This window comes from Poecile atricapillus, chromosome 5 (assembly GCF_030490865.1).
Source record: "Poecile atricapillus isolate bPoeAtr1 chromosome 5, bPoeAtr1.hap1, whole genome shotgun sequence".
NCBI lineage: Eukaryota > Metazoa > Chordata > Aves > Passeriformes > Paridae > Poecile > Poecile atricapillus.
This window is the reverse complement of record NC_081253.1, coordinates 31,755,847-31,900,025: the sequence shown is the minus strand read 5'-3', so window position 1 is coordinate 31,900,025 and position 144,179 is coordinate 31,755,847. Positions and strand designations below refer to the sequence as shown.

At 39.5% G+C, this 144,179-nt stretch overlaps 3 protein-coding genes across 3 annotated transcripts; all 3 read left to right on the top strand.

Moving 5' to 3' along the window:
• The first annotated feature begins 21,176 nt into the window (after positions 1–21,176).
• Positions 21,177–34,069, top strand: ZC3H15 (zinc finger CCCH-type containing 15). The gene is made up of 10 exons (XM_058840123.1): positions 21,177–21,379; positions 23,327–23,428; positions 26,330–26,441; positions 27,916–28,068; positions 29,137–29,228; positions 30,304–30,486; positions 31,168–31,314; positions 31,498–31,602; positions 31,830–31,956; positions 32,177–34,069. The coding sequence occupies exons 1-10, from the start codon at positions 21,302–21,304 to the stop codon at positions 32,368–32,370; spliced, it is 1,293 nt and encodes a 430-aa protein (XP_058696106.1). The 5' UTR covers positions 21,177–21,301; the 3' UTR covers positions 32,371–34,069.
• A 10,729-nt stretch (positions 34,070–44,798) lies between these two features.
• ITGAV (integrin subunit alpha V) lies at positions 44,799–90,560 on the top strand. Its single transcript, XM_058839662.1, has 30 exons — positions 44,799–45,088; positions 48,952–49,079; positions 61,089–61,180; positions 61,686–61,800; positions 63,057–63,118; positions 64,646–64,691; positions 66,226–66,351; positions 67,018–67,062; positions 67,230–67,273; positions 67,361–67,417; positions 67,819–67,871; positions 68,289–68,491; positions 70,612–70,803; positions 70,920–70,965; positions 71,521–71,622; positions 72,399–72,457; positions 73,466–73,620; positions 75,054–75,191; positions 75,712–75,779; positions 76,912–77,059; positions 77,409–77,501; positions 78,515–78,594; positions 80,337–80,417; positions 81,387–81,492; positions 82,132–82,290; positions 83,264–83,377; positions 83,667–83,780; positions 83,875–83,982; positions 84,510–84,632; positions 85,003–90,560. The coding sequence occupies exons 1-30, from the start codon at positions 44,934–44,936 to the stop codon at positions 85,096–85,098; spliced, it is 3,108 nt and encodes a 1,035-aa protein (XP_058695645.1). The 5' UTR covers positions 44,799–44,933; the 3' UTR covers positions 85,099–90,560.
• Positions 90,561–94,579: 4,019 nt separating this feature from the next.
• Positions 94,580–132,172, top strand: FAM171B (family with sequence similarity 171 member B). The gene is made up of 8 exons (XM_058840305.1): positions 94,580–94,812; positions 116,156–116,389; positions 117,092–117,184; positions 117,479–117,634; positions 119,404–119,571; positions 123,103–123,219; positions 123,734–123,857; positions 124,132–132,172. Exons 1-8 carry the CDS (start codon positions 94,650–94,652, stop codon positions 125,456–125,458), a joined length of 2,382 nt encoding a protein of 793 aa, XP_058696288.1. The 5' UTR covers positions 94,580–94,649; the 3' UTR covers positions 125,459–132,172.
• Positions 132,173–144,179: the final 12,007 nt, after the last annotated feature.

Below are 144,179 nucleotides of genomic sequence, written 5' to 3'. Positions count from 1 at the left end.
CACTGTACCAATATTCCAGGAGACACTGACTACTGTAGGTGCCTAGCAGGGACCCAGAAGCAGCAGCTGCTGGAACAGGATGACTACAGAATTTACAGCAGTTTAAATTTCAAGCCATCAACAGTTATTGTCTAATTGAGTACAGCAGCATAATCAAGCAAGGCCAGCTTTAGAAAGTGATAAAGAACTCTCTCTAAAAACTATGCTATTTAAACTACAGTCTTAATGAAGGATAGTTGTCAATCCACTTTCAATTCCAATTCAAAATATCATTGTACCATTTCAGAGCTAGAAATGCAGCAGAACAAGCATTTTGCATCAGCTCATGGCTTATTGTTCAGTAAAAAAAGGAACATATTTCCATCAACACTTAGAACTAATGTGAAATTTTGAAACAGTAACAGTAGTGCAAGTATGCAAAGTATCCCACAGAATTAGAAATCTGTAAAACTAATAGTTTTAAAAAACACACCCTTAACTTCTCTACATGCCAAATTAAAACAGCAAACCAAATCCAGTTATATCAACTGGACACATAAGAACCAGAGACAACAAGAACACAAAACAGTTCATAGAAGCAAAGTCATGTCTGCCAAGAACAAGAGGAGTATGATAAGGGACAGCTAAAATGTAAAAGCACTTGTAAAATCACTGTATTTGAATCCTGCAGTGGTCTTGCCAGTAGCATGTTTAAAACAGCTGCACTAAAGACTGGAACAGAGGCACAAGGTAAACAAAAAAAAAACAAAAACAGAAAAAACAGAAAAAAAGCCTCAACAAGCCAAAAAGCAACTTGTTACACCCCCTAATTCAATTCCTGCTAGTGGAAATTGATCCACTGTTCCAATTTACCATCACTTGGAAACTAATCCTAAAATACCTTTTAGTATTCCCCATGTCCATCACTGCTGATTTGAAATTGAGTTACCACTATGCTGAAGAGAGTACATTACATTTTAATATCCTCTGGAAAATCTCCCGTAATCAGGAGCACAAGAGAGTAATTCTTGTCAGTTTAAAACATTCCTTTCCTTAATTTCTGAATTTTACTTTGATTTAATTTCTCTTTGTGTTCTACATCATCACTGCCTGATTTTTCAGAGATCTTTAGCCACAGAACAAGTGAGGATTAATATTTTGATTCATTAAAAAATAAAATCAATCACCACTTTACTGGTACCATTTGCTGGTTTTGGCTTGGGGTGGGGTTTTCCACCAAATTTTAATTATTAAGGAACCCTAGAAGCATTTGCTATTGCATACCAGCCCTTAGAAAGAGTTCATGTACAAGCCACGGTCGATGCTGTCAGATTTTAGGCACTTAGAAAATTGGAAGTGATTATTAATTAGGCAAAAGCCATGTCTTCCAGGACTCTAAATAGAACTACATGAACCAGGCTACAGAGAAGAAAAATTAATCTTTTCACAGTGGCAAGTTCTCTGCAAGCAGCACAAGCATTTAATAGCAGTGCTTATAAAAACAGAGTAATTCAGGACAGCATGGAAAAGGTTTTTAAGGAGATTGGTAACTGGCTGCAGAGCATTAGATCATGAGTGATTCAAACATAATCCAGCACAGTATTGACCTTTAGTGGTTACCATTCGAAAGCCTAAGAAAATATGGTGATGATCTCATTCCAGTCTGTAGTGAGAAGGTATCAATTTCACACAAACACAGCCACAGCTGGAGTTAATTGTCACTCTTGTCAGTCACCAAGGACACCATGGATCCTGGCAGGCTTCAGTCTACTCAGACATCATCTAGACTTGTTTAAAACACGTATTTTTCTACTTTAAAACTACAACCTATGAACCTTCCTCAGACACAAAGACAGCAAGGCAGAGATAAACTGTTATTATGGAATTGTTTTCTGTTTCACTTGTTTAAGAGGCAAAGGCAAACTGAAGGAAATGATTTGGCAAACATGCCACCCACTCGTGCTTCCAGTCACAGAAAAAAATCAGAGGAAAACCAGGAAGAACTATACATAACCATTTTGTACACCAAAATTCACATTATCAGTACAACACTAAGCCATTATTTGTCTTTAAACCAGATACACTGCCAAAGAAAAGCCTGACTGATTACAAGTTTAGGTTAAGTCATTAGTACCAACTGTATAAATACCTTGTGTATAAGCTTTTAATGATCAGAAGAAAATATCACTCAGCTTCAAAGATCCAGCACATAATGATCTGCATTTCTGGATTCTGTCTACTAACTAATTATTTGTTTCGTGCTCTAAGCAATTAGTTCTTGTTATTGGAAATGCTATTTTACATGGGGGAATTCTTTGTCCTAACATTTTCACCCCTTTGATGGGAGGCTTCTATTTATAGCTTGTTTTTGTTGTTTTTAGGTTTTTTTTGTAAAAGTACACAGAGTTCGCTTGTTTGGACAGGTTTTGTTATTTTTATGTAATTAAGAGAAATTTTAAAACACTCCCATGCAAAGAGGTATCATACGACAAAATGGGATTTGAAAGGTTAAAGATCATCTGTTCTGACTATTCATCTCTGAAACTATTCCAGTAGCGCTTTCAGCTGGAACAGCTATTCCAACTTGAATATTTCCTTAGTACTGATAGTGTCCTCATGGTTATTAAAAAAAACCACACAAGATACAAAACCTCCTAATCACTCATGTTCAGTTATCCCCTAAACATTCCTGTCCATTCATGAGGCTCTCACAAGCCACGGGGACAGTTTCCACTGCTTTAAAAGCTTGAAAGGCATTCCAATGCCTTTTAAAAACCCTCAACACTTAATGCTTTTTACAGCACTTCTGTTAACATTCAAGTTCCATATTTGTATTTAAAGTGATTTTCAATTTCCTTAACAGGTTTTGTATCTTGTGTGTTTGTTTAAATAACCATGAGGACACTATCAGTACTAAGGAAATATTCAAGTTGGAATAGCTGTTCCAGCTGAAAGAGCTACTGAGAGGAGTGAGAAATCCTTATTTTTACTACAAAAAGTCTCAGTTTTCCATATCAGAAGCCACTTTCTCAACAAACAGATGACAGAAGGGTCAACATTATTGAAGAGGGTTAAAGTGAACTGTCAAATTACCTTCTCCCCTCTGAGGATATGCACCAGCATCCCCCAGCACATATCCAGTTCTCAAATTCAGAGTAAGAGAGCCAGGACTAAAACAACTGCTGGGCCTAACAAGGTCCATGTCACATTTTTGCAATAACACATTGCTCATGTCTATCACATAAAAGAACATTTTCTCTTGGTTTTAGACCCTTTTCATTGTGACAAAGAGGGAAATGGGAAAAAATAGCTTGAAACTACACCAGTTTCAAGCTATTATTAACTATCAGGCATACACTGACAGGAGGAGAGAGGAGCTGGCAAGAGGACTTTCAATAGCCAAAGAGCTCTTTCATCAACTTAATATATTGCATTAAAGTAAGTATTAAAAGACAGAGAAATCATGTATATCTAGTAACTTTACAAGGAGTATCCAGTTGCAGATTTCTTTTTGCACGTGACTAAATTTAATGCATCCTTGCCATGTACAAAAGAAGCCCGGTGAAACGAGAGGCGCTAACATTTTCTAACAAATGGGATGACATTACAGAACAGGATCCTTTTTGTTACTTGTGAAAAGAACATGCTCTTGGTGCAATTGATTTCACACATAAAAGGCAACAGTTTCAAAGACCAACACTGCTATTTTTGGCCAGTTAGTAGAAAGACATTTCTAAAGCTGATAGCAGCTCTGACAATTAATTACAAGCTAAAGATCAAGCATGTCAAATCCTTGTGAAATCCCTAGACATGAATCAGAATGACTCCTGAGGGCCTCCACAGAGTTCAGAGCAAGTATTCCCTCGTTTTGCAGATCATCTTTCAGTGTCTCTGAGCTGCACAGATTACCAGCATGAATATTTTATGGAATAAGATCAAGGTAAATAGAGCCAGGAGGTGTACAATTTCCTGAGTTTATGTACAACACACTCTCCATGGCTAAGTAACTGCTCAGTTAGGCACTTACACATATTACAGCCAGGTGAGTAGTGGGGAAAGACTCACAAACGAGACTAAAACATATTACAAACTGCAACCCTACCAATCCACACCTGCAAAATCCATTTTACACAACCGTCCTAGGCATTCCATAAAGCTTACTAATGAATTTATGCAGTACAGGTCTACAAATATATTAAGAACATTTAAAAAAAAAAACCAAAAAAAACCTATCATGCCATAATGTTCTTCATGCTGATCTAAGCTGGCACAATAATGACTTTAAGTTTTCTACAATACCATAAAGTACTGATTCTTTTGTAAAAACAAAGTGGATTTTAATGTACCATTTAGCCTTCCTGGAAAGAGACCATGTCAACAACACAAAGTGATGTTGAAGTTGCCATCTCCAAGCTTCCTAAGACTGGAGAGAAGGTTTGAAATGTATTGATATTAAAAGAGCTTTTAAGTAGACAAATTGCAACAGTATTTACTTATTTTCTTCTATTTCTCCTCCCTGGACTCAGGCACTTTTTAAAATAATGCTATGGCAAACTTCTTACTTGTACAAAGGCTTGTTGACTTTTTGACACTATGATAATCAATGTCGACATGGAAATAGCCAAAATAGAAAATCTAGATTCTGAAAGTAATATCAACCAAGTCAAATCCAACTTTTAAAAATAAAATCTTCAATAAATGAGTCACCCAGCCCCAAAACAGATGCAACAGGAGAGACAACTTATTCACTTTAGTTTTGCAATCTCCTCTGCCTTCTCTGTTTTATGTGCAAGCCCTACTATATTAGTTACTGCTAAATCTGAGTAACTTTTCCAAATACTGGACAAACAGCCATATACACTTCGAAATACAAAAATATCTCCAGTGCTCCAAGATGAAGCTGAGCAAATTTCACTGGGTGAAATGGGAGTAGACATTATTTGCACCTTCTAAGCATGCATTATATTTTCAACTTGCTGTTTAAAATAAGGCCACTGAAAGGAGAATTTCCACTGTCCCAGCTGTCAGCACCTGGCTTTGTGACCTGCCTGCTGGGGAATTACTCATTTCCCATTGCAAATCTGAAATTACTATTCACTTGGACAGAGCTGCTCCTGATGATGTGTCCTTAATCCAGCTCACAGCACTGGCAAGATAAATGTGCAGAATGAGAATAGGGACAAAACACTAATAAATTTAGTTCAGATCAAAGAGATGCAATCACACCCTTTCAGCATTACCTGACATCTTCTTGACAATATTATGAGGCAATTAATGTCTCTATGTATTGGCTGATGGAGGTGAATTATGGTAAGTTCTGGGAGGCAACTGTCTAAAGCAGGGGAAGCTGATTAATTACCCAGCAATAATTCATTATTAAGACATTTAGGTCTACTTGTGCACCACAAAGTCAGATGGAGCAAGAAACAATAAAGCCTTATAAATACTATTCAGGCTACTTGCAGCTATAACCATAGAGGTACATAGACACAGAGACAATAACACCATCTTAAAAATTAAGTGGTTGGAAGCAAATTACCAAACCAAGTGAGCTGTCTCCATCCTTTGCAATGGATGTACCAGCACATGGAACAGGAGCTCCTGTGCTGGAATGCTCAGTATTTCTCAGGAATGCTCAGTATTTCTCAGGTTTTCTATATGAAACAATGATCACACACCCAAGGGCACAAATGAGGAGCCAGGCTGCAAAGCCTTGGGCTTTGATCTCACACTGCTAAACTGAAGCAAATGGACAGGAAAATATATGAAGCCTGAATACACCTCTGCACATAAAGATCTGTATGTTAATACTGGTGTTAACTGACTAAATATAATTTAAAGCTGGGATCTGCTTGCATATCACATAGAAGCCTCTTTTCAGGTGTGTACAAAGAAAGTGTCTATTTCATAGCATTTCTTCCTTTCCTTTTTCTCGACCTGGATCATACAGATGATACATTTCTTGGCCACCACCAAATTGTCACCCCTTATGGGGATTGTTCCCTAAAGGGTTTAAGTACTAGAACAATGCACAGCACCAAATTTCAGTTGTGACTTAACTATTCCACAAAGAGGATTTACTGTAGTGACTCTTCTCAGGACTACACAATAATTTAAATTTCACTGACATTCCTCACTAACAAAACAGCACTTCTACTTAATATATATACTGATAGACTATTTTTTTCTCTTTTTGTAACCTGGAGTCCAAATATCAGAACAACACAGCAGTGAACACATGACCATTTCGATAAAATAACCTTCCTTTAGTCAGAATCTTATTATTTAAAGCAAGTTTTTCCACTTTTCACTGCAGAGTCAAAGGGGCAATCCATTTCTTTGAAAGGATGGGGAGATGGATGGATGATTCCTGTGCCTTGTAAAGGTCCAATGCAATTCACCTCTGGATACCAAACAGTTCTTACATCTAAGAGGGGATGAAGTCACAGAAGATGAGAGGATTTCTCTCTAGCAATGATATCTGCCCCTTGGCAGGTATCAAGCAGTTCAAATAAAATGTAAGGTTTAGCTCATGACACTCAGAGGATGCTGACAGATGATGAAAGCACTGTCACGGCAGCTCTAACTTGACTTTCTGTCTACTCTACTGCACATTTAAATCATTTCTGAACAAGATCACTAGAAATGGGCAGTAATCTCTAGATCATCCATGAAAATACAATGGCATCCAACAGGTGTTTGCTTGAGTTATCCCCATAAGGAAGGGAAGGCAGTCCTTAAACAGGCACATAGAGGATAACAGGAGTTATCACAATAGCTCATTAATTAATAAAATATTAGTATCAATAACATAATAGTTCTGTTCCTAAGAGCTGCTTCCTTCCCGTGTCTCCTCATTTCACATGTACATCTTAGACAACAACATTCAAGAGCTTTTCTTAAAAAAACTCTTTTCTTAGCTCTGGAAGCCTCTGACTTGTTCTCATCTCAGTATATCTAGGTAACTCAATTTAGAGTTACTGGAGATTAATTAATCACTTTTATTATCTTCTGAGCTACTAGGCAAAGCAAGTGGGTTATTCTGTCTAATAAAATCCAGGTCTGCCTGACCAATATATGATAGACACTTACTTCAGGAAATACTGCCAAAAGAGAAGACCTTTTTTCTGATGTTCTGGGCATAGTGGAGATCACATAAAGGTACTAGAGCAAAGCTATGAAAACCAGAGCAAGGCAAATAATGCTTAGCCCAGAATTGTTTCTCACACATTAAAAAAGTCAGAACAATCAGGAGGAAGTCCAAGGTTATTTAGATGATAAATATGCATCCACCAAAACACTGCACTGGGGAAATGGATGGAGCCTATAGAATTAGAGCTGCTGCCAACATTAGACTTAGGTTTGTAAACTCACTTTTCATTATAACTCTCCACACAAAACTTTGGGGCCTTTCACTACTTTCCCCAGAGCTTTTGGCTTTGGTATTAGTTTGCTTGGTGCCACTTTGAATGCCACTGAACCTACATTATAATTTATCTTCAGAATATTTATTAGATCAACTTTGTGCCATATTAGCATGCTTGGGTTTAACTTTTTGCCTTATTTAAAATTATAAAGTAGATAAAGTATAGGGCCTATACTTGTTTACTTCGTATTAGGCACAGTTTCTGCATTCTGTGAGTGCTTCCTCATTAGTTTTTTTCTGCTTGCTAGATTTAATTTATCCACTCTAAAAACATAACAAGACTGAATTCACAGACATGCTGAATGCTAAACTGGCAGTGAATTACTAAAAGCAGAATTTTCAGTCTAATATTAAAAATATAGTTGATACCTAAAGTCAGTTAAAAAAAATAGAGAGAAAAATAGTTATCCCCTGACAGTGCCAAAAGATTCTCATTGTATATAATATATATTATATATATATGATCTATGATATATATGATATTATACAACATATCATATATGCATTGCATTTTTCTTACACGTTTGGCTTCAGAAACTTCATGTTTTAAATATCAACCTTAGCAGAAAGAAATCAAAAAGCAAAAAACTGTTCTTACAGTCAGATACAGAATCACAATGACACTTTGCAACAAAGAGCAGTAAGTAATCAGCTCCTAAAGCCACAACAATATCTGTATGCCACCAGACTGAGTTTCAGAAAATGCACATTCATGTGTTCCTCTGCCAGTTTTGGGTTCATTACTGCTTTGATGTGCCAAGTGACTGATTGGTAGTAAATGTGTTTTCTTTCTTGTGGTGCCTCGCAAGCTCCTTGTCAGCTAACTCACTCACCTCTATGAAATTCCCTCCAGGGTTTTTGTTGCCTAGAAGGATTATTGCCCACGAAAAAAGCCTGCTATTCTGACAGCCCTAATCCATGATATGTCATTTCCTATTCTCTGATACCTCCAATAAAATCACATTGCAGAAACCTCCACTAGTTGTAATTCATCGTTATTTTTTTAATTAACCACTATAAACATCTACTGTATATTGCTGAGTGAACTGCAAAGTCAAAAATATTTCTTAACCATTATATAACTATCAAGATACCTGGTATATTTCCATAACTATTTTGTGAAAGTAAAAGGCTATGTATTAACAAGTGATCTGCTTTAAAATTTATTTGCTGTACCTTGGAGGCATGAAAAATTCCTTCATTTCCCTCACTATTTCCACCACCTTATCATCAAAACTACAAGCCACACCTAAAAGCAAAGAAGTCACAAAATACAGAAGATGCCACAAAGTTTTCAAGCAGCTGTTAAATGCTTGCCCTCTCCCCCAGATGCTTTACAACTGCAATGGAGTTTCCACCAAAACCGAGGTATGCCACTCAAGTATCAAATCTTAAACATCAAATGCATAATTATTCTATTCACATAATAACCAATTAAAACCTCATCCAAAGCATGATTCCAAGTATAATTTTCTAAGTAATGCAGCATTCAAAGAATTAGCCCAAAATCATTATCTACAGAAGTTAATACGCAATTTGAATAATGTGGTACAGGCCAGACTCAACATTCACTAAAGTCAATGACAAAATTGCCAAGTTAATTCCTGAGCCATGATCATAAATCAGAACTGCATCATGACTTCTAAAACACCAGCAAAACACTCATCACATTTGGGCATTATAAAACTCCTGGAAAACATCAAGGAAGGGAGGATGAAACAGAATTTTGAGAACTGCAGTGACAGAGAATGGCTACTTGAACATAAAAACAGACAGCTCAAAGCCTTAAACCTGTGCTAATCCTTCATGAGAACAGGTCCATTTTTCAGATGCAAAATGGCAACCTGAACTGCATAAAAAAAGATTTGATCTCTCCTTGAGTGCACAGCACACAATATTTTGCTCTGCACACACCTGTTTAAGCAGTCCATCATCAAGGCTTTCTAGACTTTACTAGAAAGTGTCATTAACTTGGGAGGTTGGGACATTAAAGATACGCTTTTACCATTAACTCATTTTAAAGGCACATTCTCCTTCCTTTTAAATCTTTATTGCACCTTCAGTTTGGTTTTGGCAAACAAGACAGAGCCATACGACAAAAAATATCAACCCAAAGCCTCCAAAAGTGAATGTGACCTCTGTAGACTGCATCCTGTTTTACCAGCTGCTCCAGCAACATCTGTGCACCTAAGAGTAGCCTGAGACACAGCGAAGGACACACCTACTGCTAATTTTGATTCTGTTATAGTAAAAATTCATTAAGAGATTTCAGGGAAAAAAGAACAGGGAATAAACAGTCTATAAAGGTTTCAATGGCACAATGATACAGCACATCAATAGCTTTAATGTGAAAAAAAAATTACATATGAGCTAATAAAAAGCCTTTTTTTAATTCCCTCTGCAGCACCTCCCCATGACTTGACCATCTGTACATTGATATATGAGTAAAAATACTTGAATGTGTGGTGCCAAGGGACTTGTAGATTCATGGTTAGCTGACTACAATGACACCATGCTGAGAACCTCCCTGGACAACCTTCAGCTCTGCACAAGCAGCCAAAGTTTGTACTTCTCCATTCAGCTGCTTCAGAGCCATGCTGACTTCACCAACTAAAGAGTAATTTCATAAAACATCTGTCTCTAAAACAATACTTGAAAAGAAACAAGGGTAGTTTGAATGTAAGACAACCAGGAATGATTTTTTCTCTGTAAAGATGATACTGCACATCCAGTCAGCTCAAAATATGCCAACTTTTGAGCATTTTTCTCTCACTCCTCAGAATTTTACTTGAGTAAGCTACATATACACTTACAAAAATGATATGAAGGTTATGGTTGTGTGCAGGACATGTATAAAACATTGTTTCTAGCACAAAATTCATAGCTTCAGACTTTTGCTAAATTTAAATTCAAGGCCTGGAAATTTGCTTTGTAGGAAAATCATATGACATTCTCCTCTTAGAACTCAAACTTCCATGGGAAATAAAGGGAGAAAGAACTTGAAAAAGTATTTAAGAATATCTTAAATTGCTCTAAGCCAGGAACAATAGTAATTTGTTTTCAATTCACAGCAAAATGATTTTACTAGGAAAACAGTTTCTCTGCAAACTTGAACTGAGGGTTTCACCAATGCAAGTAATGAGAGATGGTTACTGTAAGTGAATTTTGCAATCCAGCAAACCATAAACTGTCAGGAGCATCTCATCTCAGTAACTTCCCTGAATAGTCCTCATAGGATTTCTGCCTCAGTCAGAATACTGACTAAGGAGTATGCAGGGAAACCTCTCGAAAATGTTTGGTTTTGAACAACATTAGGAGCAACATGAGGAGCAGAGTGGCCTTTTTACATCTTTGCACAGTACTTTTACTGGGCCGGAGTTACATGTATAACTTTAATTCTGGGAACATCACACAGAATTTCTGACATTAGGGTTGAAATTAGAACTGTAAAATCCTAAATACCAAGGGTGAGGTGTGTCCTTATAAGAGAAACATCAAAAGCTAATACACTTTGTGCCAAATTAAAGGTTTGGAGTACAAAGATCTAACAACAGAAGAGTTCATACACGCTTATATGAAAAAATATGAAGTGCATCTGCAACCTAGGGGTTGGAAATTATTCATTAAAATAAGAAGGCCCTAGCCCTTAGATACTGTTTTGACTTTCTTCTTTTTTGATCTTAATGTGAAACAATTTATAACATCAAAACGCTGTTATATTTCAGAACTTTTGTTTTAATCGTAATGCCAAAATTTATAATAATTATAATTTGCTTTTCAAATCATCTTTGAGAAGAAAGGAATAATAAAATTATCCTAATAAATCCACTAGGGGATTACTGTTGCACTAGAATATCAAAGAACTGAGGATGCATTGAAGATTTATTGTCATACAAAACATTGAAGTGTTAATGATCTTAATCTGAAACTGGGTGCTCTTCCTTTGATTAGGCGCTATACATCAGTATGACAGTCTTAATACTTTCTGGTTAGACTGATAAATGAAACCAATTTTGTTACATTACTCAGTATGTCTGCAAGTTTATATAGAAATAAAATTATTTCCTTATAGATTTTAAGTTATAAACTATAGAAATGCAAGCACAGTACAGCTGTTGCTTTACTTTGCGTGCACACTGGGTTACAAAATGGATTAAGCAACTTTTTTCCCCAAACGTGGGAAAATTATGGGAGTTTTTCCTCTGAGCTGACATTCCTCCTAAGAAATACTTCAGTTCAAAGTGATCAAGGCATTTAACACCTGAATGAATTTACTCATCTAAGCAATGGTACTCCTCATATGCTTACAGCCAGGAACATACACACCTCACCTCAGTGACTGAGCATGGATGGGGGACCTGCAAGTCCACAATTATTCTGGAATTTTCACTCTGTGGTTTACAAGCAGCTCCATCTCGTGTTTTTTACCAAGACTCAAACACAGCAAGAACAATCACATATTTCCTAAGATAATAAGCCCTTGTTAATTCTTTGTTTATACTTAATAAGAAAACCTAGGAAACCAGGCTTTATATTGTAAATGGCTAAGCAAAAGGAGAGCACAAATTTTTCCTAAGAGCTATATGGGAATTAAACAACTTAATCCATTTCAAATTATTTCATGCATACCAAACCTTGCAAAGCAGGCATGAAAACATTCATGCCTGGGCACAAAGTATTTATGCTGGAAAATGCAATCTTTCACTTGCACATCAGCGTAAGTTAATAAAAATCTTTCAAAAGCTTCCTCAGTATTTTTCAGTTTTCAAATCCAAATTTAAAGAACATCCATCAAGGATTCACATATGCAGAACAAGCACAGCAACAACAAATGAAAAACTGACTCCCTGAAGTAGACAATTTAATTCTTAGTACGCAAGATAACGCAAACAAAACTAAAAGCAATCACTAAAAATAGGCATTATTTTCTCTTTTCATCAAAAGCTGATTATAACCCCTCTAAGAAACCAGCATGATCTCCACAGGCTTCATTGTCCTATATAAGACAGATAGAGTGGTGTTTATTTCTTGGATTGAGACAGTGAGTTTGTGACCTGCTCGGGCAGGAGGGCAGAGCTGAGAGAGCGCAGCTGGTGTCTGCAGCACCTGCTCATTTGTACACACAACATGTGCCCCAGGTGCACAGCAAACACAAACAGCACTGCTGCAGCAAAACCAAGGAAATCTGGGATCAGGCAGCTTCAGAGGATGCCTGCTGATTTCCAAGGTTCATTTCCCATAGCAGCAGCTAGGTGGGTTAGGGAACTACAAAGCTTTTTCCTTTCAGTAATGGAATAGAATAACATGCTGACAGAACTGTCTGAAAATACTTAATTTCTCCCCCTTACATACGAATATATAATGTGACTTCTAAATGACCCAAGAGAGAGGCATTCTTTACCTAGATAAAATAGATGATGGGGAGAAGAAAAAGGACTCAAACCACATTGCCTGGAGATGCAACTACCCCATCTTACAACATACAGAAGTCACCGAGAGAAAAAAAGCCATTCTAAGGAATGGTCACAAACCAGGCAAAAAGCACCTTGTTGAACATCAGAAGATTGATCTAATTCACCACAAGCCTTGCGTTCTACAACTCAGCCCAGACATCACCTACACCACAGATTTGCTTAGTAACACAATCAGTATTGACATGACCAAACTCCACCTTCCTAAAACAAATCCCCACCAACTGGGGAATAACTTCTTCCCACACTCATCTAAGTTCACACCTCACTGCACGTGTGATAGGTCAGCACAGAAGCTTCCACCAGAGAAATTCAGTGAACAAAACCAGAGCTCATTGCAGGGAAAGAAACTTCATCAAACACACTAAGAACAATTACTTAAGCATATTTAAACACAGTATTTAAAGACTATTTATAGCATTTAAAGAATTTGCATTTCTCCTGGGAGTTAAGGAACATTGCAAACAATCACAGACATAATGCAAAATAACTCTATACAGGTCTATTTTATGGTTCAGAAACTGAATGGAAAAAGACAAAGGCTTTCACTTGCACTTCATCCTGGCCCAGAATGCCCCCGTGACACAACTCAACCTTGTCTAGACCCAACAATATCATTTTACAACATTTCATTAATGCTAAAAGAAAACTTATATCCACCTAAAGGGGCTGTAAAAAAAATAATGGGAGGGGAAAAAATGAATAATTAGTTCTGAACACATCACAAGTACCTGCAATGTCATTAGAAAACTGCATTACAACCTGAAAAACACTTATGTCTAGAACACTCTATTTGATAGATAAACTGCTATTCCAAGAAAAAGAACACTGATCAAATCCTCCAAAAAGAGGAAAGGAGGATATTCTAACACATATTCTAACAGCTCTTCAGCATAACTCACCCACCACCACAGCCCTGTTTGCAGAAGTGTTTCCCTGGCCCAGCTGATCCTCCAGGAGCATTTGCTGCCTCCAGAGCCTCCTCAGGCCTCATCCTGCTGCCAAATTGGTCTGTGTCTTCATTGTTCCCTAGACTGACATTTATCTTCCAACTTTGTTTTTAGTATTAAGGGATAAGAGGATGGCTTCTCATTCATTTGCAGAGCTAATTTCAATAGCAGAACTCATGATTATTATTGTCTCAATCTTACAACACTGTACAATGGCATCTTCCATTGCATAAATTTGGTATCACCATTGATCTGCCCACTGCAGTTCTTAACAACCAGATTAACACCAGTATCAGATCTACTTTTTGTTATCATTCCAACAGTGGGAAGAAAGAAGTCAATTAAGAAGCTAACTGCCCAAAAATTCTTGTTCTGTGTCAATGGGAGGGGCATATTGCAACTTACTTGGAAGGGTGACAACTGCTTACCCTAATTCATACTCACAAATAAGCTCTGAATGCTCTGAAAATAAAACACATTTTAAATGAGAGCCTGATGGCTTATTCCATTCCAGAATTTAAATGTATGTGAAAAACTTGTTTGCATTAAGAGAAGTACAAATATACTAAGGGAAATACGCCCCATTTCTTTCCCCACCTTGTTTAGAACAGGTATATAAACACAGACCTGATAACCAAGTATCAGGTTTAACATACACAAGACAGTTGCCTGGATCAACCTGCACAAAAAAGCAAACAAATGACACTTTCATATTAGTCAACCACACTATTGGTTTAAAAGTACATTAAATTAAAAGTACATTAAAATTAAAACCACACTATTGGTTTAAAAGTACATTAAATTAAAAGACATTATTTCCTTTCTTTAATCAGCTGCAAGCCCTAGAGATTCATTACAACTTTATGCAATGCTGAAAAGACTGCAAAGAACTCCTTGTCCATGGATGTCTATGCTGTGTAACTGGAGACACTGCTCATCTTCCTCAATGAGTCTGCAGCATTATTAGAATAATCCTGAGGTCTAGCAAAGCATTTCCCCAATCCAAATCCCCAATTCCAAATCTTTCTATGAGAATCTGACCTTTCTTAACTGATATTCTTTATCTGAGTTCTGTCTTTCTTTATTTACAACTAAAATAATCATCTTCTATATTCTATGAAGATAACATCTATTTCAGATACCATTTATTCCCAACTTGAATTCAAATAACATGCCTATAAATAAATCTAAGACTGATTAATAATGTAAATGCCTATTCCAAGTACCTCCTTACTTATTATTTTATGTTTAGGAAATTTTAACCTCAAATACACTTTAGAATTAGCAATATTCAATTCTATAGAGAGATAATTATTCTTTAGGATTCTTCTGTAGGCACAGTGCAAGCTCCAAGAACCCAAATACAGATTAATACATAGAGAGAACACTTAGAACACGACATCCCTGATTGGGAAGAGGAACAAAATTCCCAGAGCACAAACCCTTTAAAAGCAGCACCATGCATTACAGTATTGCTGAGAAAATCCAGACCACAACAAGGACAACCCCCAGGAGGAAGCTGGTGCTACCCTCATGCAAATCCAGGGAAAAACACGCTATTGTCTCTGAATACACCTTACCTCCACATCCCATCATGGGCACCAGTCCTGACCCAGATACAAGTAAATGCTGTTGCCAGAATATGACACTTGAAAAAACCCCTCAGGGAGTAAAGTGCAGGTTTACATCCTTTTGGCTCTCCCTCATTAAACCTCTTTCCGAATCCTGCAGTTTTTGATATCACTTTGTTACACCCTACTTTATTTATACAACCAGAAGCTCCCCACTTTCTTTTTTGTCCCTTGTTCCTGATGTGGAAAGACCATTTGTAAAGCTCAGTTTAATTTAAAGTTGATATCCACATACATGGCAACCATATGTCTTTTCAGCACCTTGACTTACAACTTGTGAACCCTTGTGACCACTCTGGAAATGACAGCAGAGTTTGAGTGTACAAATTACGGTTTTCTGGGACAAATACTTGGAACGTGGGGCAATTGTGACACCTTATGGTTGTTCCTGTAATGACCTTAAACATTTTAAGGGTAAACAGATGGGAAAAAGAGAGTGTTAGGGCTTTTGAGTTCTGGTTTGGTCGAAGGATATGAGTAACTGCTGGAGAAGTTCCTCAGGACAGGCAATGCCACTAAAGCAGTTTATGCCTCAAGAGCCTCCTCAGGGTGTGCCTCTGCCACGAAGATGCTCTGCAGAGTGCCCTGAAAGAGCAGCTACCCCAAACACACACAATAAATTAGCAAAATTTATATTTTAAATTAAAATGTTAAAATAGCAACAGACTGTGACCCCAAACATCCCTAGGAGAGCCAGGGACAGCATCAGAGTTAACCCAGTACTTCCACAGCAATGTAACTGTTTTGGTACCTCCTTGATGTCCCATTGTAGACTTGAATAAATCTAGTCCAGCCTCTCCTTAGGAGGTCTTGCCTATAAACAACAACAAAAAAATTATACAGAAACTGACATGCAAAATATCACAATAATATCCGCTTTCCACAACATTTCCAGCAGGGATTTAAGACCTCTACCAGTTCCCCCAAGAACACTACAAATATTCTGCTTTACCCTCAGGATATGGACTCTCATTAAACTATGGACTATTATATTATATTAATATGGACTCATATTAAACCATGTCCTGAAATGTATCTACACACTTTTCATGTCTTTCCAGGGAAGGTGACTCTTCTGGGCATCCTGTTCCACTGGGGAAATTCTTCCTAATATTCAATCTAAACCTTCTTTGGCACGTTTCGAGTCTGCTTTCTCTTGTCCTAGTGCTTTTTTGGGGGGGAGAAAGTTGAGATAAACCCCCCTGACTGCAACCTCTTCTCATGTAGCTGCAGAGAGTGATAAGGTTCCCTAAAGTCCCTTTTTTTATTTTTTCTAGGCTAAACATTCCTAATTCCAAGAATCTTTGTCAGAGGGCTAGAGCCTGCAAGTGTTGTTTTATCACAAATGTGAAAATATGCAGTTGGGGAGATGTAAAAGATGAAATGAGTGTCCTTGCCTGTATTATTCAAATGCAAAAGAAAAATGCAGGTGAGCAGGATCTACAACTCTACAGCTGGTTTGTGACAGAGAAGGAAGGATTTAGAGGAAGGATTTACTGCTTCTTGTTCCAATTTGGATGCAAGCAGCAGCTCTTTGGGTGTGTTTTTGTAGGTTCATACTCGACTTTCACTTAGCAGAAATGCATGGCTTGGCTTTTGTTTGGGGGGAAGAAGAGGAAAATGTATTAACACTGAGCTTATTTTAATTGTGGAAAATGCATGCACACCATAGTGAAACATGGTATTAGTAAAGCTCAATGAGCTCTTGAACTACCCACTTGTCATTTATTCAATTACTCATAAAGCAATCAATGTTCATAAGAACTAGAGTAACGATCTTAATTTTTGAGGTAGAGCAAAGGAGGTGGAAAAAAGTCAAGAAGCTCAAGTTATGCCTGATATTTCTGTAGTTTCTTAGGATTTTTTAAGTGAAATATTGTAGGCAGTACTGATTTGTGCTACCTCCTAATTCTAGCCTCAGCTAGTTCTAAATCTAACACTGGATGCAATTAGAACCCAGTTGCACACATTCCTTGAAACTAGAAATAAAATACTGTTCTTCAGGCTTGGATGGATTAGTCTTTTAATTATGTGTTTTATTTATGACAATCTTCACGTTCTCTATATTTTTTTTTTAGATCATAATGAAAGGAGGAAACAACATGGGCATAACTTTTCCTTTAAATTGGAAGATACAGTGGATTATGCCACAAATAAAATCAATTTCACAGGAGAAGAAAACATTATGGCCTGGTTCGTCTTACAGTGGAATCACAGTGACGTTGGCAGGAGCGTGACTGACATAAGGCAGTGTGAAAAACGCTATATATTATATTATATTATATTATATATTATATTATCATTATAATTCTATAATTTTTATAGAATTTAAGTTTAATAAAAAAGACAATTAGGAGAAAAAATAAAGTATACAGATAAGGCTGGGTGTCTCTGCATTCAGCCAGGAGAGCAGACCTTACTAACAAAGGATTGTCCCTTAAAAATAGAACCCTACTATATATCCATAAATTCTCACACATATTCAGACATTCTTCTTAGGATCTTTGGTGTTCTTCTGTTTAGTTTTCTCTTGCCCCCTTCCCAACAGATCAATCTTCTTGGTGCCATTGAGATTTACATTCCCTGATACCAGAAATGCAATAAATTCCACCCCCAGAGTTCTGGTCACTGCTGTCTTTATCTGGATAAGATAGTTTACAAAAGAGAAAAAAAAAAAAAGGGGTCTCCAGCTATCTTTTTCAGTCTTTGGGTTATACAAACAAAAGTAGATTTTGTTTTAATGCTATGTCATAGCTTAACATATATGTATTATACCACTATTTCTAAGTTTCATTAATAACAGAAATAAAGAAGACTATATTATTTCTGCTAAATTTTCCGATCTTATACATATAATATTCATTATAATACTTGCAAAAAGCCAATAATATGATATGCATTTATAACAGGCAGCAAGTTGTCCCAATTGCTCAAACAAAATAGGCTCATTTTTAGATGAAATTCCTCCTGTGTCAGGCTCCCACCACTGTGTGCTGTGTCTTTACTGATGGATCAAGAAATCGTTAGTTATTACAAATCTGACCCAATGTAAACAAGTACACCTGTTGATCAGGCAAACTCCTAGACCTTCCATTGTCTCATACTTCTTTGTGACTCTGAGCCTAAAAACAAAATCTGAAATTGCTTTCCAGCATTATGCAGACTACACAGACTTCACACTGAAGAACCAGAGCATTCCATCCTTTTTAAGAGTACAAGCAGTGATGTGAGCCAAAAGGCTGGCATGGCTATTCAGCACTGTGAAGCCCAGAATGTTCTGATTTGGAAGGGACCTACAAGGATGACAGAATCACAGAACTGTAAAGGCTGGAAGGGACCTCAGGGGATTACCCAGTCCAACACTCCTGCCAAGACAGGGTCACCTTGACATGGCACTACACCAGAGCTCTGGCTAGCTCTACAGTGTTGTTTTGTACACACAGGCGAGCACCAAGGGCAGGGAATCACTGGGGAATTGGCTTTTCCCTCAGTGAAACCTCCAGTCTTGGGCCACCCCAGGCTCTGTGGGGCACAGTGTCAGGGGTGGAGGCAAGAAAGTAGAGGAGTCTCTCTTGGAAGTTCCCAGCAATGGTTTTATTAGGACAGGGAAATGAGGGATTCACACTGGAAGGGCTCAGGTGTGAGAGAGCCCTAAGGGCTGTTGTGCAGGGGGTTAAATACAGTCCGATCTCCAGGGGAGGGTACAAACAGTGGACCATAGGGGATCCTGAGGGGAGGAGGAAGGAGAGGGCATTGCAAATTCAGGGCCAATAGGGATACACAGAGGGTGGCAACAAGATACACAAACCAGTGGGGCCTCGAGGGACAAATGATTGACAGGGAATGATCTGGAAGGCAGGATGGGGTTTACAATGATGGACAAGGGAGTATGGGCAGGGCAGGGGTGACAGACATGGAATTTCAATAAGGAAGGGAGGGGTTTGCCTTGGTAAACAGGATAAGGGAGGGTATAATAACAGGGAGAAACCATTCCACTTCACCCAGGGAGGAAAGGAACAAGCCAACAAACAATTTGAACTTTGACAAAACACAATAAACTGACTGCAACATCACTTGGAGCAGGTGACACAGGGACACATCCAGGTGGGTTTGGAATGTGTCCAGAGAGGGAGACTCCACACCCTCCCTGGGAAGCTGGTCCAGTGCTCTGCCACCCTCAATGTAAAGAAGCTCTTCCTCTTGTTGAGGTAAAACTTACAGTGTTTTACTTTATGGCATAAATATGGTGCATCGTATCCCAACTCAGCCTGACACAGGACATCCTAAGGATCCACCCTGTGCCTGTGAGCATTACCCCAACACCCCCCGAACTCTGTCAGGCTTGGGGCTGTGACACCTTCCCTGGGGAGAGATGCCCATGCAAGCAGCTGAGTTGGGATTTATGTATCACTTGACGGTTGATGGAGCCTGGGAGATGCTGTTTTTCTCCCTGACATTTGTCTGTTTTGTGTGTCCTTTAGGATGCAAGAGATCCTAAGCGTACGGAAAACCACGCTGCAAAAAAAAACAGTGTCTATGTAGGAGACAGCAGAGACTTGCAAAAATCAATTTTATTGGAGTAAACAGAGAGGAGCCCACTGGGCCATACCCCTCTGGGGTCTCTCCCGAGTTTCTGGAGCACACATATTCCTTTAATCCTAAACTCCTGGTCACATGTTGCCTTTTGTCTTTTCCCCAGTGGCTGAGGCACTAGGAAGGCACAGCCTTCTGCATATTCCTCCTTGAACATGTATTCTCCCCACATCGTGCATTGCATGACCATTAAAATTAGCTTTAAGGCCTCCCTGGACAAAGAAGTTAATACTCATAAGTCTATTAAGTCTATCTATATTACTATAGTGTTTTCTACTATTGAAAGTTTTTACACTTAAAAAGCTGAATTGAAAAATGCTCTACAGCGAATTCCCCACTCTCTTAAATCAGTTGACTCTAGGCCAAGTTTTCCATGGATTCAACTGGAAACCCCCAACTAGACGACACCCATGTTTCAGGTTTTTTAAAAGGTGGTATTTTTTTGAAGGCTCCTCTCTATTTTGGGTGTTCCAGGATAAAGCCTCAGTGGGTTTCAGAAGATGTTTTAGTTTTCCTACTTGCTCCAATGTTCAGTGTTTGGAGTATTCACCAGATTCCCTCAAGGGTGTATTTTTGGCACACTGAAAGAGTTGTGATTCTTAAAGGGCTGCAATCCATACATTTTCTCTCAAGTCCATTGTCACTGCAGGTATTAACAAAGCAATTAATGTGTAGCTTTAAACCTTTAATATACTAGAACCTATATAAAACCTAAAATACAGTAGAAAAACGCATTTTTCCTAGCGTTCAAAAGCTCAGAGCGCGCTGGGTTCTGCAGCAAACTCGACCCGCGCGCCCATCCTTCCAAAACCTGACAAGGTGCGTTCAGATCGAGTCACTTGTGAGGACTTTCAGGGCCCTTTCTCCCTCAGAAGGGAACCACGGCCATTACAAAGCAGATTTACAAAGCAGATTTACAAAGCAGATTTACGCAGCGTATTTAAGAAGCAGAGCGGCATTCCGCTCTCCTCACACCCCACCGCCTTTCCCGCCACTGACCGCCCCGCCCCGTGACGTCACGCCGTTCGTCCCACCCTCACCACGTACGCTTTGCCCCGCCCCTTTCGGTGACGTCCCGCGGCGCGCGCTGCCTGCCGGGAGGCGATTGGCCGGGCCGCGGCGCGTTCCCATCGTGCCCCGCGGGACCCGTTGCGCCTCCCCCGCGGTGGCGGCGCGGCCCGAGCCCGTCCCGGCCTCTCCCGGCCCTTCCCGGCCCGGCCCGAGCCCCCGCGGGAGCCGCCCCGCCCCGCCATGCCCCCCAAGAAGCAGCAGCAGCCGGCGGGGGGCAGCAAGAAGGCGGACCAGAAGAAGAAGGAGAAGATCATCGAGGTGAGGAGGCTCAGGCCGCCGCTCTCCCGCCGCGGCCTCTCGCTGGGCCCTGCCGCTCCCTGCGGCTTCCCGGCTGGAGCGGCCGAGGGAAGGATCGCAGAGCCGAAACCTCTCGGTTCCCGGGGAGACACTGCCTTCTCTACGCTTCTTGGAGCCAGCTGTAGCCGGAACATTGCCAGGCCCGAGCTGTGCTGGGCCTGAACGCGATCTGACAGCACTGCTGTGCAATCTTTCTCCTCGCCCTTTCTCCTCTTCGTCCTGGTGTCCTGTGTCCGTGTGTTCCCAGAGTCTGGCTCGCTGGGGTGTAGGTTTGTGCTTTTAGGGGTAGATGATCTCCAGAGATCCCTTCACACACTAATGATTGTTGTTTCTTCACTCAGATTTGCGGTGCGTTCTGTTACAATTTGACCCGTGTGACCAGATTGAAAAAATAACCTGCTAGAGGGATGTGTGTGTCTATGCTGTGTGTGTGAATTAATGCTGAGAGTACAGGCAGAATAGTTACAGAAATTTAAATATTTGCCCGAATTATTGGCATGAAAAATGCTGCTCAGGTGAAACAGCCGTGTAATGAGTGTGCTCCTTTATATCTGAAGTTGCAGATTGTTATTTCTGTGGTTTTTGGAAAGGTCAGGTTAGAGCAGTTGGTCTTGTATTCTCCTGGTGTTGTAGTTCCCGAGGTTCTTGCTGAATGCAGCTGCCCCAGAAAAAATCTGCTTTTTATTGCAAAGAAGTATAGCTGGAAGGGGAAAAGCTGGTATTGATTGATAACAATATTTTTTTATATATATCAAAGACACAGGGATTATATTTTCCATATTGTATTTACAGTGGAAATCAAACATGTAAGTGATAAATTTTCTTTCCCTACTAATCTCCTGTTAACAACAAGTAACAGAGAAACTGCTGTTCATAGGGAACATGTTTTAAGTAAAAGAGAATGATTCTGGAAAACTTGGAGCTGTTTATTTTGTAATTATTTTATAACGTACTTTTGGATTGTTAGGCCTTCCAAAACCATATTTGAACTGAGCTATTTTCACTGGATGAACGTCTGTTACTTTTTTCTTCAAGGATGAAAATGTTGGTATCAAATCAAAGGCATGCATAAGTGTTTAAGGCAGGTATTTCAGTTACAAAAAATAATTTCTGCCTCAGCTACTCATGTGAAAGTAAGCTGTTTTTTATTTTTGTTTTGTTTTTTTGTTAGAATTTTTTTATAGCTTTGGTATAGAAACTTTGCCTTAACAATAAAGCTGAAGATACAGAGGAAGTATTGGTTTAGGCAGTAAACAGAAACTTCAAGCAGTGGATTTTAGGAAGTAGAGACACCTGTCCAGACCTGATGTACAGCCTTAATTTCAAAAGACTTAATTTCAAATTAGTACAGTTAGAAAAGGAAAAGCTTTCAATACTAGAAAATAAAAAGTAATATGTCACATGTAGTAATACTCATCTATATCACATATATCACTTTCTATCTGAGTAGTTGAAGATAGAAGTAATGAGCGATTTCAGGTAGATAGAAGATAAACCAGCAGTAGTTATGGCTAATCAGTTGTCCTGTTTTCCTCAGATGTTCCTTGGGTAGTCTCCAAAAATATGTTGTCCTGTTGCCTTGACAGGCCTGAGGACACTGTGTGTCCACACTCACACTGATACCAGGGCACGAGGAGGTCTGGTGATAAAACCAAGAGCTCACACAAGGGCCACATTCAGGAGGTTCTGGTGACAAGCCACTTCTGAAGATGATATTTTATTTATATAGATATATATATTTTTTTTTTATTTTTTTTTGTCCATACCATTACTTGTGTTGCATGAGGAAATAATCTGTTTTACTTTTCGCCTGAGAGGAGTGGCAAGGATGTGGTTTCAGTTGTTTTGGTGGTTTGGGTTTGTTTGGGTTGTTTTTATTAATATGGCTGTGTTTATCTCTTGATTTAGGACAAAACATTTGGCCTAAAGAATAAAAAAGGTGCAAAGCAGCAGAAGTTTATCAAGGCTGTGACTCACCAGGTTAAATTTGGTCAGCAGAACCCACGTCAGGTAAGCATTTATTTGTGGACTGTTTTTCCCACTACATAGTCAAACCATCTTTCACTCTGTATACAAATGGTCAGGTACTGAAGGTACCTGAAGGTTGAGCTGTTCCTTGCCTCATGTGACTGGCACAGATCTAGCTAACAGTTGCCATGAAAAGCTTGTCTAGCTGTAAATTATGTACCTGTCTAAAGGTAGTACAGAGAATGGGGGTTTGCTGGTTTTTAGTTTTTTGGTTGGCTTTTGTTGTGAAAAAAGAGCTGCATCCCATCCAAACTCAACTAGTCAGGGTGAGTGTTTGACTCCATGGTATTGTGACAGTAGCATAATTCAGTTTTGGTATATCTGAAATGAAATTGTAGATACTGGCTGTCAGCAGAGTTCAGTTGCACCTTCTTTCTCTTTTTTTCTCTTTCATTCCCACTTTATTTGAGAAATAGTGAGCAGTTAAAATTACCAATAGTTACTAAAACTGGAATTGAAAGAAAATAAAATATAAAAACCTATATGTTCTCGTTATTCTACTTACAGAAGTATTTATTACAGTTTTAAGTGGATACAAGTCTATCAAGTCTCCATCTATTTGGCGAACTCTTTGGTCAAAAACCCTGAAATTCTGAGCCACTGTCTGCAACTTGGCTCTTCTGTATGATGAAATAAAATGAGATACAATGTTTACATTATACTCAGTCAAAAAGCATGGATTTAATGGAAATGATCCAGGTCTCTTATTCCTACAGTGCTAGGAGAGCTAGCTGTTAAATATTTACACAGCTTTCTGTTCTATGAATAAGCCTGTAAAATAATTACATTTGTATTAGCTCAGTTCATGATGTCATGATATGTTCCTTGTGTAACAAGGATGAACTAGCATGACAAGCTCAGCTTGCAGAGTAAAGTTGTTATTTGGGGCATTAAATCTAATTATTTTTTGGTTGTTGGAAAGATTCCTTGGTGTCACTTCAGAAACACTGGTGTTACTCAAACAGTTCTGAAACTTGTACATGAAATCCCTGGATCTGTGGCATGTGTACAAATACCAATATGTAAAATAGGCAGCCTAAAATAATGTTATTTCTCAAATGCTAGTAGCTATTGACTACTGGATGTCAGGACCAAATTTTTGAACCTGATTTTACCTCTCTTACCTTATAGAATAGCTTTCAGTTAGGATTGTCCCTGAGAAATAACTTCTTAAAGCAGTTTTCCTAGTGTCCTGGGATTAAAATGGAAATGCTACCAGAGTTTTAGCTTTGGTAGTGGGTTTTTTTAGGGTTTTTTTTACTCCTTTTTGGATTTGTTGTTGTTTCTTTGGTCTTTGTTTCTTTGATTTTGGGGGATTTTGTTTGGTTTTTGTTGGTTTGTTGGGTTTTTTTGAGACAAGCTTCGTCTTCAAGATTTTAGAGCTCTGAAGAGAAACAAAAGCATTCTTAAAGTACAACTTCCTGTACTTGACATATGTGGGTCTGCTTGTTATTTAAAATAGCATTTGTGAACTTTTAGTAGGAAAGCTAACCAAGCTGCTAATTCCTTTTTAAAACAATTTGGTGTATTTTTGCCAAAATCACCGTAAGAACAAAGCTCCTTTTTTAATGTTACACTGTATTTTAGAAAATAGTATCCTACCTGCTTGTTTGTGGTGTTAGTCTCACTGACTTGCTGTAAGGACAAGAGTCAAATAAACACAGAATCCATAAGGGTAAAGAAAATCTCTAAGATCTTTGAGTCCAGCCATTAACCCAGCACTGCCTGTTTACCACTAAACCATTTTCTCAAGTGCCACATCTACACATGTTGAACACTTCTAGGGATGGTGAGTCCACCAATGCTTGACCCACCCTTTCAGAGATGAAATGTTTCCTAAAACCTCATCTGAACATTGTCTGGGGTAACTTGAGACCATTGCCTCTTATCCTGTCACATGTTACCTTGAAAAAGAGATGGACCCCCACCTTGCTAAAACCACCATTCATATCTGATCTAAGAATGCTTCTCCCATGTCCTCTTTCATATGTTTTCATTCCACTTTGGTATAGACCACACCTGCTCTGTCTTACCCAAAAAAGGGTGAGGCAGAGTCAGGTATTTTTTTCCTTATAGATGCAATTTCCTTCCCTGGCTTGCCTTCCTGTCTTTAGTCCTTAATTAAGCAATGAAATATTCATATGTTCAGTTGATCCAAGTCGAAATAATGTACTAAAAGCACTTCCAACTTCTATGGACAGATGTTCTTTAATTTCTACTTGTATAGACCAGATGAAAGAGCAAAGCAGCGTGTAGGGGACTCAAGAGGCTTTTTTTGTGCAGATCTGGAGGTAGTTGCACTGCAAAAGAACGAGAAGTTTCAATGCCTCTCATTGGCTTTCCTACCTGTAAAGGTGCAGTAGGGGTCACTGTGGCACTAAAGGTACCTGCCAGCAACTCTCCTCTCTGGCAGATTTGCTGTCCCTCCTGTGGGACAGGTGCCCTGGTTTTGGCTGGCCCTGCAAAATCCCTGCCCTGGCATTTTGGCTTAGCTAGCTAAAAAACTACCTAAAAAGCAACCCACTGTTTCTGCTGCAGACAACATAGGCCATGAAAAAGAGTGCAGGGGAGCAAGTGCAGTTTCTGAAAACAAACTGTGCTTCTTTCCCCCCCTTCACTCTTAGAACCAGTCTTAAAGGTGCAGAATTTAATATCCAGCATAAACAGAGCAGACAGATGGGGATACAAGCATCATAAAGTCACTCTGCAGCACTAGGTCTGTGCCAGTAAAGGGCACCAGCTGCACTCACAAGAGCAGCAATTCTGAGCCTTCTAGGCTTCACAGGTTGTTTCATTCCTGCCCTTGTAAACTCATTTTGAGTGATTGGCTATTTTAATGTGCATTTTATGTGGAGTCCTAACATCCTGGTTTTATATTTATAGGCTGCTCAATCAGAGAGTGAGAAGAAATTAAAGAAAGAAGATAAGAAAAAGGAATTACAAGAATTAAATGAACTCTTCAAGCCTGTGGTTGCTGCACAGAAAATAAGCAAAGGTATGACTAAGTGATTTCTCTTCATTTATGTTTTCTTATTCATATAACTACTGAAGGTATAATAACCCTTCAAAAACACCCGTTGATATTTTAATGAAATAGACTATTTCCTCCTTCATCAGTGCACCAAGTATTTTGTCATGATTTGACATTGTTTTGGGAAGTCCCCTGGGCTCAGAAGATCATTTAAATACCAAAAGCTGCATTGATGTTGTCAGCACAGCTGAAGATACTTGGCTGTGTTCTGATTCATCAGATGCTTCTGGATATGTGGCATGATTCTGTGTGTGTGTGTCATGGTATTTGTTTAAAACAGCCTGTCTCCCCAGGGAAATGTGAACATCCAAACAAAGAATATAAGATCATATTGTTATTTGGCATAGCAGAAGACAGAACTGCAAATATGTTCCAGATACTGATATCTGACCTCATAATTAGCAGTGGCATTTGGTTTGGGTATCCCTTGAGGTTGGTTATTGAACAAACAAACTTTGTGATGTTACCAAGTTTTTACTTGCCAATCTTCTGGAGCATACATGCAGTAATTTTTGACAAAAGAAGTGTGATTTTCATATATTTAAAGCAAACCTGATATTTTCTTATTGTGGCACTGATCAGCAACAAAGGACACTTTTCTGTTTGTGACCTGCAACTTTCTGTATCAGTTTTCCTTAAGCAGTTTTTGACTTTGAGTTATTTCAGATTCTTAGATTACATTTTTAAACAGGTGTTGCTGTACATAGTGAAATCACTTTCAGTCAAACCAAAAGTGAAGCATCATGTGAAAAACTCAAGCCTAAAATCCTCCATGAGAACTAAATTAATACTGCAAGTAAAGTATTTCTGATTTAGTCATGTCTCATAAATACACTTAGACCTGCTTCTTTAATTTCTTTTCCTAATGAACTCCTATTGGTCAAATGATTCTTTAGTGGGATGATTTTTTCTTTAACTGTAGTTAGAGTGATTGGATAGCTCATACTAAAACAATAGCTCCTTATTTTGGGGTCTCTGATCAGCCATTTTCTTTCTATTATTGAAGGAGGAAAGAGGTTTGAGTGAGTGTGGGTTAAATTATTGTAATTTATTATAGTTTGGTGTTGATCTGTTGGGAAAAGGCTGACATCCAGAAGATGCTTTACTGTGTACTAGAGGCAAGAATAGCTTCATGTATAGGGAAGAAGTTGCACAGAATGAACTCTCTGATGTATTCTAATACACAAATTAATAATTTCCTCAGGCACACCATATTTCTCTAACTAGTTTAGTGGCAGCTCTGATACTTAACATAAATACCATGCAATAAAAGTAAATTTGTCATGTTCAGGACATGAATTATATACTTTCCATGAACACTTTAAATAACTTTTATTTTTAAAACGTATTTTCATTCCCTACATATCCTAGATAGAATTTCTAATGTATCACTTTTCCTTAAAATAGTATTAAAATACAAAAAACTTTCTTCACTCAGGTGCTGACCCAAAATCTGTAGTTTGTGCTTTCTTCAAGCAAGGACAGTGCACTAAAGGAGACAAGTGCAAGTTTTCTCATGATTTGTCATTGGAAAGGAAGTGTGAAAAGCGAAGTGTTTACATCGATGCAAGAGATGAAGACCTTGAAAAAGGTATAATAATTGTAGAAAGTTACTGCTAACCTATTCTGATTCTGAAACTGGAATTTTAAGATTAAGAGTTCTGTATTGTGGTTATCCTGAAGAGCAGTGACTAAGGCAACCCATCCCACTGTGTTCTGAGCAACACTGAAACTTTCTCCAAGTGTGCTCTCAAGTGTTCTTGGACTTCACCTAGAACAAGAAGTATGACCTACTGATAATGGTGGCTTTTCAGCTGTGCAGTGTCATGTATTCTGTCATACAAGTTGCAATTTGGAACAGTGTTTGACCTTTCTTGCAGTTGATGTTTCCCTCTTAAGCTCTGTAGAAGGGAGGTGCAAAAGGAGGAAGTGCAATGGGAGACCAGAGTTGCCTTCCAGAACTGCTACTACTGTTTGGCTAAACGTGTACACTTCTACATTTAGGGATACTTGGGAATCTGTGGCTTTCTCTCCCCAAATGACTTGTTGGCTTAGTACTCTGGATTTTACTTTTATTTAGCAGGGATTAAAAGATTTTATAGAACTTGTTTTTTTCACATTTCCTCATGTCTTAGTCTTTATTTGAATGTTAGCCTCTGTCATCCTAAACATGTCTGATGGGATTCCACAGATTCACTGCTAATGTTGTCATTGGTGATCTGCTTCTTTTGGCAGAACCTTCTTTTAACTTTAACACAGATAATTTGGTATTTTCTCTTTCAAGCCTCAAGTCAAATTAGCTGTATTTCTGGATGTTACCCTCCAACCTTCTCTTTTATTCAGTTGGCTTGTTTTTCTTCTTTTCCCTTGTCTGCACTCAGTTCTGTGCCGATGGAATGATACATTATTGAGCGTTTAACTGAGACATACTTTATGCATTTCAAAATTAAAATTCCTAGGGCTTTTGAGGTAATTGTCTTTTGAGTGGCATAGGAGAGTCTGAAAACAGTATTTTAAGAACCTGAATTTATTTTCCCTTCTATAAGCTACTTGAAATGTAAGAATTGCATATTAAAACTGTTACTGGGCAGAAAAGCAGCTTGCTGGCAATGTGTAGTATTTGGAATTTTTTGTGGAACCATCTGTTGTCTTTTTCTAGATACAATGGACAACTGGGATGAGAAGAAGCTGGAAGAAGTGGTGAACAAGAAGCATGGTGAGGCGGAAAAGAAAAAACCCAAAACCCAGATAGTATGTCTTCTTTTCCTTTTTATTTTATTTTATTTTTTTTTTAATCGAGCTGTACTGGAAGGAATTAAGTGCAGTGCAGTCATTAGATGTGTTCATCATTATGTAAAATCTAGAGTGGAATATTATAATGATAATAATATTCTGACAACTGGACTGATAGTATTTCTAGTAATATCTTTAAAAATTAAAAAACCAAAGCAAGAAAGAAAACTAAAACCCAACAGCTTTTTTCAGTCCATAAAATGTTTTCTCATGTACATTACAAATGGATAGTAGGTGAAGTGCTTTATAGAAATGCTCGAGGTTTCACCAGTATATCTAATGCATCCTAATTGCTTAAAAAGTCCAAGTATTGTGATTAGTGAAGTCTGTTAATGCAGTGAATATGATAGATATATATATATATATATATATATAGACTTATCTATGTACTGGGTAACATATAAGCATTATAAGATTTTAAATTTTCTCCTAATTTATGAATTGAGGGTAATTTGTAATTCCTGGGCCCTAAGCTTAACAATATTTTTCAGTTCTGCACTAAATGCAATAGTGGGTTCATCTCTTTTTCATTCTTTGGAACTGTTCCACCTAATTTTCAATACCAAGTAATTAAATAGTCTATTGATACCACCTCAATTTGCAACAGTTAACCATTGCTGTGGCTAAATATAAACTATGAATTGCTTGTTAAAGGTCCTAGAATGGCATCTTTCCCTCAGCATCCAGAGCTGCAAGGTTTAACATGTGAGGCAGATGCAATTTCTGTTGTTTAAAAGTGCATTAATGTTGGTGAGCAGAAAGAGGTGTGCTGCTGGTTTCACAGGAGTGCAGGGTTGGCAGTCTTCTGTCATTTGTCTTTCTCAGTTGGGATCATATTGAGGGAGAAAAAGTTAAACATGAGTCTTAGATACTCAGTTGCACTTGTCTACTCTTTTTAGTAGCAATGCATTTCACATGTTCCTTTTGTTCTGAGCACAGCTGACTGGGATTTACTGAACTTCTGCCATGGGGTGTAAAATACTGGGCATGAAAAGGGGACCCGGTGCTAACAACAACCATTGCTTTTATACAGGTCTGCAAATACTTCCTTGATGCTATTGAAAACAACAAATATGGATGGTTTTGGGTCTGTCCGGGTGGAGGAGACAACTGTATGTATCGCCATGCCCTCCCTCCAGGCTTTGTATTAAAAAAAGACAAAAAGAAAGAGGAAAAGCAAGATGAAATTTCATTAGAAGATCTAATAGAAAAAGAGGTAAAGTTGTCAGACAGGTACCTTTTGGTGGTAGTTGTTTTCATTCCTCTGAAGAGGCACATAAAGGAATTGCTAATGTATGATAAAAAACTATTAGATGATTTTAGAGCTTTATGAGCTAGGGCAAAGGATGCATAGCATTGATTCATGCTTTTTGTTTAGAAACTATTACCTAGTGAATAGAATTAACTATAGCTGCATACTAAGTGCAGCTGTTGCTTACCCATTTTAGGAGGCTTCTATTTCTTAATTTAATTTCTCATTTGTCCATTACAACTGTTTCTCTGGCTTTTCTCATCTCACTGTCTCCTTAGTTCTCCCTTAACTCTCTAATGAGGCAACAACACAAAGAGCACAAGGCCTTCTGAAGGTGTTACTGCTCTGCTTCTTTCTGTCACCATTGCTTGGCACTGCCACTTTGAGCAGAGCTCAGCTCTTGTCTTTCCTTTTTTTCCTCCTCCACTTTTCCTGTTGATGTTCATGCCAGCTCATCTCACTAACTGGAAAATGGCATGTTAAGTCAAATGTTAAGAAGATGATGCATGTTTAACAGCCTAAGAGTCAAGAGGGAATTGGAAAGAAATGTTTTCAATTAGTTTCTGGAAAAGAGTAATTAAATATCCAATTTGTTACAGACTTTGGAAAGAGTTTCTAGCATTAATCATTCTCCTTCCTTGACAGCGTGCTGCCTTAGGACCAAATGTTACCAAAATTACTCTAGAGTGTTTTATTGCATGGAAGAGAAGAAAAAGACAAGAAAAAATTGATAAGGCCGAACAAGATATGGAGAGGAGGAAAGCAGATTTTAAAGCTGGCAAAGCATTGGTGGTAAGTTTTACAATTCTTAATGTAAGAAGAGCAAGTAAATAAAGTTTTGTGAAGAGGTAACTGGCCTGAGATTGGTTTGCTTGTTGTGTGTCATGTTCTTTTTTGTGGTTTATTGGTAGGTTTTTTTGTAAGCAGTGTAAATTCCATGAAGTGATAACTGAAGGTTTCTTTTGCTGTGAATAGATTAGTGGACGTGAAGTATTTGAGTTCCGGCCAGAGTTGGTTGATGCAGATGATGAGGAAGCAGATGACACCCATTATGTTCAAGGAGCAGGAGATGATGATGAGGTAAAGGAAACAGGATTAAATCAAGGAATATTTCAATTGTATTCAAGTTTGAAAAATTTCAGTTTGAAAGCCCTTACAATGAAATGAATAACCTTTGTTCTTAATAATGCCACAGAGTATATTTTATCAGAAGGTTGCTGTTGGAGGTGACAAATGTAGAAATTTTGCAGAAGTGAGGATTTTTGTGGAAAAACAATTAATGCAGAATATCTTGGTTTATTTTCCAGGTGGAGGACCCTGTGTGTATAAATGATGTAGATTTGAACCTGTATGTCCCCAAGGCAGTAGAAGAGACTGGTATTACAGTGGCTAGTCCAGAGCGGTTCAGCACATACACTTCAGTAGAAAAAGATGGTAAGTTACTCTCTTTTCCAACCTGTTTTCATGGTTGATTATCCAGACTTGCATAATAACCAGGTACATACAATTTGGCCAATATAACTCTGTGAATTTCAAATAAAATAGCTTCTTCATAGTTTTAAAATTTGAAAGCATGTTTAGTAGGATTGCGAATTCAATTGGTGATTGAGAAACTTGTGACACTGAAATGCCTAAGAATTTTGTTTATTTTCAGATAATAAATTAAGTGAAGCTTCTGGTGGTGATATAAACAACAGCGAGCAAAATGATTTAGACGAAGATAATGATGGAGACGGGGAATTGGAAAATGGAGTAATTGATGCAGTTCCAGTTGATGAAAATCTCTTTACTGGAGAGGACTTGGATGAACTAGAGGAAGAACTAAACACTCTTGATTTAGAAGAATGAACTAAAAAGCTCCAGTGAGGAATTAAACCTATGTGGCAAAGTGAAAACTGACTACATTTTTTCTCCTTTTTGAATAGAATTCTTAAACAAGATGTTTATGGTTATGCAGCTGAATATGATGGGCACGTGATATACCAGGAATGTTTTACTTCAATCTCATCTACTCCAGTCTTGACTATGCTCACAGTAAAACGTTCAGAGTAGTTCAGAATTACCCGACAGCTGAATTTGCAGACAGTGAGATTATAACTTTCAGCTAAGAGTAGGAAGTGTTACTGCTTTGCCAGTATGCAAGTGGGCAATTTGACATCAGGTACAGTACAAAAATCCAAGTATACATTCTTCACAAAAACTGCATTTTTTTTAGTGATTGTGTTGATTTAGAAACTGCCTGAAGTCGTTTCTAGGCAGGATACTCTAATGGAGCTGATGCAGATTATGCTTCTTTAAGTGGTGATTAGCTTTATTTGATCAGCTGGATACTGAAGATTGTGAACTGATACTTCATACAATACAGTATGGTGCCCTCTGTTTAAAATGTTTTAAACTTTCCCAACACCTTTTGCCAATAAATCTGTAAATAAAAGTTATCAACTTTAAAATACCTGTGTTGATTTTTCTCTGCTAAGTTAGGATATCATACCAAACTGTTAAGAGCTGGATTTTCCAATAGAGTGGTAGATGTTTTTCTCTGCAGTCTTGATACAGAAGTGATGATGTTGGCTTCAGTTAAATTTGGGCTACCTGCAATTACAATTTTTTTGTCTACTCTTGATGCAATGTAAAATTCAGCAGCCAGCTTTTCTCCCTTACTGTTCTTATTCCCTGCCCACCCATTAACTGATGTAATACCTGCTGTACATCACTGACTGCTTTTCCAGTCTCATTCTCTCCCCACTGTCTTCTGTGGATTAGCAAAGACTTGAGGCTCTGCAGAGCAGGGATGTTACAGTCCAAAACATGCTTGTCATCCCTTTGGTGTCCTCTAAACAACAGGAAGTTGTACAGGGGTGAGTTGCCTCAGGCGCTGTACCCTGCAGACTGCACTTAATTCAGGTCAGTGTGTCCTTTTCCAATGGATTGAGTGTCTGCCATAAAGATTTCTCAGCAGTGGTGCTTTTCCAGGCAGCTGTGGGCAGCACCTCCTCGCCATACTACCCGTGGTGTCTGCCACAGAGCTGCTGTACTAATGATACCCTTTGTATCGATTTTTCTAAAGCTCTTAAATCGCTGCTTCCAGACCAGTGAGAGTTACGGCATTGTCAGTGAGCTTTCCCAAACTGTGTTTGGGTGGTAATATTAGCTTTACTGGTTATTTCTGGCACTGCTGAATTGACTCTTGTATCATGAATGCTGTTTCTAAAATAGCAGACTTGGAACTTTTGGCCTTTTTTGGGATCTTTGTGGAATTTGTTTTTTCCTGTAGGAGCAAGAAGCAGTGCTTGGGAGAAAGAGGCCTACTGAAATTGACTTCTAAATGTAAGTGTTTAAGGAAAAGCTGCTCTATCAGATATAAATATTTATTTATGCAGATTTTTCTCCTGTGGCCATAAATAAACAGAGTTGATGGATTATGGTATTATACTGGCCAGGATACCTGGCTATCAGGACACTTAAGAATGCAGTTCATTTGAATGTATGTTGCATAATTTTTCAAAGTTGTATATTTTAAATGGGAATAAAAGTAATTTAATCATTATCAAGGATGAAAATGGCTTTCTATGTTTTGTGTCTTAGGGGTTGGTTTATTGTATATAATACTCATTTTGCTAATACTTACCTGTTACACTGATGTAAGTAGCTTAAATCTTTGCCAACATTTTGTTCATGTTGCTTGAATTTTACAGTGGAAGAATGTCAGAATGACTCATTAATTTCAGATAATGAAACACTGATCCATGGGCAGAAAGTACCTGTGTGCCCTTTTGGGTCTAAAAGGATAGTTGTGATGCACAACTCCTTTGTACAGGTGTCATTTAATCACTCAGTCACCTTGCATAGACTGAAATCCATTGAACATCTGTAAGTTAGCTGAAGAAAACCTGATTTTCCTAGGCACATGGGCAGGAAACAATAGCTGGCTGTCTCTGTTTGGTTTTCACTCTTTTTCCTCTCCACTTACTCTGGCACAGCTCCTGGCTGGCCTTGCTCTGCCCAGATTTCCAACCATGAAAGCAGGGTGACTGCTCTTCAGGAGCCCTTTGTCAGGGGAGCATTCAGCCTTCTGAGGGTGGGGAACAGTATGCTGCTGCATGTTCCTCCTGCTTTTATATGGGCTACTAAAAGTTCTTAATCTTCTCCTTTAAAGAACCTTGGATTTGTGGCTCACAGGGTTTCAGTCAATAAATGTTCAATTGAAAATGAATGCAAAGACGTTGCTTGGGGTAGATAAAATATTAATGTTCAGGAAATGAGCAGTGTGACAGAAGGGAGTTCACTCGGATGTGATGTCACTAAGTTGTTCTTACTGATGCACATTCCCTGAAATTATTCTGATAAAAAGTCAGTGAGTCACTTCTGGAAGAATGAGATATAATCTCAATCCATAAATAATGATATCTTCAGTGACTGTCTAGCCTGTATGGGTCAAGAATACAATATTTCACTGTTAAAAGAGCAGGCAGGCTCAGTTCAGGACACTTGCAAGGTTGAGAACAGGCTGTGAAGCTTCATAAACCAGGTGAGAAACACCTTTGCAATGAACTTGGTTTCTAGCCCTTGCAGCCTGGGCCAGTGTTTGTATCACCTTGTTTTCCTCCTAACTTACATGAGTGCTGTGTGCTGCACAACTGCAGCTGTGGCCTGAGCAGATCTTGGGGGAACACACTCATGTAACACTGCCTTGAAAACACCTTTGCTACTGAACAGAACCAGTTAAAGGTGCTGCAGTAAACCCATGTCTTTGCTTCCAGGTATTTGCTGTTGTGGGAGTAGAGCATTGGTTGGTTTTAAATTTTGGTGCATATTAAAATCCCCTTTCAGTCACACACACAAACTGCTTGAACTGCTGAAACTGGCTAGCTGTAAATTCTTTGAAGTTATGGGAGTTTTTTAAAGCCTGTGTGATTGAATTTTATGCTTGCCACTCACAGCTTTGTTATTCACAGCTTCCTACTTTTTTTTGTAATGAACAGTTCACAAAGGCTGGAAAAAAATTAAAATTAACTGTCAAAACTGACCTTAAATATTACATTATCTATGAGTTGCTTGTAATAGAAGTGTTGCCATTTCTTAATGGAAAGTGCTCCCCAACTGTTTTTATCAAGAGGAGGTTTTATTACTGATAGAACTTTGGACCAAGCAGTGGTACTTACCTTGGCAATTTGGTATTCTCATAATTGATTGTGTTTGTTTAGTTGGTTACAGAAAGAATGTACACATACAAATCAGTATGTTTTTATTCATGTTTTCTTTCACAGTTTAGTTGGATGTGGAATAACAGCTTTTAAAAACTTACGTTCTGAGTGCTGAGTTCAAGACATTCTGAATGCTGAATTCTAATTCTTCTGCAATGCTGATGCCCCTTTTAAAAATTACCTGAATATAGTAAGTAATGCAGGCTTCATTTTGGTAAGCTTATATATCTTGCAAATAACATAGTTGGAGGTTTCATAAACATCATTTGTTACTCCTCTCCCATATGCTGCTTTGTAATAACTTACTGAAACTGCAGAGTGCTCAAGCAACTACACTAAAATTCTTACAAGGTTGGGTCTTTGTATTCCTCACAGTGAAATTATTACAGCCCTGAGCTGAGAGGAAGGGATTGTTCTGGTATGCAAAAATCACATACATATTCACCTGAAGTGTCTCAGGAGAAATAATCCCTTGAATAAAATGAATAAGAATTGGAACAGAATTGGAAAAATGAGATGTGGGAAAGCCAGAGGAGCTGCAAAAACCCATGTGACAGCAGCTGCACTGCATCAGACAAGAGACCATTTATGATATTCCCAAAAAGAGACATCTGAGGAACAAAGAGGTAGGAGAAGGACAAGCCTGTGCACTGCTCAGGAGCGCTTCTCTTGCGGAGCTTCCAACAATTCTTAATCTACAACATTTCCACTCCTAGATGGAGCCTGTGGTGCCTGTCTCTTGAGTGTACATTCCCTCTTTCTCTCCTGAATCCCTCAACTTTATAACCAACTTTTGGAAACTCAGGAGTTCCACACCTCTGCTACATCTTTTTTGGAGCATGACTCCTGCTAGCTTCCTTCTTCCAGGAAGTCATATCCTGTGCCTGCCTTTGCTTTGACTTAATGCCAAATAGAGAAAAGGGGTGTGAATAGAGACACTGATGTCTTTCAGTTGTGAAGAACACAATAACTTGATGTACTTCAATGCTAGAAACTTCCAAAATTAAAAGCTTTCTCATGACATGCTTGATTTTTTGCTATAAGTGGGCTTCTAATAAGCAGAATCTTTTGTGAAGCAAATGCTTCATGAATGAAGCATTTGAATGAAGTCTTTGTTTCTGGTTAGGTACCAGGTGTGTTTGGGGGGGCTGTGATCACCTTAAGTGCTTTTACTGTGATATCTGCCCATCACCCTTCTCTTTTTCCCCCACACTGGTATTGCAGGCTTAGAACTGACCTTGGCTTAGCCTGTCACATTTACTTCTTCCTTTCAATGCATGCTCTGTCTTTTTACAGAGAGCAGCTGTTGCTGGTGTTAGCAATAAGGCCAAGATGTTTTATTCATTTATGATGTTACAGCCCTAATATGTGACCACAATAGGCTCCTTCATAGCACATTATTGAAATGAATGCCAAAAATAATCAGTTCTTTCAATCATAAAATAGCAGCAGCAGCATCTCATCTGTGTTTAGGGAAAGAGACCTTGGAGGTAATCTCTTTATCTTACATTTGTGGTTGAAAATGTAATGTTGTAATACATTTGGACCTAAATTTGAGTGAGGCTGGCTTAAAACTTAGAGGTGTTCCCCGAGTTACCCAGTCAGACTTCAAGACTGAGACAGGTTCCTAAATCAAGAAAGAAACAATGGAAAAGAAAGCATCACAGCTTTTAGAAAAGGAAAAAAGCAGTAGCAATCCTGAAGGAAAGAGGTGAGCAAATTACTGTTGAAGGTTCCCAGAGCAAAACAATGTTGTTTGTACCATCAGCCATTAGGGAAATGTGTTCTATGGAGGCTGCATCCTTGGGCCTATGCTTGAATTAAACTGTCTACCAGCACACAGTATGGGTGTAGCACATCTCTTGCAGGAAATCAGCTTGTAACTTATATTTTTCAGGCCTCTATAATACATTTTGACAGGATTGCTGTAAGGGTCTCACTGTTGTGAACTATTTCCTTGAATAAGCACCTGGGAGGTGTCAGAGCTGCACTTGGTCGCTACTATCAGCCCTACACCATGAGCTCTTCAGTCCTTTCCTTGTCAGTAGAAGGAGTCTGTGTTCTGTACATGGCAGTTCCCACACGGTGCCTTCCACACAGAAACACCAACTTACAGTTGTGCACAACAGTTGTTGTGTATGAATAATTGCCCATTCTTTGTATGGGCAGCTGAGAGAAGTGGAATGAGGAATCTTCCCCCAAGAAGGCAAGAAGGGAAAACTTCAATGTGCTCTTTATTCAGGGCATGGAAGTGTCTGTAGTTTCCACCGCTGGTAACTGTTGTCAGCTTTAACTTCTGTTTGATAGATGCAGAAATAGTTCTTTCACCAGCAGCACCCAGCTGGGACTCAATAGGAGTGACTCCAGCAATGGCAGGCCAATGGCTTAGAAGCAAATGGTGCAATTTCGAGAGCAAACCAGATCCACACCAAACACTCCCACCCCTGACTCCCCTGGCCAAACCCTCTGCTAGAATGGATTAAGGTCTGATTATGTGTTGGTCTATGTTTAGTTTTATTCCTTGTGGGAAATATTTGTTATTTTACTCAACAATGGTATAGTCACCAGTACAATGTTTTATAGATAAGGATATGCTTTGGTTTAATATTAATGCCAGACAGGAAGAATTCCTTGGACATGGAGGATCAAAATATAATAACTTCAAGGTAAGGGTGAGTTGGAGTTCTTCAGGGAGAAAGGGGCATTTCTGCTTAGGGAGGAGGGAGGAAGTTTGAGCTCTGGACCATTGTGTAAGATGGTAATGTGTCTTCCAGAGGCAGGAGCTGGTGTATCAATGTGGAGAATGCCTGGGCTCAAACACTTGAAATGCTTCTCGAGACACAAGGGGAAGGAAATACCTCTTTCAGTGTCAGTTCATGTTATTATCATCTTTTACTGCTTTAGTATTTGAGTAAAAGAATATTCAGAGTATTGGATAGAAAGGAACTTGTCTCTACTTCATTCCTCCACTGCCTTTCAATCCTACTTGCTCTGCATCCTGTTACTGTTTTGTTATCTAAGTCTTCAACACATTTAAAGTCTGAGCTTGTTACTAAGCACAGAGGAGCCTGAAGAATTATTCCTTTCCCAGGGAACTTGAACGTTTTAAACTTGTTTTTGTTCCAAATCTTTCAGCAGGAATGTGGAAGCATTACTGTAATACAGGAGCACTGGAGGACAGATGCTAAAATGCAGATGTGGCATTATGTGCCTGGAATGATCAGTTAAAAAGCCAACACGACTGCTCTGTGAGTCAGAGCCTTGTTAGATTCCTTTGAAAATGCACGATGAAAAAATCATGGAAAAGAATCAGAAAAAAATAGGAAGTTTGGGGGAAAGATTCAAAAGTTGGGCATAAGAAGCTGTCATTTGTACTAAATAGCAGTTGGTTTGCACTAAACACAGGGATAACAATATCTCGGGGATACAACAGTGGTCTCTGGTATTTCTGTATAACTAGAAGCAGTCAAGAATGTAAGGAACCTAGGAAATGCCTCTTGTCATCTGGAAATTTTCCATAAATGGAAATAAACTAGAAAGTGACCCGTCTTCTGTGCCTATAGAGCCTGTGTGTGGGGAAGTGCTCTGTTTCTCTTTGTCTCAGCATTATACTGCTCCACAAGAATTGCTGCCAGACATAGGCACTTCCACTTTCTAAATAAAACCTGTGTGCGCGCTTGCCGTGGATGATTGTCTCAGCAGAAAATAAAAGTACTTAAAATAGTTTGAAAACAGTAGCAGGCAAAAGAAGGAAAAGGTTCTTAGGGAGAGTAAGGTATAAACTAAGAATAAGATGATGGCAGAATAAATAAATCTCTTCCTCACCTTCAGGGAACTGCATAAAAGCAGTGTGTTCTAGAGGGCTTTGTGAATGTAAAAAGGTAGAGTTAAAATTCATGGCATCCAGCAAGCACTGGATTCCAGGAAAGAAAAAAAGAAGTGGAGGAGATAGTGATGAGGAGATAGGAGGGATGATTCTTTGTTTAATCAAGTGTACTGTTAGCACTCTGGTATTAATTGTGACTGTTGTGCATTTACAAGCTTTGCTGGATACAGGCAGAAGGGTGGATTAGGGAGAAGTACAGGTCCAGGTGCAGTTCTGTGTGATGGAATTGGCCTAAAAAGGAGCAATCACTGCAGGAGTAACTCACATGGGAGCTGGAGCTCTCCATCTCATGGGCTGCACAGCTGCTGTGTCAGGACAGACATTTCAGTGATGGGAGAAGCAGAAGTACAGGACTTTCATACCCAATAGACATATTCCACATGAGACAAGTCCACAGCCCTTTGATTTCAATGTTTCATCTCTTTTCCCACTCTAGGAGCAGAAGGCCAATTCCATCACACTCTCTAGATTAGCAAATTCTCCCCATCCCCTTCTAAAAAGCTTTCCTGAGACCTTTCCCACCAGAAGACCCAGGAGCCCCATATCTCCATGGCTCATTCCTAGGAAATCTTGTCACTGTGATTATCTAAGGGCACTGCACTACTGGGGATAGGTGTGGTGACTTCCCAGGGTTTTCCCTCGGAGAGGGTTCCCACACCCTCTTCCTTAGCAGAGCAGGGTGGTATTTAGCTTTTTGTCTCTGTTACATCTTCTATATGCACACATATTTTGAAAACATTTTCAGAGAGATGATACAGAGAATATTATAGAGCTTGTTGTTTGGGTTTTTTCCTGATCCCTTTCTCCCTCATTACATTATTTCCTGTCAAACCTTTTCTTTAGGGGGAAAGTACTCTTTAAAAATATCTTTTAAATATATCTAAGTCTTTGGGACTGTTACTGAGTGGCATCTGAGTATATTTGTTTGCTAATCTGGTGAAGTGCTTTGTGAAGCAAAAACTGAGTCACATGTGGTTTATAATGACCAACTTTGTCAGACTGAAGAAATGTAAATCTTTGGGTAAATCAAGCAGTGCTGTCCCTGAATTTGATGCTATGAAATCCTAATGTAAAAGAAAAGGCCTGGTGAGTAATGAGCACTCTATAAAACATGAAAAGGGTATTGCAGAAAGACTTTGACTAACACTGGAGTAATACAGGCATCAGTATTGAACAAATCAGAAAAAAAACCCAACTGGTACAGCTCACTTCCTTTTGAACAGGGAGATTTCAGACCCTGTGTTAGGAGCTGGTTTAACAAATGTAGCCATACCCTTGTTGTCCTAGTGAAAACATTGCTCCATAGCCCAAGGCTAAGGACAGCTTTTGCTAACAAACAAATGAGATTTGGCTGATATGAATTGCTCATAGGAGCAATACAGCAAATCAAGCCTAAACATCTCTAGTTGTTTCCTCGTGTTTCACCACTTAATGCTTTCACAGTTTTCAGATGTAATGTTTTATTTTCCCCAATGGATATCAAAGATAATATTAAACAAAACAGAAATAAAAAGGCACAAACTGACCAAAGCAAACTAATATGTGAAGTCCATTTTTTACTTTGTATTCTACTGCCTTGTTAGAAAATGAGTTAGTTCTTAAAAGATCTGTTCAGAGTAGCTAAGCCTCGTGAAAAGTCCAAGTGTCTGGATGGCAGGAGAGCAAAATAGTTACTAAAACTCTCACATTGATGAAGACTTTTCTGGGAGACTAATAGTAGTCTCAATGAACAAATGAGTGGTGATCCTTTCTTTGCTCCAGATATTCATTCTGCTGGTACTGTAAAGCACTGAATCCACTTAGAGGCTGAAGTTCACTGCTTACACACAGGACCTTCTGCTGACCCTTTGAAGTAGGATCACAGTGGTTTTGCACATTTGTAGTTTCTACTGAATTGTGGCACTTTGTCCATTTCTTGCTGCTGTTTTTCAGGGCAGGAGGTGGATACTCAAAGGCAAAGCATTCTGAAATACTCTGTTACAGGCTGGACACTCAGGAATAGCAAAAAAATAACACCTGCCTACCAAAAGTGCTTTGCATCTTACAAAGTTTTATTCAGCTGCATAACAGCTTGTTGTCTGAGTAAAAATTAACAAGACAAATAACAGAAATATGAGTTTGATCTGTTGGATAGAGTCTCTAGACTCCATCAGTTCCAAAATAATTGTATTCTGTTTTGAATACAGACAAAAAGTTTGGTGTCTTAGAAGGAATCCGAGTGCTGCCCATTTCTTAGTTGTTGATTTTCACCCCTGGATATCTGTTGATTACCTCTGGATATCTTAGCCTGAGAACTGAAAGCTACAGGTAACAAGTAAATATAGAAACATGGAATTAATTTGTTTGCCTTATGTAATATGATCTTACTGCCTGTTTCTTATCTATTTGTTAGTCATGCTGAGAACTAAACCAACTAGGAAAGAAAAATCACATCCTCACTGGAAGGATGTTTGCTGCTCTACATAAACAGCAAGGTCTGGTTTTGGCTTTCACTCCTCTGTTCAGGATTCTGCCAGACTGGGTAGCTCAATGCAAACAATGGAATCAATCACTTGGCTTATCCTGCAACAGAAAGCACTTTCTCTCATTTACAGTAAGATTGGCTTTGATTAGAAGTGTATCCCAAGCCTGTACACTTCGAAAGGAATGATGGATTTGTCCTTTCAAACAAGCTGTGGGTCTGCTGGTAGATAAAACTAGCACTGAGAGATAGAAGAAACAATGGGAAGGATTCTACTGATTGATGAATGGAAAAAAAAGATATTTGCCTTTACAAGCAAACTGTATGTTTGTTGATAAATGAAATTAGATATTGAAAGATGAAAGAAACAATGGGGAAAAAACATAAATTCCATAAGAATTAAAAATTAAGAGGGAGTGTTATGCATTAGAGAGGAATCTTAGGTATCAGGCGTTCTGGGAAGTCTGTATCTCTCAAGTACCTCAGACAATGGGGAAAGAGAGAGGGACATGCAGCCAGGAAATTAGGATAAAAATGAGATTGCATCCTCCAAAAATTGGAGAGACTCCAGGGGAATGCCCCATGGCCTCTCCCTTTATTTGAATAAAGTAAAAGGACTCCTCTGTCTCCTTTTTGGGCATAAACCTCTGGTGTTTGTGGATTCATTTCCCTGCCAACTTCATTTTCTTTTCCCAGGTGGAGGCTGGGGGCTGTGATGCCATGCAGGGAGCTGTGGGGCTGTCTCTAGACTGATGGACTCTGTGCTGTGAGCTGGGGCCAGCCAGCAGCGCTGCTGCCTGCAGCCAGTGACTCCATCCCTGGGAGAGGAGAGGAAAGGAGAGGGTGCCCGGTGCTGAGTCAGGGAAACGAGAGGCAGCCTCACTTGTACAGCCCAGACATGGGGAGCAGACAGACAGACAGACAGGCACGGAACAGCTGCCACACAGTCGGCTGGAAGGGAGGAAAGGGTTTGACAAGAGATTCCCATCAGATGAGTAACCCCTGACTCTGTGCTGCTCCTATGGCCTGGCTTTGCAATTTCCAGCAACAAGCAGAAGTGCTGCACAGCCAGTCTCTGATCCTTTGGTAAAAAAATTGTAGCATCTTAAAGACAATTTATCCTTCACTCCTTGTGTGACATTATACAATCAAGAAGAGAAAATAAATCCTCCTTTTCCCTAAGTTACCAACTTACTGATCAAAGTACTCATAAACCAAGCTTTTCGTTTATTGCCCATCTAGAGTTTGGGAACTTATTAACTCACCTGCAGTTTTGCTTTGATCAGGTCTGTAGTACAAAAGCTCTGAGCTAAGTCAGTAAATAACAGTAAAAGTAATGTGAGGTTTGTGTTTGGTTGGATGGCTTTTTTTTTGTTTTTTTAACCTGTTGAGGAGGCAGCAAAGTCAGAAAAATTAGCAACAGGTATCAAGTTTATGTATAGGAACTCCCCTTCTGAAAAAAACAGAATTTCTGAGGTGGCTTCCTGAAGAAATGTTAATTAATTAATAGCAAAAGCAAGTCAGTGGAACACAAGAATAGCTGGTGGCTCTTTGGGTTTTCTTCTGCTTATTGCAGAAATGTTTTTATTTTGGGATTCCCATTAGACTAAATTAGTCCCTTGGTAAATATGGAGTATTTTTATCTTTTATTTAGGGCTTGAAACACCAGTATTTGTTCTGTTGCTTTTTATCATGCTCGCATGAAGAAAGCAAGAAGTTTAGACTTTCGGTGGCAATAAACTCCAGTCCTGTTATGTTGTACAAATTAATATTCTGAATTAATATGATTTATTTTCTCTTTGTAGGTGTTCAGGTGTTTTCTTTTAGCTGAGACACTGACCTCTGTTTACCTGAGGTGCTGAACTCTGATGTTGGCTGAGGAGGACAAGGCTAGGACGGGTTTGACTGAGCCAGATGATAGTGCTAAAATGTTATTAGTGAGAGATGATACAAGAGCTACAAACTGCAACTGAAGAGATTGGAGCTGCGCTGGATGTTTCTTCCCCAGGTGGGTATTGGAAGGGTGCAACAGTAACAGAGATCTCCATCAGGGAGGATTTTCAGATTCACTCTTCCTAGCCTTGCCCCTGCTGCTGGGCATTCCTGTGGCTGGGGAGACGCTGAGACCCTGGGATTTAAAATTACTTCATTTAATAGTATATGTGTTTGAAAATCAGGGTTGTTTTTTTTTTCCTCCATGGCTGGGTCCACACTGGCACTCCCTTCACTCTTTGATTAACAGCTTTCCTGAAAGACTTGTTCAGAAACTAAATTGACCCTCTTCAAATTTCTAGCACTCCTTCATAGGATGGTACAATGGTTTGAGATGAAGGGACCTTAAAGACCATCTCATTCCACCCCCTGCCATGGGCAGAGACACTTTCTACTAGACCAGGCTGCTGCAATCTCCTTCCAAGTTGGCCCTGAACATTTCCAGGGATGGGGCAGCCAGAGCTTCTCTGGGCAACCTGGGCTTCACCACCGTCACAAGGAAGAACCTCCTTGGCCTTCCTGCAGCCTTCGGGCAGAGATAAGAGTGGGATGCCTGGAGCTGGGGCAGTTCCGGGGCCGGGGTCCGGCGGCCGCCGCCGCGCAGCCCCAGCCCCGGGCGGTGCCGGGCGCTCCCTGCCTGCTCCCGGCGGAAGAGAGCGGCGGCCCGGGCTCGGATCGGCCAGGGCCCGCCCCCGGCACCACATGATGCCGCCTCTCCTTCCTGCCGCCCCCGTCCCAGCCAGAAAGGGGAAGTGACTGCTCTCCTCTCCCCGCCCCGCCGCGGGAAACGCGCGGCCCCCTCGCCCCCTCCGCGCGGGGCCGGCGCGTCCCGGCAGAGCCGCGCCCGCCGAGCAGCGCGGGGCTGGCCATGGCGTGCCTGGGGATGCTGCTGCTCCTGCTGGGCGCCGCGCTGGCCCCGGGCAGCGCCTTCAACCTGGACGTGGAGAGCCCGGCCGTCTACTCGGGCCCGGCGGGCAGCTACTTCGGCTTCGCCGTGGACTTCTTCGCCCCCGACCCGCTCTCGTAAGTGCGCGTCCCGCCCCGCCCCGTCCTGCCCCGCCGAGCCGCTCCCCGGGGCGCCGGAGCCGAGAGTGGAGTTGTCGCGGGGCGAGAGGCGGGCGGAGGATGGGGAGCAGCCCCCCGCTCCCTCAGCAGCCCAGCCGCCGGTCCCGGGCGAGCCGGGGCGGCTTTCGGAGGGGACGCGGCTTTGCTCAGGCCCCGGAGCGGGGATGGAGCCGGCGCCGGCCCCCGGCGGTCCCCAGCAAGGAGCGCTCCGCATCCCAGCCCCGGCTCTGGCGGCCGAGATTCCCCGCGGGGAGCCAGACCCGTCCCGAGCGGCCGGCGGCTCCGCTGGGGCATGATCCTGGCGCTGCGGGCTCCTCCGCATAGCCTGCACTCATGCAAGTAATGGTGGTGATAAATACAGCGTGGAAAGATGTAGTTAGCGTCTTTTGGTTCCTGGAGCTGTGTGCCGGGGCATTTCAGAAGATCTGCTGTTCTGTTTTTGGGTGTGCTTTGCGGGAGTGCTGTGTTTGAATTGTGCTGAGTCTGTGCCAGTCACTCGGCTGCTAATGAGTTTAGAGAAGGAGAAGTTCCATGCAAGCACCCTGCCCGTCTGCTTCCTGAATATATTCCTGTTTCGTGTTAGAGATTAGGCAGTGTGTAGTCGCTGTTGCGTTTCAGACCTTTGAATCCTCGTGTCGCTGACTGCACAGCCTCGGTGTCGCCAGAATGAATCAGGGTCTGGTTCAGAAACAGGGGCTACAGTAACATCCAGATTTTGTCACTTTCCCCCCACTCCTCTCTCATCTTAAGAAAGGGCTGGAAAAGCTGCTGGCTTTCATCCTGCTGAGGGGATATTCTCTCTCCCCCCTTAATCTTTGCTTGTAAAACTTTATAAGCAAGCTGTACAGCTATTGAGCAAGTCTTTCTGCAGTACATCATCTAGCCTTGTTTGCATTTTTTATTGCCTACATATATTAGAAGCCATCCTGTCTTAACTTGCACATGTTGCACCATCTTTCTCTGTTATCTTAATCCTGAAAGTCTTGGTACTAAAAGAAAAAAGCTTCTATTTTTGTCCCACCCTTTATTTTTAAGTCAGCATGTGTGGCTGCATAGTTATCAAGAGACTGGTAAATGGATGTAATAAACTTTCTTCCTTGCTTTCTGATAAGGAATTATGTGACCCAACTCTCCATGAAATCACTATTTGGAACCTCTCCATTATTTTTCTAAGAACTATTGACCTCAAAGTGCAATGCTGTAAAAGAAAACAATGTGGTTGTCAGGCAGCATGAAAAGCTTCTGTATAGTTATAAGGGAATGCTCACCTCAGTTTTTTTGTCATCACTAAAAGTTTGTTTGTACCTGCTAAACTAAACACCTTATTTTACATTAAAGTTCTTCATTGAACCAAGTGGGAATGCAACTTTTACAGGAACAGGCTCTAGTGGTGTTGAAGTCTCTTTCTAGTGGTTTAAATTTTACATCTATGATATTTTGCCTCCTGAAACAGCCAGAAATGCTCGTATGCAGTGTCCAGGCACATGGGGTGGTGGTTTCTACACCTTTCTTTTTGCTTTGGTGAGCTTCTGTTTATCACCCGTTCTATACACGAGTACCAGAGACTAAGTCAGTTTCACTGGGCTAAAGTTATTTGGATTGTCTAGCCTGACAACAAAGGCATGATATTAGTTCCTGAATGCTCAAGCTGCTGTTTCACAGTCTATTTTGACCTGCTGGATGCCAAACTGAAGCGTATTTAGAAGCCCAGTAGGAAAGTCCTGTTCCAGGAGTGGAAGTGGTGGCTGTGTGGTGCCTGAGAGTGGGCTCAGCTTTCACAGAACACAGCCCCATGACAGCTGAAACAGGGTTCTCATAGACCCTCTGTTTCAGAGGAATGGCACCTGATAGTCCAGGATGCACCTCCATGGGAGCCCCAGTTTCTTTGCTGGCCATGGAAAGCCCTGGAAAGGGGCTGTTCCTGTAGGCACACCAGAGGTGCCAGAACACTCCCAGTCTTGCCCCAGCATTAGGATGGGGTGGATGGCTCAGGAACACGATTTAGGAAATTAGCAGTATCAAAGCATAGCTGGTGTATTCCCATGGAAATACAATTGTCCCTCTATTCCCTCTTTCCCAAAGTATGTGGATTAGAGGCTTCTAGTATTTGGATAATTTGCATATTGTTACAAGAGCTTTGACAAAATCTGCTTGCTTGGTCTCTGATGATAAAAATGCATTTCTTTATTTGGGGAAAAGACCTTTGTGGACCCACATAATGATTCCTTTATTTGTAAACTTTTTAATAAACTTGATCACAAATACTAGCTTAAGAAACATTTAAAATATAGTTAGAATGGGAATGATTAAATCTTTTAAAGGAGCGTTTCATTTGTGGGACTTCTCAAAAGTCAGGGGTACAAGAATAAAATGGGAGGTAAGCTACCACTTGTTGAATAGATTGTAATTATAATAATTGATATGTTCTTTACTTGGCAATATAATCTTTATTTTTAAGCATTTCTGTTCTGCCCAGAGAGTTGATTTTAAGTTGATTAAAATGTTTCGAATTCCGGTTCTGGAAATATAGACAGTCTATGAATGGCAACTAAGGAAAACAAATGGATTTCCAGCTAGCCTGGATTTTCTATCAGGGTCCATGCTGGGACATTTTTAATGTTCTGAAAAGTCACACAGGTTGAAAACTGGTAGGTCTTCATGAGAGCTGAGCTTTGAGGAGGTGGTACATGTTTACACCTACACTGATCTCTTTAATAAAAAGGAGCCTGGAGATGACTCTGAAAATCAGGGCAAGTTTGATAAGCCTGGATTTGCTTGCCTGAAGACATTCTCCAACCAGTCCTGCAGCTTGTTTAGCTAACCCAGTTTCCAAACTAGACAACTAATGCCTGACAAGACTTGCTCTTGCAAGCTGTGTTCCCTCTCAAGCAGTCCAAAGCAAAGTGACAGAGCAGCGTGATTCTGGTGGAAGGAAACACTTGATTTTGTCTTCTAAGCATGACTTCATGCTTCCAATTGACTTTCTCAGTCAAGTGTTGATGAATCAAGAGGGTCTCAGAGGTGCTGGGGCTCCTGGAAGGATCTGGAAGACGCCAAGAGCCTTGTTCAGTCTGTTTCTTACTTGGACACTTCTGAATTTTCCCACCTGTGCAGGCACAGTCTGGTGGCAGTTCCTGCTCGGAGGGCACTGAACAAGTGTCTGTAGGAGCAGAGATGCAGAAAAGCATAGCAGATATTAATAAGAAAATGATGAGTGTGCAATGAATGTGGTAAGGATTCATTAAGATGCAGATCTGTGGCTGAGAGTGGCTGGCACTTGGAGACTGTTTTTACAAGAGCACTTGCTCAGGCAGGGCTGACTCATCACATTCGGTTCATGCTGAGCTCCCAGCGCACTACTGCTTTGTTTAGACATTGTTTCCTTTTTTGACCGACTTCCTTGAATTACCCTTACTCACAAAATTAACCAGAAATTATGCCAGCTGACAGCTTTTGTAAGGTACAGAAGTACACAATTTCCTGTTCTGCTGTACATGTACATATTTTTGAAAGGAAAAAAGAAGAATATAAAATGTGTTTCTCTCATGTAAAATATAATCCTAAGGTGGCCTGGATACTTTAAATTTATCATATCTTTTTTTTTTTTTTCTCTCTCTCCTTTTGGTAAATGGGATTTTTTTTGTATGCTTTTGCATGCAGAAAACCTAATACAACTTTTTCTGTAACTGAGAGTAGTTTGAGTTTGGTTTAGATTAGAGTAGGCAAGATCTTTGCTTTATTAACTCTTCAGATGCCATAAAGTTATAACAGCTGTGCCTTAGGTGTTGAAACCTTTGTTTTGCCTCTTCTTTTTCCTGCAGGACATTTCTTCTGGTGGGAGCTCCGAAAGCAAACACTACCCAGCACAACATCGTAGAAGGAGGGCAGGTGCTCAAATGTAACTGGAACTCAAACAGGAACTGCCAGCCCATTATATTTGATCCCACAGGTAACGTGTGAGTCGCTGTGGGGGAGATGGAATGTCTCTGCTCTGATGCTGCTCTGGGGAAGCAGAAAGGATTCAGGTCCCAGTGGGATTTTTTTCATGGTCAGTGTGAATGCAGCTGGTTTTTGACTGGTAACTAGTCAAGGCTTCCTTGTGTTTTCCTTTTCCTCTCATCTCTTTTACAATTCTGTTGTCCTTGGTATGTGCTGAAAGCCTGAGTGAGCAAACATTATTCTTCTTGTGTTTTAACCTATTTATATTTCTCCTCTGTACTTTCCAGCAATCCTAAAACATTTGGCAACCTAATTCCCAATGAACCCTGAGGGGTTTTCCTCCTATTAAGAATGTGTCATATGAGGAAAGATACTTTTCAACATCAGCAAAGGTGGTATAGGCTGAAATACCCAGAAGTTTCATCTGAAACCAGGATTCTGAACTAAAAATTGTGGAAAAACATATTTTTAAATTTTTTTCTCCTCAGATATAGCTCCACAGTGTTTTTGACTTCTATAACAAAAGCACTCAGGTGCCTCTGGTCATAGGCATTCCTTACCCATTTCTGAAGCACAGAGGAGCTCAGCAGCATCAGTGTGGACATGAAATATTTCAGTCATTCTTCATGCTCTGGTGCACACAGTGATTTCCACAGGCTGTGGCAGGTCATGAGAATGCACTCGGTGCTGAATCCTGTTTTCCACAGCATGTTTCAGGGCAGCGGAAAATCCTCCCCATGTCACGGGAGGGGATTAACAAGACCCATGTGGTAGGACAGAGGAAACACCTGTGCCTTGAAGGTCTAGTTGGTTGTAATTCATTCTTGCCTCTGCCAGTATTTTGACTTGGCAGCCTAAAAGTTGCTAAGCTGATGAAGCCTTTTTAAATCATATGCAATAGAGTGGAAAAGCCCATCTTCTTATTGCATTGTCAAGGGATGCCACAAAATGTTATTGGTGTTCAGATTTCTGAAATCTTCATATCTTTTTGTGAAAATTACTATGCTACCAATTCCATTGCAAAAAACAAAAACAAAAAAAAGTATGTAATGGCACCCACAAACCCCAAGTCATTATCATTCCTTCACTCATTTATCATTCTCTCATATCTTTCTATAGGAGCATATCTGCCAGATTACTAAAAGTCTCTAATAAGCTGCAAAGTCTGCATCAGTATCAAGGCAGCAGAAACAGATTATAACTATCTTTTTGTTGTTGTTCTCTGGGCTTATTGTTTACTAGAATACAAGTGTACTTTTTGTTAGTTTGGGTTCTCTGCAGAAAGAATCTCGATGTCCCTAGTTAACAATCGTCATTAATATCATAGCCAAAAAAACTTCTGGTGGGGAAAGATGAGCCACACGTGTTCTAGACACATCTTCTAATGAGAATTAAAGTGCATTTATGAGTTTATACCGTAAATATTTGCAGTAGGCTTTTCCACGTGTCAGGTAGAGTTGTTAGAGGCCACACTGCTTTGCTACGTGTCTGTGCTTAAGGTACATGCTCCTGGGCAAACAGACAGTGTTTTGTTCATCATTTGCCTTTTAGGAACAGGCATGTTAATTGCTTGAAATTTAACAGTAAAAATAGCAGGTCACAATGGCTTAAGAGGATTTCTTTCAGGCACGCTTTAACTCACTCCAGCTTTGAGGCAGTGAAGGGGGGAATAATGCATTTGTCAATTATTCTCCTGGTGAAAAGGGGCATTGTGTTTCAGCTTGATAAAATAATAAATGCACTGAGACAAGAAAGAAGATGTCTTTTTCTTTGTGCATAACACAATGCTCGATTCCCTGTGTTCTGGTGACAAAGTCACTGCCAATACTGTAAGCCCCTGCTCCTGCCTGCCCCTGCCTGGTTAGGGAACAGGGCTGAGGGAAGACTCGTGACACACTTTGCGGAAACTGGAAGTGGAAGATCTGACCACAAACTTGTGGTGCTGATGCAAAGGGGCTTTTTGTAGATGACTAAATGCCTCTGCAGGAATCCAGGCTCATCCATCTGCTCATCATTTGTGCAATACCGCTTGTAACTCCAGAGGTATTGCTTAGCCCTGTGATACAAGGCACATTTTTTATTCCCTCACGGATTTACAGGAAAAAACAGGTTCTGCATCATGACTTAGATGTATTTCTTCAGAGTTATTTTCCAATTGCTTACAGCCAGTGAGAAATCTGACCTGTGAAAATAATGAGGATGCTTGTACTTGTGGCTTTCCTGTTTGCCTGTCGACGCCAAACTCCGTATGTGGGGTTGGATGCCCCATAATTAACAGGAGTCATGACCCTATTCCTGCTCCTGCCCTCTTCTGCCAGACAGCACAGCTGGAAAGGCCAGAGCAGGCTAAGCAGTGAGTGAGGGCAGGGCAGAGGCCGTGTTCCTGTGCTGGGAACCTGGCAAGGGAATGGAGGAAAGAGCAAGCCTTGTTCTGACTCTGTAGGATTGCTCAGTCCCTTTGTCTTGTATCACAGATAAATATTAGACCAGGGTTTTACAGAGGTCTGGCACAGACCTCTGTAAACATGCAAGGTTTTTTCCTCTATATGTTGTTCTATTATTATTAATTAGGACTATTTCTTCTTAAACATTCCTTGCTCTTTATTTAAGTTTCTTTGCAGCTTTATGGGCCCATCTGTACAAAGGTCATGCTGAGCTCACTGGCTGGACAGGGCTGGGTTTTATTTTCTACCTCTTGCTTTTGGCTTTAACATTGTATTTGCACAGCAGCATGGTCATTTCTGTGATCAAATGCCACGGCTCTTCCATAGCCCAGGAAGGAAGGTGCCAGCTGCTGGAGGATAATCTTTGGAAGAGTTGTTCCAGCCCTGCTGTTTCAGCAGCATTGCTTGCTTACTTGCACTTACCCCAGCTGCTCTTGAGGAAAGAGATAAATCATTAAGTGATAGTTCCCGTACTATAGAATTTACTATTTTGTTTATTCCTTTCTGTGGGTGACCACTCAGCTCTGTCAGCATGGGAGTTGGGCAGTAGGAGTCCATTTGTGCAATGTCATTTGCGTAGCTCTCATGCTGAAATTACATGTATTTCCCTCTTTTTCATGCCCTTCCCACCAACCTAATAACATAAAACCAAAATCCAACAAAAGCAGTTATTATAATTTTTAAACATCTGGCTGAAAAAGCAATGTTCTTTCACAGCATATTTTCTCATTTAAAACAGCAATGTATTTCATGGAATCACAGAATGGTTTGGGTTGAAAGGGACCTTAAAGATGATCTAGTTCCCACTCCCTGCCATGGGCAGGGAGAATATGTGACAGGGAATCTCCCTTTGTCCTGGATCTTTCAGCACAGTGGTTATACTCACTAAAAATATGCTGGGGAATATTCTGTCTGTGTGTGTCTGAGAGTTTCTGTGCACATTATAGTAATTGCTTTTGACATTCTGGTATATATGGTGGCTTTGGAAGGCAAAATGTTTATATGGCACATTAACACTTCCCAAATGTAAAGATGCTTCACTGTGGAGCTTCTCAGCCTTTTAGCAGTGACATCAGTTGGCTTTGATTTAACACAGTTATGACTGTGTGAAAGTGGCATAACAGATGTGTGTGGCAGAATCTGCCCTGAAGTTCAGGGTGCACATGGCTGTGCTGCATGTGCTCGTGTCACGGGGCTAGAAATTGGATATTTTTTTTAAAACTGGCTTTCTAATGTCATCAGACAAGTGTTTCAGGCTGGCTTCTGCTCTTAGGAGCACATAAGAGTGGTAGGTTAAGAAGGACCCAAGCACCAGAGCAAGCTTCCACACTCTGTTGGTCCTATTGCAAAACTGAAATATGAAGCAGTGCTGCTGTTACTTTAACAGGTTATCCTTCAAGTCTGGCTAGAAACAGGTCTGATTTTAACACTTTTTTAACCCTATTCCTGTTTACCTTGTTAATTTAGCAGTGAACATACCTCTGTCACAAAACCAAAAATTTCTGTTATTGGTTTTCTTCTTTATCTTGACTTCTTTCTACAAGTGACAAAGCACTACAATTTCAATTCAGCTGTTATGTAAAATACTTGGAATTCTCCCCCTCTGTCCCAGTAAACTTTCAGACTTTCAGAATGTGTAGGAGGCCCTATTTTTTCAGGACAAGAACTGAAGGGAACTTATATTCTCAAGATAGCATATTCTTCAAAATTGTCATAAGCACAAGCAATGATAATAAATCCTTTCCTCTGCAAGATGTTTTACATTGCACATTCAAATTAACAGAAATCACAGGTTATAGCTCAAGGGAAATATTTATCTTCATTCATTCTTATCTCTTCTCCACACTGGATAATTTTGTGACCAAAAACTTAGTTTATTTTTTGTTTAAATCCATAGAAATAAGGGAATGCTCTGAATTTTGTGAAGAAGAAATTATCCAGGAAAGCAAGTTGTGGAAAAACTGCTTTTACACCTGGCTGAGCCCTTTCTACCAGACTGACCAGAGACGTGGTTCCTCTCTTAAAAAGCTTAACACTTGGCTTTTTCTGCTGGCTGCTTTGCAGCTTTTTCCAGGAAAAACATATTTCTTGTGGTAAACCGTGGAGGGAATGCACTTAATACAGCAGCCCAATTTCTGTTTCTGATCAGTTTTGAGACCAAGGCCCAAACCCATTTGTTTTAAATATGTATCAGTTCCCTCTCCTTTTTTTCATCTCCACAGCCTTCACAGACTGGCACAGCAAATTTTTCATAGATAGTACCAGATATTTCCAACAGTGTTTCCATAATCTTCCTCAGGAAAAATATTCTTGAAAAGTCAAAGGGTATTCCACAAGTTAAATATATTTGGTGTAGTTGTCCATTTTCTGAGTATAAAATTGAACTTTTTATTTTTTTTTTCTGTGCAACAGGAGGATCAGAAGTTCACTGAACCAGACAACAAAACCAGTGGCCAAATGTGCTCTTTAGGAAAATCAACACATCATTTTTACTTATGTGTTTTACAGTTAGGCATGCATGGAATGGCAGGGTTGATACACTTAGCTAATTGTCTGACATCTAGATAAGTACCTCCATTATTTGCCCCTGGAATTTTAGAGGATCATTCTCAGTTTTCATTTCAACAAACAAAAAAATTATTCAGAGACACATGTAACCAGTTGGAGTTAATCAGGCTATACACATGACAAATTAATATAAACCAAAAGTTCTCTATGTGCTTGTTTTCCAAAAAGAAACAATCTTCATAATTATTTATATGATTTTTATTTTTCTTATTGGGGTCCTAGCTTGTCATCAGTCAAGAACAGTGGGAAGTGGGTTGGTAGAAATAGCATTTCCTCATGTGTCTATGGCTTTTCATAAAAGTTGAACCAAATTATTTTATTACCTGCTGCTTTTTAAAAGAGAATTTTAATTGAGAAATGTATCTGCTGCAGCACAAGATGCTTGAAACTGTAGCTCTTTATGTCAACACCAGAAAGTGCAGTCCTGAGACTGCCTCGAGAGCTGCTGCATTTAGAATCATCTGATGAAATGCAGACAGCTCTATGAACTGTTACAAAGGAAAATATGCTCACAAAACCAATTTGAACTTCTATGCTAATGAATTGCAGATTTCTTGAGCAGATTTCGTGTTTAGCCCAGGAAGATTTCCTTGTTCAGACAATGGATTGTTTTGCTTTTCCGAGACCTGTGGTAAACCAGGGATGCATGGCTGAGTGGTCATTCCTTCTCTGGGGAAAGCTTTCCCTCCCTACTGCTTTCATTCTCTGTGACAGATCCCAAAATTCAGGGCTGGGGGGACTTACAGAAGCTGTTGAATACTAGAAACTAGGAGGATTTCAAATGTTTTCTGCTCAGTGTGGTGTATTTTTACTGTTTTGGGAAAATAGTTCAGTGTGGCCTCTTCCTGGAGAAAGTTTTATCACTGACAGTTGTACTCTCCTTCCTCTTCCCCCTTTCCAAGTTTTGATGCAACAAAGTAATTTTAGCGAAACTGTTTGTTCTTAAATGCTTCTGGATACAATTCTTTGGAGACTGGATATTTTTTTTGTGCTAAAAGAGGAGGAGGAGACTTTTGCAAATGAACTGCCCTTGTAAAGAACTCTCCTGATTCCTCCTTATGTTTGCAGATTTGTTTTTTTCTGTCCCCCAAGTGGGTGATTCTAGACAATAGGAGGCTTTGTTTGGAAGCCTAAACCACCAGTTTGGCATGGCTGGATCTAAATGTGACCTATTTAGCTTGAAGTGGGTATTTTAACTGCCTCGGGCAGCTTTGAGCTGCAGCATTGCACCGGGTACGATCTGCTGGTGTTGAAGTTATGGCTGGAGTGGGTACCATGAGCTTACATTTCCCTTCTGGAGATTCTGATCATTTGTGCAAAACAGTCAACTGTTCAAAACTCCACCATTTCCACTTACAAAACAAAGAAGTGTGGGATAGGTCGGTATTCTTTGAAAATAGCTTGCTTTAGCAAAGTACTGCTTTATTTTTGGCCAATTGCTTTATTGGTATCACCATGGAACCCACAGGGGAATTTCAATCTCAAAGGCCATTGATTTAGTCAACAATAAAGCAATAAATCTTGTGAAGACCATTAATTGATTGGGAGTGAAATGGATTGATTTTTATCTGGCTACATCTCTCATTAGCTCGGTGCCCCTGACGTTTGGTTGTTATCCTTATGCTTACGCTGGGTAAGCGAAGCGTGCCCTGGGATCTGGGAGCTGCTCTGAATGCAGAAGAATGTATTGAAGCTCCTCTGCACGCTGCTAGAGCTGACAGCACAGAACTGCTCGTGCTTTTGTGATTAGGTAGCCTCCTACATGAGTACTCTTGGCTCTGTATGTGGCTGGATCACAGGGGTATGACGAGTTGGAAAAATAAAAAAGGCGGCTCGCTTATATTAGGCAAGGGAAAAGATGCTTTTGTTCCAGCACCGCCCAGGGAAAAACGCAGGATTCATACCTCAGAGAGGGAAGGGGAATAGTGGGAAGGTCTGTATTCCCATCTCCCTGAGTCATTGCAAAATACTGTGGCTAAAGCAAGGTTGCTAAAGCATCGGCTGCCTCCCAGCATGGGGAGTTTCAAGTGAAGATAAACTTGTGTTCACTTGCTCCTTCTTTGTCAACTGAGCTTGAAATCACACAGATTTTGGTTGTAATGATAGATGAAAGATACTTTACACTGCATAGAGTTCTCCTATTATGAAAAGAGGGCTCTTGCATATATTATAGCTTTGTCTTTCTTTTGGCTAGCTGCATAGTTTAACTTTTACCTAGCAGGGAAACTTCATTTAATTTAAATCGGCATAGTTACAAAGATGTTTATTTTAACGAGAGGTCTGTGAATTAGGTGACTATTTATATTTTGCAACTTCTTAAGTGTTCTCAGTATGGTGACACTGAACCAGGTTTCATCAGAGTTCAGTGCCTCTTGACTCACGATCATCTCTGTTCAGTCTGGCTGAAGATCGGGGCAAATGTTTGAGTTCAGTTTGCTCATTACCATAAAAACAGGCGGGCTGCAAGTTACAACTGGATCCACTTACTCAACAGCAGGACTTTCCTAGTAACTCCTTAATTCCTGCAACTGATAACATTTACCTTGGGAAAAGAAGGTGCCAGCTATCCGAAGGTGATAGTTAAAAGAAATCCATCACTGAAAAAAACTTTTGATCTTTTTATTATATTTGGAAGATGGATTTATTTTCTTTTTCTGCAGTTTCTACCCAGCATCTCTCCACATTAGTTTTCATTTATGAATTAAAATTCTGTGGAATGTAGTAAAGAGGCAGTGTTCTATTGGTCCACCAGCAATGCACCAATTATTATTATTTTTTTAAATTTTAATTCTGTTCTTGCTCTGACTACCCTTTCTTTCCACCTGGAAAGTACCTGGTGAGATACAGCACTGCTGACTTGACATGTCAGCCCTTTTTCCCTTACATGATAGAGTCATGTAAAATCATCATGTGATGCCTGCTACAAACAGAAGGAGCAAAGGAAAGAGCAGGGCATAAGCTGCCTTTGCAGATAGGAAATAATACCCCATGGTCATATGACATAATCCTGGAATTAATGACCCATCAAGTACAAGTCCCTGCAGCAGCTGCACTTTAGTCTGACAAATAACATTGTATAAAAACTCTGAATATTTTTTTGAATAAATCTAGTCAGGATGCAGTTTATCCTGCCTAGATATATTTGTTTGAATGCCTTTTTAAAGGCTTTTTCAAGGCAAGGTTGGATGGAGCTCTGAACAACTTGGTCTAGTGGAACATGTCCCTGCCCATGGCAGAGAGATTGGAATGAGATGAGCTTTAAGGTCTCTTCAAACCCAAACCATTTTGTGATTCTGTGATTAAAATGTACATCATTGGCTTAAATATGTAGGGTATTTTTGGGGTACTCTGAAATGTTAGAAATAAAAGGCTATAAGAAATACAATAAGGCTATAAGAACCCTTATAGTACTAAGCCTGATATAAATCTCTGGATGTTTAAATCTTACCTGTAATATGATTTGGTACATTTAAGGTAGGTACTGTTTTTAAAAGGGTATGGGGGAGGGCTTGTTATTTTTTTTTTTTTAATTTTACATATATATATTTATATAAAAGTACCACTTAAAATTATACAAAGATAAAATAACAGTCTAGTCAGGATTTTTGTAATAAAACAGAAATGCTGATGTCAGTCCTCTACCTTCCCATGACACATCTACTTTATGGTTTAGCTCAACATTTAACTGTGGTTAAAACTGCTTCAGTGAGGGCTCACATTTAAGTGTTTTATGTTTTATTTAAGTGTTTAATGTTTGCTTTTCCCAGTCAGGAAGAAAAACTCGTATGGTTTATTGTTTAAAGCAAGGGGATTTTTGTTGAATGGGTGTTTTCCAGATTTCCTCATAAAATTAGTTTCTCTTTGGATCTGAGAGAAAGACTTATAATCTATTTGTATAGTTTTTCCTGGGGAGAATTTTGAGTGAGTACAGGAAAAAAAAGGTTACTTTTCTTCTGTAATGGAGAGTTAACATCAGATTTGGCCTGTATCAATATTGTACCTGGGACATCTGTCAGTGTTTCCAATGTACATACTTTCTACTTGATCTAGATCTTCTGTCCTCATGCACTTTGCATTGTTGCAGCCATTTTCAAGCTGAACTCAAGGCCCTCTCCCTAAGACCCCCCCAATTAGCTTTACAGAACCTAAAGAAGCTTTGAATACAAGAGAAACTCAATCTAAGGCATCTTAGCCTTATAGCACATCTTGGTTTGTTATGTGTGTCTGCACTGACACAGGGAATTTGACTGAGATGTTTGCAGTATGTTTCTACAATAGCACTGTGCTATAAATAAATAAAATCCATTTTGCCAAATTGCCTAATGGAACACATTTTTCTGTGGGGTGGTGGGGTTTTGTAAGAATTCTTCATTTGTTGTTCAGGCCTTCAGAAATTATGATGCTGGCTTCTGAAGTCATGACATCTGGCACATAAACTACATTTGGCACATAATTATCTTTGTGGTCATGTTCATTTACTTTCCGGTTTGGCGATTTGGGGTTTTTAAGTGCCAGCTTCTGGCTGTATCTGAAAACATGGAGATTTCTAATGTTATCCTCAATTTAGAGCTGAATCAGGGCTTTTTAATACTGTAGAAAAATATTTTTGTCCTCTAATCACTAAGGGAGATACTGTCCTGGACACTGATCCCTCTTGGCGGAAAAGGCAGAGAGGAGCTGTTTTGGCAGCCTGTGCTGATTGTTCTGCTGGCTCCCCTCTTCTCCAGTGCAGCCAACACAGACAGTGGGCAGGCTGCACCAGGAACCAGTCCTTGGCTTTCTTTTCATTGTGTTTTTTATTCTTATTATTCAGCCCAGACTTGAAGGAACTAATTTCCTTAACAGCTGAGATAAAATCAGGTTGTTGATAATGCAGAATGGCTGCTTACTCACTATTGCAACACAGCCTTTTCTTCTACTTTCTGCCTGTTGTTTCAAACTTCAATGAGAGGTTTGCATCCTAAACATCTTTATATTACCTGGGACAATAGGATTCTGCTTTACACCATGGAACTGCCATACCAGCTTTCGTTTTTGCCATACATACATAGTGTTGTATAAGTATCCAACAGAAAAGTGCAAAATGCCACTCTAATTATTCCCAAGTTTTACATTGTTTAAAGCTGTGTTTGGCAAGTAGATCTGAGACATTTCTTTGTATTCAAGAGTAGCTGGACAAGTAGAGGGCAGGAGCCAAATCTATCTTTCCAGACTACGTAACCCTGGGTGTGGTTAAAAGATGAATTAACCATTTTTAAATCCCTGTTGGTGCCAAAAAGGATATTGTTCCCAGCCTGGTGTTGATGTCTTCTCCCCAGCAGGTTGGCACTGCTCCCCTCCCCATGCAGCCAGCTGGGATGGAACCTCATCCTGCTGAATACTTTTTTAGGAGGGTTCATTCTTAGGTGGTTCCTGTTGTGGCCATGTGACCAGAGGAGCAGTGCCAGGAGAGACACGGTCAGCAGGAATGAACCCTACAGGACAGGAGCAAACAGGATCTGCTGCCCCTTTGGGTGGCAGCTTCATCTGAAACTAACCCACCCGTGCTACTAAGCAAAACTATCTGCAGGTGGATTTTCATAGTTAAAGAACAGAAAAAATGGTGATAAAATGAGGATTTTTGTGTGTGCCAAAGGTTCCTATTGAAATTAAAGATTTCCTATTTGGAAAATATCTTGGTCTGGTTTTGTTTTTCCATACCATGAAAAGGTGACATGCAGATCTCCAAGATACATTTTAGCCTATGCAAGAGTGGGAGTATAAAGGTTCAGTGTACATAAATCTGTGCAGATGTGCTGATCAGCAGGCCCTCCAAGCCTTTAGCACCAGTCCAGCAAGAGATGGAGGGGAGATGACAGAGGGAGATGAAGGTTTTAGCCGCCTTTGATGACATTAGAAAAAACCACAATAGTTCTCTGTGTTGCAATGTGCTTGGCATTGCTTTCTGTGTAGTTCTAATCTGAGAGCAAAAATATTCCAGATACTCGCTTGTTTTGGCTGACTCGGCAGATTAAAATCTCTTTTGTCATTTTCATGGGATTTTCCTAAAGGAAGTAACACAATCTCTGCAGACAAAACATTCTTTAACAAGGTGTAAAACAAGCCAAGGGAGTTTTGATTCAAGTGGCCACAGCCTCTGATTCATAGCAGGGTTGGGTTTGGGGATCCCCCCAGCATGCTGGAAGCGATGTGTGGCTGTTGCCTCATCGATTCCTGCAGTTTCAGGCTCTATAAACCAGCCATGTAAGGAACTTTTAGGAAAGGTATGTTTTCAAAGTATTACATCAATTTTCTCATTAAGCTGCCAAAGTTTCCCTCATTTTGCCAATGAAAGTACACAAGAAACACCAAATAATTCTGTGGCTTTTAGCATTCACACCTGCAGCAATCCTAGTTGTTTGTACCAGCCAGCATCACGGAACAGACACCAGTGCAAATTACTCTGTCTCTAACTTGTTCTCTTTCCCCATATCTTTGAAGCTCACAAATCACCTGCTTTGTGCACTGCAGTGACCCTCAGAATAGAGATGTTACCACTTGGTAGAGTTAGGAGAAGGATCTCATTCCTGATTCTAGCCAAAGCTCACACGATTTAATCGAGGCAATATTTCTTTTAGAAGCATTATTCTTAACGGGGCTTTGGCTCTGGTTCTTGAGCAGTGCTGTAATCTGCTTGGATATCCAAATATCTCAGCTATGAGGTATTTACTGTGTGGCTGTCAAACATGCTGTAAACTTTGAGCTACTACAATTAATCACCATTCTACCAATGCTCTGTGTGCAAAAGTAGCTGCTTTGGGCCTTTGATATAAAAAAAACATTAATAAATCCTTTTTAAATTTTGGTTCCATCAAAGGGTGATATTCTCCAATGTTGCTGTTTCTGGTTTTCTGTGTATGCATCAAAACCAATGACTTAGTGGTTTTTGGGGTTTTTGTTGGTTTTTTTTTTCATTTTTACTCTATAGCTTCCTGTGAAATTGTGCTTCTTTTTTCTTTTCCTTATAGGTAACAGAGACTTTGCTCCTGATGATCCACTGGAATTTAAGTCTCATCAGTGGTTTGGAGCCTCTGTGAGATCCCAAAATGATAAAATTCTGGTAGGTCTTTGATGCCCTTCAAATGCATCAGTACTGAGATATTACAGTGGAAGAAAGTGCAAAGAGATCCAGATAGCCTAGAATTTAAACAAAATCTCACTTATCAGCATGAATTGTCTTTTCTTCAGAATTCCTTAGCTAAGCTTTGCCTAACTCTTTTTAACCAAAGGTAGGAGTATTTTTTTCCTAGTTTTAAGGCAAGTAATAAAATTAGTTTGATGAAATTAGAATGTGTTGTAAATTCTTGATAAATACTTCACAGCTGTTGCTTTAAGAAAATATTATTTCTAAATTTTTTGATAAACATTAGCTATTTATAAAACACAAACTGATGGTAATTCTGCCCCACTGCTGATAGTATAAATCTCCTCTAATAACACGAGATAAATCTGCCAGGTTTTTTTGTTACTTTTCTGTAGAAAATTGGAATTTCATTGTATTATTTGATACCCACCAGCATTTTGAAGAGGAGTTTGTTTCCTCACTGCTGTGTGTTCTTCCCTAGGCCTGTGCCCCACTGTACCACTGGAGAACTGAAACAAAACAGGAGAGAGAGCCTGTGGGAACTTGTTACCTTCTTGCTGGGTCAAAATTTGTGGAATATGCTCCCTGCAGGTCAAGTAAGTATAGGCTTCTTACACTGCTTTTCTCTTTGGAATTCCTCTTGTGTCACATTTTGTGTACATTCTGGAGCAGGATGTTTTACAGCTATTTCTCCCTTCCATGTATTGCAATTAGAACAAAACTTAAAAACTAGATCTGGACATCTGAATTCTCCTTCAGAAGGTTCAGGATGCAGACATTGTTTTCTCTACTGTAGGCCAGAGGAAAATCTTAGGTCCAAGTATCATTGGACTTGAGGACTTCTGTTGTTGAAGGGACCAATTCTGTAGTAATCACTCAAGCAAAATTATGTAGCAAGTACTTTTTCAAACACCAAATTTATAATTTTTATGAATCTCAAGTATTTTATCATTATTCAAATACATTAAGGTGAAGGTCATTTTAGAAGACAAGATTTTGCAAAAATATGTTCTGATGTCCCTGTGGGCATGCAGGTGTAGTGATGCATTGTTTAAGTGATATTAACTGTTGAACCTTTGGAACTTTGGAGTCTTATTCTCCAAATGCATTGCATTTATTTCCTCTAGTTGGACTGATAAATTATTCTGAGGTTTATAACCTAAATCTTGAATGTTGAAGTTAGGATTGTCATTTTATTCACAGAAAATCATTTGTGAATGGCAGGAATAGAATCCAGCCTGGTCCAGCATAACAAGAAGTGAAATAAGTAAATATTATACTAAATCATGCTAGTTAAGCAGTCACACTTTCAGATAAGGAGCTCCCAGCATTTCTTCTCTGAAGCTGTCTAACCCTAAAATTGATTCAGCTATAACAATTCTTGCTGGGATGAGTCTCGGTATGGAGGCGTTTTTAAAGCCAGGTATGCTCTTCTTGTTTTGAACCAATTCAGATTTCTTTTCCATTCCAAAAGAAAAACTTAACCCCTCTTTTCCAGATATCTTGTTTCCTGAGTAGAAATTGCAAATATATTTTCCCCAAGACTTTTGAAGTTTAAATACAAATGAATGTGGTGTTGCTGTTTGCTCTGACTGTGCTGGACTAGAACACTTGCTAATGTTACATGTCTATTGGGCCAGTCCTAATGTTGTTACAGCATTTGGTTGGGAGTTGTTGATGAAGAGAAAGTTAAGGAGAAAAGTATTCCAAGGTTCAAGTTTAGGAGTGCAATAGGAGGAGTACATAGGAAGATGCATTGAAAAGTTTCCATGGAGTCAACTGATTGAGTACTGATAATACTTAATTTATTTATTTTTCTCCTCTTTTTTTTCTATCCTTTTTCCTTTGGTAGCAACTATCGATGCAGATGGACAGGGATTTTGTCAAGGTGGATTTAGCATTGACTTTACAAAGGTATGTGATTTTTTTTTGTCATTTCCATGGGTCAGCAGACAGCTGCAAGTTAGCAAACACTCCTGATACAGAGCACTTGGAAGAACACCTATTATGAAACCAAATGTTACTGTTCCTGATGGGGAGCAAACCCACAACCAAACAAAATTTATAAATAAACCAAAAAATAAGTTGAAACCACTCAAAGAGCTTTTATAAACCTGTTTCTCCCTGCATCTACACAGCAGCACACTTTCACCTCTTGTAGGAACCATGTCCTGAACAAACAATCTGCTTTCCCATCTTCCTGCCATACCCCTCTGCTGCAGCTGGTCCTCAAGTGAATTCAGCTGTAATAGTCGAGATTTTTGAGACACGAGATTAGTGTATAGCTACCGTTACTTCATGAGGAATAACAACTCAGGGAACTGGTAAACAATGTGCTTGTAAATCATGTTTGATTTTCTCATCAGCTAGCAGGAGTACAGGGGCTTTTCACTGACTTGTGCTTCTTCTACTTTTGTGTTCTCGCTACCTGTTCTAGTCCTTTTTGTTTTTTTCAAACTCACAATCAGTTCTGAAATCCAAGCACAGTAAAACTGTGAATGTACTATAGTGTTTTATATTGTACAGTATAATTGTTGAGCAAAGTCAGGACTTGTTAAGACCACACAAGCCCTATTTGTGATGTGCCTCTCTTTTTTTGGGTTCTCACATCTCAGGATGAGGTCATATCCCGTCACTCTTTGCCGAAGGCCACTCTTGGTTTTCTTCCAGAGGAAACTGCCAAGTGCAGGATAGGACTGTGAGTGTTTGGGTTATTTTGCACACACCCTCAGGGTCACTGTGCAGATTCCAGGCCCTGTTAAAACCAATTTGGGCTCTAATCCAATACCTTAGAGTGGACAAGCCAGGCTGCATCTCCAAATGTCTGACCTAGATTTTTATGAGTGGTGAATATAGGAATTTTTAGGATTAAAACCTGAATAAGTGGCTTAATTATGCAGCAAAGCCTATGGCCTAATTCAATTCTTACAGAGCAAATTCCCAACCCTATAGGAATAGCTAATGGGGTTAAAGTTTGATAAAATGGTTTGTGAATTGCAGTTGTGCCAAAAAATATGGAGTGGGGGAATTACATCACAGTTATTCTGAATTAAGCTTTTCTGATGATGTTACAGAAAATGGCAGAAGCAGAAGATGACACTATTTTGTGTACTGACCTAGAAACATGATGTAACACTCTCAAAGTTTTCTTCTAACTGTATTCCTGTTGCCATACATTTATGGGGGAAGAATAAAAACAGAATTCTGCCTAGAATTCTAAAGGAGTGAAATAGTCACTGAAGATTTTTGGTTAGCATTTTACAAAATGCATTTCTAATTAATCACTCCTTCAAAACAGAAAATGTGTGGTGGTCAGCAGAGCTACAGTGATGTACATGCATGGAATTTTTCCCACAAACATAGGATGTGTTGTCTGGCTTTAGATGTGCTTCATGTGTTTTTAATTTTTCTTTCTGTCTTCCTTTTTTAATCCCTTCCAAGGGAGACAGGGTGCTGCTTGGAGGACCTGGAAGTTTTTACTGGCAAGGTGAGATATATGATTTAAGTTACAGAGAAGTTGACCTTTATAATTTTCTCTTTGTCCTCTTAGTAATTTTGATCCACACTCTTCCAGCTTCTGTCAGAGTCTTTGTCAGTGAGAAAACTGACAGAAATATTCCTTTGTCCTTAAGAATATCTCCTGAATAATCAAGGCAACCACAGACAAAGGCTGTAGTAATAATAGTATAGATCTCCTTTGTGTTTTAAATAATTCCATGGGCATTATAAAGGCATTTTCCCTGGAAAATTTTCCCTGGGATTTGTTTTCATCAGCAGGATAAGTTCCCTTTAGCATATTTTGTTCTGCTATCGACATGTTTTATAATTTGACACGCATACCAAGGGTGCATTTTCAGTGAGAAATATCCCTTCTAAAGAGAATTTCATTGTTTTCCTCTGACAACAAAAATGTTTTGCATTTATATTAAGTGGTTTGTGCCACGGGGCACATTTTACCTCTACCTGGCATTACCTGTATACTTTGCTCCTGTGGGATTCTGTTGGTGTTTGTTTGCAGGATTATTCAGCCTTTAACTGCAGCTCTCTGTTCAAAGGAGGGTGCTGCTGTAACCAGGACACAGCTGCCAAACTCTGCTGCCTGCTTTTTAATGTAACTTCTAACATTTATTAATAGATTTTCTGTATCATGCCAGCCTACATGTAGGTGCAGCAGCACAGGAGGCTTGTTCCAGTCCTGTGTTTTAAATTATGAACAAAATTGAATGATTGAAGCTAAACTGCAGGTACAATATCATATAAATTAGGGTCCTGTATTCATTTTATTGTTTTTTGGCAAAAAACATCTTCTTCATCTTCCAAAACATCCTTATCCTCTTCTACTACTACCAAAAAAGCCTAGTTGGCTCTGAATAGAAGACAACAATATACTTCTGAAAACGAGATTTGTCATCCTAAACTTCTATTCCACATCCTGAGATGCTGGAGGAGGAGTTTTCCCTTCGCTTCATACACATATGAATATGTGTGTGAAGGAAGTGCCATTCTGAACGGGGTTTTTGGGCGATTCAAGTTTTCATTTAAACTCGAAGAAAAGAATGTAATGGAGTCACCACCTAGTGGCTGATGAAGTGAAAATGGAGAACATGACAATACAGTGTGATCATCTCATTTTTGTTCATTCTATTGGCTTTTTGTCTGCCAAAACAGGCTCTTCTGTTGTGGTATTTGGGCAAGGAGCACCCAAAGGGCTCAGTTCTGCACAACCATAAGCATATGAGATCTCTGCACTGCCTTTCAAGTCCCACCTTAGTGTAGGATTGGCCTCTGTTTTCAGTGAGAGCTGTGTGTGTGCCTTTGATTCAGTATGTGCACAGGTTTTTGCTGAAGGAGGATCCATATTTCCACTTGTGTCCTTCCTGGCACTGCTGCAGCTGGCCCCTTCCTGGCTGGTGTGGTGCAAGAGCCACTGCTTTCCAGGGCACCATTCCATAAATGGGTCACTTCAGTGAATGAGATCACAAATTCTGGCTGTGGTCTTAAGCTGTTTTCTCTCTCTTTAGGCCAGCTTATTTCTGATCGAGTGACGGAGATTGTGGCGAAGTACGACTCCAAAGTCTACAGTACAAAGTATGATGACCAGTTAGCAACCAGACCTGCCAGTGCTGCTTTTGATGACAGCTACTTGGGTATGTGGTGGGAAAGGAGAAACCTCCACTTGGAGCATTCCCTGGAACTGTTGATGTTAAATCTAAATCACACAACTAATAATTCAACATCTAACAGATAGCAAGGGAGTGACATTGCTGAAAACGCAGTCATACATTTATGATGGAATTGTAGTTATTTATTGTAGCTATTTTGCCATAGGCTTGACTCAAAAAGCACCTGATGACAAAACAAATGGAAATATTTTCATGATTTTTATATGAGAGGTTAGTCACATAGGTGGTTCTTTGCTTGTTACTTAAAAGCAGCTGTTTCTAAATAACCCACCAAAGCAAAATAAAAATGCTAAAGAATTATGTTTTGGAAGAAAAACAATGAGGAGTGAGAAATCATAATTTTGCTTCATTTATGTCTAACCAGGCTCAGGAAAAAAGCAAGGATATACTAGGACAATTCCCAGGATGATAATTTTAAAATTTTCATCTTCTCATCTCCAATTCCTGGATAGTGATGAATTACAGCCACTCATGGAGCTCTTCATAGTCTAAGCTGCTTTGAGGCAATGTTTATACCAGTGCATTTTAAGATGAAGAGAGGAGGACTGTGCACAGAGGCACCTGTGAAAAGTATAAAGAGAGATTAAAGGTTTAATAAGGTTTTTAAAGCCTCGTCTTGTCCCTCTGCAGGTTATTCAGTAGCTGTTGGAGACTTCAATGGTGATGGCATCGAAGGTAAGCCCCCTGCTTCAGTAAGAACATCATGTTAATAGGCTGGGCAGATCTTTCAGATCAATGATCCAATGCACAGGGAAATGCATCAAGTGCTAGGGATGAGCTGCTTTGCTCAGTAAAGGTGCTTTGGGACCTGGCTGTTATCTGTGTCTTGCTTTATGTTTCAGACTTTGTGTCAGGAGTCCCACGAGCAGCAAGAACTCTGGGCATGGTAAAAAATTTGAAATATTAAACTTTACAATAAAAAAAAAAGGTGACTATTGCTGATATGCTGTAATGTGTATTTCTTCACGTGCAGGTGTCCATTTACAATGGGAAAAACATGTCTTCCATGTACAACTTCACTGGAGAGCAGGTGTGTGGCTTTGCTGAGTGTGGTGGGTGACCAGGAAGCTTTTCCTATGTTGCAACATTGTTTAGGGTACTAGATAATAGTTTTTATATTACTGGCTTGATGGCCAGAGCAAAATTTTATGAAGTCTGAGGGGATTCTAATCTTATTTAAATAAAGGAAATGCTGCGTGTTTTGAGAGCTGGGAAAGAGACTGGATCATGACAGGGGAAATGGGAAAGTAACTGATAGGTTTACTTTCTAATAGAATATGGAAGAGAAACAAAAAAGAAATTAACAAAAAAAGATTTGTGGCATGTATTATCATCTCCCTGATGTATTTTGTATACAGATTTATGTAAACTTGGGGTTTTTTTATTTTTATCACTACAACTCAAAGGTTTGGTTTGAATTTTGTTTTCCAGATGGCTGCCTATTTTGGGTATTCAGTGGCTGCCACAGATATCGACGGGGACAAGTAAGTGTCCTCCCTCTTCTCACCAACTTGTGACAACTCAACTCACCTCTTGCCACCCAACTTGTTTCTGGAAAGAAAAAAAAATAGCTGTGGGTCTTCCCCACAATCTAGATTTCTGTCTTTATTGCTGGTTTAACACATCTGCACAACCCTTTTGCTAACACTCCACATTTGTTTTAACATTTGTAGTTTGTTTTTGTATTTAGCTACATAAATGTATTTTAAGTATATTCACATGCTTAAAGTCCACTACATTTTGATATATTTCTGCTTACTTTGTCAATAAATATTTCCTTCAGTTGAATTTCAAGATAGTTAACTTTCATCTGAGTGTTGACTTCAGTGCTGAGTTAACAGGTGCTGGAGAGAATGAATTTTCACGCAGCTACTGAAGAGCTCTGTCCTTTTTTGTTCCAGTTACACAGATCTGTTCATTGGAGCCCCTCTTTATATGGATAGAAGTTCAGATGGGAAGCTTCAGGAGGTTGGCCAAGTAACCATCTGCCTTCAGCGAGCCTTGGGAGGGTTTCAGACAGCAAAGCTGAACGGTTTTGAGATCTTTGCGAGATTCGGCAGCTCCATCGCACCCCTGGGGGATCTGGATCAGGACGGCTTCAATGGTAGGATATTGTTTCTTGGTCAGGATCTCCTGAATGTAGAGGGAGCCCAGGCAGCACAGAGAATGTGGATTCTGCACACAAACACTGGGCACTGTAGCCGTGAGCCAGTGTGGGACACTGAGGTCTAGACTCCTTTCGATGCTTGTATGCTACTCCCAGGAATGCTAACAGGAGTTCCATGGATGCATCGAGCAGAGACTATACCACTGACACGACAGCATGGACTGCTTTAGCTCTTACACTGACCACTTGGTTGCTTTCTAAGCCATGACCACAATAGAAACTTCAATAAAATACCTGACTCTCCACTCCGACCTGTTAGGACATCTTCAATATCAGTTTCCTCTTTCCATTGTTTAAAGACCATTTTCTTCTCTAGAAACACAGTGATGACAGAAAAGAAGGTTTTACTTCAGATTGCTGGTTAAAAATGTTCTATAAAAAAGATTTTCCTGAGAAAAATGTAGGGTATTTTTTAAAAAAAATTATTACCCAAAATTGAAGAGTTTGGTGGAAATACTGCAAAGGAGCTACAGCCAAATGTACCAAGAGCTGAGTGTCTTGAGTGAGTAATGGGAGGAGAAGTTTGAGTCTGACACAACTGGTGCTGAAGACTCTCAAACCCCTTGCCCAATCTTCTTGTTACTGTCTGATAGGAATGAAGATCAATGAAGCAGAAAAGAATCATGTAGTGCTGGGATGGAGAGTTCCAGGAATCATAGGGAGAACACTTTGTAATGCCCATTATAGTCTAGAGCTGCCTAAAGAGTAGTGGGAATTTGAGTTCCACCTAGAATCTTCTTTTTTTCCATTCTGCTTGCAAGCTAAGTATTTTCTGTAAGATCAAAAATTACAATAGATGGTAACTTCAAATTCCCAGGTAACTCTAATTTATTTTTGATGAAGTGATAAATTCATAGTGTAGTTGAAATTGGAAGGGACCTGTTTAATTGCTAACTGGATGTAGAATCAGTGTGAAGATGCAATATCACTGCAACTATTTACAGAAGACGTTGGACAGCTGATAGCCAAAATTCCAGTCACCTGCTGAGATTATCACTAACTTTTTTTGATTCCACCATACTAACACTTGAAATACACTGTAGAAAAGAGATCATAGCAAAAGCTGCCTCTTTTTAATTGTTTTGCTGTTATTTAGTCTATTTTTGGTTTTATTGCTCTGCCTTATTTTGGGAGTGTTAATTAAAATGCCTTCCATCACAGTATGGTGCAAGATAGGAATTTTTACTGTCTTCATGAAGATTGTAAATAGAAGTCAAAAATACAAAACTGTAAACTTTTGAGTCCTTATTTTTTTTCCTCAAACTTTCCCAAATTTCAGAATAGAGGAAGGAGAAATTTAATTATTCCATGTCGTGATTCATGTTTGGTCCTTGAACTGTCTGTGGAAATGTAGGAATTAGATCATATGTACACTTCCAAAGCTGTCCTTGCAGATAGTCTAATTAGCATTTTGCTTCTTACCATTTGTTAGTAACTTACAGTGAGTACTTCTAAATTTAAGAGATAGAATAACTGCAGTAACTGGAAGTTTTCCATAAAGCATGCTGCCAAGCCATGACTGGGATAGACTGGATTTTAATATTTACCATTGGTTTAGGATGATTTAAGTTTTCCAGAATTATTAACATGTCCCACCCTTTGGAGGAACACGAACATGTAAATGAAATGGGAAGAGAGTCTCACTTAGTTTTGTGGTTTGGCGCCCACAGCGACTAACTCTGCTTGTTTTAATAAAAAGCTCAAAAGCATTCCAAATCCATATGATTTTACTGCAAAAGTGCAGAAGTGTTTGTAGAACCATTTCTCTCCTTCCTCTCCCCATAAAAGGCTGTGACATGTTCTTGTTAAACATTTATACTTTCCAGAAAAAACAGCATCTAATAATAAAAGAAAAAACAGCATCTAATAATAAGAGAAAAACCAGAACAAATAAAGGAGCAATAAACAAACATTGATGAGCATTTTAAAGGCTGGCTGCATTTCCTCCCTACTGACACACATTGAAACTGTAATATCAGAAATTATTGATTGATGTAAGCACAAACATGTTCTAGCTTGTGTCTGCAGATGTTGATGATTCTTCTTTTGGTTTTCAGATATTGCAGTTGCTGCACCATATGGTGGGGAGGACAAGAGAGGACTTGTGTATATCTACAATGGAGGAGCAAGTGGTTTGAATGCCATCCCATCCCAGATCCTGGAAGGGCAGTGGGCCGCTCGCACTATGCCCCCCAGCTTTGGGTACTCGCTGAAAGGAGCCACAGATGTGGACAAAAATGGATATCCAGGTCCTCTGCTCCAAATGGCACTTTACAATAACTCAGTTATTGTAGCAGTCCCACCTCTGAGAAACAGCATATTTCAAACAGCAAGTTGTAATGTGCAATGTCTCCTCTCTTTCTAGACTTGATTGTTGGAGCCTTTGGTGCTGACACAGCTGTTCTGTACAGGTAAGGGTCCCTCTGTGCTTGTACCTGAGAGAAAGCTCAGTGGAGTTGTGGGGCTACAAAAGAAAGCAGGATCATGGAAGTCTGAAAATCTGCTACTCCACCATCCAAACCTCTGGAGGTGAAAAAAACACTATACTGGTTTTTTTACCTAGTAAACCTATCTGCGGCCTGAAATTCATCTTTCTCATTAATATGTAGCTAGGAGAAAACATAAATAAGCTGTCTTTAAGGCTTTCTGAGTGACAGTTTTGTAGATTCTGACACAGCAGCTGTAAGCTGTTACACTGCAATCCCATATTCTCATCCCAGTTTGCTCATTTTGGGAGAATATATTGGTCTGTGCTATAAGTAGGTAGGACTTCCTCTTTACACTGGTGTCCATGTTGTGACTGATGGAAATGAAAGGGCACAGAAAAGCTTCATCCAGTCAATTTTTTTTTCTTTGTCTTGTTGTTTCATTAAATATTGCGTGTTTGTGTATATTGCACAGTTTGATGGGGGGGACATTGTCAAACAGGGTGTTGAGTGTTCTTCAAGAGGATGTTTTCTTTGCAGGGCTAGACCAGTTATTAGAGTAAATGCTGCCCTGGAAGTTAATCCAACCATTCTAAACCCAGAAAACAAAGCCTGTTCACTGGGAGATGTAAAAGTTTCTTGGTAAGCAGAGTATCTATGTTTTCCTTTGAGGGGAGGGACTTCTTGGGTTTATTTTTGTAACCTTCCAATTTTAGAAGGTCTCAGGAAGTCTAGTCAGCTAATTAAAAAAAAAAAAAGACAAACACAGATTTTTTCTGAAAGAGCAGACAATACAAAATAAGAACTCTCTGACAGCAGTTGGAGGACCAGCACTGTCTTTAGTAGATGCCAGAGTGACTCCCAAAACCTGCAGAGACTGCCAGTTGTCCCTGCTGAGTAGAGTAAGCTCTTCCCAAGATGTCAGCACATCTCATGGTATTTGCAGTGGTTTTACCCACTAATGTACACTCTTGGGCAATGATCTGCTCTGTAAACTGCTTTTGCTTCTGGTTCCCAGGCCATTATCCAAACCCAATTTCCCTTCCTACTGCTTTCTTTTCAGGATCAGTATGATAGCTTTAAAAATAAGACCCATTTGATTACAGGAATAAACATTCCAGTCCACAGGTGATTGTCCCTAGATGAATCAAGATTCCAAAGCTTTGCATTGCCTGCAATTCTGTCTACTAATTCTCATCCATCAGTAGGAAACAGCTTTTGGGAATGAGCTAGAGTCTCAAAAAGAGGATACATCTGAACATAGCATAGTTGGAGGAATTTATATAGTGAGGAATAGTGGGGATTTTTAGAAGAGAGGAATATTAGAATATATATATAATATGTATATAATTAGAAGAATTTTAGAAGAAAATGAGAGAAAAAGTGTGTGAAATTAATTTTTCTTTCCTCTCAAACAGCTTCAAAGTAAAGTTCTGCTTAAAAGCAGATGGCAAAGGAAAGCTCCCGAACTCACTCAGTAAGTTCTGCTCGTTTAAAAGTTGGAAGTCTTGTTGTGCTGTTTGCAGACATGTGCCCTGGCCATTGTTATTTTCATGACAAACAGCTGGGTGCCCTTTGCAGCACCCTGCTGCCTCTTGGGTGGCATGTACATCTATGGGGCTCTCCAGCAGGATTTTTTGGCTGTAGTGGTGGTGAAGTCATTTGAATCATACCTGAGACTTTAAACATATGTTCAATTATGTGGTTAACTAGTCTTGGAAAGCCCTTTGTAATTTACAGAATTTATGGAAGCTCTCATTGAGGGGAGCTTTAGACAAGAATATTCAAGTATGTGAATTATTAGGGCTCAGAGACAGACAAGCCACAGGGGACTTGTCATATCTTGCTGAGATCATGACTTTCTGATTGATATCACTGACTTCTTTCATCAGATTCTTGGATCAGAATCAGGAAAAGATTGTTTCAAACAAGATTTTAAGTCGTGTCCAAGAGATTTTGTGGTGTGGCAAACAGCCTGCTGCAATCAGGTTTTGTTTACTGATTGCAAAATCTTTTCCTTATTTTCTGTGGCATGTACAGAGGTGGTGTGATTTAGGAAGGCTCATATGAATATCTGTTATGTATTTTAAGTTTTATTATCTATATCAAATATTTCAAGTAATTAGATTACCAATAGTATTTAAAAATACAAGTGTTTTCTGCAAGATTGCTTTAAATTTTCTCAGGGAGAAAAATTCTAACTTTAGTTCTTGCAGTTCCACAGCAATTACAAATTATAAATGCATCTGCGTTCTTACATATTTCCAGTGTTTAAGGAAACAGCAGAATCCAATTTAGGACAGCAGCAGTGCTTGAGAACTAATATAGTGACAGATTTTACATGGAAAAAACTGGAAGTTTTAAGAGGGCAACCACTAAGTTTTCATTGTAGTTGAAATCAGTGTTCAGCTCCATTTCTGAGGGCAATCTGCACTGTGTTTAATGGAATGAAATATCCCTGACCCAAATCCTTTGGCTTGGCCAGATTTCCAGGTGGAGCTGCTGTTGGATAAACTGAAGCAGAAGGGAGCTATAAGGAGAGCTCTCTTTCTCCACAGCAAACAGCCCAGCCACTCTAAGAACATGACAATTACAAAGGGGGGAAAGATGAACTGTGAGGAACTGGACGCCTTCTTGAGGGTAAGTAGCCATTAATGTTCCAAGCAAATAATTTTTGGTGCATTGTTTATTATAAGTTCATTGTGTTAAGTGTTAAAAAAAAACCAAACCACCAAAATAGGACAAAAAAGCTAGAGAAACTTAATTTTCAGTGTATAGACCTGAAATTATTAAAATCATATGTCTGTCACGAATTACTGCTGCTGTCACAGAATGAATGATGAATCTTATTGTGGCTGAAGTCCTAGCTCCTAAATTCATTGGAAATTCAATTCAGGACTTTGTTCTGGACTTCTTGGATCAGTCATCCAGGCACCAAATTAATTATAATTTCCAAGGAACATGGAAGTCAATAAGCAGAAGTTGTCCCACGTACTTTGGAGGTTAAAAATTGAAGAAAAATATGGACCTGCAACTGACAAGCCAAAATATGCAAATAGCAGAGGAGATGGAGAAAGTTGAAATACTAAGTTTGCTTTTTCTCAGTCTTTCTGTTTTCATCCCCATGAATGTGAACAGATGCTAACACAATTAAAAGTTTAAATCAGTAGAAGTACTGTGTGTAGCTATGTAAGTTCTATGCAGCTCAGATTTATCTCTGAGCACTTTTAAATCAAACAAACAATATGTACTTCCCACAAAAAAAAAATAAAAAAAAATAAAAATGCTAGCAATCATTAAGGATTCACAAAGGGTAGGTAATACTTTCTTTGACCTGACTTTTTTGCCTGGGTTATATATGGAATTAGACATCTCAGCTCTCAGGGTTAGTAAAGATTTAGCACATTTGCACCTAACATTTTCATAAAGAAAGTAATGACATATGACCTATATGAAATGATCATAAATGGGGGGCAAAACCAGTTTAAAACTATAGGTAATCAATAAGTTTCTGCCCACAGAAGACATGTTCTGAAATAAGATTTTGAAGTGAGCTGTGCTAGGGTCAGTAGTTTTCATTGCTCTCACAAGCGAAGCAGAGTTTACACTGAGCAAATAGTAAAGCTAAGAGATGATTTGTAAGGCTTGATCCTGAGATTTAGAGATGGCTTGATCCTGAAAGGCAGGTTCAACATTTGATAAACAGAAAATCTTCAAATGAACGACATGAAAGTCAGCAACTTCCAAGTGACAGGTAATAATTTTAGGAAGGAAAAATTGTAAGTCCATAGATGAGTATCTCTGAGACATCTTAGAAGCAGACTGAGCTTGGTCTGACAGGAAAGAGCAGAGTTGTGTAGCCCTTATGATCCTTTTGACTGGATTTCCATGATTTAATATTTCTGTATGCACCAATTTTCCATTTGTTAAACAGGCAAGTTGCTGCTAAAAATTGTGCAGGTTTTCTGACAAGAGATTTTATACTTTGAAAAGAGCTCAGAAGTTTTAATGTTATTTTGGCCTCTCCATTCCTACTACACTTTAATTGTGATTCAAATCTTTGGTTTCCTCAGGATGAATCTGAGTTCAGAGACAAGCTAACTCCCATCACTATTTTTATGGAATATCGTCTGGATTACAGAACGGCTGCAGATGCAACAGGATTGCACCCTATCCTCAACCAGTTCACTCCTGCTAATATGAGCAGACAGGTACACTGCTTACACAGCCTGTGGTGAGAGAACTCAGAACATACTTTGGTTCATCTTAGGGAGAAAATCAGCTGGAGTAGTACTGGAGGTGTTAATATTGAAGGTTTGGAGAGTTTTATCCATTCTCATACTATGCTGCTCTATGTACATTATGTTTTTCCCTATAGTTCTCTTAAGGTAATAGACACAGTTTTTCTATTTCTGCCCTTTTTACAAATTTTTACACTTGTTTGTAAAGAGGACAGTGAGAATGCAACTTAATATGAAGAGATTATTCAGAGTATGGAAAGATGGTTCAGGTGTAAACATCAGTCCTCAAATTGCAGTAGGGCAGGAAGAGGCAGTGTCCCCCACATATAAAAACTCATCTGTTCTCTTCTGAGACTAATGACATGAAAACGTTTCATAACCAGCTATGTAGAATTTTCTTTTAATGTGGTGGTGAAACAGTATTTTTGAAAATGAATGTTAGAACAGATGAAGGAATTATTACAACAGTATGTGTATGATTTTTGCATAGGCCCATATTCTGCTGGATTGTGGGGATGATAATATCTGCAAACCAAAGCTGGAGGTGTCAGTAGAAAGGTAAGTACATGACAAAAATACAACAAGGAAAGGCAATTTCCCTACTTGAAGTCTAAAATTCAGTAGCTGGTAATACTTTTGTTTAAGGGATGTGTTGAAATAAGTAGGACTCCTCATTGCATACTATCTAAACTCAGGCTTATATGCCTTAAAGAAAGCCCATTTTCTGCTTTGTAACCTAATGTCTTTAGCATGTAATGCACCACTCCCACCCCAGCCTCCACTATACATAAGCCATATTTATTTGCTAAGCTGAACATGTATAGGGAGAATAAACCACTGCTAGCTGCCATTGTATCTCTGTTCTGTTGTTTAATATTAGATAGACACATGAGGATGTGATTTTATCCAGCAAAGGGAGGAGAAGGGCTTTCTTGTCACATGTATGAAAAAAAAAATTGTTGGTATTGGTAGTATCTTCTATCAAACCTGGAAAAAAGAAACAAGTTTTCAGTGGTAATTCATGCATGAGACTGAGCTTTTTATACTTTGTGTGGCCTAAAACCTCTCTTAATGAATTATCTCCTAATCTATTTTTAATGCATTATAGCACACACACTGTATGTTTCTAGCATATTTCACAAGCACTAATTCATGCAAACACTTCAGTAACATTTGACATCAGTGCAGATACCTTGATGTTTGCTTGGAGTTGGTGAAATGAAAACACATTTCTTGCAAAGATAGTCTCTGTGTATCTGGAACCAAAGGTATTGCAGAGGTCTTGGCTCTATTCTGAGTAGTTGAGCCTTCCCCTGAGTTTTGTTATAAATATGTGTTGTACCTCTGCAAAGTGGGCCTGTAATTCAAAATGTGCACAGGGATTTAGCTGCTCATAATTGTTTGCTCCTTGTGAGAAAAAGGTGTGTGTTTTTTTGTTTAGTGGTACATTTTACAGGAAATATTCTTACAGTAGAATATGTAATACTTGCTCCACTTGTGATGATAGACATAGGGGGTTTTTAAAAGTACCTTAGAGCTCTCCTGACATTCCTGAAGCAAAGGTACTGCCTCCAGGTATCTCCAATGTCTTTGTGAAATTTCAGAATGTCTCTTGTTCCTCTAAGTTCAGCCACTTCAATGCAATTTAAAACCCAAATGCAGAGCTTATTCTCACACTCTTTTCTTTTAGTGATCAGAAGCAGATCTATATTGGTGATGACAATCCCTTGACCCTCATTGTCAGTGCTCAGAACCAGGGGGAGGGAGCCTATGAAGCAGAGCTCTTTGTCGTTGTTCCACCCCAAGCAGATTTCATCGGAGTTGTTCGTAACAACGAGGTAAAATTCCAACTGCTTTTGAGGAGTCATAGTTGAGGTGCTGCTGTGGAAATCTGTAGTGGTTTCTATTATTTCAGTCTTAGAGCAAAGCATTGAAAAAGTGATCAGTTTTTTTCAAAGTCCCTCTCTTTTATAACCTTGAAAACAGGTCTGTCTTGTATCAAAAACATTTGTCTCCTTGGAGACTTCCATACTCAGATTTTATTTCATTTTAGTACTTGACTGTGTTATGGCTGAGAAATTATATTAAAATTAATACAGCATAACTAGGACTTCTCTCCAGACTTTTATCCAGGTGTTCAGATGTGAAGACTAACATTCCTTAGTGTTTCTCTCTGGTTTATTGCAGGCTTTAGCCAGACTGTCATGTGCTTTTAAAACAGAGAATCAGACTCGCATGGTAGTTTGTGACCTGGGCAATCCCATGAAGGCAGGAACTAAGGTAAGGGTTGGTCCAACAGGTGTCTGGAAGCTCACCCAGGAGGGCAGGTGGCATTTTCCTGAACCACAGCAGTGTTTGGGCAGGAAATTTTCTCACAGAAATTTAAGATTAGGTCTGACATTCAGCTGCCCATATTTGATTAGTACAGCGGTAGTTGGTTTCAACTTTCCAGCTAAATTAAAGACTGAAAGGAGCATTCATGAGTTTTATGATGCCACTCAAAATGAGTCATTTATTAAATAGTAGAATTAATGGACTTTGGTCCCTCATTAATTTTTTATATTTATCTGATAGGTATTTTTTTGGATATAATCAAGAGCTAGCTCACAACACTTCTTTCTCTTAGTTTATCTCTTTTCTGCCTGCTTTCATCAGGAAGGACATAGTTTTGTCTAGTTAAAACCTCTACAATTCCAACAAATGTAGCTGAAATTGAAAGAATTATAAAATTACTAGTGAGACCTGGAAGATTTTATGACACAGTAAGTCTTATTTTCTGAGGAAATGAAGTGAAAATCAGTCACAATTATAACAATTTCATGATGCTTTTCTTCCAAGAGCCATCTTGTACAGATGAATAAGTGCTATTTCCAAAATCTTTGGAAGTGCAGTGAGCTGAACTGCACATATGTTAAAGCAAATATTAATTGACATCACCAAACCTTGGAATTAATTTTGAATCATTAATGTGTTCCCTGCTCTTTAGATTACAACACTTTTTGCAGTGTCTGGGGAGGTTCAGTTATGTGTAGAAATGGCTGAAGCAGGGTGGGGAGCATGATGCAATCTTTGTTTTGTATTTTATGGCAGTGATGCCTTGGCTGCAATCTAAAGAGAGAGAAGTACATTTCCAGCCTGGATGAACTGGACAACTTTAATTTTCCAGTTCTGCGTGTGCGTTCTCTCATCACCAGGAGTCTCAAGCAATTTCATTGTCGTCTAATAGCAGTGAGAAGCTTTTATTGTGTGTTTTATTGTGCTTCCAACTGAACCACAGTGATTTTTTTCCCCAGCTCTTAGCTGGCCTGCGTTTCAGCGTGCACCAGCAATCTGAGATGGACACCTCTGTCAAGTTTGACTTGCAAATCCGGAGGTATGGAAACCTCTGAGTTAGTCCCTCACCTGGGAGAAGACACACACAGTAAATAGGCTGTGAGCTACACAGTATCATTCTGGCCTAATTCTCTTGTCTTTGCCTCGTAATGGCTTGAAAAATAAACAGACTGAATTAGCTTTCCTAAAATAGAGGGGAAAAATTAAGAATATTTGTATGTGCATATAATTGTGCTCTGCTGACACTTGTGGTGCCACAGAATGACTTTGGGTTTATAGCCCTCTTTTAAAACTGATGCTTGAACTCTGAATCCCTTCTGATGTAAAGCCACAATTTTATGTATTTAGGGGAGGAGAGTCTTTCAGGGCAGGCAATGTATGGGGTTGTCTGAGCAGAAGCAACACGCAGTGAGCCATCACAGCAGCCAGCCTAAAAGAGCCTGAAAATTAAATGGAACAAAACAGTAGTGTTCCTGTTAATTATCAGATGATCACAGCACTGTCATATAAATCTGATATTTAAATGTGAATTTGTAACTTCTGGAGATGATATTTAAGGTTAGAGATATGTTCATTAGGAGTATCTTTACCCAATGCAGTTTTATGTTGCTTTTAAGGGACAGGATGAATACAGCTGTTTTGGTTTTTCCCTGTGGTGAACCAAAAGCACTTTTTCTTTTCCATTTAAGGGCTTTATTTTTCTTTATTGTAGTGAATAAATTAATCTCATCCACATATGCATTTATCATCTATGGGATTTAGGAAAGTTTAAGGCTGCCATTCTATTCTAATGATAGAGTGGTTTGCCATACTGATCAAAGACCTTGGCACATGAAATATTTCTTTGAACTCCCATTGCTCTCTGTTCAGTTTTTCCCCTTCTCCATCAGCTGCAAGGTGTGCCAGTGGCATGTGTGGCATAGTGTGATTGTTCTTTGCACAAAGTGATCTCTGGGGTGTCTGTCACCTTCCTTAGGCCAACAGCAGTCACCTGCCACTGTCACTGGGTTGGAAACAGTCAGTGAGGTTGCTCAAGTCATGCTTGTCTCCTGATGGAAGAGAAGGGAAGCTCCTCTAGTGTTTTAGGTCTTTTATGGAAGAAAATTTCTTCCGTGACTTGTGGCTGCCAGAAGGGTGAGCAGTGGTGCAATGGAACACAGTAATCACAGTTCAGAGTGACAGGCATTACCAGGGGATTATCTGGGAGAGGTTTTAAGGATCACACTGCTTGTCTTAAACTCACAAAGCTAGATTTCCAAAGCTGGCTCAGTTCCTAGCAGAGCATGTCTAGTCCCTAAAAGAGTGAGGTATTTACAGGTCAGGAGGAAAATGCTGTTGCATGTGTTTGTTGATTACAGCAGCAATGAAGAATAATTAGAAGATTCAAGAGGTCTTTGTAAAGGAAAGGGTTTGGTTAGGGAGACAGAATAATCAGATGTGTCTAAGGAGATCAAGATTCTGCTCCCAGCACCACTTTGAGGGAGGAAGGTCCCCTGTATTTTCTTATATGACAGCCATGTAACAGAGTCAGCATTCACTTTGTGTCCTTCATCAACCTCTCCCTGCTGAGGCTCCCCAAAACTATGCAGAGGGTGGGACTTCCATGCATTTAGGTGAGAACTTGCTGGAATCTGCTCCTTAGTTTTTAGCAACTTTACTTTCCTACAGTGGCTCAGGAGTCATGCTATGATGTTACATACAATTACTTTGAAGTGTGGAGGGTTTTTTTATTGAATACTTTGCTTATTTCATTTAAGAATTTACCTTTTATTTTCCCTGCAGTTCCAACCTGTATGACAACCTGAGCCCAGTAGCATATTATCAGGCTGACCTTGCTATTTTAGCAGCTGTTGAAATTAGAGGGTAAGCAATACCATTTTAATAAACACTTTAAAGGAGCTTTGCACATTTGCTTCTTTATATTCACTGAACTTCCTTTCAGGTCTGCATAAGTTTTCAGGAAGGTTTAGGGAATTTTTAATCATAAAGACAATATGGTTCTCTCTAGCCAGCCTTTGGACCTTTGGATCTTAAATAATTCTAAATAATTACAAAAGGAATTCCAAAAAGGAGTATTGTGCCTCCATTACTAGAAACATTTTTTAGAAGGAGAAAAAATCACGCCTCTTGTTTGCAGTTTTACAATTTTGCAGGTCACTTTTCTCCTCCACAAACTGACTGGGGTTTCATCTGAAAACCCCTGAAACCAAAGCTGAAGATTCTATGGAATTTAAGTTTGTAATGTCCTCACCTTTTTCAGTCTTAAACATAGTATTAGTATCGTAATGACTTAGTTATTCCATCACTTCTACTACCCCTGAAAAATTCCTCTTGCTTAACCAGTAAACTTGGATTCCTGAGTGTTAATTTTTTAAATTTTCCCCTACATTCATCATTGTGACAAATTTGTTCAGTATCTGAGAGGTGGAGGATGGCACACTGGAAAAGCATGATTAGTATCTTCACAGTTTTCAGGGCTGAACTAGTCTTAGGACTGTACTGCTAAGGCTCTACATCACCAATATTTCTCATTATCACAGTATTTCCAAATTGGTTTTGTTTGGATGACGTGTGTGTCTTTTATCTGTTTTTAACCTAGAGAAAAGAACTGAACATTCAATATTCAAACCACTTCTTTTATACAGATTATATAAAATTTGATTATATATAGTATATGTAATTTATATAGGTTTTATATGCATTTTATGTAGAGGATGAAGAAGTGGCAGTTGTATTTTAAACGTGTTGATTTTTTTTTTCTTTAGATGTTCTGAAGAATCCCATTTATTGTTTCATACTTGCTAATAACCACTCCTTTGCTCTGCTGTTTAGTGTGTCGTCCCCTGACCACATATTTCTTCCTATTGCAAACTGGCAGCCCAAGGAGAATCCTGAAACAGAAGATGACATTGGGCCTCTAGTTCAGCACATCTATGAGGTGTGGAACTATTACTGATTTCAGTGACATGCTTCTGTGCTAAGTGAAAATAAATCTTTTGGTGTAGCTTTTCTCTGTAGTAAATTATGATTTTTTTTTTTTTTTTTTTTGTCTTGCATGTAGGGAGAGATTTTATTTTTTCAATACTGGGCCAATAACTAGTATATCCAGTAAGAAGGGTTGGAATGCCTGCAATTACTGTAACAGGGGTTGATTACCCACATAGCTACATATATTTTATTTTCTTGCCTTTTGGAATCTAAATAAACATTTGAAGTAATGTGAGCTCAGGAAATGGCTCATGGCTGTAAATGATTGTACTCTGTTCTGAATCACTGCTCTGAAGTCTTTTGCTGTGAAAAAAATTTAAGTATTTAAAATTCCCTTAAAAGAATTATCAAAGATTTAATCTAGATTGTTTAATTAGGCAAAACTTATTGAGGGAGCTGTGTGAATAATAATAATTAAAACTTTTACCACTTTTAGGTAAAGTTTTGATGCTGTTGCCATAAGTGGTTGAGGGTAGGGGTAGTAGCAATATCACATTCGTGGCTCAAACATAAAATAACAACTATATACACATTAACAGAGAAAGTAGCATTACTTTTTTACATCTGTAAATTTTATTTTCATAATCAGCTGAGAAACAATGGTCCAAGTGCATTCAGCAAGGTGATGATGACTCTGCAGTGGCCTTACAAATACAAAAACAACACGCTGTTGTATATTGTGCAGTACGAAATTGATGGTCCCATGAACTGCACTTCTGACATGGAAATCAACCCACTGAAAATTAAGGTAAGCAGGACTTTCCCTTTGAGTGGAATGAAGTATGTTTGGTTGTTTTGTAAATACTCAAAATAGCCAAATTCCTGAGAATACAACAAACTGAGATAGTTTTTCATCTGTGACTGATGAGTAAGTCTACACTTTTTCACAATACATATTAATGTATATAGCAGGTGAAATAAAAGGTAAATGGCAGCTCAAAATTGTCAAGATCAATTTGTCTTGTTTCTTTTTATTGTGGGCTGGAGTTTTTTTTCTGTTTGTTTTGTGGTTTTGTTTTTTTTAACAATAAGGCTCTTTTATATAAGTCCAAAGAAATAGAATTATAATGAATGTGGTCATGAATAAAACATACCAGACACTTCTGGACTGTTTATCTAAATTTTCTGGGATTTGCTTCTTAGAAGAACATGGTATTATTTTTTATATTACATTTATCTATTTATCCAACTGGATAATTTATCCAGTTTGGATGAATTTATCCATTCATCCAAAGGTCACAAAAAACAGTAGGGGTTAGCTGTCGCTGCCAGCAAAACAGGGGACTTACAGAGCAGAAGGAACTCCTTTTTCCTGGGCTGGACTAGGCAAAGAAACACCAGATAAAACCCAGCAAGTTTAATTGAGTGTAGAGAGTTGATTTCTAGGATAGTTTAGAACAAGCAATAAAAGTCAGTATAGTCAATGAAATTCAGTTAGTTCAAGAATTTGAGCAAAAAAAAGGACAGAGGGAAGATAATCAATGTATAGAATAACAAAGAATACTTGTACATCTTTGTTAACCAAAAAGCAACTCCAGTGAGTATATAAATACAAGTTCTTGTGCTTCTGCTCTACAATTTGCAATGATTTATTTCCAGCCGGGGTCTGAAAAATCACTAGGACTGAAAGACAGAAACTTGCAGTTAGGAATTTTCTTGGCCTTAAGCTTGGAATCTGCAATTAACTCAGTGATTGTTTGGGTTCCCTTGGTGTATCCTAGATTTCTGCTTCCAAGGATGATGACAGGAATGAAACACTTAGCAGGGAGGACCATCGTGACCACCGCATCAGCCGAAGAGATTTAGCTGCCGTGGAGGGGGACGTGCACACTTTGGTGAGCTCTCGGCACTGAGGTGTTGACAACACACCTACAATCCTGTTATGAGACCTTAAAAACAAATCTAAGGAAGGTTTTTCCTTGCTAAACATGATTGGAAATAATCTGTAATAGGAAATAAACATAATACCATATCACTGTCTTTGTAGCTTCAAACTATAATTATCCGATATTTAATGTATTTTAATAGTTTATTTGCCAGTGTAGGTATATGGGTAAACTAATGCCATTAAGGACTTTGCAAATATTTTCATACTTGCAATATCCTTCCTGTTTTTATACACAGGGCTGTGGAACTGCTGACTGTTTAAAGATTGTCTGTCAAGTTGGTCACCTGGAAAGGGGAAAGAGTGCAATATTGTATTTAAAATCACGCCTTTGGACCCAAACTTTCATGAACGTGAGTGACTGTGAACATTCTGTCATTGTTTTTGAAACATTAAAAGTGATTTTTGTACACGCATGCAATACTAATTTTGTTTTTTCTTACGCAGAAAGAATACCAGAACCATTCCTACTCTCTCAAATCATCTGCTTCTTTCAGTGTTATAGAGTTCCCTTATAAGAACCTTTCCTTTGAAGATATCCACAATTCTACAGTAGTAAGTACTTTGCATCCAGCTTGAGTTACCATATACAATCACTTCAAAATTAGTGCAAAGACAGTTATTGAGTAACATTTTTATGGCTTGGTATAATTTTAATTTTATCAGCTATTTGTTTCATGTATTTATTTCAGCTGTACACATACAGTTGATGGTAAAACAGACTGGAGCTGACAATATTTGTGGCTTGAAAGACTTAAATGAAAAAAATGATGGTGAACAGTCCTCATGAAAATCATCAAAAATTACAGAAGACATGTTGCCATGTTATCACTGATTGCAAAAAAGCAAATGCAGGCAAAACAATCCCCAACCCTCTATTATAATTTAATTTTAAAATCCTATTAAATTTTGGTCAATGAAGTTTTTATGTCAGCACAAATCTATAGCTATACTAGAGAGAAAAAGTAATTTATACTGGATTAAAATTATAATCATGATAGGATAAAGGTATACAAGATTAAATGGATGAAGTCAGCATGTCACTATGGCTCAAAGTGTGATTTATTGTGTTTTTCTATCAGGTTACTACAAATATTACATGGGGCATTCAACCACAGCCCATGCCTGTGCCAGTGTGGGTTATAATTTTGGCTGTCCTAGCAGGGTTGCTGCTCCTGGCTGTTCTAGTGTTTGTCATGTACAGGGTAAGTAGTGTGTCTGGGGGTTTTGTATCTTTTGCTTTTCTCTATTAGTGATGCATTATTTCATATAGTACCAGCACTTTGCAGAAATGCCTTGGTTCTAATCATCTGAATCAGTTAAGTTTTTGGAATAGCTGTATCTTTTCAGCTTTGTCAGGAAGAAGTTGAATAAAAGAGCATTCCTGTGATAGTGCTGAACTCAGTTTAATTTTTCAACTGATATTTGCTGTCTTTGGAGGTCAAAAATGAGGGAAGAGGGTAGGAGTGAAAAAACAACTTAATCAGTTAAGATCTGATCATGAAGGAAAGAGAAAGGATGTGTCTGTGTTCTACAAATCACAATGCAATTTCTTAATTGTTCTCTGAATCACAGATGGGCTTTTTCAAACGTGTGAGGCCACCTCAGGAAGAACAAGAAAGAGAACAACTACAGCCACATGAGAATGGGGAAGGAACATCAGAAGCTTAAGCAGAGTTTTATCTGTAAGACATTCTGAAATGTACACTTGCCTACATCTTGGTTACAAATATTGGCTTCCCCCTTCATGAACAAACACTCACTGCTGCAGAGCTGCTGGTCTGGGAAGGCGTCAGCACGTGCAAAACAAGGGCAATACACTTAAATTCCCTCTCTCATATTAATGCTGTTCCTGCCTGCCACTAATGCATCTGCACTGACCCTGTGTGACAAACTCAAGTAAGAGGAGTGCTGGGATTTTGCTTACTGGGATACAGGAAACATCATCTTTTCTGGTTCATGTGCTGATTCTCCATGAATTTCTACGCAGTCTGCATTTGCTCTCGGAGCCAGCAGCCTCCAGAGGTGGATTACATGCTTAGTTTCCGTTGGTTTTTTTTTTGGAGTACACTACATTTCATTGCCTAGCTCTTGAAAGTTAGTTGCACAAAAAAAATGAATGTAGCTTGTATTACAGTACTGAAGAATGTTCTTTACCCATTAGCTCTGATGATTATTTTTTTCTCCTGCTCAAGAAATAGGAAATATTCAGTGGAATAATTTGAATCCCACACCTGGTTTGCACACCTGTTCCCCTGTCTACTCAGTCATCTGTCTTGTGGTTTCCCTCTAGACCTGACAAATACTATTCTCCAGGTCCTGGGTCTCTTACTGTAGGGACTGAGCCTGCAAACACCAAGTGAGTGAGAGAAATCTGGGGCTGATGTACTTTCTATGGGACTTGGGGAACAGATTCAGGAGAAGATCCCAAGAGTGCTGTGTATTTCCACAGTGCAGGATCCAGGTGTTCCACAGAGCTCTTGGCAGCTTGGATGCATTCATACACTACCAGGGACAAGATTCTGGGCTGTGGCTACCAACAGCCACGTCTGAGAAAACCCTTGATGTCCACCAGTGAAACCTCTGCAGGTTTTGAAGTGAAGGCTGCACATTACTTGGCTTGTATTTCGGTTTCTAGCAGAGCACTGGAGGGACACTGTGTGACACCTGGTGCACTGTAGGGAAGCTGTTAATCCTCACTTTCCCTGCTTGACCATGCCCAGGTACAGGATGGAGTGACACGGGGGCTGTTCAGGCTCTCTGCCAGCTACATCCATGGATCTGGATTATACCTGTACTTCAGCCATGCTCACACCTCCCTCACCTCCTGCCCTCAGAGAACAGTGAGTCAAAAGAAGCAGAGAAGAGCTGGCAGTGCACAAGGGGTCCAAAAGTAAAGGTTGATTTGGCTTATTTCATTTCACTCATTCATCGTTTCATTGGCTTGTTTCATTTGATTCATTCATTGTTTCAGTCACTGCATGTTTCATTGCACAAGACATTTCATTGCACAATGACATTTCATTATGTTCAATGCATTTCATTACCAGAAAAGACACTAAGTATTTTGATTCATTGTTTTTTAAACATACCAAAAGGTCAGTGGTTTAAAGTGGTTTGAAGCCATGGGTTTATATCGCTCTCAGCTTATTTCCCTCACCATTGGTGTAGTAAAAGGAAGCTTCTTACACTGATTGATACAATTTTTCCTTTCTAAACATGATTGGAAATAATCTGTAATAGGAAAGAGCATTGTCTATGCATTTCGGTAGACAAGTGCAGAGCAGGAGGTTCTCAACTTGCAACCATGGGTTGCACAGATCCTAGAGTGGACATACTTAAACCATTACTAAGGTGCCTTCTATGTGATGTGTTTATTTTCTTTTTTAAAGTGAATAAATTGCAGTATAAACTCTCTGGATGCAGCCAGGTACACAAAGACTTCTACTGTACTTACACCAGTGAGATTTCTATGCAGACAAGCTCTTAAAAGGGCAAAATCTCTTGTTTGGTTTTGTACCTTGGGGCTTTTCTTCATAGCTGCATCTCCTCCATAAATACAGCAGTGCCCACTAAACCAAGCATTTTCTGAAATGAGCAGTTTGTCTCAACTTTTATTTCTGCATCCTTTCAGAGATTTAAAATCCACCAATGGCTCTTTTGTTGTTAAGTCCCTTCTTACTTGCTGATCCATGATGGCATCTGAGTCCTTAAGGGGGAGACAGCACAGAGTCTGGGGGGCCAGTATGTTCAGATATAGGCTTGCATATTTATCCATTTACATGGGTTGGGTTTAGACAGTTTGTTTAGATAAAATTAGTTTACATGAAAGGGTATAGGGCATAATTCCGCTTTCACTGAACTTTCAAGGTCTTCAGTGTGGCCAATGTTTTAATTTTGTCTTTCTTTTTAGTATTGTTACTAGTAATGTAGTAGAGAATCAGGAGTCAGGTTTTGATCCTGGCCTCAAAATGTGACTTTGATAGAACAGCATTTTCAGTTACTTACATGGGCTTGTGGTTCTCACGCTTGATTATCTGTGTGCAAGGAGATCGGTTTTACCCAGTCTTAATCTTAGTAGGGTAAGAGGTTTAAGAGACTGCCAGACAGATTATAGCTCTAATTCCTACATGTGTGCTTTCATTACATGTACACTTCATGGTGACTTGAAATTTATTAGACTACTTGCATGTGTAGGCGTTATTAGGAGATGAAAAAGAGTATTTAGAAAAAGCATGGTGAAGATCCCTCCTGCTCACATGGATGGGATACCACAGCATTGCTAATGTCAGTGCTAACTGCATCCTGATTTTACTGTGGCAACTGGAAACTCATTTTGCTGATTTTCAGGATAAGAAGGTACATTTTATTAGTACAACTACTGTAGCTATGGAAAGCATCTTCCACTTTTGAAGTAACATAAAGTAAGACTTATTTAAGAGATTTTTATTTCTTCCCTTCTGCTGGACAATGAAAGCAAATAGCTGCTTCTTCCATGTCCATTAATTTCCAGTTTGGTTAAAAATACCACAGTAGCATATAGAAATGGAGTATACAGGTTATTTAGTGAGCATAGATGTAGCACCTCAGATTCAATTTAAAGTAACATTTGTGTTTCAGGGAGATTCCAAACTGGAAATTTTCCTGAATGGAGGTGCAGGAAACTTTTGATAGTGTGTTCTAGATTCAGCAATAAGATTCCAGATTATGTATATACTTGTGTCAATATAAATTTCATACTGACTTACAGGCATTGATGTATTCTTACAGCAAGTACTGTAGAATGATGTTAAAGCTTTTAAAGATACTTTAGAAAAGGTATTTTAGAATGAAATTAATGTCTTTGAGTCAAAATTGATATGCATAAAATGCATACTGGGAGCATTTGAAAAATACAAGTACAGTAACAGAGAATTAGACTTCTTTGGAGAACTATGTTTCAGGAGCAGATTTTTTATTAATATAAAATCAACAGTTATGTAATTATTTAGACAATAAAAACATTTTAAAAGAGCTATATCTTTTATAATGAAATATGAAATTATATATGTACTCCAGTTTGCAATTAATGCAGCGTCTCATGATCAAGTTTGAAAAGTGATTTATATTACAGAATGCATATTATCTATTACTATATTTGACAATATTTAGAAAATGTAAAGCAAGGAACCTAATTTATAGGTTTACTTTTCTTTCATGGAATGATGAAATTGTGGAAATAGCTTTTGTTTAAGCTCGACTGTAAAGTCAAGTACGGGCTATATTTATCAACGTAATTTGAAATCCTTGAGTAAGTTTGCCAACATTTTTTGCCAAGTTATCAGGATTTTTTCTGTTCTAAATCTTGATTTACACATTGACCTCTAATTAACATAATGCTTGTGGAAACTTCAGAAAGTTTACTACATGTGCTCTTTCTTTATAAAACATTTATTCCAAGCAAAGGTATTAAATAGTTAGTCATTTCTGAACTTGTGTCCACGCTTAAACAGTCTTAAAGTGTATTTTGAAAATACTTCAGGTATAATCAGCATGCTCTTGGTGATTTGAAGGAATCATGCTGAACTTAGATTTTTGCAGCATTTGGGTTTGTTGGTTACACCAATAGAGCCCTGCAGTATTTTCCACCCTCCCAAACAGTTGCAGAGCAGCATTATGCTGGGGAAAATCAAGGCAGATTTGTCTTTGGTCCAGACTAATGTGACCCTTTGAATGTGATTCTTTGTGTCCAATGCTGCTGGCTGTTAATGATTCAGAAAAAAAATGTATTTTATTAAAGGAAAACAGGAATCCAAAAAATAAAAAAGGTGATGGCAGGGCTCAGATGAGCCTTACAGCAGGGAGATGATTTTGGTTTGTTTCTGAGATGTGCAGAGCTGTTAGTGCTCAGTTGGCAGTGCCTCCTGTCACAGCCAGATGCCACAGCTGGGATCATGGTTATTGCTGAGCTCTGTAACTCCTGTGGGTGTGAGTGGGATCTGAACCCTTTGGTACTGAATATTTAGCCTCAAACCCCCACGTGCAATATGACATGGTGTGACCTGGTTCACTGGCAAGCCCTCTGCCAGTTCTGCTGGCCTAGGAAGGGCTGTGGTGTTTCCATTTTTGTGAAGACATTACTGGTGAGGACAGTGTTTGTCAGCCAAACAAACAGAGCCAGCGTGCTCGCTGGAGGTGATGAATTAATGCTATTGGAAGTCTTTGATCACCCACATTGGGTGAAGCTTGATGTATATTCTAAAGTGTGTCCATTACTAACTCCTGAGTTCTTGAGAACTGCTACCACCTTCTTTAAGTCCATAGTGGAAAATTTGACTAGATCCAATACAATAATGGGCTTGAGTCTGTAGTATTACTACTGTTTCATGTGATTGTGGTATTTAGGTCTATTTTTTCCCTATGTATAGAATTTTAACATAACACAGGAAATCTAACCTTTCATGCAATGACTTTCTCCAGATGTGCTGCATTAAAGGTGAATAACTTAATCCTTGGCTTTTGCAAAGTAATGGAAGATTTCATGTAGCATTTACATCTTCAAAAAACTTTAACAGGTTTTGCTTTCCTAGTTCATGAAGGAAACCTGTATTTGCTATGATACAAATATGCTGAAAGTGTAACATTTTATGTCTTCTTAATGGGGTTTTTTGCCTTTTTTTTTGTGTTTGCTCGTGCATTAAATCAGTAGAGCATTATTTGCACAAGCAGAAAATTAACATACTAACAAGAGTGCTGCATTTTTTGTTTCTTTGTCATGCAGTAAATACTTGCAGCACAAATGGGAATATTTTCAGTTATTATGAACTTTTTTCAAAGATCGTCGGTACATTTAAGGAGAGCAATATACATTTGAAGTCACCTTATTTTGTATTAAATTATAAATTTTTCAAAGAAGTGGGTATTGTGGCACAGTAATTTTGTACTGATATGAAATATATAGCTATTAAAGCTATGGTTTGCTTTTTAACTCATTCTTTTAATCCTAATGCAAATTTGAGTGTTTTTATTAGGTTGTATTTTTCTATGTATATATACAATTTCAAAATATTATGATTGGGAACTGAAAAATGTAAGTATTGATTTGATTCTGATATTTAGAATTTTGGAATAAAATACCTCTTAATCAACAGAAATTCTGTTGTAGGTTTGTTTTGGTTTTTTTTTTTTTCCCTTAGGTGCATTTTTAAAAATGTATTTAATTCATCAGAAAATATTTCATAGTGTATGTTTGTACTCCAAAATTATGTGCTACATTCAAAAAGGCTACATTAACAGAACTTTTATGTTCACACCTCAAATCAAAAAATGTTGTAATCACAAGCAAGAAAAAGACTATATTCTGTTACCAGAAAACTGATCTCCAACAGAAATTTCTACATACCAGAAATAAATAGTTTAGACTTTATAGGTTTCACATTGCTGTAGAAAATGGTGACATCTTGTCCTCAGGTTAGGAAAATTCCCAGAGAGCTGGAGTTTCTTTCCTTGTTGTGTTATTAGTCTAATTTTATCTCAGTGTTGTATTTCTTCTGATTACCAGTCATACTCACCTGTGTGAGACAGAATTTGTTTATCTAAGGACAGTAGTAATAAAGGAGATGGAAAAGATGTAAAACTGATATTTAATGGTTTAATTAACAACTAATTTAATTTAATATGGTTTAATTAACAACTTCCACTGATCTCATAGTAGCTGCACCTGATGTGTATAAGAAACACGACAGCAGCAGTCAAAACATGGCTTTTAACGTTTGTTCAATACACCCTGCAGCAAACACAGGCCTAGTTCCTGTCAAATAAGATACCTGCAGTTAGATAGCAGCACAGTGATCACTGCATCTGCCTGGCAGCTCCAAATTAATATATTATTATTGAGAAAATAGCTGTCTCATTATAGGAACAAGGCAACAGAGAGGTTTTTCAAATTCCCATCTTACAGTGTAGCCACCTCAAATAAAATGATGGCCCATGTAATTGGCATTTACACAACTCCATTGGAGCTATGCTGCTGTACCTAAATGATATTTATTGTGTGCTTCCATCATTAGTTAGTTTGTAAATGAATTGCTAATACATTAATACTTTATTGCATACTAGTACATTAATATTTTTAAATCATCAATTCAGGCATTCTCAAGAACATGGTGAACAATTGGATATACTTTGACAAATATTTACAGGAGCTTCTCATCAATATATTGTCTGATAAACATAAAGAATTAGGGTTAGTGCTGGCAGCTGCCCATCTTCTCACAAGGTATTTCACAATCAATCTGTTCTACTGCATCTCCCTGATAAACCTGCTGGAAGTTTGGTGCTGTATTATTACCCATCTTGACAAACATACAGGACATGCTAAGGCTAAGTTTACAGTAGACAGAAGTACAACACAGACCTTACAAATGTGAGCAGCAGAAGAATTTTGACAGTAAAATATCCCATGGCTAGTGTTTGTAATTTCACATGCAGACCAGGCCTGTGTCATACTGGTTTTGAGAGTTCTGCAGAGTCTGTGTAGACTGACATTTCTGTGTCATTTCTGCACACATTTTCAGCCCTGGCAGAACAGCAGATGCCATTTTCAGTGATTGGTGACAGTGGTCGTAATTTGCTTACAGTTTGAAGAGTGTGTAGCAACCTTTAAAGACTGCAGGAGTAACTGCTGGACACAATTCCTCAAGAAAGTACTCAGGTAGTTGAAATAAATTACTACAAACCTTCATTTCTTCAAAGAAAATTTGTTTAAGAAGACAATCCTCATTGTGATAATATTTCTGCTGAAATGAATGTTATTGTGTACTCTAATTTTTCCTAGTAATTTTTCTAAATGTAGTACAGACAATTAATTTCCACATCTTATTCCCCTTTTGGAGCCATTTTCCAGAAAGCTTTTATCACACATTTAACAGATTTTTTCCCCCCAGAACTTTATAAATAAATAATTGTGCATATTCATATCATCAACATTAATTTAAAATGTTCCAGCTTGCCAAGCTGGTTCAACTATTCCTCTCCAAATAGTTTATATCCTGTTAAAAGCTCATGTCTGCAAACATTTGGAAATGAATTTGTGATCTGCCCTTTCTCAATGCCACACCCTCAGTCACCAGACAAATTCCTGAACAAAGGAAGCTCACAGCAGCAGCAACTTTTCTGTAGGCCTCTTTCTTCCACCTGGGACCACACACGGTTGCAAGGAATCCAAAATTAATTCAGCTCTGAGAGTGGCTGTGCAGGAACAGCCACTTTTCCTGCACAGTGCCCATAAAAAAGGTTGAAATAAGAAGCTGGGTGAGAGTATGTCAATTAAGCAAATGGGCACTGAGCATGTCTGCTACACTAAAAAGAGAATTCTTTTCTTTATGAGCTCCTGGAGGAATTTCACATCAAATAAATGATTGTTTTAATTGTACGGTTTTTGTGGTCCTTTGCTTTCTTTCAAGAGAAGTCCTGTCAAATGAAATCAGGTGCTGATGAAGGAAAAAGAGATGGACAACAAAGAATAGTATTGAGAAGTACCTGCTGAGGAGGATGTGCATTTCCCACTGCAGCATTACCCTGAAAGCAGTGACTTCCAAAATGGTGCCAATGAACTAACAGCAACTGCAATAAAAGCAAATTGCATTTTCTATGTTAATCCCAAATCTATTTCAAGTCATTGCTAATGGCAGTGAATTAATTACATTGTACTGTATAGAATGAGATGGAGGCATAAGGAAAAGTATATTAGATTATACTCTGAAAATATGCAGAGTAACCTGTAAGTTCTTCCTTTCAGTATGGGAAAATTTATACCCTCCTATAGTTTGTGACTATTCCTCTGTTTCTCTTTCATTTTCTGCAATCTGAAAACTACAGGATTTGGCCTAGTATATGCCTAAAATAAACCTTATATTTGACTGATCTTTGTTTTGTTAAAAGGCAATTCAAGTAATTTTACATTTTCCAAAGAAGTTTCTATTCACTATTTCAAGATTCACTGAAAATTTAGTATTAGTCGTTCTGTAAGTGCTTCCAGTGAATGGGATGTTGGCCTCACTGCAATCATGGCATGGGCACGCTCATCCCCACCAGTGTGAGATCCCTGTGGGCTGATCCCAATGTGTGTTCAGCTCTCAGGCACCGCGGGCTGCCTGCTCCGGGTCAGTTTGATTTGTCTGGATGTGCTGTCTTTCTGGGTTTTTTTTCCAGGCTTATCTGCTGGATCTTTTTCTATTACCCTCCCATGGGCTGTGTCGATAGTCCCAGCTCCCTCAGCCCCTCCACATCTGGCGTGTGCTCCAGTCACTGTGACAGTCTTTAAAACCACATTGGTATCTCCTAAAGCCTTGATCCTACACACCGGCATCTCTCTGCCTTATGTACATGTTTACTCCTATTAGCAGTTCCTGATAGCCAACATTACACTGATCAACAACACAGACAATAACAATTTTTAGCTCTCCTGAACATATTTTTTAGAATTAAGGATGCACATAAGTAAAATGGGAATGGGTTCGTGAGGCCAGAGAAGGGCAACAGAGCGGAGGGCAAGGAGCTGGAGCACAAGTGTGACGAGGAGCAGCTGAGGGAGCTGGGCGTGTTTATTTTGGAGCAAAGACGGCCCAGGGGAGACCTTATCGCTCTCTACAGGTCCCTGAAAGGAAGGAGCAGCCAGATGGGGCTCAGGCTCTGCTCCCGAGCAATCCGTGACCGGACAAGAGGACACAGCTTTAAGCTGTGCCAGGGGAGGTTGAGGTTGGCTATTAGGCAGAGTTTCCCCACAGAAAGGGTGATTATCACTGGAAAGGGCTGCCCGGGGCGGCGGTGGAGTCACCGTCCCTGCAGGTGTTCAAGGAAAGCCTGGAGGTGGCACTCAGTGCCACGGTTCGATTGACACGGCGCTGCTGGGCCACAGGGCGGACTCGGTGACCTGGAAGGCCTTTGCCAGCGCGGTGGATTCGGCGGTTCTGTGAACGCGTGGTTCACCGATTCCGTGGCTATGGCCAGAGCCCGGGCGCTGCCGGTAACAAGCGCGGGGACAGCCGGGCACGGCCGCCTCAGAGGGACGATGCTCTCCCGGCCCCGGCGGAGGCGGCCCCGCTCCGCCCCGGCCCGGCCCCGCCCCGGCACGTCTGTGGGCGGGCGGGCGCTGCCGCCGCAGAGCCGCCGCTGGGGCCGCGGGTGCGGAGCGCTGCGCCGGCCTCCCGCAATATGCCTCCGCTGCCCTCGGGCTGCTCGCCATGCCGGGCACCTGCGGGCGCCTCTCCGCGCCGCTCCCGGGGCTGGCGGCCGCGCTGCTGGTGATGCTGATGATGGGGCGGCCGCCTCCCGCCGCCGCCACCCGCCCGCAGCAGCAGCAGCAGCGAGCGGCGCTGCCCGGGGCCGCCCCCGCCGCGGCATCAGGTACCGACCCCTCCCCTGCATCCACCTTCCTTCCTTCCTTCCCTCCGGGATCCGTGTCCCCGGGCCCCGCTTACCCGGGGAACCCCGGCGTTTGCGGGGGGGGGGGGTGGTCCTGGATCCCAAAATGAGCGGCTGGGGTTTGGCTGGAGCGGGATCCATGCTCGGAGCCTGCGGGTGTGAGTGCAGCCGGCGTGTGGCCCGGAGCGCCCCGGGGAGCCAGCGAAGCCTGGCCTTGGTCAGCGCGGCTCCAGAGATCCCTGTGGGATGGCAGGAACCGCCGCAGGGAGATAGCCGAGCGTCCCGCAATATAAATATATATATATATATGTATGTATGTATCACAGACGTGTATTTATTTCTGTGTTTATTTGTATCACTTTAAAAATAAACCAGCCGATACGTGTGCGAGCATCTTGAGCCTGTCAAATGAGTGATGGGGCTGCTGAGCTCGTTAGTTTTTGCATCCCCTCTGCAGATGCTTATCCAACAGCACGAAAATAATGTGCTTATTTCAGCTTCAGGCCTTAGTTCTGCAGTCAGATATTTGAGGGTACCCCTGTGCAGAACCAGAGCAGAGGATGAGGTGTCTGTACTGTCAACTGGTCTAAAAAATACGTGTATAGTCTGAAGTGTAGTGACTCAAATGAGGGTAAACCCAGTATTTTTCTTGACATACTGCCTTTCTCCAAAGAATTTCAAGATGGTTTCAAACATTAAGACCTTTTAACACCAAGGCTTCATTTCGGCATACCGCTGGAGCATATGTTTCATTTTTAGCATATAGGCATGCTTCTGTTTCCAGTTGACTTCAGGAAGGTATAATATGTGCTTAGTTTTAGGCAGATGGTTAATATTTTCCTGAATTGAAGCCAATTTACAAAGCTGCCAAAGCATAATTAGGAAATATAAGCAAATACATGAAATTGCAGTATTTGCTTGCAACTTCTTTAAGATATAGGACAAGTAACTAGATTTGATAGAAAATTAACAGAGTCTTAAATTTTTCTTTGTACACTCTTAAAATGCCTTGATTTCCTCTTCAGGTCTTTTCTTTTTGTGGGTTTTGGTTTGTGTTTTTTATTATTTTCCACACATTAAAACTGTAGTATTTTGAAGAAAGGCATTTGATGAACATCTTGGTCCTTGGTTATTTTACATTTTCACTGATGATTTTTCATTAGTTTGCTTCTTATCATACTTTTAGTAGAATTTACCGTTAATCACCAGCAAACACCACTTAAAAGGCATTGGCAGCATTTCTGACTTGGGCAGTGAACATTTTGCTCATTAAAAATTGAGTGGTAAAAAAAAAAAAAAGGACAGTTTTTCTAATTCAATGATCCTCTTTGGTTTCAGGTATTGATTTCTTTTCAAGAAGCTCTGTTACCTTATCTCCTTCAGTCCTTATCTCCTTCTGGCCAAGGTCTTTGTTGGTATCTAACATTTTGATGCCCGTTCTCTTGGCTTGCTGTTGTTGTTGCAGACCCATGTGCCCAGCTCTTGCTGCTTGCTTTTATTTGCTCATTTGGCATCATAGGTTCTGAGGTATGAGTCCAGAAAGTGTCTTCTAGTCCACAGCTTTCATGATCACTCTGAATTTATGAATGTTAAAAATTGTCATTTGAGTTGGTTGTCAGCATTTGTTTATGTTAGATATATATAAAAAACTATATATGTAATTACACATATATGTATAAAACTATACATATAACTATATATTACATAACTCCATAAATATAGTTAAAGATTCATTTCACTTGTTAGCTGGATTTCTAAATTATCTTGATTTTTATAAAAACTGAAAAAAGCCAATGGTAGACTTTGAAGAAAATAAACTAATTACTGCTCTGAAACTTTTGTTATTCTGAAGAAGCTGCTAAGCACCTTTGGGATTTTTTTGTGTGGTATTTCAGTACAGCATGTAAGTAATTTTTGCTTTATTGACATTTTTGGCATTTTTTTAGAAGGAGACCGTGAGTCCAGATGCATCTGTAATGGATACTAATGTCTTTTTTATGTTAAATTGTTATTTGATGGTTTACAGCTGACAGGTAGGCAGGACAAATGGCTGTTGCATCTCCAGCAGAAGACTGGCAGCAGAGCAATCCCTCAGGACAAGGCTCTGTAGAGGCCACTCCTGCAGCTGCAGGTCCTGCCAGGCTTCTGCAAGCGAGGAGGAGCGAGGCTGGATGTGGATTTGTGCAGGGTGTTTGTGTCCCCGCTGCAGCAAAGGTGGCTTCTCCTGCCTGGCTCGGGCGGGTGCGGAGCCGGGCTGGAGTTCACAGCTTGCTGTCACTTGACGTTTGTTCCCGTATCGATGGCCCTGTTCTGTCGAAGCTCATTATAGCGTTTTACAGATCAATTCCCTCCCGGATTAACTGACTCCTGCCACTGTAAGTGTTGTGCTGTCTGAGGAGGGGTGCTGAACTCAGCGCAGCTGGCTGGAGTGCCTGGGGTGCACACTCCATGCTGACATGGGAATACAGCAGTGAGAAGGTAGAGGCACATCATGACTGAGAAGGGGTTTTTGTTCAGCTCTTTCTTTTCCCCTAAAAACAACAGCAGACTTACCACTGCCAAGAGAAGTAAGTAAATTCTATAACAAGGCAGAGAACACATTCAAGAGGGACCCAGTTCATGAGTTATTCTGACTCATCTCATCTCACAGCTACAGGCATTCTTCCAAATTAAAGAAGAAAACAAAAAAAATTGGAGAGCAAGATAGACAGGCCTCTCTGGTTAGGGTGGTGATTGCTGGAGTGGAGAACCTGCCTTGGTTCTTCCTTATTCATAGGGATTTTTTGCATTTTCTATGTGACAGTTTGGGAGTCTGTGCTCTGATGTGCGGAGCAGAGAAGCTGCTGGGAGCTTCAGATATTCATCATTGAGGTCAGCAGGCTTGAGCACAGAATTCAGTGAATTATAGTCCTGGCTCTGATCCAGACAAATCTGGTTTTGTTTTCCATGTTCCCTTTTCTTTATCTTTATTGAGGTGCATTCTTTATAGGAGCTGAGAGTTATGTTCTTTCATGTTCATGATACTTGGGATATCCTGATGTGGGGCATTATTATTCTCTTTAGAATGCAGATATTGTGCTATAAATAGAGCAGAGACCACTAATTGAATAAGTGATAGTTATCTGTATCAGCTCTGTGGCAGGTCTGACATGTACTGAATGAACAACATGCTCCAGCAGAAAAAGCAGCTGTGTCAGTGGAAACTGTCACTTTACACAGGGTGATATACAGCATCTTCATGTTGGCATTTTTTCACCATGTTGAAGCATTAAATTAGACTTGAACAATGTTTTAAAATAGGTGTTTTTTCAAATGTGGCTAGTCCCTGTACCTTTTGTAATCCCAGCATGAACAAGAAAAACCTTGCCCTGTTATTTGTTACAGACCATGCCCAATCTGCTTCTCATTCCAGAATTCCGAGAAAAAGGAGTTTCTTTTGGTTTGATGTATTTTTGTTGTTTGGTTGTTTTGTTGGTTTTTTTTTAGGCAGACAGCTTTGCATGTGATGGGGAGATTAGCTTGGTTCTGTAGAGTGAAATTCAAAAGCTGTAGCCGCTAACAGTGGTGCTGAACAAAGGAGAGGGGGGATTTGGAATTGCTGTGTGTATTTATTTGTTAATACACAAACCCCTGTTTGTTGAGACAGATGAGATAAATATGTGATTGTTGACAAACCCAGAAGAAAATTAGAAATTTACTTTTTTACTTGCTGGAGACAAATTCACTGCCTGGATGCTGCCTGTGGAATTTGATTGTGAGCCCGTTTCTCAGCACTGTCTGAATGATGTGATGATGAGTGGCTGCCTAACGTGAAGCTGTGTTGTAGACAAGTCATTTCTGGTTCAGAGAATGAGCCAGAAATGGTTCAGAATTTTCTAAACTCTTTTGTATGTTGTCTTGGTCTTCCTGATCATTCCAGAAAGAGGAAACTTTTTCATGCTTCCTTTTTATCTGAGATACCAAAAGAGAAATACTTCTCCAAAACAACATATGTGATTTACTGCTTTTTTAATCGTGGTGTTCCATGTTTCTTGCTGTAGAATATTTTTCCTAATGACTTGTGCTTTGGTGCATAGTTGATACTTGCGTATTTAATGTAGCATTTGGTTCTGATATCTTGTTACATTTGCCCGGGTCTAAATTTGAGCAATAATACATAATAATGCACTTAAAAACCCCCATGGTGTAGTGTGACTGGCTTATTTGTCACTTGATGGAACAATCTTTATGGTTTACTGTCTCCAAAGTCACTGGATTGGGGATTAGTAGGGCAGCAATAATCCAGTTTTGTTTTAGAGCTTTTGTTGCAGTCAGATACCACAAGAAAATGAGTGAGGAATTAAAAGCTGTGTGGGAGATTCTTTAGCATTCCAGTAAGGAAGGAAATTCAGTCATTTTCATGGCTCAGCGATTATGTAGGATACAGTTCCTGCTCAAGAAGCCAGGGCTGTCTGAGTGGAGACTTCTGATCAGAGCTGGCATTATTTGTTTTCTAAAAGCAGCAACACAACCCTCTTATCCTGTAGGTACTGGAAGATAACTAGTGTCAGGGAAAAGGTTTATTTTCAAGTTAGAAATGTTACATGCACATCCCAGCCAAATGGTTTAGTGCAAGCAAGCTAACCCAACCTGTAGAAATAAGCTCAGAAAATGGCCTTTGATTTGCTGTTTATTTTTCTCAGGATTCCCAGCCTCTGGTATTTATAATAATGGCTTCTCAGCTAGGTGAGAAAGAATGCAAGACTTAGACATGTCCTGATTTGTTGGAGATCATGTTCTTAAGTAATGCAGCAAAATATCAGCAAGGGCATTAGGACACTGGGAAAGGATAAAGTATCTGCAGTTTGAAATGGGAATGAATAAGGAAAAAGAAATATTCATAGATGCACATGCTTCAGGATATAGGTCACTCAGTTGCTAATACAAGCAAAAGAGGAGTTTGGGGCTTTTCATGGTAAAGCACACATGAAAAAAAATATCTACTAGTTTTGTTTTGCTTTTTTTTTTCCCCAGGAAGAGAATCTGCATAAACACAGGGGTACTGAGGAGTTCTGAAGAGTAAGACATCTCTTCTGAGCTGAAAGCTTGCTTTCATTGAGGCCTGTAATACATTATACAGCATCATGCTCTATACTTCAAAAAGCTTGACTTCAGGAAACTTGCCTTGATAGTGGCTTTCATTCTAAAGAATTGAGAGAGACAATGTGTTTTAGCATTCATAGAATCGGGGCCCATGGTTACATGGTCAGCAGTGGCAGGAAACAGGGGATTAGTGATGGCAGGATGATGCCACCTATTGCATGGTGGCAGTTTTTGCAGTTCTTATTTGTTTTGCTAAAGTTTGCTTCTTGTCAATCTGTTGGCAGAAAGTACACCATCAAAGGCCAATTGCTATGTAAAAACATTCACAGAATTACTGTCAGGCTGGGGAAAAGGCAGGTTGAGAATTTGGAATGCAGCTGCTATCTGGGTCACTGGGGATCTGTAGCATGCTTTCTCTGTGAACTAGCTCAGTAGATGAAGTCTTTGAAGACACAGGCAAAGATCTGAGAGGAAAATTTATTCAAAACAAACTTAATTCTTGTTGTGTCAAACTTAGCAAAACAGCACAGGTTACTTTGTTATCTTCAAAGTTGTATATTTTTACATCACTGTATCCTTCTGTAATGAATGGGGGCTTGAGGCACAATGTGACAGTGCAAATGTGCCCTCTTTATTGCTCCTGGTATTGTTTCATTCCTAATTCATAGGTTTTGCTTCTGGGGTGCTGTAGGAGCTCCCAGGTTCTGTGATCAACCATTTCCCTTGAACCATCAGAGTCAGTTTACTCTCAAATTACTCAAGTTAGCTGCTCTCAAATAACTCTTCTGTGTTCAGTAGGTTGAAACCACCAGGCAGTTTCACCTGTCTCATCCTGGCTTGCCAGGGGTGTTCCAGCCCAGCTCCTGCATGCTCCTAAAGTCTCACCTTCCACACACGGCTGCAAGAAGTCATATTCAGCAAAGCAGCTCTGGTGCATTTCTTGCCTTGCTTCTCTGGCACTAGTTGTAGCAGAAGACATGAGGTTTGAGAACACTTTTCCTGCTAGCACATGTGTGGGGGGAGGATGTGACTGGGCACAGCTTCACAACCATCAGCAGGGAAGTGTATTTGCTGAGAGAACCTGTGCTAGGGAATTTGGGGTTAGAAAGTTGAAGAGAATGAATTCATCTTGCAGAGGGCCCTAAGCCTGGGGTTTAGTAGGGCAGATTTCACTCAAGATGTACTCAGTTGGAATAGGAATTCCAGATCCATTCAGCAGAGCTGGGTTCCTGGGAAAGGGCAGTGCTTGCAAGCTCTGAGGCTGCAGCACAGAGCACATGCTGGTACAGCCCCACCACATCCCCATTTCACATCTGCACCAGAGAGTCTGTACAGAGGGTAACATCTGGGAACTTTCCTGCCCTGTCATTTGAGGGGACTTAGGTCAGGAAGGGATGGTTCTTATATCTTCCATATGAGAGAGCACACATGGGCTGTAGTGTGAGCAGGTTCTCTCTCTAGGTCAGCATCAAGGACAGTCCTGTGTGTGGAGGACCCTCCAAAGCACCACTTACCTTATTCTCAGCCAGAGTGCAGGGCTTATGTGTGGCACCAGCAGTTCTGTCCAGTAAAGAATCATGTGCTGTGAACTTCACAAGCAGCTGTCAGTTGTTTGTAGAGGATGTGAAGAAAGTCACCCCTCAGTTGGACCAGCTGCCATAACTTTCTCTCAATGCCCCTGTGTGGCCTCTGGCTGTAAGCACATTGTACATTCCTGTAATCACCACAGTGACAGCTCTGCAGCTCATGGCACTTGTATGGCATCACCCTGGTGAAGTGTGGCCTTGTCTGATGTAGCTCCTGGAAGCCATGTGTGTGCCCTGCTGGGGTGGACAGGCCTGGGAGTGATGTTCTTGCCTGTGTGTGCATAAGCCCCCTAAGTCTCACCAGGGGCAGGCATGAACCTGTATTCTTTCCCCTCAATTTCTTGTCCTTCTTTCTCCTCCCTGATTATGCTTCACCACATGGACTTGAAGAGGGTCTCTGCTGTCTGAAAGAGGTCAGATTTCAGGGCACAATTGTCACAATGTGCAAATGAAGCAGTTGCAGGAGATGGGTTACTGGGCTAGTTCCTCCTGCTGGACTTCTACATGACCCTTTCTCCAGCATTCTGCATTTACTGTTGGTAGTGCCAGCTACAGCCTAAGAAACTGCAGTTCTAAAGGGAAGAGGCAAGAGGTGGCCTCTCATTAAGATTACATAAAATAAATTGTGGCTTGTGGTGGGTTACAGAACAAAAACCAATTTTGTCCCTCTACCTTGAGATTTTTTCCTTTTCCCATTTTGAAAAACCTGGTGGTTTTGGTGTAGGTCTTACCTGAACCACTGGCAGCTATACAAGTTAAGCTGCATGACAGCTGTGGTGGGGAATGTTGGGGGGATTCATGTATGTTGAACACGATGCAGTGCTTGTTGCTATGAGGGTGAGGCATGTATTGAGCCATGTGCAGTAGGAAGTTATGAAGCAGAAGAATAGAGAGAATCTCTCAGAGCCACTTCAGCATGTCCCCAGCAGACTGTGGTTGAAAGCCATTCTTGATGTGACCACTGCACCCCAGAAGTTCTCTCAGGTCTGTGGAGTATTGATCAATTGATGAGGGCTCCAGCCTGTGCCTCTGAGTGTTGATTTGGGTGCTTTTACTAAACACAGTGTGGTTATAGGCAGATCAGCTGGAGCACTGATTCATTATGATGCAGCTTATTTTGGAGGAAAGAGCTGAATTTAGGTGGGTTTTGTTTGGGTGTTTTTGTTTGTTTGTTTCAGTGTGGTCCTTAAGAGTTCATCTGCCTCTTTTGAAATGCTTTCTTCTATTTCACATACTTTTATTTTCTTTATTTCTCATTAATCTTTTACCTGTATTTAATGTTAGAACTTTCCCACTGGAGTGTGCATGTAGCTTTCAGGGTTTGTGTTGTAGGTTATTTTAGTTTCAGGTCTGAGCAACCCTTTTATTACTCCAACTGATCTGAAGTTCAGAATCATTGGTATTGTTTTCATTTACTGCAAGAGTTATCAAGTAAGGCCATGCAAGATATACTTTATCTTTTCACTATATTTTCATTATGAAGCATGGATTTTGCATCAGATTATTATATGATGGTGTACTCCAGGTAAAACTGTCAGACAGTTTTGCTAAATGTATTAAAATTAGCAGCTGAAATAAACCAATCAAGTGAAAATGGTAATTGTTGGTTTCATTTTCTGTGATTTGAGAGTAACTGAGGATCTGGAACTGGGTGGGTGTTTAGGCTGGAGGGGCCATCAGGGGCATTCTTAAAGCAGGGTTGGCACTGAACTTATGCCTGGGAGCTCTTTCCTGTCAGGCCATGAAAGGCTTCAGGGTTGGGGAACCTCTCTGGACAACCAATTCCCATGATTGTTTATCCTCAGGGAGAAAAGCAAATCCCTCATGTCCAGTCAGATCCTTCCCTGCAGTTGGTGACTGCTGCCCTTCATTACCCTGCCATGCATCCCAACAGAGCTCTTGGCCCTTTATCCCTGGTTAATGCCTGGGAAGGCTGGTGTTTAGGGCTCCCAAAGCCTTTCCTTTACAAGGTTAAACAAGGCTCACGTCTTTCATGTGCTTTCCCCTAATACATGCAAACTGGGACAAAGTGGAGTTACATCCACTGCTGCAGATTTGGGGCTGTTTCATAAATATGATGCATACAGTTGGCTCAGTCTGCTGAAATAGATACTGGTGTGTAGCATGGTTATGAAACTTGGCAAAACACCAGATCTATTTATTATTAATGACTCTACATGAGCAAGGCTCCCAAATGAAACTGATTAGAACATTCTCATGGAAGTTATTTTCTGCTAGGTAGCACATCTGGTTGATAATTTCTATGTGCTAACCGGAGTTATACTGGAGAGAAGGTCAATGATGTCAAGATATTTGAAAATATTGGCCATTATGATGGGATGAAGAAGGACATGCTTGCTCTCTCTACCTATTATAGACTCTAATGGAATTTTAAAAACCGTTTTCATGTAATTGTGGAAAATATTTTTCCTCTGTTTTGAAGCATTTCATTAAGTGACTGAACAGGAGAAATGAGTAATTTTATGTTGGGTAAATGCAGGGTTTTGGTACATTGTGTGTTTTGAACAATAAAAACTGTTAATGACATGAATTATAGCTTGTGATAAATATCACAGGAGCTTATTCCATTGTTTCTGGGAGCAAAGGAGAAAACTTACTCTCACTGGGCTGCAGTAGAGAGCTTCTTTGGATTACAGACCACTGACGTTGAGAAAATCCTCTAATTAAATTCAGCGGAAGCGAGACTCAGCAAAACATTTGTGAGATCCTGCATAGTTTGGCTGAAGCCTTGGGCAAAAGAACCTGTCATGGCTGCTTGCCTTTTAATTAGTTGTGAGGTTCCTTCTCCCCTTCTTGTGTTTTAGTTGGGTGTTTTTTCTTAAGCACAGTAGAGAAAACCCATCCCTTGACAAGTCTGTCTGCTGGATTCTTCAGTGTTCCATGGAACAGATTGTCCCAGAAATACTTAAGTGGATTTGTTTCCCCCCAGTCCAGCTGGCACAATCTCAGAGGTGCTGAATGAATCTTGAGTATTTGGGGGGGAAAAGAAAGTGTTCACTGCCCCCATTCTTAGCCTTGGTGTCAATAAAACCATTTCCATCATCCTAGAAAGGTTTCCATGGTGCCAAGTTCTTTTCCCATTGCTCCCTACAGGACTTGGGCCACCTGCTGACAAGGGAGGGCTTGTGTATGTGCTGGAGACAGCACAGCCAGGGGCTTCAGCTGGCATCATCATCATCTAGTGATGAGCTGTAGGCAGGCAGCAATGATTCCGAGCAGTGGTGCCTGAGCCATTAATACATCCAGCACTGACATTTACCTGGATGCCATCCATGGACACAGAGCATTCTGTTACTGTGCTGCAGTCCTGACTCCATTGTTGTGCTTTAGCCCATGAGCTGATTTGACAGAACATTTTTTTTTTTAAACTCTGAGGAATAAGATTTACTTAAAATGGGTAGGAATCTGCAATCATTTTTCTAATACTTGATGTTGTATTCTTTGGGTTTTTTTTGTGATTTTTGATCATTCACTTTATGAAACTCAACTTTAATGAAAATTTCTATATGAAAGAGACTGTAGCTTGTTGGGTGCTCTTGCTTTGTTGCTGCAACATGGATTTCCTAACACTTGCAATAAAAAATTCCCATTTCACATGTACCGAGCTACCCTTAGGAAACATTGTCCTGCAAACTTTAAATTATATTTTCTCCATATATGCCTTTATACACCAGCCTTCTTCCAAAGGATTAGAGGATCTTTTCCTGCAGGTGAAAGACAGACATTGCTGCAGCATTACAAATATCTTTTTTGAAGGAGTAGTATGAGATTTTACAGCTTTAGGGGAAGAAGAGTATTTTCAGACAAGAGTAGTGACCAGGTTGTTATTGAAAAATATCTCTGAATGCAACAGTGGTTATCCTTTGCAATTAGTAAGTAACGTTCAGTGATGTTTGAATTTCTGGTATGTGGGGTGTATTATGCCACAGACTCTGTGGATGAATATCTGTCTTAGGGATTCACAGCGTTAAATGTTATGTTTAAACAGGTGCTACTTTGTTTTCCTGTGGATTTTTTTTTCCCTCTTTCTGTCTAATTAAGGGTATGTTTAAAGTTGCACAGGTTTTTTTCAGCTAATTCCACACACAAGCCACCACTAGGAATTCCACAAGGCAAATCCTTGTGGCCCATTAGGATAAAAAAAAAAAAAAATATATATATATATATATATGATTCATGTTGCAAGGTACATGATTACTGGAATATTCTTTCTGTCCAAGTATACTGACTATTAGAGGGTAGGTTTGACAAATCATTAGAAATTCTCTACAAGAAATGGTTGCATTTTGTCAAGATGCTGCTGCTGAATGATTTTTTTTTTTGCTGTTTAAATGCTGAAGGTTTAATTGTAAAGTTCATAAGTGAGAAATCCATGTTGTTGGCTTATCCTCTCATATGCACTTGCCCATTTTTGTTGAAGGGTGTATAATATATTGTGGTGTTTACATATAAAGCCCATATTTAAAATAGAGTATTACAAAGATTTTATAATACTTCCCTTTGTACTTTTCCCCCCATATTCTGTAACAAAGCATAAATTTTTAGTATTTTCATTCCCTCAACTCTGATGCAAGGTAAAATGGTACTGGCAGTGGTTTAAAAAAAAATGAGAGAGCAGCATTACAGGTTTAGTATTAGCCAGTGAGTAAACTGAAATGAAAAAAAACCAACTCTATATTGGTCTCTGAAATGCCTGGGCAAAGCTAGTTTTTTTTATTTTGTAGGTTTCAGGAGCTCTTTCTAGTATTTATTTGTTCATTTTAATGTCTCACTTGCAAATTAATCTTAATTTGAAAAGTAAGTTTTATTTAAGATTTTATTCTTGTCATATTAATAATTTATCTCACTTATCTCAAATTACAGAAGAGATATTTAAAATAAATGACTCCTAAATAAGTGAAGCTCTGCAGACTGCAGCATTTCATCTTGTCTGCTGCATGTCTCCCTTGCCCCAGGAAGGTGAATTTCTGTTCCAGTCTTCCATAGAAACCACAGCTCTGAGAACCAGGCTGGCTGATTCAACAAAATAGCAGCAAATTAAAATGCAAAGTTGCTATGGTAATTTTAATTCCCATAGGTTTATTGTGTCCTGTGAATTCTCATGCTCTGTCTCGGGTGATGACACAGTCTGATTTTAATTTGTGGAGAAGGCATCTACTGGTGAAAAAACATCTTGCAACTGCTTACCAAATGAGTACCTTGCAGCAGTACATGATACCATTTAATATTATTCCAGTGAATTTTTAAAATGTCATATATATGCCATGCAGTGTAAAAGGAAAAAAAATCCCATCTAACCTCCATGTCTGAATTTCATGGCTCTTGCTTAGGTAGCCCATAAAAATATATGAAGGGGAATTTTCCTTCTATTTTCAATAATCTTACCAGGAGCACTTCAAAGTGCCTGGGGGTGTGTTCCCACTGGATAGGAGAGTGAGTCGTTAGCAGCTTTATGGATTAGCCTGATGGCATTCTGCTGCACTTCTTACAAGCAGAGTCATTCCAGGAAGGTGTTCATTGATTATGCAGCAGTAATCATTAGGGATACAGCCTATGATCATCTGGTTTATTTTATTGATTTTGCAGGACCTTAATTTCATCAATATTTGGTTCCTGTCAACATTTGTGGAATGATTATTGTGCTTATGCAGTTTGTTTATGCATCTGGTCTGAGACCTTGGGTGGAAGTGTAACCACTTCTAATGGCAGAACACATCTGGTTGTAGAAAATGGTTATTTTTGTTTACTTATTCAAGTAAGTCATCAGATCAGTCCTCTCATATATACAGTAGATCATTAAATTGAAAAAGCTATAATTTGCCTATGCAATTGTACAGATTTTGAATACTGAGGCCATCCAGATAATAAAGTAATCCAAACCCATTAAAATAATTGCAAGCATTATAAGTTTGCATTTTTGTTCTCAGATGTGGTGGGGATTTTTTTTTGTTGTTGTTTTTTGTTTTGTTGTTGTTTTGTGGTGTTTTTTGGTTTTTTTAATGCGAACTCAAGGTAGTGCTGTGATCAGTACCTGTACAAGTGTGTCATGGAATGAGATGGATGGAAATTTAATGTCTGTTGGGAAGTACCAGGAGTGTCTAAAGTCTTCCTGATGTGTGAAAAATTACCTTACGCTTGGCAAATATCACATCAAAATGTGGCAGCTCAGGTTTGCTGGAGTTGAATATTGGACAGTCCTGATTAAATTTCATCCTGCCTTTGAGTTCCTTAAGAATTTGGAGGAACTACTAGCAAAAGTTGTGGGGAGAACAGTTTATTGGCTTGCACTGACCTAATGCCTACTGACTACTTCGGAAATGCTTTCAGGACTTAAGTGCTAATGAGGCATAAATTAATATTTTTCAACAAATATTCAAGGACAAGATTTCTAGTAAGAATGTTTTGCAGTTTTCTTTACCTCTCTCTTCAGAAAACAAATCTCCTTTTCCTCTTGCTGTCTGCTTAAGATTTGTATTTACGTACGCACACAACTCCATACAAAATAGAAACCCCTGAAATATGTTGGTATAAAAGGAAAATAATTATTCTGTTAAAGTGAAGGAAATTAATTATTCTGCTGAAATGAAACAAAATTGTTGTCAGTAAATAAATGCAATTAATAACTTTTTTGGTGAAAGCATCAGTAAAATGCAGTGTTAATTCTATGTAAAAAGTGTTACCAAGTCAATGAATACTTTTTCTGGGAAAAAAAATGGACAAGGTATGACTCACACAAACATTCTAGTTCTCTGGTGTGATAGGGTTTTTTCTTTATTTACTTTTATTTCCTATAAAAATCCCTTTAAGAAGGGAAAAAGGCTTTGTTCTTATCTGTAAAATATGTAACACTTGCTCCAGTATGTCAGTAGGCCATCAGCTTCTTCATACTGTCTGATACAGTTTTATTATAATGTGAAACTGCATTTGGGGTCTGTTCTGAACTAGATGAATAACTAGTCTTTGACCTACTAATTTACTTAGAACCTTGAAGTTTTCTCTGGATCATGCTAATTTCCCAGAGGCAAATCCCTGGCAGTTTTTCAGTCTGCTAGATTAGAAGTGTCCTTCTAAAGCTCATCCTGATGGGTTTGATTCAATGCATGTAATTTCATGTAATAAATTCACCATTCTTTTTAGTGTGAGGCTTGCAGAAAATCTCATCTTTAGAAAAGTAGTGGTCTTTCTTCATAATCAGTGATCTCACTGGCTAAAATATTACAGGGACTCTTCATCACAGAGATTACTCCAGGATGGGTGGATTCATGGGAGGAAGGAGACTGAGCAGAACTCTGCAGAGGAAAGAGGACACTATCAAAGGCAAGGGGAAATAGAAGTGGGGAAAAGGGAGTTTTCAGAACACAGTGAATGAGAGAAGGCTGATGTATTTTTGTTTGAGATGACAGCAGACTGTCACATCTCTTCCTGCATTGTTTTGTTCAGCTTTTAAGAGCAAAAATATCCAGTTGTTTCAAGAGATGCAGCCCCTCCTTGATGTGGCACTGAGGAGTCAGAATAGTGTGTGAGAGGTATTCTTAATGCTCTATTTTTAATTTTCCAATAAGGTGAGAGGAAGGGTCACCTGAATACTGTAGTGTGTGCTGAAATGATGCATGTATTGACATGAATGAGCTTCTAGTAAATAATTTCCATTTCCTCTTAACCCATGTACAGATGCCTGACAATTCTGGAACTGTGGTTAGCACATGCCTATCACAGCTATTCTGGTGAAATAAGGAAGTGTTCCTCTGTATCTGAAATAAAGCATTATTTGAAGCAAATATAAAAGAATTTGTGTGAAAAACTCTCAGAGTTAGAATATGATTGTTTGTTTTTTTTCCAACATAAGATCACTTGATGCAAGAAACGACGCTCACCTTTTAAAATTTCAAGGGTTTATTAAACCTTAACAAAATACAACAGAAGGACTCAATAAGGAAGGAGACACAGCGCCAGGAGCACATGTCCATCTCCCACCTGCTTGTCTACAAAATGTCTGCTCCCTTTTATACCACTGGGGGTTGAGCCAGGCAATCCTGGCCCCTCCCAAAGCTTGTCAGTCAACTCTTCTTCACCATTTATTGGTGGAGGCTTCTTTTTTGCAACTCGATGGAGGCTGGGTGTTACCATGCCGTGCCCCCTAGTAACAAACCTGCCCTATTCCCAAAATGCCCCATCCAAGGGCACAGGTACGAGCTCCCTCCACGTGTCCCAACTGCCAAGGCTTCCCTTGGCGACCATGGGGCTGTGGAGAGAACAGAGGACATCTAAACAACAAATCACAACACATCAATAAAACTTCTCTTAACACACACACATAATATTCATCCCTTAATTGAAAAAGCCAACCATTGTACTACCCATCTATAACACCTGAGTAGCCTGATGTGTGACAAAGCTTAGGCAGCAGTGTGCTAAATTTTTTAAAATTTCTAACCTGTTATGCTTTTTCTTGACTGTGAAGCTTGGTGGAAGCACGTAGATCTGGCTAGACTGGGTTAAACTGCCTCCTACAGTAAATATGGAACAGCCTTTCTCTGTGTATAAGGGACTGCCTGCTCCCCCCAGGAGCTACCCTTAGCTCCCTTGTAATTGAGATTTTGCAGACGCCTTCTGTGGAAATTGGTGGGAATAGGGCAGTGGGAATACTGTGGTGTCCTACTTTCCCAGACTCTGTTTTGCTGCTTTGTCCTTGGAAATTGGTAATGTGTTCTGTGTCACTGCAAAGGTGTTTGCCAAAGCTCTTCTCTGAAATATACATCCTAATTTTTGATTTTACATTAAAATATTTTAAAGGAGTGCAGAGCTACAGAACTGTACTGTATAGGTTATGTTGATTACCTGTTCACATACAAATGCAGCAAATGCTGATCAGCTCTGTGCTTCAGTTTGTTTTTTTAAAAAAAGTTTGCAGTATCTTTTATGGTATCTGTATTGTCTAAAAGCAATTTTCTGTAAATTTCTGTAGTTGAACAGTAGTGACCAGCACCCCTGACATGGAGCAGTAAAACATCAACATATTTTCTCCAAAGGGCATTTCAAAGAGTATCGTGTACTTGCTTTAAAATTAGAGCCATAATGCTGTCACTTTGCCTAAGATCAACCTAAATAAGGCAATTTTTAGCAATTGATGCAGTCTGTGTCTGTCCTTATGTACCCCTGTTCTTTACCCATCACTTTGGGGTTAATGTTGAGTCCCTGGCTGGAAAATTTAAACTCCCTGGGTGATTCTGGAGAGGGGTGGTGTAAACTTCACCTCCTGCTAAGTGCAAGAGTGAGACTGTCAGTAGTTGTCAACTTACAAGTATTTTCTTTTTGCAGCCAGGTGGAATGATTGTATTTGTTGTCCTAGCATGTGTTGTTCTTATCTAAATCTGAGGGTCTCTTTTCCTGAGGAATTGATTTTTACAACTGGTTAGGTATTTGCTGAATTTTCTCAGGCCTTTTCTGAACAGTGTGAGTTTCTTTGCTTCTCAGTTCAGTCATAAGTTGTTGAAAATGAAATATGCAGATTGTACTTACAACTAATTAATAAAGACAAAGTTAAAATTGTACAGGCCAAAACAATTATGGTGCATTTTTTATTTCAGCAAAGTTCCTGTTCCATTTCAGGAAGGAAAAATAATGTTCTGCTCTTTATTTTCTGCTACTGTTTTAAATCAGAGGAGCAGCGTATAAAACATCCTTATAAAGAATCACGTAATTAGTTTCTAAATGAGATATTCTGATACCAATTTGGAATAGATAGAATGATTTGTGTAGAGTTAAAAAGATCTTTATGCATGTATATGCCCATTTGTATTAGGGTCTATAAATTACTGCGTGGAGTATGACAGGATAAAAGAACACTAATAGCTAACAAATGAAGCCTACATTTGGCTGTAGAGGTTATTAATTAGATTTGCAGGTTATTTGATAGCTATGAGAAGCATAATTGAAAACCAGCCAGGGAGCTCACCCCAGTGCCTGACAATAACTCTCACAATACACCCATAAAATAGTTATGGGAGTTTCGGGGTCACCTATCATGTCATTTTAATGCAGTGTACGAGGCAGAAAGCTCAGTCCTGTGTCAGTGCTTTGTACCTTACTCCAGAACAAAGGTACCCACGGATGGATGGTGCCCTGTGGGGAGGGGGGCTTGGCCCTGCACTAAATCACCCCCACAGCCCTCAGGTGCTGCCACAAGTCCCCTTCATGTATGTGGATTTTTCATGAACTGAAGGCGGCTTTTCCTTTTTCAGTCTGTGCTTTTGTAGTTTGTCACTGCTATTACTGTAGTTTTGAGGAACGATTGGTGTTTGTGGGCAGGGGGATGGCTTTTGTATGACCCTTTTTTACTGAAGCCAGATGTGTGTTGGCTGTCTAGATTGTGATTCATTGATTTCCACCCCCCATGGCAATGCCCATTGCAATATTGGATGGGTAGTAAAACCCCTTATTCTTATTACACATTTTTTTCTTTACAGATCAGTGCACCTTTCCTATCCCTAATTATGTGAAGCCAAAAAACATGGTGCTCTATGAATGTAAAAGATGGAAAAAAGGGTTGTTCAGTCAGCTAAGACCAAGGAAATGGCAGAGCCCCAGTTTTCTGTGGCTGGTGAGCAGGGAGCCTGGGGTAGTCAGCTGCCATAGAACTCATATCAGTGTGTGCCTTTTCTGGCATGGGTTTAACATCTCTGGGCAGGGGTGAGAGGAGTCCCCTCTGAAGGAAGGAACTAATGAATCATTTGATTGTAGTTACTGTTTATCCCATAAGATAATTGCTTAACTGGGTAGTTGTCTGTGTGTTTTCCTCCTTCCAGGTGCAGAGCCTCTGGCTATAGGAACTTGGTGATAAATAGGGAAAGGGACTTTAAGGGCTGGGTTACAGAATCTGTTGATTTCTTCCTGGGCAGTGCCCTGTGTGTGTGTGTTTTCATCACCATATCTCAGTTAATGACACGTGTATTTTGGAATGTATTGGTGCCTGTGAGGGCTCTGGCCTTGACCATGTTAATTAAATCTCACATAAATGTTAACCAGATGACATGCTTGTTTGCAGAATTAAGAACAAATTATCTGGACCATAATTGAGTTTTTTTTGCACTGTTACATTTGTACCCAGCTTGCAATTTCAAGCAATTCTTTGGCTTAATTCTGTGATACAATTTCTGAGGTAGGATAGTGATGTGAAGCCAAATTCCAGGCATTAGATATTTTTTTCTCAAAGAAATGAGATATCATCAATTTTACTGACCAGGACATTTCTGAAGTAGCTAACTGTGGTACATTTAGTGGCAGTGTGTGTTTCCCTTTGTCTGAATAACTTCTGCATTTGAACATATATCAGAAACATTTTAATGCTGTAGGAGCTGGCATTTTCAGGGGACCTGCCAAGAGAGGAATCCTTTCCTCTGAGGCAGCACAAATCAAATTAGCAAGGACTGAATTCTTTCTTCTAATTGTAGGATTTCTGTCAAATCTGTTTAATACTGAGATGTAGCTGACCCACTTGTGTTTGGCATGTGTCAGTGACCAGAAAGAAGCACAAGGTTCATCCATTGTTTAAGTTTTCAGCTTTGGTTTTGTTAAAAAGCTAACCAACTGTTCATTATTTTCATCTGAATTGTTTTTTTTTCAGTATATTTTATTGTGATTAAAATATCCTACAGCAGTTTCCATCATAGCTGAGACTTAAAATTGTCCTCACAGGCTTGTAAATTAAGATATTTATAAAAAGAAAAAGAAAGGCGGTATTTCCTTTGCTAATTAGGTCTTTTGGATGTTACTGTGACATTATTAATAACTGAATGCCATTAAATCCGTGATAAATTTGCATATTGTGAGGGGGTTGGTTTGAGGAGGGAGCTGGTCAGGGGATGTCAAGGTTGGAAAGAAATGATCAGTACTGTAGGACCAGAACTGCATACAAAGTCTGAGCTCTGGAGCCCTGGGAATGTCCTGCTTTTAACTAGGCTGCAACAATTGCTCTGCAAAACTATTGTGAATGTGGCTGTGTGAGTGGAAAATTGTTACTGTTGGATTCTGGCTTTTTTTCACTTGGATTTTTAACATTTGCGTAGAGGCATAATGATGTGTCCTCATATCTCCTGTGCCGTTACTGTTGAGAAGCGCAAAGAATAATTTTTTTAAAAGCCTCTCCAAAACAACTGAGTGGGAGTTTAAAGTGACTTGTTGGCACAGTGTATTCTAGCTGGTATTAGCAAATCCATGTGCAGGCAGGACACAACTCCCTCTTCTCAGGAGGAGTCTTGTGTTGGCACAAAAGATGAGGCCAAAGGCGCTGAGAGCTGGGGTTGAGTCTCCTTTAATCTGTGTCTGGATATTCAGGGACATGAAGAAAATAGCACAGCTTTCTACAGTTTTGCAGTCATTTTTTGGGTTTTTTTTTTTTTTTGGCTTTTTGGAACCCAAAGGTTCTAAGAAAGTGGGGTTTAATATGGCTGTAACTGAAGGAGGTGAGAGGAAGAAATAGTTTTGCACAGAACAGCCTCTGAATTTACCAACAGCTGGAGGAGGGCTGTGGCATTTGCCCTCAATCATGTGTGTTCTTGTTAGGCTTTTTGTCAGCAGGAAATGGAAAATGCTCATTAAAAGTATGAAATGATTGAAAGAATGTGTCTTTCTGAGTACATTTTAGGTTTTAATTTTTTATGCTTTATTTCAGCTGTTAAAACTAGGCTCTTTTTCTCCTATCTTGATTCCAGCTGGTAAAATACCAGTTTATAACAGGCATTTCTGGAATTCCTTCTTACTGACATGAGCTTGAATTTTGTATCAGTGTAGTTCTTACTTTTAAATACCATTTCATGACAGACTCATGACTTCTAAATGATTACTGGATAATAATATTGTACACAGCCTGTTTCCCCTCCTCTGTAGCCTTTTAACTAATCATTGGCCAGGGGCAAATGACCTGTTTTTCAAGTTTTGGCAGCCACTGGAATGATGCTAGTATCTGTGTAAGTGGATCAATGCCTGGAGGAGCTGTTTGGAGCCTGTAATTTGCTGACATGACATAATTTTTTCCCCCCATGATTTAAAACCCCTCTAGCACAGCAATTTAAAGCGATTTTATTCTCGAAATATCTTTCATAAGGAAAAAAGAAAGCACGTGACATTTTTCCAAGATTATTGTGCATTTTCTGTTTAATTCTGTCAAATACGTTTGAGTGCCACTGGAGTTTATTTTTTATTTTTCTGAAAATATGTATCAATTTGCTCAAGGAGATGCTGATTTTTGTATAACATTGCAGAGAATCGGTCTAGCACAGCTGGTGAGTTTTTGCTCTGTGTGTGGTAAACTGTAATAAATTAGGCCAGTGTAGCTTTTCTTGTGTGCAGGTCATTTTTTGCATGAATATACAATATACTTCATGCATACAATAGATCTAAATAAATACTTATTTCAGAGAGTCCCAATTTGGAGGGCATCTCCACTACATAGTGTATTTTTTTTTTTTTTGATGGATTGCACTCAGTTCCTCAAGACCTATTCATTTAAATCAAGGTCAGTGGCAGTAATCTCTAGGTGCAATGTCAATTTCAATTACAGTGGGGATTGCATCGTGAAATTGAAGTATAATTTTGGGTAGATACATTTCAAATAACTTAACTTGACATTTGACCTAAATAGAAATGCATATTCATGAGGCATGTATTTGAAAGTATTAGGATACAAAGTAATGCAGTGATATTGAATAGTAGTATATCTATAACCAAAATACTGGAAAATTTGTTATTTAAAATATTGATCCATAGGTATTTTAATTTCTAACAACAAATTATTCTGGAAATAACATGGAATTCTGTCCCTTTTCACATACTGTGTAAAGACTCCCTAATAGTTTATTTGCCATCAGGGTGGGAAAGAAATTGAATGTGGTTCAGAGCACCTTGAGACTGTTGTTCAAGTGGATTTATTGTTTTCAACATACTTTTTAGTCACTGTAATTATGATCTCTGAGAGACACTGGGTGTTGTACAAACTATCAGCTCTTCCAATTAGAATAGAGAAATACTGTTTAGAAGTTGCAATGTAGGAAGGTGAAAAGTAGCCCACTGCAAGTCTGGTGGGAGATGGTAGCTTAAAACAGTGTCTGGATGAATTTGGTGGCTTTATAATAATGTTACACATATAAATAGAAATGTGTTGTCCCACTGTCTGTAGACATCAGGTTCTGTGCCTTTACAGACTCAAGGTGCATCTTGAAATGTGTGTCCCAAGCCAAGGGTTAGATAACAAGACCATCTGTATTATCAGTGTGATATTGCAGAACACAGTAAATCTCACTTTGTCACAGATGCATTCTTCAAGCTTAAACAAAAAGAGGAAGATTGCTTTGTAATTTGGTTTCAAATGGTTTTGTTTGTTTGTTTTTAACTAATTAGCTGTTATATTTGCTGAGTTTGAGAAACACTTTTTGACACCCTATTTCCCCGTCTTAAGGTTTTTTGTTTCCCCCTTCTCTGGGATATATTACTGTGAGGTTAAGCCTGCCTTTGGCCAGAGATAGAGATCCACTGTGCAGTGGATGAATAGCAAAGACCTGAACTCCAGGACTTCTTTACAAAATGATCATGCTTAGTTGTGAAGTATTATCATGACGTCCTGTTTTTCTTTTTGTCACTAGGATCTGTTTTTACGCTAAAAGTTCAAGTAAATGACGCCATCAGTCATCAGTACCTGCGACAAGCGGTGGTAGAGGTGTTTGTTAACTACACCCTGGCAAATTCCACTCTTACTGGAAACAATGGAGCAGTGTTAATAAAAGTCCCCTACAAATTAGGATTAAGTTTAACTATTGTCTCATACAAGGATGGCTACCTGCTGACACCTTTGCCTTGGAAGACTGCGAGAATGCCAAGTACGTAAGCGTCTTACAGTCCTATTATTAAACTGTATCTGGCAGTAATTAAATTTCTCTCCTAAGCTGTCTGGGTAGTTGCTGTCAGCTGAGCACAACTCAGTGAAGTCAGTCAAGAGAGGTGATGCCTGTCAATGCAGATCTAAGGGTGAATGGTCTGTTAAACTTGTCAAAATTCTGATTACTCTAAACCAGAAAATAGCCCTTTTAAAATCTAAGTGGGTTATGTTGTGACACACAGTGAATTCTTAGATTTTTTTTTTGCCTAGAGTTGGCAAAGAGCTATTAATGTGTTCTGACAAAAATCCCGTTGACCTGAGTGATTCTTGGAGTGCCAATGCTTTTTGTCCTCTAAGACAGGTATAACATGTTACAGCTCTGCTTCAGTAGTTTCCTCACTGGTTTTCTTGTTTAACTACTGCATTCTCTTAAAAAGGCACATGATATTTTTTAAAAAAATGACACTTTTAAGAATTCTAGTCACTTGGTTATCCATAGAAGGTATAAAACAGCAGAAAACATTCAACAGAGGTTTTTCTGCATAAACACTAAAATTGCTGCTCTGGATAACAGGAGGAATTTATTTAGTCTTCATATACTCTCTGGTTTATTATCTGCTCTGTTCAATAGTTCTTTAGGCTTGGAGACCTTGGAGGATTTTTTTTGGTTGCACAGAGTAACAGATATTATAATTTTCCACAGTATATTCATCCGTGACGCTCTCATTATTCCCACAAAGTCAAGCTAATATATGGCTCTTTGAAGATACTGTCTTAATTACTGGAAAACTGTCTGGTAAGTTCTGTGTATGCAGACTGTAACTAAACACTTTGTGATAGCCATCTGTACCCACATGGAAAAAAAATAAGCATCATCTAATTCTCATATAATACCTATCTACTTAAAGCCAGATTTTCTGTTAATTATGTAGCTATACGAGGGGCTGTGGCAAGTGCTAGACTGGAAATACACAAATCCCAGAGAAAATGGGTGAAAACAGATTGTTATGCTAAGTGGATTTCTGATGGGTAATAAAAACATTGCTTGTCTGTTTTGCTGTGGCTAAGACAAAATATTACTCTTTTACAGATGCCAAATCCCAACCGAGTGTTCAGTTTCCAAAATCTTTAATAAAACTTCCATCAAATCATATTGCAAATGTTACAGCCTATCTGACAGTGCCAGAGCAGTTTTTGAAAGTGGACAGCTTTCTCTATACAACAGGAATTATTCTAAATAAATCAGGTGGGTGAATATGATGATTAGGAATTCTTATAAAGAAGGATTATAATATTATAATGCATATGAGTGCAGAGTAAAACATATGCTTAATTTAAGAGTCACCTTAAACCTGCTTCCATTGTATTAGGTCAGAAAGCTTTGTTCCACAGAAGTAAGGTATAAACACATCAGGTGAGTAATCAGTGTTACTCTGTTTTGATCCATTCAGTATGAGAATATATCTTGCTGCAGTGAAACACAACTTCAGAGTCTGCTTTTTACATTTATGTATGTGTATATGTATCTATGTTCAGGATTTCATGAGACTGTGGAATTGGTTTAGTAAACACCTTAAAAATGCAGTTATAGCCAGACTGTAAATGAGGTGAACCTAGAGATCAGTGAAGCAGCACCAGATAACTTCAGCTGAAGACTTTCTGCATTTTCACTGGAGTGATTGGTTCTAGGGCCTTACACCCAACACACAGATTGCAGGGAACTCCCTGCTTGGCTCACAGTCAGTCTGGCAAGTTTGGGACCAAGTGGTCCCTGTGTGTACAGAGCAGATTTGTAATGATGTTTTCTGTGCATCTGTTTCACTGGAGAAGTGGATTCATTAGTCGTAACTCCGCTCTTATACCACTGGATTTTTTTAGTATTTGTCATTCTTTCAGACAGTTTTTTAATTTGCATAAGTACAGTAATCTCTGGTAGATTGTGCTGTGTGCAGTTCCATCTTTCTTTTGTTCTTTTCTTTCTATTCCCAGTGGATCTGAAGCCATGAGGCTCTTAAATTCATCATGGTGCAGGAGGAGTGCTCTACGTGGCTTATTTAAACTAACCATACTCTATTCTTTAATTTTCATTCCATTAAAGGCAGCATATATACTGATATTTTGACATAGATATTTTAAAATCTTTCTTATCTGTATTTCACCTCTTTAAATGGAAGGCAGAAGGAAAGAAACATTGGAGAATAAGCAGTGTTTATCCTCTTTGAGTTTTCCCTTCAATCTGTCTGGCATGCGTTTTAAATTATTCATATACCCCTAAAGGAATAGGCTTCCTTTTAGGGCAGGTGGAAGCTAATTGATATCTGATGTGCCAGGAGTTCTCTCACAACCAGCCTCTAACAGCCTGCACAGATTTAACATTATTCTGCTACTTAGTAATTCTGTTTCAGCTTCTCTCACCATCTTGTCATACAGGGCATTCTGGAGCATTTTCAAACTGGTGAAAGGAAAACAAAGGAAAGAAACTTTTAGGCTGCTTTGTAAATGCAACATTTCCTCTGAGTGCTTTGACAAGCCTCATGATTAACTCTTCAGTTAATTCTTGCTGCCAAATTAGGAAATTAATCCTTACAGGAGAGGTTCCATATGCTTTCAGTTTCATTCAATGTTATGTACATTGTGATTATACCAAAATTCTTGTATGATCTGTATTTCACATCAGTTAGGTGTTTTGTAATCTGATTATCTGAGGGGAAGACCCTTCCTCCCCCACCCCAAAACAAGTTTTGCTTCATCATTAGTTCTACAGTCAGCATAAAACCCAGATGTTGCAAATCTGTTTCTCTTACAGTATTGGTATAGAAGTAACTGTGTTTTGTTTTAATCACAAATTGTTAAAAGTTCAGAAGAAAAGTAATGTTGATTTTTACTTGACCAAGTTGGTAACAGCTGACTGTATCACTGGATGTGGATGAAGACTTGCCTTTAGTAGCTTAATTTTTAATTTATTTATTTTTAAATAAACTGAATGGAGAATTACAAGATATTTCTTGTCTTCAGGTTTCAAAAGCATGGAATTAACTCCTCTTGCTGCCATATGTGTAAATGTTCTTTTGGCTGGGAAAGAGCTGAACGTAAATGGTCCCATTCAGGTTACACTTCCTCTTCCTGCAACTACTGTAAAATCAGGAGATGCTGTACCTGCCTGGACATTTGATATGAAAATTGGTAAGTGGGTTATTTGCTATTTTGTCTTCTAGCACATGCCTGTAGGTTTGGGCATATGGCACTATGGGTCATGGAACAGTGATGGCACTATTTTATGAGGTCATGGTCAACAGATCATCATTTTTTTTAAATGGACTAGCTTGAATTGTTGAAAGGTATTTCCCTGCTTTCAATAGTTCAGAAAGCTTTGGTAAAATTCATTAGCATTCCTTTTACCTGCATTTAGTTTACTGGATTTTTATTTTCACGGGAGGCTGAGTGTTCACAGAACATATATTTTAGGTGTTGTTAAATTTCAAGCCTAGTAATTTTGTGAATTCCTTCTTAAAAGAAAGCAAACCAGAATTGAAGGTTTGTGTGCTTTGTTTCCTAGAGTGTAGCTCTAAAGATCCTTTGACGCTAGAACTGGAATAGATATTGCTTCAGTTAACAAAAACAATTCAGAAAGTGAAATGAAGGGGAAATAAGAGTTATCCAAGGGAACAACATAGTTCTTCCAGTATGCAAAGAAGAGGCTGGGGATTAGTCATTCTTAACCTTTTGTCATCCCTTCACATCTAATTTTAGTCAAGAATGAGTAATGAGCTACATCCACGTAACCCATTTAGATGACCTGTATTAGGTGTGGGTGCATTAGTGTCCTGATTGTCCTACATTGCACCTCATGGTCACCATCACACTCCAGCTCAGAATATGCGAGTGAGGAGGTCAAGTCCTGCTCCTTATCCGGGCAGAAATTTTTTTCAGCAGTTGGATTATGAGAGAGGGACACCAGCTCTAACAAAGTGTTGTTTACATGTTCAAGAAACTGATCACCTTAATGAAAAAAACCTTAAGAACATGGATTTGAATTAAGGACATGCTAATAAAATTTAGCTAGGCTGTTTTGTGAGGAAAATGTAAATAGGATAAATTTTGGCTTAGAAAATTAAGTCTGTCTATACACCTATAAGACTTTAGAGGGGTAATTGGTGGAAACAACATTTTTCTTCAAAGGAAGGGTTTTAGTCTGAGGTGGTAAAATATCACCCAGGATTTAAATTTCTTACTGCCAAAGCCCCTTTTGCCAGCTCCTGATCATCCTGTGCTGAGCTGTTTTACCTCCCTAAACAAAGCGAAGTCAACACTGTTGTTAAAACGAGGAGTTGACAGAACTGGAGCAGCACAGCATCAGAGTAGAATATAAACCAGTGTACGGTGTTTATGTGGGTGTGGAGGGTCCTATTCAGCATCCCTACAAAGGCATGTTGGCCTTGTGAGTAAAACAGGAGCCTGGAGCATGGCATGCTGATCCAAACCCCAGTAAAACCAGTTGTTTTTCGCTCTCCAATGGGATGTACTTTCCAGAGATTCAATAAAGGCAATTTGTTTATAATGGATGCTCTCAGAGGTGTACTGCTCCACATGGAGCCTTCACTGCTGCTTGCTGAGGAGAGGGAAAGGAGGATGGTGAAAAAGGATAGCAACTTTTGGGGCATAATTTGTACTTTTTCTCCCATTTCTTTCTTTCTAACAGTAAAAATTTGCAACTGTATTTGCTTTCTGGATGTTTATTCTTAAGTATGTTCCTTTTATTTTTTTACCTTTGATCTGACATGTGCAAAATGACTTTTTCCCAAGGTAACTGAATAATAGCAAGGCATGTTTTAGTCAAGGTTCTGGTGACTGAGGGCAGCTGAACACCTCAGCTCTGCAGCAGGCATTCCAGAGCATCCCTAAAGAGAAGCAGGCCCCCATCTGAGCTGAATGCAGAGCTCCTGCTGCACTCAGTAATGAGGCTCTGGCCTCCAAGATGTTGCATGCGAGATGTCCCCAGCAAGACACTGACACAATTTTAAACTCTGAAGTCCTTGGATAATATGTTATGATGGTAATCAGAGCTCCCAAGTCAGCATTGATAGTGGCAAGGGAACAGGTCGATGTTTGTTTAGGTGTGGGCTGACCCATATGCAGCAGGAAAAAGATAGAAACTGCTTTCACAGGTCTGCCTGTGCAGTGTTCTCAGGGCTTACTCCAAGTGGAACTGAGACTGTTCCTGGAAAATGAGCTTTGGTAATTATACTTCAGCTGCTGTAAATGCAGAATTTGTTCATCTATATTGAGTGTGGCTTCCTTCTTACAAAATACTTTGCTGCATTAGTGGTAAAAGTACTTTGTGGATTTTAATAGAATTACAAAAAACAGAAGGCTTGCATTCAACATTAAATTGAGAATTATATCCTTCTGCTTGAATGGCAGTAAACCACTGAGAAAATGGGCTTACTCATGAATCACATTTTAATATTTTTTCTTAATACTAAGTATTTTTTATGGAGTATATTGGGGGAAGATGTAATTTGCTGAAAAGGATAGCAAACACTGTATAGCTTCTTATGGATTTGTTTGAAGACCTAGAAATTATTTTTGCCTTTTATACCACGTTTGCTGGTATTACTCCTGTCTCTGGACAAGGTTTCTCAGGTGGCTGAGAAAGTACTTGCAGAACTCTAGTTGGCTGCTGCTGCCTTTCCCCTCTGCCAGCTATCACAAGCTCCAGGAGAAGGCTGCATGTTTTACTGCTAAATTATATTTTTTCTGGGTGTAGCTGTGCATGGGAGCATCTGTGGCAGGTGTCTATCCTCATCTTTACCTCCTGGCTGGGAGATACTTTTCCTTTACTGAAAGAAGGGTCCTGGAAGAAAATCAAATTGAAGTTAATATAAACTCCAGCTTACATGAGTTATATTGTTTTCATACGTTGATTGTTGGTGTTTTGAAAAAGCTGCTGGTTCTCTCTACCTCTCAGTATTTGCAGGTTGAATATGTAAGGTTGGTTACACGAGGCTGTTTTCTGTCATTAGAATTTCACAAATGGCCCACAATAAATGTGTTTAAGTGAGTTAAGTATAATTCTCTCTCTTCTAATGGATGTTTTATTAATTGTAGAAGCTGGCATACCATACTACCTTTCCTTTGCCTTGCCAAACAGATGGCGTGGATTCTGTGTCCTAACAATAGCACTTCCTTGGGCCAACTGAACTGTGACAGCCTCAGGGCAGGGAGGACGAGAGAAACATTCAAGACAAACATTGTTTATCCTATTGCAGCTTAATAAGATTAAAATGTTTTCCTACTAAGTTCTGCTAGCTGATGTTAAACTTGTATTCTTAGGCATCAGTTACCTGCTCCCTCATTTTTTAGTCTTGTCCTTCATGCATGCTGAAGGCCATATAATAGGCTTTTTCAAATTATTTATGTGTATATCTGTGAAAGACAGTTATTAATAGAAAATGAATCATATTAAATTTACTTCTGGTAAGTAATGTTAATGCTTTGTTTCAAAGCAAATGGCCACAGAGGGATATTTGCAATGGAATTGTCAGGAGAGGAAGTTTGCCAGTTTAGCTAAAGCTGTAATAAACAGTGGCTAGGTTTCAGGCTTTCCTGTGACCTTGTGTATTTTTGCTGATGGCCTAACTGCTGATGGTTTGAGGTATAGAAGAATCCTGCATTGCATGTGCAATGTTTTGTCTGTTCTTTTTTTTTCCTCAGGTGCTTGGGTAAACCGTGGGCTAGGAATGGTCAAGGAAGTGGATGGTCAGTTAGTATGGACATACACTGCTCAGCACCTGGGCTACTGGATAGCAGCTCCACTGCCTGGAACGAGAGGTATGGCAACAGCTGGCCAAGCCATCACTAAGGCTGCCAGTTTGATTGCTTCATTTAACAGCAACAGGAGAAGTGACATGCAGCCTCGCCACTTGGATAACTTTTGTTTGAGTCCTTACAGTGATTTTCTTGCATGTTTTGTAAATTCATGTGAAGAAATCTATCAGAGAAGCAGTGGCTAATTTCAAAAACAGTGCTGACAGAATGCTGAGTAGAAAATGTAGACCATTTTTCTAAGTTAGTTTGGACAATTAATACAAATATAATTTGTCTGGAATGAAGTAGATGTCATGGTAAGGCTTTAGTACTTGAGATGAACTTGTCATTATATTGTAACCTGTTTGTATATTTTCTAGTTTGCTGAAATAGCAAGGTGAAAAGGGAAGGATGAACATAATGCCATTGGAACACAAAATCACTGGAAAAGTACTGTTCAGTTTATTAGCTCTGCACATAGAGTGGAATCATTTGGATTTAAGAACTAATGGTTTTCTGGTTTTGTTTGATAATCTAGAATCCATTATTAGTGCTGTTTCCAAGGACATAACAGCCTACCACACAGTGTTCCTTACGGCCATACTGGGCGGAACTGTTGTCATTATCATTGGATTTTTTGCTGTTCTTCTTTGTTACTGCAGGTAAGCGAAAGAAGTTCCAGTGAGATCATTATGAGTGGAATTTGAGGTTGATAAAACAGTCTTTTGAGGTTAAGACTTGTCTTCTTAGCTTAATTGTAACGTGTAGCCTAATATTTTTTTTTTTTAATTACTGTTGTTACAGAATTTCATTTTAAGTTTGTGATGTCAAATTACACTGCAACTTCTTAACCAAAGTCTAACCTTCAGCTTTGGTAGTCAACAGTCCAGTGTTTCCTAATAAGCTCTGCAGTCACCTTGCTTCTCTTTTGCATAGGGATAAGTGTCGTCGGACACAGAAGAAGGAAAAAAACACAACCAAGCTGGAGGTAATAAAAAAAGACCAGACAACGTCAACAACTCACATAAATCACATCAATGCTGTCAAAGGGTCTTTAAAGCTGGAGGATAAGTCCCAGTTATATACACCGAAGATTTCTTCATACAGCCCTCAAAGAAGGCTGTCCCTAGACACAGAAGATGGAAAATCACAAGACAATTTTAAAATCTACTCAGAGGATGCTTCTTATCAGTCATCCTGTCAGACTGGTCAGGCAGGAAATTCAGTGGAGCCTAGTGCTAGAGTGAGGCTTTTACAGCAGCCAAAGCACAGTAACAGTACTATTTCCCAGGCTCCTAGGGACATTCCAGACCAAAACAGATACCTTTCCTTGAAAGAGGAGATGTATGGGCTTTCCCATATCCCAGAACATCTAATGCATATTTACAATCAGCCTATTGCTATTCTTCAAACCTCAGACCTTTTCCACTCCCCAGAACAACTGCATCCTGCTAAATCCGCAACTTTGCCAAGGAAAGGGCAGCTGGTGTATGGCCCCATGATGGAACCTATGAATCGTGAGAGTTACATGCAAACACTCCCTAAAATTCCAGTGCACTCTCATCCCCAGCCTTCTGCCTGCAGAGATGAGAGCAATGCCCTGGATGGTGAAGAGGGCTTACCTTCCCAGACATCCAACTGGGGCCGCTACACCAACAGCTTACTGGAATCTGTCTCTGTTCCTGGGACGTTGAATGAAGCAGTTGTAATGACTCCGTTTTCATCCGAACTTCAAGGGATTTCAGAACAAACATTGCTGGAACTCTCTAAAGGAAAACCATCTCCACATCCCCGAGCATGGTTTGTGTCCCTGGATGGAAAGCCAATTGCTCAAGTGAGGCATTCTTTCATAGATCTGAAAAAGGGCAAAAAAACTGAGAGCAATGATACCAGTCTGGACTCTGGTGTGGACATGAATGAGCATCATCCTAACAGGAAATTGGAGAGAGAGAAAACTTTCATTAAAAGTATGCCACATTCTAAGATTCTTTACTTGGAAGATCTGGATCTGAGCAGCAGTGAAAGTGGGACCACTGTTTGCACTCCAGAGGACCAGGCTGTGAGACACATTATGGAAGGAGGGAATGGGCCAGTACTAGAACAGCACGATGAGGAAGGTCTAAGGAAAAAATCTCTACCAGGAAGTCATGAATCTGGTATCCCTTCTGCTAAAAAAAGGGATAGACCACCTCTCATGAAAAGAGATAGCAAAACCAATATCTGGAAGAAAAGAGAGGAGAGGCCACTTATTCCTATAAATTAAAACACTATGTGCTTTGTGCTGTTGCTCTCCCTGCTGGTTGTTGACCTCTTGCCTGCTTCTGTAATTCTGCAGTGTTGGGTTTACAAGGGAAATGCTGTTTTCTAGTATCAAGCAGTTTCATTTTTTTTAACGTACAGATTGAGTTACCAAACTTAAGCTGGGCAATTGATATTCCATGTGAATTTAAAACAGGGAAATGCTACTATTAAACTTTTCCAGTTCCTAATTTTACTGGCAGTATGGGGAAGGCCCACATTTTACTTAGCCTGTCATTCTTGGACACACCTTTGGGAATGCACGGTGAGAAATGTAGGCACATGATTTAATTTTTTTGTACTTGTTGCTAGTGCAATGGTAGCCTAGTTAAAGCCATTCCTCATCCTTGTTCCTAATCAACGTGACCATCTGTACAGTATTTTATATGTGAACTTTTCTAGGGATCTGTTACTACTTCTTTGTATAATGTGAAATGTTTCATACTTTGGTCCCACGACACCAGCAGATGTGCTCTGTTGGATTTATCAGCAGAGCTCTATAGCATTACTGCTCTCCCTGTGTGCCCATCCATGTGCAATTCCATACAGCAGCGGGGGAAGGGGAAGTGTAAAAGTGTGGCCGCTACAGTTCATGGTCCCCGCTGTCTTGAGATGTTGCCCATCTGCTTTGTTTAAATCTGCTTTTTTGTGGCCCATGGATGTTGAAGACTGATATGAAGGGTCCACACCCAGCAGAAAAGGACTGGTTCTGGTAGCATTTGAAGCAGCATCTACTCCTGATCCCAGTGTCTTGTTTGGGCTTCTTTGTCAGTGAACATCTCTTCTGCATGCTGTTGGGCCAGCTATGCTCCAGAGTATAGCCTTGGATCTCTGCATATTTATAAGTGAGAGTTTGGCCCATGAAGAAGAAATGTGCAAGATTAGACAAATTATGCCTTGGAAATAGTTTATTGAGCAGGAAAGCTCGGCACTGTTGCTTTTTATTTTATGTTTAAAACAATGGGAGATCATTTGAGGTTTATGTGCCTACATTTTGCCAGCCTGAGCTGCTTTTGTCTAGATTTGCAGAGGAGTTTAACAGGCTTTAAAAGTCAGGGGGGGAGGGTTATGAGCATGAGACAGAAGATTGCAAAATTTGGTCTATAATGCAATATAAATACTATTTATGACTCATCTTAGAGTTAAATTTACCAAAAGTCATGAATGCATGAATTTTAACTAAGATATGTATAGAGGAAGGAAAGGCCATCAGAATATTCTTTAATTTTAATGTTCATCTTGTCAAAGTGATCATTTCAACTTTGGCTAACAGAAAAATGGATGCATCTCTTAATGTGCTTCATATGGTAAACAGAATGTATTTCTGTGGCTTTGAGGCTGTTTCCCTGGTGAAATAAGTTCCAGCATTTTGGCTTTGGCAGTTTGATTATAAATCATCCTAAAAAGGCTTTATAAATATTTCCCTTAAAGCTTGGTTAAGGTTCTGTACCAAACTTACAATGCCTATATTTGAATTGTGATGTGAGTGGTGCTTAGTGACATGCCCTATAGTACACTCAAGAGTTGGGAAGTATCCTATGCAGCTGGGCTTCTGGGAATATTTACTCAGGAAATATTACTGTGAAATATGTCTGTTGTGTTGGGATTGTCAGTTGTCTGGTGCTGTTTCTAGAAGAGTATGGAAGGTAACCAGGATGGTACCAGCAATGCATCAGTCCAAACTGAGCATTTGCTTCATGAAAGAAATGTTCCTATTGAGTTCACAAGCACGAAAGTGCAAATTAAGTTTGAGATAGAGGGGTGTGTGTGGTGGGCTGACCTTGGCTGGATGGTGGGTGCCCATCAAGCTGCTCTATTGTTCCCCTTTCCCAGCTGGACAGGGGAGAAAAAATAAGATGGAAAACAACACCTAGATTGAGATAAAGCAGTTTGCTAAGGCAAAAGTAAAAATTGGTGTGTGCACAAATACGAAAATAATAGGTTTGTTCTCTTCTTCTCCTCAGCAAGCAATGTGTGGCCGCTTCCTGGGAAGCAGGGCTTCAACACCTGTAGTGGTTGCTCCAGAAGGCAAACCTTGTAAATAACAAATGTCCCCACTTCCTCCTCCTTTCTTTAGCTTTTATGTCTGAGCTGATGTCACATGGTATGGAATATCCCTTTGGTTAATTTGGGTCAGCTGGCTTAGTTGAGTCCCCTTCCAGGATCTTGCCAACCCCCAGCCTGATGATTGGAAGGGAGTTTAGAGAACCAGCACTGATGCTGTGCCAGCCTTGCCCAGCAGTAGCCAAAACACTTGTGTGTTATCAACTTTCCAGCTCCCAGCGCAAAGGACAGCCCTGGGAAGGCTGCTATGGGAAATGAGCTGTAGCTCAGCCACACCCAATATCCATGGGCATCATCATCACAGATGGGAATCTCAGTTCCCGAGCCTAGAGCGCCTCCTCCCCCTCCTTCAGCACAGACCTTGGTGTCTGCAGAGGTGCTCCTCTCATGTGTTCTCACCCTGCCCTTCTCTGGTCACAATTACATCTACACAGTAACACTTTTTCCTTCTCAAATCTGTTATCACAGAGGTGTTACTATCATTTCTGATTGGCCCAGCCTTGGTCAGCAGTGGCTGCTGTCCTGGAGCTGCTGGCAATGGCTCTGCTGGACTTAGGGGAAGCTTCTGGCAGCTTCTCACAGAAGCCACCCCTGTAGACCCCCCCACTGTCAAAACCTGGCCACCCAAACCCACAACACATGGTGAAGAGCTGTTCCCCTGCAACCCATGGGGTATAGATATCCACCTATGGATGATGCCTGAAAGAGGCTGTGAACCCATGGGAAACCTGTGCTGCAGCAAGCTCCTGGCAGGACCTGTGGAGAGAAGACCCATGCTGCAGCAGTGTCCTGGCAGTACTTGTGGGCCTGCGGGGGGCTCACGCTGGGGGCAGGCTGTGCCTGAAGGACTGAACCCTGGGGAAAAGTGAGCCACGTTGGAGCAGATTGTGGAGAACTGCTGCCCCTGAGAAGGACTCAAGTTGGAGAAGTTCATGGGGAGCAGCCTCCTGTGGGAGGGACCCTGCGCTGGAGCAGGGGAAGGACATCTGTCCCTGAGCAGCAGAACAAACCACGTGTGATGAACCGACCCATTCCTGTCTCCTAGTGTCACTGCAGGGAAGAAGTAGAGCTGGGAGAGGGAGGGGTGGGGGGAAGGTGGTTCTAAGATTTATTTGACTTGTCATTATCCTGCTCTGGTTTTGTCAGTAATAAATTCAGTTAATATCCCCAAGGTGAGTGAGTCTGTTTTGCCCGTGACAGTATTCAGTGAGTGATCTCTCCCAGTTCTTATCTCAATGAACCTTTCATTGCATTTTCTCTCCTCTGTCCACTTTGTGCAAGGGATTGGTAAGAGTGGCTTTGGTGGGTGCCTGGCCAGGGCCAAACCACTACAGTGTGCAAATAAGTCTGTAATTAAATTGGCCTAAAGAACCTAAAAGAGGTTTAATTATGATTCATCCATTTCAGATGTGAAGATGGCTTGTCATATGAGCATGCCTTTGGTCCTCTTTCTAGGTAACAGGAACTTTGTTGTCCAATACCAAATACATTTTCTCAAAACATTTTTTTTTTTTAATGTGCAGTTCTATTGGATTTTTTATGACTTTCTAGGCCCAGATATTGACAATTTTATCCTTTGCTTTGTTGTATACATTAGTAGGAATCAATTTATATATGCACATCTTCTGAAAGATGTTTTTGAGGTTCAGTATTGCCCTGTTTGCAGAGTTGCATTGGTTCTGATGGCTCCCTTTTCAAAAAGAGATTATACATTCTGTTGAATGTAATAGAAAATCCCTAACAAGCTCATGGTTTTGAGGAATTCATATTAAGTTCCTATGTCTTTACTTGAAATTTTGTTCACCTACAGTAATATTTCAGACTTTTTAAATCCATTTTTCATTGTATATACAAAAAAGATCTAATTTCTCAAACTTACTTGTATCATCAAAAAGTACAGACTACTGTAAATGGCTTTATTTACGTGAGTTCAAAGGAAACAAGTTTGGTACTGTTGTTCTCATTCTCTGACAGGGTAGGTATCTGGTCATCAAAGAAAAAGGATCAGAAATCAAACTCTAAAATTATTATAACTATGATTTCTATTCATACAGAACATTTTGGAATAGATTGTCTCAGTCTTCACATTACAGCTGTGTGTTGGAACTTATGCACTGGAAAAACCTGTCTTGCCTGCTAGAGATAAGAATTCTTTTTGATTTTAGATTAGTGAAAAAAGGAGTTTGACTGTGCTGAGCTCTAAATTCCCCCAAAAATTCTACATGATGTGTAACATGTGGAGAAGACAGAATGTCACAGTGAACTTTCTTTGGTAGTCAAACTAATGGTTTTCTATATTTCTCTATATTATTTCAACGTACGAATTTATGGGAATCACTGAATTTATTTTTTAAGATCTTTTTTCTGTTGCCTCTTTGTGGCATTAACAGACTGTTAAAATGCTGATGCCAGAATTAGGTGTATACAAAAATTAGCAAGGATTTGTGGCACTCAGCTCTTTGGAAGGCTTGGGAAACATTTAGAGGTTTTGACTTTGGATCTAGAGGTTGCTTACCTTGAGAATAAGAAGTGGGCCATGTCTGTGAGCCCCTTCTAAGGAGAGAGGAATGAGTAGGGAAAATTGGGAAGGATATAGCTTCTTTCTGATGCTAGTTTGAAAATGGATATGTGTTTGTGCTTCGGTGGAATCAATTCTTTCTGAACACAAAGGTTTGCAAGGCTTATGTCTCAAGGCACTTCTTGAGCTGTCAGCTTTTGCAAGAAAAGCCTTTATTTATGTACATATAGTTTTAAGTGAAAGTTCATTAGCAGTAATTTTTAGATTGTTACCAAATGCTAGATACTATAGATGAAAAAAAAATAAAGGTGGGGGAATCACTTAAAAATCACATTTGATTAAGAGAAAAAAAAGAAACTTTTCATAGAATGGTCAGAAAACAGAACTCTAGTGTTACAAACCTGAAAGTAAAAATTATGTGTTGATTAGGGACATTATTTACCACTACAAAGCTAGAGATGACACACCAAAAATGATCCAGGATGTAGAAATGTTTAGTTGTCTCCTTTGTTTTTATGCAGTAATTTGTACCAAAGAGGATGAAATGAATGGGCACCAGTATAAATTCTTTTTAGTTAAAAAGTGACAAAGTCTCACAACACTACTGATCAAACACTGTGCAAATGAAAAGGCAGTGCACTGCATCTGTTGTCTAGTACTTTACATAAGGAAAACCTGGAGATAAATTAGCCTGCTGAAGTGCCTTTCTCTTTCATCAGACTTATTTTATCAGTGGGACACCTGACTATCTGAAAAGCACATTATGGATTTTTTTTCTGTTAGCCAAAAAACCCCTGAATTCATACAATTATGTAGCTTTTATAATATTTTAAAAGGCAGATCTAGTGTTTTTTATGTTGGGATACTGACTTCTGCATGTTGATGATGATGGTAATTGTTGTAAAACCTGGTTTTGGTATTTTATCTTTGAAAAGAAATTTAAAAAATATATCTTTAGCAATCTGAACAGTAGCGTCTTTTAAAAATGCACATATGGGATCTGAATCAACTTTGTATATCAAGTGCAAGCATCTTGAAGTCACTTGATTTACAATTATGAAACTGACTGGGATATTAACTTCAAAAATTAAATTAATATATGTTTATATATAAACATTGTTATAATAAAAGTCCTTTTTTCAGCTGCTAGCTTTGCTTGCCAGTAGCAGCAGAAAGTGTATGGAGATGGGTATGTAATTCTTATTTTCAAGAACCAATTTTTATCTCAATTTAGGAGCCTAACCTGCATTTTTTAATTGCTTTTTATTTTTTTTTTTAATTCAGTGGTATTATGAAAACACAATACTATGCCTACAGAGTTAAAGATGAGCATACTTTTATAGTAATTTGTACTAATTTGAGCCACACTTCTAACAGTAGGCAGCTACATTTACATTAAAGAATTTATATGAAAGGTGGTTAAGTGAATTGAATCTGAGCTTCATTTTCTTTTAAAAGCAGTATTCATTGTGTTCTGAAAAAAAAAATCTTCAGGTTTTTTTTAAGATTGGCAGGGCAAAAGTCTTATTTCTTCTTGTGCTAGCCCTCTCAGCCTGAAAACTGTTTTACCAAATGAATTTTTTCAGTCAGTTTTAGGACTTACTGAACATTCCTATATTCCCCCTCCCCAAAACATCCTGGTACTTTATTCCCCAGGTAATTGATTTAGTTCCTTTGAAGCACGTGTTGCACATGTTAGAACAGTACTATTTTTACATGTCACTGTGTAGAAAGGCAGATTTTAGTGCTCATTAGAGCATGGTGTTCATACAAAGCCTGGCTCTGGATGTTGCAAGGCAGGTGAACTCACAGCATTGACTGTGCTCACCACCTTGAATTTTGGAGCCTTATATTCAACAAACACTTTATGACCTTGGCAATTATTTTAAAAAACTCTCTAGTATGGATATTGTTTATGTAAAACATTCTTGATATTCGGCGTCCTGGTTTTAAGTATTTCTACCTTTTTATATTTTGTCAGAGGTGTCTTTTCAACTCTGTATTTACTACAGTATCAGTGTATCTGTCGCTGAAAATGTAACTAAGATTTGTAAAATGGTACAGCTTATGCAATATAATAAAAATTCGAAAAAGTTACAGATGCCTGAATTTTGAGTATCTTTGAAGCCACATGTTGTTTAGGGACATCTCTCAACACTTTCTTTCTCAATAACATTAATAAATTTCTTTCATCACCATAATTCCCATGACAAAGGAATGTCATCCATCTTCAGGTTGACAATTCCAATAGTCACATTCTCTATTCTGTTTCTTGTGGAAAAAAACACTTCTTGTAGTCTTCAGCTGGACCGTGGAGACAATTTCATTGCAAACAAACAAAAGCACATCCACAGAATAAGGAGCTAGGTTAAAAAGTTTTTAACCCTTTATGATAAAGTCATAGCTAAATAATTTATTTAGAAAAGGACAATCCAAATGCATACTACAGAAACATTTGGAGATGTACTGCACTAAAAGCAACTTTAAAAACATTTGCTTTGTAAGCAAACATTTGCATGTTTGCTTACAAAGCAAATGTTGTCTATTCTCTAGGTGAAATTGATGCCAAAAAGATTTTTTGCTTTTATACATTTTTCATAAATTTGTAGCTGTGTATAATTATTACACAGTTACTTAGTCTTTTCTCTAGAGTGAACCAAGGACGTTTTGGTTTTTTCCAGATATTATAGACTTAATAAATGTGGAGCTAGAAGCTGGGAGGGAGGGCTTCAGTGGGGGGCAGAACTAAAAGGGGGTTATATACTTAACTGTTCATCAATTAACTGTTCTGTTTAGCAATTGTCTAATTGGATGATTTATGTTATGTATACTAATTAGTTCAGCTTTTAAAATTATTGGAGTCCTGTATCATGTGCATTTTGCCACACTTGCATCTGAAGGACCTTCACTGAACCACTTTTTATCATTTAATATTGTTTGGCTTGTGATTTTAGGCATCAAAGTCAGTTACTTACAGTAATGCAGAGAAGTGATAAGATACACTCAAAGACTGTCAAAATACTGGTTTAGAAATATTTATTGTAGTGCTTTCCTATGCTGGAAATGCTCTGCAGATATTACAAGGGTTTCCAAGGTGGCTGTTCAGTCTAGTTTTCTCTGTTGCATTCACAAGTTGTTTAGTTTCTAAATTCTATTAGTATGAGAATAAGAAGTGCATGTTTTTCTCTGTAAAGTGGACATTCCACTGCAGAGCCATTTCTCCACTTCATCTTGGTGGTCCACCCAAAGTTTTACGTATTTAATGTGAACATTACCACAGATGTATCTACAGAAAATGAATTCCAATTTCTGTTATCTCTCCAAAAATAAGAAAAATCACATAGCAATACTCAATAATCTTCCCTTTTCTTATCCTTCTTCCACCCACATTTATAGCTCCTAAGATTGTTACATTTTCCCAGATTGCAAAAGGGCTGTTAACAACTGTCAGGTATTTTTCCTTGTGTATTTATTCTACCATTAGAAATGTAGCAAGTCAGAGAACAAATTTTATGCCTAACCTGTACTATGGGAACAGAAACATTTTCTTTAATAACACCTCCTGATGTATGGGACAAACATCCTCTTCAACAGTTTCTCCCTGATCTGTCATTCTCTTTCTTGTAAGTGTCTTAAACTGTTTTACAGAGAAAATATTAATTATGTGATTATATGAGAGAAGCTGAGTAATCTTACTGTAGCAAATTCAGTTTAAGAAATTAAAATCAGTTTTTAAAAATAAATGTAAATCAAGGGCTTAGTCCCCCTCCCAGCTTATATTCCTGTCAATGATTTCTTCAGTGACCTGATCCTGCTCTCCAGACTTCCAAAAGAACTACCCTAGCCAAACCCATTAATTTTCTGTTTTTGTGGTGGGTTTCAATTCAGCCTGCTGAATTTTGAGGTAAGTAATCCATCCTGATTATTTTAAGAGATGGAGCAGGAGCTCCAGTGCGATGAGGATCGGCTGAGGGAGTTGGGGCTGTCTATGCAGTGATTTTATGGCTCTCTACAACTCCCCGAAAGGAGGGCGGATGTACGTCGGGCTCTTCTCCCAGGTGACAAGTGACAGGACGAGAGGACACAGCCTAAAACTGTGCTAGGGGAAGTTTAGATGGGACATTGGAAGAGTTTCTTCCCAGGCCGGCTGAGTAACCATTGGAACGAGCTGCCCAGGGGTGCGTCACTGCCCCTTGATGGTGTTTAAGAAGGACGAGGATGTGACGCTGCTGTCGGGGAGCCGGTGCTGTGCCACAGGTTGGCCTCGGAGGTGTTTGGCAGCCCAGTGGATGCTGTGCTTCAGCCACGGGCGCACACAGCCTCCGTTCCCGGCGGGAACACGCGGGATGGCGGCGCCTCGGCCCCTTATCGGCCCCTCATCGGCCCCTCAGCGTCCCCTCAGCAGCCCCCTCAGCGTCCCCTCAGCGTCCCCTCAGCAGCCCCGCAGCGTCCCCTCAGCGACCCCTCAGAGCCCCCTCAGCGTCCCCTCAGCAGCCCCTCAGAGCCCCTCATCGGCCCCTCAGCGTCCCCTCATCTGCCCCTCAGCCGCCCCTCATCATCCCCTCAGAGCCCCTCATCGGCCCCTCAGCCGCCCCTCATCATCCCCTCATCATCCCCTCAGCGTCCCCTCATCAGCCCCTCAGCCGCCCCTCATCAACCCCTCAGCGGCCCCTCATCAGCCCCTCAGCCGCCCCTCATCATCCCCTCAGCGTCCCCTCATCTGCCCCTCAGACGCCCCTCATCATCCCCTCAGCATGCCCTCATAGGCCCCTCAGCGGCCCCTCAGCGGCCCCTCAGCGTCTCTGATATATTTTATACCTATTTTATTACGTGTATTACGTAATAACATTACGTGTTTTATTACGTGTCTTTTAAAGGCCGATCAGCCCTGAGAACTTTCGGCGGCCGGGTTTCGGCTCTGTGCGGCGGTCGCTAGGGGGAACTGTTGCACTCCCTCCAGCCTGCTGAAAGTGCTTTTATTTACCGTCTGTTAAATATTTGTAACAATTCTTCAAACAGTTGATAGTTACGAGTCTTGGTAATAGATGAGTAATTGATCAAGTTTATACTGGATATAGTATGTGTGTGTATATAACACCTATATTATAACAGAATACAGTATAATATTATAGTATGTATTATAGTATATATTATAATATCAGTAGAAATTATGTATTTTATATATATATAATATTAGGAGAAAGTTCTTCCCTTTCAGGGTGCTGAGGCCCTAGCACAGATTTCCCAGAGAAGCTGTGGCTGCCCCTAGATCCCTGGAAGTGTCCAAGGACAGGCTGGAGAAGACTTGGACCAACCTGGGATAGAGGAAGTTCTCCCTGCCCATGGTAGGGGGTTGGAACTTGATGGCCTTTAAGGTCTCTTCCAACCCAAACCATTCTATGATAATGTGGTACTGGAGGTTTCAATCCCATGTATGTTTTTTTAAGGCATAAGAAATTCTTCCTGCTCTGTGCTTGGCTTATCTGAAGTGATTTTTCGTTTCAGAAGTGACTGAGTCCAGCTGGAACGTGACAGAGATGGAGCTTAGCTCCTAGACAGGCAGAAAGGGTCAGCAGAGGGGCTCAGAGATGCCAGAAGAGGTGGGATGAGGTTCTGGGACCTGCCACTGTGCCACACCAAAATGGATAAACCCTCCCTGCGCCAGATGGTGAAGGAAAAGTGTTGATGAGGAAAAGCTGATCAAGCTGCAGAATCCTGATCGGTGCAGAGGTGAGAACAAGGTTAGAAAGAAAGGTTTTTGAATGCTTGACCCATGAAAGAAACAGGGGCCTGCATGAGAGAGAGCTGTCATGTGAAAGGCACCGACTGCACAGGGATTTGATACAGCCACAACAGGGAACAACTCAGGTGAGCTGGTCACTTAACCAGGGAACAACTCAGGTGAGCTGGTCACTTAACCAGAGAACAACTCAGGTGAGCTGTGACTTGAGTCAGCTCAAGTGGGCACATCAAACTGGAACAGCTGTCTGTTTCTAACTAAGTAGTATATCAAATAGTCCTCAGAGTTAATTCTTTCATCCAATTTTAAATAATTTTTAAACTAATCCTGCCAGCAGAATGAGGATAAAGGGAAGGGAGCTAGAAGAGGATCAGTAGACAACATCCCTAGGTGCAATGTTCTTAAGCAAAATCCTCAAGATACCATTTTTAGCTAGGTATCACAGACTTCTCATAAAATCTCCTGGATCAACTTGTTCAGTTCTCTTCCTTGTCTTCACCATGGCGTCATCTCTCCTGAAACACGTTTTAGTAAATAAAAAGTTATTTTTCACTTTTCTTTCCCCTCTAGGCGTGAGGTACTATAGAGTTAACAGCCATGCAGAAATGTTTTGGACCTGCTGTGCGGGAAGAGGAATCCTAAGAGTGGATAAAATCAATCCATGATCTTGTGATTTATACAATTCTTAATTCTAGGTTTGAGAATGGTACCTAACAATGCTTTTACCTTGCAAAACTTTTGAAGCATGGAATTACAAATACTTAAAGGATTAAGTTACAGATTATTTCAAATTTCTCCATAGCAGAAGAGCTTCAGAAAAGAAGCTGTTGCAGTAAATTTTACAGATTTACAGCTGTGTTGAGCATATTTTGGACCATATTTTTCCCAGGTCATTGCATAGGGAACACTTTTAGTGAGAGCCCAGGGAATGTTGTTCGATTTGTTTATTATAAGTAAGGCATGACAAACAGTTCCCTTTTGCAGTTTCAGAATTACATGACATGACACAAGATGCATCAATTTGCTCTTACAAACTGTTTGCCGCTTGAACTATTCCTGTTCCTGAGCTGGTCTGATATTTATTCACTTTTTGTTCTGTTTGGCTTTACTGGCCTCGGAGTACAAGTGTTCTTAACCCTCAGTCCCTTATAACATTACAGAATTTGAAATTGCTCTGGTTTATTCCACATTGGAACAGGTCAGCCTGTACTGATTTCTGCCAGCAGAGTTTGAGTGGCATATTCAGAGTATGGGCACTCTCATGCTTTGTCTCAGAAACAACTTACATTAATGTTCTTTAGAAACAGTTGTGTGTAAAAGTAAGAACTGTTGTAGGTTTTGTCCTAATGTTTTTTGAGATGGCACTTTCCTTTTAATTGGTTTTATTGCATTTTAAGGTAATGAAATCTTCATCTTTAGTGTCACTGCACAAAAGCTTCCTGAACCCCAGAATTTGTTGGCTGTGTAAAAGGTACAGCTGGGTTTCATCAGCTCTCTGTGTTCAACTCTCTAAATTGTTACCATGAAGTGTCCAGGTAACACTGGATTATTTTGTCCTGATGGAATGAAATTTTGAATACTGTGGGATCCCAGTTCTGAATTTCATTTTGAAATAGAAAGTAGAAAAAGAAATAATTTCCCACCGTTGTAGAAGGTCAAATCTCTATTTTCTTTATACTTGGGAAGTCTCTGACTTCCAGAATTTAAGCTATGTGAAATAATACAGGAAAAGGAACTTTGCCCCTTTCTTGTCACCTTGTCAAGATTTATTGGGCCAGAGAGCACAAAGATGACTTTTTTTCTTGTTACTTTATATATTGGTCTGTGAACACTTGGACTTTTTTTGAGAAAGTCTCTATAGTAAACAAAATTAAATATGAGCAAGTAGAAAATAGATATGTAATCCTACTATTTCTGAAATCCCCTGCAAATAATGAAAACAGAATAAATAACTCCTGTCAGAGATAGTAACTTAGTGGTGAAAAAACCTAAGGATTGTGAGACTTAAAAAGTAAGATGACCTTGTGGTAGACCAGGACTAAAGAGAAGCTCATCCTGGTTCTTTTATAGGCTTCCTGAGGGACCTTGAGCACAATAGTTTAGTGCCTCAGTTTTCTCTTAGGAGTGTTTCCTTTCTCCTCTTCCCTGCCTGGTCTGATAGACCAATCCCCCCTTTCAAGGAGGGGTAATTCAGGGCTCCCAGTATATATTGGCAGTGACACAGTGGAGTTCTGATCAGCTACTTTCTGCTTTACTGACAATCACTAGGCAATGCTCCTAAGTTTGGGATTTGGATTTGACCAATAGAACACTGAGCTCCTGAAACTGGGCAGTAGTTTCTGAGCAAAGCCACATGGGTACAGGTCTCTGACATCAGCCAGCTGCCTTCTTTCCACATAATTTCAAAAGCTATAAATATAAGGGAAAAAACCAACAAAGACCCCATATCAGAAAAAACAACTTCTCCTTTTCCCCTCTACCCAAAATATGAAGCTTGCATTGTGACACCAACCTGGAACAGAGTTCGGCATTGATAAATTGGGGCAGATTTGCAATGGAATGTTGTGTGTTCAGTCCTGCCAATAAACTTGCCTGGATGTTATTTTAAAATAGATTTTTAAATAATTTGGAGAATAATATTTACTCTTGCTTACATTCTTATATGGACAATCAGAATGATCTCCAGTGGGATTTCATGACTCCTAAATTATTTAATTATTGTTTAAGAGAACAAGTGTCCTGAGTGTGAAACACAATGTTTTCAGATGTACTGTGCTATATAGATGTACAGATGTAATGCTGCTATAGGGGCAACAAAACCCCACGACAAGTGAAAATCTTTTCTATGAAAAGATTGTGAAGCACTCCTGTTGCTGATGCTTCACCTGACATCTGCAGATTTGGTTGTTTTCTTTTTTCTTTCAGTTACCTCAAATGAGTAACTAGAAATGTTCCCCAGTTATATCAGTGAAAATACTGAAAACTTGCTTTTCAGCTGCTGTTGCCATAACCACAAAATGAGTACATCAAAAGGAAGAATTATTGAGTTTCCTGGATCTCTGCTCACAATCCTTTCAACCTGGTGTTTTATACTAGTATTTTGTTTAGATTGTTTTTTTTAACTATCATATAAAAATGTCCAAGTGATCTTTTTTTTTTCTTCTAAAACTTCTGTGTTTGTGCTGTTTAACTGTTTTTGTGACCATATAGTACAAGGTAAATCACATAGGTATTTTATCATTATAAAACGGCACGATTAATATTAAAAATTTTATATACTAATGCTGCCTATAATATCTGGCAGGACAGTAAGGACATATACCCTAACCATAGCCTGAAAAGATATTTTTTATTATGTGTGGGGTTTCTGTGGGGGTCATTCAATGATCTTACTTTGCTGCAGTTTATCTAGAAGGTTTTGCAGATAAACAAAACCCCCAAATGAACTGTATAGTGGGAAAAGTTGTGTATAGTATTTTATACAGTATCTGACCTTTAAAGCTCGACTTCAGAAAAGGACCAGAGAACTAATCACTAAGAGCAGTTTATTTTGGCACAGTAAAATGAAGCACTCTTGATACTACTGACTACTGAGTGATATGTACTTAAGTTTAATGTGTGCTGTACAGTTCTTCCTCTCTACTTTTACTTCAGTTCACTTTGTACAAATGACATTGTCAAGCAGGGACTCAGGTTTGCAAAAGTATGTTTTTAATGACATTTCAGAAAGATTAGTACTGACAGGTTTTTATATATATTTCCTATGTGGGGCCAACTCTTCCAGCCCATTTCCTTCAGTGATATCTGGAGAGGATCTGATAAGCTTTATACTGCTTTTCACAGTTCAAAGGGCATTGTCTTCCCCTTCACTCCAGCTGACAACAACAAAGTCAGACATATGTTATCACCATCACACAGGAAGCTGTGAGCCTGCTTGTGTTCAGCAAAGTACAAATGCAGGAAGAGCGTCAGGTTGGTTAAAAGCTGAGGGAGCTGCGCTAAGGTAGTATAGAGCTAATAGTACTATAACCCAGCAATCCCATGCTGTATGCTGGGGATGTTTCAGTTCAAGGGAGGGTGGTTATCTACTGCTGATGGGTTTAATATTATTACAACATAACTACAGGTATCAATTTAAAACCTTTTACAGTTGGGATCATCTCCAGTGGTGGGGCTGCATTGCGTTAGAAGAATAATTGCTTAGTTAGTAAAGACCAAAGCTGCAGCGGGATTAAGTGGTAAAGAGTTGAACATGAAGTTCATCTGATCAGACACAATCTCACTCTATTAATTAACAAACAGGATGTAAGGTGCCTTACATTTGTTCTGGATTTCCTCATTTTATGTGTTGTGTATCAAGATTAAAATGACGTTCGATATATTAGCAAGCTCATCTAGTGAAATGCCGTGGATCATGACAGCATAGTTCTGGGAAAAGTGCATTTTCCACCTCTGTAATTTTACAACGTGAAAGGTGGCTTAAAAGAACTTTTACATTTCAGCACTGATATCTGGTATTTTGGAGCCACAGTCATTAGTTCTAAATTTGGGTCTATTTGCAGCTTCTCTTCTGCTTCCGGTACATTGTTTACTGCTTCAGGAAAGTCTTCCCAATACCTTATATTAGTTCCTATCCTCTGGCTTTTGCTCAACACAGAACAAATCAGGTTAGCACACTGAGTTCCAGCTTCTGTCTCTAAGGACCACTTCAAGCTCTGCTATGATGTACTGCTTCTACCTGGAAATTCTAGGCCACACCATAAATATATACAGATATCTGTGGGAATAGGGTACTGCAGAAATAGTTATGTTTAATGCTTGTCCATGCCTTCAGGGGAGTCAGGAATGGGGTCTTTGGTTTGATGACAGTGCCAATGAGTGCCTTACTGCAAGCTGTCCTCTCTATTCATTGAATTTCTGTTTTCACACCATCAGTGGCTATGCCAAGAGCTTAATATACTTTCAGAAGGGCCTTAAAATGGTTTGCTTCCTCTATTGAGATCACTAGATTACTTTAAATGAGAAACCAGCACTTGAGCTTTTTCCATTCAGAAGTATCGATCCTGCTTCCAGTGCCGTACCCTGCCATTCTGGAGTGCTGTGTGGATGGTAAGAGCAAGCAGCTGTGAAAGTCTGGTGAAGAGGTGTGAGAGATGAGTAAATAGGATCATGTTATGACTCAAACACAACCTTCTGCATTCCTGAGCTGCCTGTATATCTGGCAGAGGGCACCAAGAGCAAGAAACAAATATTCACAGCAACAGAAACTCAGAGACACTGCAGGTAAAGGTCTCAATCTCACACAAGGGATGGCAACAGCTGGGTTTAGAGGCTGTCCCTAAAGACTACTGGCATTAAGCACTACTTTAGGCCACTGCTCCGAGGTGGAGGATGAGGGTAACAATAACATTTGAGATTTCAATCCTGAAATAGACCATTATGGCAAGTAACTCTTGCTGTTCCACTATGGAGTTACTGCTGTAAATATAAATTAGCCATTGCCACATCCTCCTATAATCCAGTCAATCTCTTCTGTTTTACTTGAAAGTGCTTGAATAGTTTAACATTATTTTATATTATGGTCTGTATCAGTACTACAGAGTTTGTGTATGTGTAAATGCCTGGGTTTACATCACGTCAGAAATGTTAGGATTTTCCTGGGGGAAAAGAAGTGGGAGAGGAGGTGGATTGTTAATGGATAAAAGATTTTCTACCAGTTGGAAAAGAGATGTGTGACCACATGACAAAAAGCTCGAGGCTGTGTAGACACAATGAGTAGATATGCACCTGTACCAGTGACAAGCAGGGCTAGAGGTAGGATCCAGGGCAGGCTACAGAACTGAAGATAGGGTATTGAATGAGAAATTAAATGGCACTTACAGCTTTAGCCAAGTGTACTGGCATGACATTACACATCTGCTTTAAACTTAGCTTAAAACAATACATTTTTCCATGACTTCAAGCTGAATTATCCATTGCTACAGCAACCTGTAAGTCATACTTGGCATCTCTTCATGTTAGCTACAATCCAAGTGCTGAAAAACCTGTGCTCACAGATAGAGTAAAAGATAAAACATGTCAATGAGGAAATGACCAGAATTAAACAGATAGTGAAACTAGAGAAACAAGAGATGAGGCTGAGGGAAACCTTTTAGTGAATTGACGTTTAAACTGTCTATTCAGAGCAGATGGCTTACTCAGAGAAGAGGTACTTGGAGGACTGTGCTTGTGGTTCTACAAGAAGTATGAGTGATGTTATTTTTCTTCTGCCATATTTTGGTGTGCTCAGTCTTGGAACAAAGCCAGTCAATGGAGTAATTTGAGTTGAACTGCTGAGATCTGTTTCTTTGATTTCAATATAGTCTGAAGTGAGTAGGTAGCCCGTTTGTATGTACAACTGATCATCTTAATTAATCTGAAGCTTTTGATCTTTGTCTATCTGCAGTTCACAGAAATGGCATTTAACAATTCCAGTCCTGATTCTAGAAGACTGATTCATAGCAATTCTCTTCAAAGCTTTCTGCAGCTTAATACAGATCTCTGTAGCCTCCAGTGGAACTCTGCACTGTATGTGTGTGCAAGCTGGAGCTAATGAGATGCTCTGAACTACAAAAGGTTTTCAAACACATCTGATGACTGCACTCTCTTGACTGTACATTTTGGAAATAGTTAAGAGGGCTTTTACATCTTAATGGATGTTTCTTTGTTATGAAGGGTTATATTGATAACTTTGGAATACCATCGGTGTTTGAGGGGGTTCAGAACATTTGCATTTGGAAAATTTTTAGAAAGTGGTTTGCAATTTAAGTGTTGCTGTGCATTTGGATGCAATGGGCTCTGTCTAAGTTATGCTCAGTATAAGGTTTGTTAGCTTGGACCAGTATATCTGTACAGAGTTGTCATCTCATCACAGCTCTGAACATTGGTAATGTTCAGGACCCCAAATGCTTCTTAAAGTCTGCATAGCAGAGACAAACCCCTTGTCTACATCTGCAGAACATCTGCAATGAATTTTACCTACCTGTGGGTAAAATCCTGGACTAGAAATTATATTATACAGGAAGGGTCAATCCAATCCTTTTGTGAACCATGATAATTAACCCTATGTTTGGGATCCTACCTGAGTCCTGAAAGTTATTAGCTTTTTCATACCCTAAATAGGTCTCTGACAAATTTCCTTTGCAGCAGTGAAAATGGCTGCTTCTGGCTTCCCAATATTCCAGTGCTGAATTGCTCCATTTTTAGAGTCAGTCAATGCAGGCTGGTATTCTCTTCACTGCTGAACTGTAATTTCTAAGATACAAAGTCTACCAGTAGTTTTATGTACATGTATCTAGACATGCGTACACAGGGATACATCAGACCAGGTAAAAAAAATTAATGGACATTTTGCCACGTGTTCTTCTGTTCTTAGTCCTTTGCCCTTTTGCCAACCATGTACAAGAAGAATTTATGCTAGAAGTGTTCTGATTAAAGAGAATTTCCTAGTGTTGTGGTCCTGAAAGCTGTGTTCATTATGCACCACTGGAACAAGAGGTTACACCAAAACTACTTTTTATATCCAGTAGGCTTAACAGCCCTTAAGTGACAGAGGTGGAAGGAATTCATGCTGGTTGGTAAAAAAAGCCATCTTGTTCTTATTGGTGCAATTTTATCTGAATTTTACCTTTCTATCTAAGTTAAGATAGAGAGGATTGCGACTACAGGAAGCCAAGTAATCACCTTTTAGCCTCACAATCTTTTGAAAGAAATTTTATTAGGATGGAAACAGCTTCAAACTGCAGTGTCTCACTATGAAACTGTGCTTATCTTCTGATGGTTTGTCACAAGAGGGGGCTGGAGTTCTTTGCAACATCTAAAAGTTGATGTGTTTTAACTGAGCGTTTTCTCATTGGTTGATTGATATTTTTTGTGAGAATAAAGAAAGTCCTCATATGGGTTTTTAGTTGTATTGTACTGCTTTTCAAGAATAGAGTCAAAAATTATTGAAAAACTTAGATTAAAAAAAAAAAGACACTAAGAAACCAATTGTTCTATTCTGGTTTTTATTTTGTACCTTGATGCCAAATACATAATTGCAAAAATAATGATGTGAAAAGGATTCTTGGGCACGGTGATACTCTCTGGCAGTGAAATTAATTGAACAGGAGCTGTGAAAAAATCTCTATGAGAGACTGTATTTCTTTAGGGAACCATTATGAGATATAACCAAGCCATGAGCTATCCAAGCTAAAGTAAATGAAATAATGATGCTTTGTCCACTTGAGACACTATCCTTGTTTTTACTGGTATTTCTAGCATGCCAGCATCCTTTTTAAAGGTTCTGTCCTTGCTTTACAATTGAGTGACAGATGTCATTGCCCT

Excerpts from the sequence above, each read along its gene's own strand:
- ZC3H15 (XM_058840123.1), top strand. The coding sequence starts at position 21,302 with ATGCCCCCCAAGAAGCAGCAGCAGCCGGCGGGGGGCAGCAAGAAGGCG. Across the intron at positions 26,442-27,915 it reads TGCACAGAAAATAAGCAAAG|GTGCTGACCCAAAATCTGTA; the intron begins GTATGACTAAGT and ends TTCTTCACTCAG. Across the intron at positions 31,603-31,829 it reads GAGCAGGAGATGATGATGAG|GTGGAGGACCCTGTGTGTAT; the intron begins GTAAAGGAAACA and ends TTTATTTTCCAG.
- ITGAV (XM_058839662.1), top strand. The coding sequence starts at position 44,934 with ATGGCGTGCCTGGGGATGCTGCTGCTCCTGCTGGGCGCCGCGCTGGCC. Across the intron at positions 45,089-48,951 it reads TTCGCCCCCGACCCGCTCTC|GACATTTCTTCTGGTGGGAG; the intron begins GTAAGTGCGCGT and ends TTTTTCCTGCAG. Across the intron at positions 72,458-73,465 it reads AAAGCTCCCGAACTCACTCA|ATTTCCAGGTGGAGCTGCTG; the intron begins GTAAGTTCTGCT and ends TGGCTTGGCCAG.
- FAM171B (XM_058840305.1), top strand. The coding sequence starts at position 94,650 with ATGCCGGGCACCTGCGGGCGCCTCTCCGCGCCGCTCCCGGGGCTGGCG. Across the intron at positions 94,813-116,155 it reads CGCCCCCGCCGCGGCATCAG|GATCTGTTTTTACGCTAAAA; the intron begins GTACCGACCCCT and ends TTTTGTCACTAG. Across the intron at positions 119,572-123,102 it reads GACATTTGATATGAAAATTG|GTGCTTGGGTAAACCGTGGG; the intron begins GTAAGTGGGTTA and ends TTTTTTCCTCAG.